The sequence below is a fragment of the Lynx rufus genome, unplaced genomic scaffold, assembly GCF_022079265.1.
Source record: "Lynx rufus isolate CCGP_SWC_20201006 ecotype Redwood Valley unplaced genomic scaffold, mLynRuf1.p SCAF_39, whole genome shotgun sequence".
Lineage (NCBI taxonomy): Eukaryota > Metazoa > Chordata > Mammalia > Carnivora > Felidae > Lynx > Lynx rufus.
Window position 1 is genome coordinate 484,418 of NW_025814855.1, and position 141,801 is coordinate 626,218.

The 141,801-nt window shown below is 47.7% G+C and overlaps 4 protein-coding genes across 13 annotated transcripts; 2 read left to right on the forward strand and 2 right to left on the reverse strand.

Annotated features, from left to right (window-relative positions):
- Positions 1-12,539: 12,539 nt before the first annotated feature.
- On the forward strand, positions 12,540-26,214 carry ZSCAN18 (zinc finger and SCAN domain containing 18). 4 transcript variants are annotated; one of them, XM_047094406.1, is made up of 8 exons: positions 12,546-12,585; positions 13,921-13,951; positions 18,140-18,621; positions 19,210-19,272; positions 20,317-20,408; positions 21,444-21,543; positions 22,892-22,984; positions 24,228-26,214. In XM_047094406.1, exons 3-8 carry the CDS (start codon positions 18,219-18,221, stop codon positions 24,968-24,970), a joined length of 1,494 nt encoding a protein of 497 aa, XP_046950362.1. In that variant the 5' UTR covers positions 12,546-12,585; positions 13,921-13,951; positions 18,140-18,218; the 3' UTR covers positions 24,971-26,214. The 4 variants fall into 4 exon arrangements, with proteins under 4 accessions (XP_046950361.1, XP_046950362.1, XP_046950363.1 ...); XM_047094405.1 differs by lacking the exon at positions 13,921-13,951 and having other exon boundaries at positions 12,540-12,585; XM_047094407.1 differs by lacking the exons at positions 12,546-12,585; positions 13,921-13,951 and adding an exon at positions 16,273-17,333.
- Positions 26,215-32,372: 6,158 nt separating this feature from the next.
- ZNF135 (zinc finger protein 135) lies at positions 32,373-41,642 on the reverse strand. Its single transcript, XM_047094395.1, has 3 exons — positions 40,373-41,642; positions 37,599-37,725; positions 32,373-34,248 (listed from the first exon to the last, which is right to left on the reverse strand). The coding sequence occupies exons 1-3, from the start codon at positions 40,523-40,525 to the stop codon at positions 32,543-32,545; spliced, it is 1,986 nt and encodes a 661-aa protein (XP_046950351.1). The 5' UTR covers positions 40,526-41,642; the 3' UTR covers positions 32,373-32,542.
- A 6,380-nt stretch (positions 41,643-48,022) lies between these two features.
- Positions 48,023-66,673, reverse strand: ZSCAN1 (zinc finger and SCAN domain containing 1). The gene is made up of 7 exons (XM_047094274.1): positions 63,913-66,673; positions 56,903-56,982; positions 50,211-50,322; positions 49,937-50,011; positions 49,062-49,717; positions 48,742-48,857; positions 48,023-48,245 (listed from the first exon to the last, which is right to left on the reverse strand). Exons 1-7 carry the CDS (start codon positions 64,280-64,282, stop codon positions 48,023-48,025), a joined length of 1,632 nt encoding a protein of 543 aa, XP_046950230.1. The 5' UTR covers positions 64,283-66,673.
- A 37,298-nt stretch (positions 66,674-103,971) lies between these two features.
- ZNF606 (zinc finger protein 606) lies at positions 103,972-127,190 on the forward strand. Of its 7 annotated transcripts, none has more exons than XM_047094385.1 (8): positions 103,972-104,434; positions 104,603-104,945; positions 105,517-105,623; positions 106,908-106,964; positions 107,500-107,588; positions 116,408-116,534; positions 117,005-117,100; positions 123,197-127,190. In XM_047094385.1, the coding sequence occupies exons 3-8, from the start codon at positions 105,593-105,595 to the stop codon at positions 125,170-125,172; spliced, it is 2,376 nt and encodes a 791-aa protein (XP_046950341.1). In that variant the 5' UTR covers positions 103,972-104,434; positions 104,603-104,945; positions 105,517-105,592; the 3' UTR covers positions 125,173-127,190. The 7 variants fall into 7 exon arrangements, with proteins under 7 accessions (XP_046950341.1, XP_046950343.1, XP_046950347.1 ...); XM_047094387.1 differs by having other exon boundaries at positions 104,766-104,945; XM_047094391.1 differs by having other exon boundaries at positions 117,005-117,062; positions 123,197-123,263.
- Positions 127,191-141,801: the final 14,611 nt, after the last annotated feature.

The window sequence follows — 141,801 nt, forward strand, 5'->3', positions numbered from 1 at the left end:
TAAGCATTTGAAAGTAAGTACCCCTAAAAATTTTAGGACGTATATTCTAAGAATAAGGACATTCTTCCACACAACCATAATACTATTGTCACACCTAAGAAAGCTAACAGTAGTTTCCTGTTATCATCTGGTAACCCATCCCTATTCCAACTTTCCTAGTTACCCCTATTGCCTTTATTCCTGTTATTTCAGGCCAGGTCCTATCGAGGGTCTTGTACCGTTTTTGTTTCCTTTAAGCTTCTTTATTTGAAATAATTATAGATTCATGGGAAGGCACAAAGAAATGTACAGAGAGGGCCTGTGCATCTTTTACCCAGCCTCTTCCATGGTTAACATCTCGCACAACTGTAGGACAGGGTCAAAGCCAGAACCTGGCATCGGTACCATCTGCAGAGCTCATTCAAAGTTCACTCGTACTCATTTGGGTGTGTTGGAGCTCCATGCCATCTTAGGATGTGTATCTTGGTATGACAACCACAGTCTAGATGCTTGACTTGACGTCACTGCAGAACTCCCTCATGCTCCTCCCATTCAGCCACCCTGCTCCCTACCCTCTCTCCCTACTTTCTGGCAACCACTAATCTGTTCTTCTTTGTGGTTATTATTTTTTTTTTCAATGTTTATTTATTTTTGGGACAGAGAGAGACAGAGCATGAATGGGCGAGGGGCAGAGAGAGAGGGAGACACAGAATCGGAAACAGGCTCCAGGCTCCGAGCCATCAGCCCAGAGCCTGACGCGGGGCTCGAACCCACGGACCGCAAGATCGTGACCTGGCTGAAGTCGGACGCTCAACCGACTGCGCCACCCAGGCGCCCCTATTATTTTTTAATGTTTATTTATTTATTTATTTAGAGAGAAAGAACTTGAGTGGGGGAGGGGCAGAGAGAGTGAATCCCAAGCAGGCTCTGCACTACCAGTGTAAAGCCTGATGCAGGGCTCAAACCCATGACCTGTGAGATCATGACCTGAACCGAAACCAGAGTTGGATGCTTAACTGACTGAGCCACCCAGGTGCCCCTTCTCTGTGATTATTTAACAAATATTTCAGTCTTGTTGGTGCTATTGTATATACAGTTTAAAAAATTTCCTTTTAAGATTGTTTATTGTTAGTGTATAAAAATGCACCTGATTTTTGTATGTTGATCTTGTATTTTGCAACTTTGCTAAATTTGTCTATTAATTGTAATGGTGTGTGTATGTGCAATCTTTAGTGTTTTCTAATATATAAGATCATATCATTTGCAAATAGAGATAATTTTGCCTCTTCCTTTCCAATTTAGATGCCTTTTATTTCTGTTTCTTGCCTAATGGCTCTGGGTAGAACTGTTATACCAAGATACACATCTGCAGGTGGTACCAACTGCTGCATGAAGGTGGTGAAAGTGGCCGTCCTGTGTTGTCATTTTAGAGGAAAAGCTTCCAGTCTTTCACTGTTGAGGATGTTAGCTGTGGATTTTTCATATATGACCTTTATTATGTTGAAGTAGTTCCTTCTATTCCTAATTTGTTAATTTGGAGAGAGAGTGAGGGAGGAGAGAAGAGAGAGGATCTTAAGCAGGCTCCACACTCAGTGTGGACTTGATGGGATCATGACCTGAACCTAAATCCAGAGTCAGATGCTAAGCCACCTGAGCCACCCAGGTGCCCCAGCCTTAGAGTTCCCTGGTAGGGAGGGCTAGGATGCTGCTTACTCATGCTTTGGGAGAGGGAAGTGGGAGAGTTTTCCTTAAAAATCCACCCTCCTCCCGACTCCTCCTCTGGTAAGCCAGTCTTCTTTGGGAGATATTCTTCGTCCTCTACTAAAATTAAAAATCTCTAAAGCTGTTTTTATTCTATATAAATGGCTCCCTCTTTTACCATCATCATGAGCTCTTCCTGCCCTACAGGTCTATACCTGAACAAAACCTATGGGTGCCTGGCTTATTTTGGGATGTGTGTATGATTTTTGAAAAATGTCCATGGAAATATGCATGCTGAAAAATATAAGTGTACAGCTTAAAATTTTCATGAAGTAAACATACTTTGGGTCTTTTATTTAACATTATGCTTGAGGGATTTACCCATTTTGTTTTGTGTACTTGTAGTTCATTTGTTTTTGTTGACATGTAGTATTTCATCATGTGAATAAACCACAGTTGATTCATCTACTCCCTAGTTTTGGACATTTGGGTAGTGTCCAGTCTTAGGTTGTTATGAACCATTTTACTCTGATTGTACAGACATATTTCTCTTGGTTATACACCTACAAATGAAATTACTCTCATAGGGTGGACAGAAGATCACTTTTAGTAGATTTGCACCGGACCAATTTTAATATTTACATGCCGCACTTTAACTTCCTTTTTCCCTTCCTTTTAAGGATTCAAATATTTTCTCCCTTTTCTCTTCTAGCTTAGAAAACAAAGGTCAGGGGCGCCTGGGTGGCTCAGTTGGTTAAGCATCCAGCTCTTCATTTTGGTTTGGGTCATGATCTCATGGTTCATGGGTTCGAGCCCCACATCGGGCTCTGTGCTGATGGCATGGAGCCTGCTTGGGATTCTGTCTCCCTCTCTCTCTGCCCCTCCCCTGCTCGCTCGCTCTCTCTCTCTCTCTCTCTCTCTCAGAAGTAAATAAACATTAAAAAAAGTTAAAAAAAAAAAAAGAAAACAAAGGTCAAAATGAAAGCCTCAAGGCAGGATGTTGTTGGAGTGGAACCACTTAATTTCCTGATGATGGAAAGATTCATGAAGGATTATTCCTATTTATATGCATTAGGAGAAAAATGGGAATGTGAGGAACAGGTAGAAATGCTTCACAAAAACCCAGAGAAGCATTTGATGCAAACAGCATCCACCCAATAGAACACAGTGGGTTTGGTGAGAGGCTGTGGTGGTTGTGAATATGGAGAAAGCATGGGTGTCTGCTCAGTCTATTTTTTTAAGTTTATTTATCTTGACAGGGAAAGAGAAAGCATGAGCAGGGAAAGGGCAGAGAGAGAGAATCCCAAGCAGGCTCTGTGCTGTCAGCACAGAACCCAACATGGGGTTCGTTCCAGAGAACCATGAGATCATGACCTGAGCTGAAATCAAGAGTTGGACACTTAACCAACTGAGCCACGCAACCGCCCCTGCTCGGTCTTTGCTCTATCTCAGAAAGGTCCTGAAACAGAAGCTTTCTGTGAACATGATTCAGATGTTAAGCATTCCTGATATATATAATACAAATAAATGTAAATATACATGTAAATACACACACACACACACACACACACACACACACACACACACACATATAGTGAAGGTCACACACTTGATGAAAATTATGACTGTAGAATAGCCATCAGTCAAGTTGGTCAACTTGGCCACATTGGTGGAAATCTAACAGGAGATGGGCCCTCCAGTTGTAACAAAAGTGGTGATTTTACAACCATTCTGTACCTCTTACTGAACAGGATATAATTGGTGGAGAAAGGCAGCCACACAAAGGGATGGGATGTGAGGAAGTGTTTGATCAGGGCACTTGCTCTCATGAGCAGAGGAGAAATAATGAGATGAATGCCATGACTTCAACAAATGTGGACAATCCATCAGACAGAAATCTCACTTCTTTGGTACCCGAGGACTCATACTGGAGAGATTTTATACTTGTACTGACTGTGGAAAATCCTTCTCCAAGAATTACAACCTGATTGTGCATTGAAGAATCTATACAGGAGAGAAACCTTATAGATTCAATAGTTGTGGGAAAGCATTCAGTGCCATCTCTGCCTTTACCAATCACAAGAGGACCTGCACAAGGGAGAACCCCCATGAGTGCAACCACTGTGGGATGTCCTTCAGCCACTACTCTTCCCTTGCTTTGCATCACAGATTTCATACTGGAGAAAAAACCATATAGATACAATGAGTGTGGAAAATGTCTCCAATATCTACTACCTTATTGTCCATTTGAGAATTCACACAAGAGAGAAGCCCTGTGTATTATGGAGTGTGGAAAGGCCTTCACTGATATCTCATGCTTTATTAAATATAAGAGAAGTCACACCAGAGAGAGATCCTGAAAGTATGTGGATTGTAGAAAATCCTTCAACTGCAGTGGTCACCTCATTGTGCATTAAAAAAAATCATTCTGTGGTGCCTTGTTGACTCGGTAGGGCATGCGACTCGATCTCAGGTTGTAAGTTGGAGCCCCAATTTGGGTGTAAAGATTACTTAAAATCTTTAGGGGTGCCTTTGTGGCTCAGTCCATTGAGTTCTGACTCTTGATTTGGGTTCAGGTCACGATCACAGGGTTGTGGGATTGAGCCCCGCAGCAGGAGCCTGCTTGAGATTATCTCTCTTCCTTCTGCCCCTCTCATGCTCAATGTGCGCATGTGCTCTCTCTCAAAAATAAGTAAATAAAATCTTGAAAAAAATCATTCTGGAGAGAAACATTATGACTGTAAAGAATGTGGGAAAACTTTTATTGAGAGCTCTTAACTCTCATTGAGTGCTCTGTCACCAGAGATGCATACTATTGAGGAGCCGTATGGCTATAACCAGTGTCAGAAACTTCAGGAATATCACTGGTCTCATTCAGCACCAGAGGACTCATACTGGTGGGAAGCCCTGTGAGAACAGTCAGTATGGCAAAACTTTCTGGGACAGCTGCGTTCTGGACAAACACCAGAAGATACATGCTCAGGAGACCTTGTACCAGTGTTTCAAATGTGGGGAAAATTTCCAGAATAGGTATGCTTTTATTGGACATGGGAATTATCACACTAAAGAGACACCTGTGGGGGATTCAGTGAATATGACAGAGCTCTATCAGATTCCCTTTACTTACTCATTGTCAGAGACTTCATATTGATGAGCAGCTCTTTGAAAATAGTGGAGTTCATCCTTTCCTCCTTGGATCAGAAACTTTTGAGACATTGTGTCTGCATAAGAAATTGGGAGAATTCTTTTGCTATGGTTACTTTTAAATTTGAATTCTTGCATGTCCTTGTATCAGAAGATTTGGTTAATGTGAAGAGTTGGCGTTTTGGTAAGAACTCTTGCCAAAACTCTTGGGTAGAAAGAATGAGTTTTTGTACTAGCCAATATAGAGTGATAATATTGAAAAGTAAGTTGATGTTAACCTTTGTGTGGTAAGACATCTTAGACCTGAGACAGACAGCCAACATATAGTCTACATGGGAAAGCTTTCAGTTGGAGATCTGATCTTCCAGAGTAGCTCTGTCTGATAGAAATATAATGTGAGCCACATACATAAGTTCAATTTTTTTTTTAGTGGCCGCATTTTTAATTAAAAAAACTTTTTTTTAAATGTTTTGGGAGAGAGAGAGGAGGATAGAGGATCCAAAGCAGGCTCTGCGCTGACAGGCTGACAGCAACAAGCCTGATGCGGGGCTCAAACTCACAAACCATGAGATCATGACCTGAGCAGAAGTTGGTTGCTCAACTGAGTGAGACACCTAGGTGTCCCACGTGGCCACATTAAAAAAAAAAAAAAAAGGAACATGTGAAATTAATGTCAATAACATTTTATTCTACCCACCTATATCCCAGATACTATCATTTAAACATATGGCACACGTTACATTTCTAATTCTGTGTGTCTGCACATCTGGTGACTACTTCATTGGGCAGCACAACTAGTGCATCAGAGAATGAGTTCTGGAGGAAACACCCCGTGTAGGACATTCATCCCATTACAAATCCACAATCAGGTTTTTAACACAATTCTAGGGAAAAATGTGTGCCTGGAAGTTAGTCCTGACACGGAATCTGAGTCACAGTATTTAATTTATTTTAATATACATGTTCTTTTCATTTTGACATTTGGACAGATCAGGGTAATTAATGGCATGCTGTATGTTAATTGGCAGCCTTTTTCCCTTAGAAACACATAAGATGTGCATATTACCATTAATTGTTCTCTGATTTGATAACAGTAATATCAAAAGGAAGAAGAACTGAATGACTAGTGAGATTGATCCCTTTGAGGAAAGACTAGAGCTTTGAAGGAAAAGGCTGTTACTGAGGTAACAATTAATGGCATATTTGTGGGAGCAAAAGAGGGTGATATAGTCCTCCTCCATTGCTGGATATTAAATGTTACCTAATTTCTTTCTTGTAGCCTGTATTAGTTGTAACTGTTATCTTTTATCGTAAGGTTGAAAATTCTTACAATGTGGAGGGAGGCAATATGCAAAACTATACATAAGCTTTTAACAAGCTGGTAAATAGAGAATTTTTTGCCTTCATAGGGCTTCTGTTCTAACTTATATATTGAAATATCCTCTGTACAGTATCATGTGTATGCATGGTTGCACTTTGGACTTTTTGTTTATAAAAGAAAACACTGTGCCTGATTGTCAATGAGTGTTCATTTAAGTAGCAAACCCTTGGCTGCTCAGAAGGCCTATACAAGATATGCAATCCCAGTTGAAGAAAAATTGTATGAAATTGCATGAAAACATTGGACCAGGACCATGCCCTGTGAGTGTTAGTGTCATGGGTAAGAGTGCATCTTTTGACTTCAGTCATCCTTGGGTTTCTCATGGGTTTACATCTCAATAGCTCTGTGACCTTAGGTGAATTATTTTTTCTTTAAACATTATTTTTAAGTTTATTTTTGAAAGAGAGACCATGTGAGTGGGAGAGGGGCAGAAAGAGAGGGAGAGAGAGAATCCCAAGCAGGCTCCACACTGTCAGCACAGAGCCCAGTGTGGGGCTCCAACTCATGAAACCATGAGATCATGACCTGAGCTGAAACCAAGAGTTGGGCGCTTACCTAACTGAAACTCCCAGGTGCCCCTCGGTGAATTATTGTGCCTTACTTCCTCATTTATAAAATGTAGACAAGCCCTAGCTCATTTGGATTAAGAGAAGTTAGGTGTGGAGAAGGTCTGGGATGTAACAGTTTTTAGTGTGTATTGGTTGCTTCTGTGCTCATGTTCACACCCTTGTTGTTGCTATTATTGTTCTCTTATTATTACTGTTGCTCGTGTTGTTGATGTTTTGTTATTGTTGTTGATTTTGTTGCTATTGCTGTTAATGGTGATGACATTGATGTTACTCTTCTCTGACTCGGGAGGCTAAAATACAAGGTACACCAGTGGCCTTCCCAACAATTATATCACCCATAGTTCATAGATGGCATTGCTTCCCAAACTCTAGTATACATGATTGCCTGGAGGCCTCCCAAGGTGGGTAGAGTTGAAGAAGCTACCTGGGCAGGAGGACAAGAGGGCTAGAATCTCAAGAATGTGGATGATGGCAGCTGGAGTGTGTATGAATGCCTGACACAAGTGGAGGCAAAGCTCTAGGCACTGAGAAGATGAGGTCTTGATGGGTTGACCATTGAGTAGGTGTGCCCCCAGAGTAATGGCATATATTGGGATGAGATGGAAGATGTTACCCAGTGCTCATTCCATTGTGGTATATTTCCATCCCACAGAGGTTGCAAAAAACCTAGTCCTGTTTGGACAATTCTGTGTTCATAAATTCAATAAGTTAGGTAAAGGGGCAGAATTTCTTAAAAGACAAACTATCAAAATTTACTGTACAAGTAAACTAGTAAACTGAATAGGCTTATATCTGTTGAAGAAGTTGATGTTTTTTGTTTTTTTTGTTTTTTTCAAAAGAACTGCCAGACCCAGATAGTTTTGTTGATGAATTCCACCCAACAGTTAAGGAAGAAATGATGCCAGTTCCACACTTTCAGAAAATAAAAGGAAGACACACTTGATTCATTTTATAAGGTCAGCATTACCTGGATTCTAAAACCAGACAATGACAAGAAAACTACAGAGTGATATCCCTCATGAATATAAACACAGATATTCTCATTAAAATATCAGCAAATTGAATTCTGTAATATATAAGAGCAACAATGCAACATGACCAGGGGGTTTATCCTGGAAATGTAGGCTGTTTCAATATTTGAAAACCAGTCAATGTAACCCATCGTATTAACAGACTAAAGAACAAAAACTACATGATCTCACAAATACATGCAGACAGAGCCTTTACAAAATTCATTATCCTTTCATAATAATGATAGCAAACTAAGAATAAAGAGGAATTTCCTTAATCTGAAAAGGGCATATGTAAATAATGTATAGCCAACATCATTATGGTGAACCACACATAAGGATGACAGATACCCCCACTGCTACTGAAATCATATTGGAAGTACTAGCCAATGCAATTAGGCAAGAAAACATAAAAAGTGTACAAAATACAATTTTCATCAAAGTCCCAGCAAGATCTTTTGTAGACATAGACAAGATTTTTTTTTCTTTTTTAAAGAAAGATAGCATGAACATGGGAGGGACAGAGAGAAGGGGAGACACAGAATCTGAAGCAGGCTCCAGCCGCTGAGCTGTCAGCACAGAGCCCTATGCAGGGCATGAACTCACAGACTGCAAGATCATGACCTGAGCCAAAGTCAGACACTTAACCTACTGGGCCACCCGGGCGCCCCTAGACAAGCTTATTTCAAAATTGATATGGGAAAGCACTAGACTTAGAATAGAAAAAAAATGTTTTTGGAACAATTGTTTTTGGAACAATTTTTTTTAAGTTTATTTGAGAGGAAGAGAGAACATGAGCAGAGGAAGGGCAGAGAGAGAATCCCAAGCAGGATCCTCATTGTCAGCAAGGAGCCTAATGCAGGGCTTAAACTCACAAACCATGAGATCATGACATGAGGTGAAACCAAGAGTTGGATGCTTAACTGACTGAGCCATCAGGTGTCCCCAAAAGCAATTTTTGAAAAAGAAGAAAAGTGAGAGGAATAACTGATGTTAAGGCTTACTATTTAGCCACAGTAACCAAGAGTGGTTTTGGTTCACACATAGGTCAATGGGATGGATAGAGAACCCAAAAACAGACCCACAAAACCAACCATGCTTAGCTGATTTTTGACAATTGTGCAAAACTATTCAATGGGGAAAGGATAGCCTTTTCAATGAGTGGTATTGGAGCAGTTGGATATCTGTGATATAACAAAACATATATTTGGTCATTGTCCCTCATTCCTGGAACAAACCCCTAGAATTTCCTGAGTGATAGGAGTGTCTTGTCATTCATAAAGAGCCCATTTTGACCACACCTGAGTTTATGCTAATAAGGTGACTTGGGTTGGCACTCCTCGAAAGCTTCAGCATGGGGAAGCATCACCAGAAGGAAGGTGGGAACTTTCAGCCCCCACATCTAAATCTCTAGGGAGGGGAGGGAGGCTGGAGATTTGTTTATAAGAACTGGTGGACAAGGAGATTCAGAGAGCTTTTGGACTGGTGAACACACTGATGTGCTGAGAGGAAGACATTCCTGGAGGATGCAAAGGAGATTTGTAGACACCGCCCCACCTTCCCAAACCTTGCTCTATGCATCTCTTCCATTTGGTTGTTCCTAAGTTACATCCTTTATTACTAAATTGGTAAACATAAGCAAAGTGTTTTCTTAAGTTCTGTGAGTCATTCTAGTGAATACTTGAACCCGAGGTGGGGACCAGGGAACCAGTGAATTTGTAGTCAACTTAACAGAAGTGTATGTAGCCTATGGCCATCATCTGAAGTGAAAACAGTCTTGTGTGACTAAGCCCTTGACCTGTGAAGTTTGCACTAATTCTAGGTACTCTCAGGATTGAATTGTTGGACATCCAGTTGGGTTGGAGAATTGGTTGGTATTGGAAAAAACCTGCACATTTGGTGTTAGAATTAGTGTCAGAAAAAAGATGCCCAATATCCATAGGGGAAAAAATGAACTTCAACATAAATTTCACCTCTTGTACAAAACTTAAGTCAAAATGATGATTGAGTTAAATGTAAAAAGTAAAACATAAAGCTTTTGGATGAAATATAGGAGGAAATCCTTGGGGCTAAGCAAAGAGTTCTTAAACTTGACACAAAAAGCATGATCCATTAAAGGAAAAAGTGACAAATTAAGACATCATCTCAATTAAAATCCTTTGGTCTGCTAATGGCCCTGTTAAGGGAATAAAAAGACAAGCTACAGACTAGGAGAAAAGACATTTGCAAACCATATATCTGATGAAGAATATATCTAGAATATGTTCTAAATAGATAAAAATATATAAATATATATGTTCTAAATAAATATTTCTCAAAACTCAACAGTTTTTTAAAAACTAAAATATGGGCCAAAGACATGAACAGACATTTCACTGAAGAGGATATACAGATGGTGAACATGAAAATATGTCCAACATTCATAATTATTAGGGAAATGCAAATTAAAAGCAACATGAGATGTCACTACACATCTATAAGGATGGTTAAAATAAAAAGATGGCAACACTGGGGTGCCTGGCTGGCTTGGTTAGTAGAGTGTATGACTCTTCATCTTGGGGTTATAAATTTGAGGTCCACATTGGCTGTAGGGATTACTTAAACATTTTAAAAAATAAAACAAAAAAAATGGTAATGCCAAATGCTGGTAAGAATGTGGAAAAACTTGTTCACACACACAGTTTTGCTGGAAATGTAAAATGGTTCTACTATTCTGGAAAAGAGTATGGCAGTATGTTACAACGCTAAACATGCGCTTGCCATATAACCCAGCAGTTGCACTCTTGAGCATTTATCCCAGAGAAACGAACACTTATGAAGATTCACACACAAACATTTACACTAATGTTCATTGCAGCTTTATTTGTAATAACAAAGTACTGGAAACAACCAAAATGTCTGAAGGACATCTATGGGTGAATGTTTGAAAAAACTGTGGTATATCCAAACCACTGAATACTACTTTGCAATAAAAAAGAACTATTGATATACACAACTTGAATGGATCTCAAAGGAATTATTTTCACTAAAAAAAGCAAATCTCAAAAGGTTACCTACTCTGAGATTCTATTTATGTGAAATTCTGGAAGGTGCAAAACTATAACCACAGAAAACAGATCAGTGGTTGCCAGGGTTGGGGCCGGGGGAGCATCAGGAAGGAGTTTGTTTTCGGGCATTCACTTTCCATGCCCCCTCCCTATAAAGTGAGCGTTCCTAGTCTTAATTTCTGATCTTATACTCTAATAAACTTTTGCCTGCTGCTCATTAAAAAAAAGGGGGGGGGAGGAGTTTGCCTGCAGTGGATCTATTCTTTGTTTTGTGTTGGTCGATATACAAGTTAAAATTGATAGAAGTGAATGCCCCCAAAATGTGAGTGTTGTTGTATTTAAATAAAATATTTAAAATAAACTGTTTAGATACACATTGTAAAAAATAAAGTTTACACAAAATGTCAGTCTTATTAATTCTTGTTATTTAGAAGATTCTGGAATGAGACGCAGCGTCCTAACCTTTGTCCGGTCTATGCTGTATAGTGGAGTGGCAGCATCCACTTTGGCCTTCTGAGCACATCACTCACCACAGTTGCCTCTATTACATTTCCCACCATTTTAATGACTCCTGAAGCCCCCAGCATGGCTAGTCTTCAAATTCTATCAGTTCCTTGGATCTGCAGAACCAATCAGTGCCTTCGTATCTCTGTCTCTGTGTGTCCCCACCGCTGTTTCTCGGGCTCCGAGTCTCTCCATCTCTGTTGTCTCCACGTTTCCGCTTTTTACCTTCTCTGGGTCTTCTTAGCTTAGTCTCCTGTCTTTGGGTTTGTTTTCCCAACGCTGGGTCTACCTATTTCAGTCTGTCCCTGACTTTGTCACTGTCTCTGGGTCTCTATCCATAGCCGAGTCTCCCAGTCTCTGGACTTCCCCTTCTTTTTTTAAAAGTAGGCTCTACATCCAAGGTGGAGTTTAAACTCACGACCCGACCCCAAGATGGAGTCGCATGGTCTAGTGACTGAGGTGCCCCTGGACCTCCACCCCCCCCCTTTTTTTCTTTTAATTTAAAGATCTTTTTTTTTTTCTTAAGAAAAAATCTTTTTTTTTTTTAATTTTATTTTTTTGAGAGAGGTACTGAGAGAATCTGAAGCAGGCTCCATGCCCTCAGTGCAGAGCCCAACACGGGGCCCGATCCCACCAACCGTGAGATCATGATCTGAGCTGGCACCAAGAGTCCGAAGCGTAACAGACTGAGCCACTCAGGCGCCCCTGGACCTCCCCTTCATGATCTTTCTCCCTTTCACCGTGCCTCTGCCTTTCACCTCCCCCTGTCTCTTTACCCTCCTCTCTCTATCCCACCATCTCTGATACTCTGGGACTCCTTGTCCCTATTTCTCCATCTTTGGATATGCGGAGCCCTGGGTCCTCTGGTTTCTGTCACTCCCTGTCGCTGTGTCTCCTAGTCTGTGTCTCTCACTGCCTCAGTCTCTCCCGGCGGTATTTCTCCGCCCCCCACCCCCCCCACCTGTTTTTGTGTTTTTTTTTTTCCCCTCCACCTGTTTTACCGCGTTGCTATGGATCGAAAAAGACGCAGGCGCACGGGGGGCGAGATGCTGAGCGAGGCTAGCTCTGCCTCTGATTGGCTGTCCTTTCAGCCGTTGCATCTTCGCTCCGCCCCAGCCCTGGGGGATGGCCAATTGCCTTCTGGGGGTCGTAGTCCGCTGCGCAGGCCCAGCGCGCACGCGCAGTCTGAGCTGACGCCATCGCTCCGAGCTCCCGGCGGCTGGAACCGGCCTGGGACCGCTACGCAAGAGGTAGGTCTGGCTCTGCAGTGCGCTACGCCGTGCTTTTCCTGAGCGGATCGTAGCGGTCCCGCCAGTGTGCGCAGCGCAGCAGCGTTCGGAGGTGACCTGGAGTGGTGGGGAGGATGGGGAGGGAGCGACCCCGGCGGGGGAACGGAGGAGGTTGGGCTGGGGTGGGAGGCTGGGAGGGGGAGGGGAAGAGCCCGGGAGCCCCTGGAGTGGAAGTGAGGTGGGGGAGGTGTGTGGGTCGGAGGGGGCGGGGCTGAGAGACCGCAGGTAGACGAGGGCCTGGCTACCCATCTTGGGTGTGGGAATAGGGAAGGGTTAAGGGCACCATCCTGCGGCCTGGTAGAGGGAGGGGGTTACGAGAGGGGACATAAGGGCTGAGGTGCCCCTAGTAGGCGGGAGGGGCAGCCTGTGGCGTCCCGGTAGGAGAGCAGGGACGAGGCGGAGGTTCCTCTAGTGTGCGCGTTCACCTGAGTGAGGGGTCGGGCCGAGCAATCCTGGGGTGGAGCCGGGGGTGGGGCCAGGGGGTGGGACCTGGGGTGAGGCTGGGGGTGAGGCGTTGTCTGTGCCCCGGGGATCCTCGAGGCCCTTAGACGCCCTGACTCTTCCCAGTCACCTGGGGATGGCTTCAGTTTGAATTAAGTGTCTGCTCCTGCTGTAGGGTCCCTTTGGTGGGCGAAGAAACCCAAGAGAGAGGGCAAGAATGGGTTTCCGTGATGCTGCTGTGAAAGTAGCCCGCAAGGGGGAGTGGGGACGACTGAGGATGTTTTTTAGACCTTTTATTAAAGAATTTATAGAAAAGTTCTAAGGAAAGGCCTTATAACTGCATGCCTTTTGGTCTGATTCACCTGTTAGTATTTTGTACGTGTTGTGCCCTTTTCTCTCCTCGCTCCCCACTTCCTCCCCTTCTCCCTCTGTCAGGCTCCCCCCACCTCCTCCCTTTTCCACCTCCTCCCCCCCTCCTTTCTCACAGACACAACGTGTACTGAGCTGACCCCTTGGAGGCTAAGGTGGACAACCTCACAGCCCTCTTCTCCATACCAGGGTCTAGCCTCCCATTGCCCCAGTCCTCCCAACCATCCTGTAGAAGTTTCCTTTCCTGGTACAGGGCCACATGTGTATTGCTGCTGTTCCTCCGCCCGTTCCTTGAGTCTGTGAGTTCCTGTCCTTTGAGTTCTGTCCTTGAGGCTTTGGGGAAGCTCAGGCAGTTGTGCAGGAGGTTGCTTGATCTTCGTGCCGTCTGTGCTCCGGGGTGGATCCAGGGTTTGTGCTCTTGCCAGGGACCACAGAGGACAGCCGAGATGCCAAGGATGATCCTTTCATATGCATTTTTTTTTTCAGTCTAAAGGCACCTTTCGCCCCTTTGTAATGGGTGAGTAACTATTGGGTGATGCCAGGAGACCCTGTGAATGTCCTGAGTAACATGAGGTGGGACTGTGGGGAGAGGAGAAGGGGGGCACGGCAGGGCCTGGAGGTAGAGCTGAAGAGTTGGGAGCTAAGCGTGAGCCCTGCTTAGCCCAGTGGGAAAGGGATTTGCCTGCAGGAGGCCCACAGTGCTTGGAGACCTCTCAGCTCAGCTGCCCACACCACCCCCCCCCACCTTGGCTTCCTCTGCATCCCAGGACCAGGAGGGCCAGGCTCATAGGATCAACCTCAGACATGTCCATGGGGTGCAGGGGGAGTCTGGGCTCCAAGAAATTTCCATCCCCATCTGAGGCAAATCCTGAGTGGCCCTGAGATGTGTGTGTGATGGGAGGAAGTCTGCTTGGTGAGTGAGCCAAGAGGAACTTGGGCCGTGGGGGATGGCCTCGCTCAAGGAATCTGGAGACAGGAAGGAGTTCTGGTGGTCCCTCTGCCTACCAAGGTCATCCTTGCAGCGGCATGACCAGGTTGTGAGGCTCTGATGAGAGAAGATAAGATCCATGCATGCACACATTAGTGAGTTATCTTTGGTTAACTTTGTGGAGACAGGCCCCGGACAGGATGATCGTGCCTGTGGTATCTTAAGAAAACCAAAATTACTTGCTTATGTGACCACACATCTGCCCATATTACCACACAAAGCCCCACGTATCCTGTGCCTGTTGGGATAAATGTGGTCCTGCCAGCTGGCTGGAGCTGGCACACTTCTCTTGCCAGGTGAGGCTCTAGATTAAAGGCGGAAACATGGTTAAAAGAGCTAGAGTCTGGAACTGGGATTGGGAAACTCTGGCCTACAGGCCAACCAGCAGCCCGTTTTTGTAAGGAAGTTGTTTGGGGACACAGGCAGGCCCATGGCATGCGGGTGCTCTGGTTGTTTCAGCCACAAGGCGAAGTTGAGTTGTCTCAACCGAAACCACCTGTCCTGCATTTGCCAACCCTGGCCCCTAGCAGAATTAATGCAAGAGTGCATTAAAAAAAAAAAAAAAAATTAAGTTTATTTATTTTGAGAGAGAGAGAGTGTGCTCAAGCAGGGGAGGAGCAGAGAGTCCTAAGCAGGCTCCACGCTGTCAGCACAGATCCCGATACAGGGTTCACCCTGGGGCTGGAACTCATGAACCATGAGATCATGACTTGGGTCAAAACCAAGAGTCAGATGCTTAACCGACTGAGCCCCACTGGTGCCCTGAGTGCATTTCTAATCTTGAGTGCATTTCTAATTAAAAATTCGAAGGAAGCTCTTTATAAACAAGTTTCTGAACTCCACATCTTTCTTAGGAAGAAAAAAAGCACATTTGACAATAAGAAACATTTGAACTTTATGGTATAGCAAAAAGAGAGCATGAAGTGAAAAGATAAGTCACAGACTGGGCTGCTGGCAAGACCAGGCCAGACAGACACCACTTTAATTATTTAATAGAAGGGAGCTGGAAGAAAATGGCTACCGAAGGAGTGCCTTGGTGGCTCAGTCAGTTGGTTGTCTGACTTCGGCTCAGGTCATGATCTCATGGTTTGTGAGTTTGAGCCCTGCGTCAGACTCTGTGCTGACAGCTCAGAGCCTGGAGCCTGTTTCAGATTCTATGTCTCCCTTTCTCTCTGCCCCTTCCCTGCTCGCGCTCTCTCTCTTCCCCTCTCCCTCTCTCAAAAATAAATAAACATTAAAAAATTTTTTTAAAATGGCCACTGAAAAGCAGGCAGTTGACTCACAGAGCTAAAGCAGTCCTGAGAAAACTCTGGCAGCAAAATGAGCAGATTATGTAGTCTGAGGGCCCTGGTGTGGGGGTGTGAGGAAGGGCCACCCTGTTGAGCATTGCCATAGCGGGTGGCAGGAGTTAGGCTGCCTCCTGTGGGCCGTAGTGGGTCATAGCACAGGCCCAGTGGTCCAGGTATCCCACTTGTAGGTTTACCTTCCCAATACATCACCACCCTGATCCCAGGGATAATGGCCAATGAAAATTCGGCACAGCCAGCAAGGCTCTTGATGAAAACAATTTACGGTCAACAGTGAGTAACCCCTGCTGTCATGGGGTTTACATTCCAGTGGGAGAGGCAGGTGGAAGGCAGGGAAGAGGGAGTGAGGAGGTATGGATGGGAGGAATTGAGCAGGCCGTGGAGGGAAGGTCTCCCTGGGGGACCCATCAGAGCCCAGACCCGGCTGGCACAGAAGAGCCTCTGTGGGGAGCAGGGCGGCGGGGGGCGGGTAGGGGGGTTGTGCTCAGGGAACAGAGGGGAGGACATGAATGGAGGGCGGTGGGAAGGGTGGCCTGGCGAGCTCTTTCTTCCTTGAGGGAAATGGAACTCTGACTCAGTCTAGGCTGTGGGAGAGGACAGCGGCGGGTGCTTCGGTTTCTGCCACCTCTTCTCTTTCCAGCAGCTTTATTAGATGTAACTGACCCCAAAAGAGATCACCTGTGTAAAGTGTGCAGTTCAGTGGTTTTGCCCATATTCACAGTCGTACAGCCAACACCACAGCTGATTTTAGGACGTTTTCATCGCTCTGACCCTGACCCCCTCGTCTGCCCCCGGCAGCCACGGAGCTACTTTCCGTCTCTGTGGATTTGCCAGTCCACGTACATGGAGTCAGACACCCCCACCGCCCCGAGGTCCTGGGCCGCAGGCGCTGGTGAAATGTCAGAGCGCATCTTCACTTTCCATGGAGGAGGTCATCAATGCCCGGTCCTGCATTGCAGAGTTTTCTCTGGAAAAGCAGGATTGCTGAGGAAACGTCCTCACCACAGCTGTGCTCACACACATTTTCCTAAATTCCTCAGACGTGTTCGGAAGAAAACATGGTTGGTTTCTGTGGTTCAGCCAGGGGGAGCATTCCCACCGGGTTTGGGTGCCGCTTCTCTTTGGGGGTGTCTCCCTCCCAGCGGGGTCTGAGGGTTTTCTGGTTGTGTGGGGAGAAGTGTAGACCCCACACATTCTGAGAGGAGCTGGAGCTCTGTCCTTGGATGCTCGTAGCCAGTGAGAACATCGTGGGCCCGAAGCTGGCAGCCAGAGGCCTGGTCCCCCGTGGCCCTGCCGGCTGCTGGCCTTCAGCTTGCTCGGTGTTTGTCAGGGGTCACAACCAAGAGATTTCACCTAAAGACCCCAAATCTAGCTTCTCCCAAGTGATGCGTCTGCCCATCAGGATCAGCCAGGGGAGGAGAGGATGCGGACAGGACCTGAACACCACGGTCCCTTCCCTCCCCCGCACCATCGATTCCCAACTCCTGGTCAACTTCTGCCTCCCACCGGGTTCTGTGGGTGGGTCAGGCCAGGTCTGCAGTCCTGTGTCATTCCCAGAAATAGACGCTGGTTGTCCACTGATCTACATTTGACCCTTGAACAAGGTGAGGGTAAGGGCATACCCGAAAATCCATATATAACTTTTGACTTCCCAAACCCTTAACTGCCAGTAGTCTGCTGTTGACCAGAAGCCCTACTGATCACATAAACAGTTGACTAACCTGTGTTGTGTATGTTATATATATCATGTACTGTGTTCTTACAGTAAAGCGAGTTAGGGAAAAAGCGTTAAGAAAATTTTACGGAAGAGAAAATGCATTTACAGTATTTTACTGTATTTATAAAGAAAATGCTCCTTAAAGTGGACCCATGCAGGTCAAACCCGTATTGTTCAAGGTTCAGCTGTATTTTGGATTTTTAGTTGTCTTAAGAAGAGGAGCAGTCCTGGCACCTAGGCCTCCCAAATGTGGAAGGAAGTCTGGGATACACCCAAATCTGGCATGGTATCCCATGCATCGAGTATACGTTGTTGGAGTGAAGTTAGTAACGTTTTAAAATTTTTATCTTTGAAAGTGAGATTGTCCTGTAACTTTTCTTTATCCTAATTGTGACTGATTTATTTTTTTTAATCCTGGTAATAGCCGTCTTACAAAACGAGTTGTCACTTCCAACATTTTACGTTAATTTTTATCTGTACACATACAAGACTCTGCTGATACTTAACAAGCAGATTGCTTGGAAACCTGTGTGGACTCTGGGTGTGGAGGGTGGGACTGAGGAGCTCATCCATGTTGGGGTCTGGATGCCCCATGGCTTGCTTCTCATTGTCTGTCTGTAGTCATGTCTGTCTGTCCTGTGCAGGGCTGAGATCCCAGAGCATCCCGCCATCCCTGGTGTCTCTCCCTTGCAGCCGCAGTTACGTGAACTCGCCCTCCACGACAGGTGCCCTGTCCCTGGATAGTCACATTTCCCAGTGTAGGTTTGGAACGATGTTGCCGCTGGAGAAGGCGTTTGCCAACCCCAGGAGCTCCCCAGCTCCCCCAGAACTGCCCATGCTAGGATCAGCAGCTGAGGACCAGCAAGAGGACTCCAGGAGTGGCCTTGGGGAGGTCCCTGCCAACCTTGAGTCCTCCCGCCTGCACTTCCGGAACTTCATCTACCAGGAAGCTGCAGGGCCCCACCAGGCCCTGGACCAGCTGTATGAGCTGTGCCGCCAGTGGCTGCGCCCTGAGGCGCACTCCAAGGAGCAGATGCTGGAGCTGCTGGTGCTGGAGCAGTTCCTGAGCGCCCTGCCGGACAAAGTACGGTCCTCAGTGGTGGCACAGCAGCCTGAGAACTGCCAGAAGGCAGCCTCCCTGGTGAAGGACCTTGCCGACGCCCTAGAGGAGCCAGGTGAGCCCACCACCCCAGAGGAGAGCACAGCACAGGAGAGATAGGAAGGGAGGTGGTCAGCCCTGGGAGGAGTAAAGTTGACAGCATAGGGCCCAAACTCCAATCAGTGGCTTACCTGAGAGTTGAATTCCCCTGTGTATAAGAGGCACAGAGGTGAGCAGCCCTGAACTGCTGGGGTAGCTCCTCAGGAGGGATACAGCCCCACCACCCTGCCCAGAGTTGCCTCACGGGCTGGGAAGGCTGCTTGGGCTCCTGCCCTCACATCTGCCTTCCAGATACAAGGAAGCTGGGGGAACCAACCCCTTAAAAACAGTAAATGTCCTGGGCATCTGTTTCTGCGCTGGGGCTGGGTGGGCAGAGTCTCTACCACATCAGAGGGCGGGGCCTGAGGGACTGCTGGTGATGGGGTCCTGGAGCCTTGTCTGCTCCCACCCGCTGCAGGTTCACTGTGTGATTGTTAGCACATCCCTCACTTCCCCTCGAGTATAAACAGGGATGCTGTTGAGTCTGCCATGGGGCTGTCCACAGCTCTGAGCGAGGGGCAGCGTGGGAAGCTCGCTGAGCCTTTGCCATCTGCTCTATTACCAGATGGGTCCGTGAAGACTGGCGAAGACGTGGAGCCCAGTGAGACCCAGGCCGCCCCCAACATCTGTGAGTGAGCAGTTAGCCCTGGGACGGGTGTGGGCCAGTGCTTGGTTGGGGGAGGGCATGAGGCAGATGCCACGGAGGTTCTCATGGGAGCCAAGGTCTGGCAGTCTGTGCTGACTGACTTCTTCCTGTGGGCTCTGGTGAACACGACAGCTATTTATAATTAATCTTCAAAGATTACGCGGGTTGTACATGCTTTACCATAAACACCGAAAAGCATTGAGGTACAAAGAAAACCTCCCCCCGCCCATGTGCCCTCCAAGCTAAAACCAAATGGTGTGCCCTGGCATGTGTTCCTTCATCTCTTGCACACGCACGCACACATCTCCGCCCTGAGCCCTGAGCGGGCTTGTGGCCAGTGTCCCTGGAGTCGATATGCTCGTGCTGGAGCTCGTGCTGTTTGCGTGGAGCAACGTCTCACCCAGCCAGGCCCAGCCAGGCAGTGGCCAGCGCCATCTCCGTACTTTCTCGGCATTTCACAGGATCCGCCCTTCCTTGGCCTAGAGTTGGGATTTACGGCCATTAAGGTTTCTGCCTCTTCCTACAAATGCGCCGTGAAACGTCCGCAGGCATGTGCCTTGTGTGGATGTTTTGTGTGTTTAGGTGGGTTCCTCACGATCACTGGACAAAGGACATTTCTGCATGGTCGTGCGAAGTTTTGTAGCACGTACGGTGCCAGTGCACGAGGTGCCCGTTTGCCCACATCTATGCCGTATTGTGTCATTGCTTTTTAAGATTTCCACCAATCTAACTGGTAGAAAAGCGTTACCTGCTTTGTGGGCTTTCGTTAGAAAGCCACGGTTGACCGTGAGCTTCTTTTTGCTTTCTTCTTGGCTACTCTGCTCTGTCACCTGAGGACAATTGTAGGGTCCCTTGAGCTTGAGACCTACCGTGACGTGAGTGCTGAGACCTTCTGCCTCTGAGTCTGACAGCTCTTCCCTCTCTTCCTGGGGCCTGTGCGCGGGGGGCCCTGGGGTCTCCCTGATTGGCTTGGGCTGCCCAGCTGTGTGACACTAGTCTGCTCAGCTCTGTGTCCCCTTCTACCAGCCTGTCCTGCTCCAGACCCTGTGCTTCTGGAACAAGGGTGTGCCGGGGACAAGAAACCCGAACAGCCCAAGCCTGCTAAGGCTGAGCCAAAGGTGCGTGGGGTCTGTCTTGTCCAGGGTTCTCAGGGCCTGTCCCCAAGGAGGAGGAGCTGTCCCCCTAGCTTATTAGGCTCTCTTCTTGCCCCTGTCATTAATATGCTGCCAGCTGGCCCTGGGAGGGATGGGGGCCCAGCCACAGGAGAAGGGGGTCTGGGCTGAGGTTCCTGGGCTGCACACCTAGGCTGCTCCCTCCCCAGGAAGCCAAGAGGAGGTGGGGGTGAGGCAAGGAGAGGTCTCTGAGATCAGAACAAAGGGGCCCGAGTGCCCCCTTGGGGGTGTTGGGCAGGTGGTCCCTTTCTGTCAGCCCCCTACCAACCTGGTTTGTGGTGACTCCCAGGCCCCAGTCCCTTTAGCTGCTTCCATCGCCCTGTTCTGTTGTCTCCTCTGGGCGAGTGCGCTGTTCCTGCCACCACAGCCTCCTCACCTCCTGCCAGGCCAGCTGCCCCTGTCCTGCAGGGTTCCCTCCCCACTGCCGTACCCCTTTCTGCATTCTGGGCCTGGCCGTGCCCTATCCCCTGCCCGGTGGACACATCTTCCAGCCCTCGTGGGGCCCATGGCGCGCTTGTCTCCTCTGTGGCCTTTGTCATGGGTGACTGCTTCTCCTAAGGGCAGTAAGCGTGGCCGTCCTGGTCCCCCTGTCCCCTGGGTGCCGGCCTGGGGCCCATGCAGGGATGGAGGAGATAAGAGATGTTGGGGTTTTGCCCTCTGGGGGACATTTGGTGACATCTGGAGACAGCTTTGGTTGTCAGTATTTGGCTGGGGGAGGAGGTGCTGCTAATACCCAGAGGAAGAGGCTGGGAAACAGCCTGCAGTGCCCGGGGTTGGTCCTGCTAGAAGAAAGTCCATAGTGCTGAGGCGAAGAAACCCAGCCCCCGTGTTAACCTGGGATCTGGGTCCAGGCCCTGCTAGGTGGTGGGTGAGAACCCCCAGGATGGCGCCACCCCCGCTGTGCTCACTGTGATCGTGGGACTGAGGGTCCACCCTCCCTCTGGAAGGGAAGCCTCAGCCGTGGTGGTGCTGCCGTTTCAGAAGTTGACGTTTCCGGAGATGCCTCTGTACCTGGGGGAATGGGGCCACCTGGACCCGGCAGAGGAGAACCTGAAGACCTTCCGGAAACTGCTCCTGTGGGGTGAGACTTGTCCCCCACAGCCTCATGCAGTACCCTGTCCTCTTCCAAGAGGATTGGCCTAGGGGATTCCGACTCCCACGTGGAGCGTTGGTTACGGCCCCACAGTGTTTTTTTGTTTTGTTTTTTTTAATGTTTATTTTTGAGAGAGAGGGGGAGAGAGGGAGAGAGAGAGGGAGACAGAGCATGAACAGGGGAGGAGCGGAGAGACAGGGAGACACAGAATCAGAAGCAGGCTCCAGGTTCCAAGTACTGACGCGGGGCTTAAACTCACAAACCACAATATTGTGACCTGGGCCAAAGTCGGATGCTGAACTGACTGAGCCACCCAGGCGCCCCCCCCCCCCCCAGTGTTTGTTTTTGTAACATTTGCTTATTTATTAAAAAACATTTTAATGTTTATTTTTGAGAGATAGTGAGGTCAGGGGAGGGGCAGAGAGAGAGGGAGACACAGAATCCAAAGCAGGCTCCAGGCTCTGAGCTGCCAGCACACAGCCTGACACACAGGGCTCAAACCCACGACCCGTGAGGTCGTGACCAGGCACGCCCAATGTTTATGTTGAGAGAAAGAGTGCACACATGCTGGTGGGGAAAGGGCAGAGAGAGGGAGACAGAGGATCCGAAGCAGGCTCCATGCTTACAGCAGAGCGCCCGGTGTGGGGTTCGAACCCACGAACCATGAGATCATGACCCGAGCCAAAGTCAGACCCTTAAACCGACTGAGCACCCAGGCGCCTTGAGGCCCCACAGCGTTTTGAACAAATTTGACGGTGAATGAGTTTGCCTGTGTCCCCACCTTGGCCCCACCCTTCTCACTGTACAGGGTTGAGTTCTGCCACAGCCCTGGGGTTTTGAGTTTGCAGCCCCTGCTCATAGGACCCAAAGCTCCCGAATGTGGAAAGGCCTCCTGGCACCAGTCGTCAACTTTACTATCGTCCTTGGTACACAGATGGAGCCTCTTGGCCTTCATGGCTCTTCTCTCTTGAGTGGACATCGTCGCCCACAACACAGGCCCCAACACAGACGTCTGAGCTCTTTGCGGTTGTAGTTTTATGTTCTTCTCTGACTTTGCTCTCCATTGAATTCCCCCACTTCCCTGTTGGCTGTCCGGCTCTGTCTCGGTAGGCCCTCTTCTTCACCCCTTCCCCAGTGTTCTTGGAACCCCCAGCACTCCAGGGCTCTGAGTGAGGCAGCTTCGGTGAGTGTCCAGGGCAGAGGAAAGGACAGTGTCCAGAGCAGAGGCCCTGCTGCCCTTCCTGGCCAGCCCATGGGGCTTGAGGCGCATCATTGGCTGGTTTCCACTCTGGCTTCAGTGTCTCTCTCTGTTTTTGTGTGTTTTGATCGCCCTCAGGGTACCAGCTCGCCCAGCCTGATGACACCTGCAGGCTGGAGACAGAGGAGCTTCGGTTGGTTGAAGCTGAACCACCGGAAGGCAGCTTCTCAGGTGAGGCCCGAGAACCTTGGTGAGGCTGGGGTAGAGGGGCACCTTTCCAAGGCTGGTGGAAGGTCCCCACAGCTCCTCAACTTTGACCTCGCTCTTCTCCCACCACCTGTCGTGTACCTTGGCCGCCCCCCACCCCAGTGTCAGAGCAGGAGGCAGGAATCCAGGTGTTCTAACAATCTTTCACTGTGTCACAAACGGCCCCCGAACTCAGTCTCCTAAACAGCAGCAGTGTTGGTGGTTATGATCCTGTGGATTGACTGGGATGGGATGGGCGTCTGTTATGCTCCCTTTGCTGGTTGCTGGGCCGCATACACAGCCACAGTCATCCGGAAGCTTGGCTCGGCTGGAATGTCCCTGGCGGTCTCACTCACCCCAGCGGCGGTTAGTGCTGGCTCTTGCCGGGCAGCTCAGCTGAGGCTGTCAACCTGCGTTCTCCGTGTTGCCCCTCCAAGTAGTTAGTTTGAGCTTCCTCATGGCATGGCATTTGAGTTCTGGAGCATTCCAGGAGGGGAGGCACCATTGTGCAGGTGCTTTTTAAATCTTTGCTTCTGTCACGCATGCTTAATGTCCTGTAGACCATAGTAGGTCATGTGGCCAAGCCAATGTGCATGGTTTGTATGTCTGTGCGTGTGGGGGAGGGGGTACTCCCCAAGGGCCCAAATCCCAGGAGACCGGCTTCACTGGGGGCTGCCATCGTAACACGTTAGTTACCTCATAGGGGATTATTCGGCCCTTCCTGGTGAGGGATGCAGGCTCCCTCCGGCTCATGGCTGCGTTGCCAGTGTCTGCTCTCGTGCGGTGTGGGATGCCTGCTGTGGCTCCCACACCCACAGCTGCAGGAAGGAGGAAGCCCCTCCACAAACCTTACACTTGTGCATCCATCCCATGGACCGTAGCTTGCTCACGTGGCCACTTCGGCTGCAAGACAGGCCGGGAGTGCCAGCAGGTGGGCAGTCGTGAGCTCAGGGAGTGCCAGAAGAGGGAAAGCACGTGGGGACACACGGCAGTCTTCTGAGTGATTTTGTTTCAACCCATTGCCCCTGGGTTTGTGGAGGGCATTGACTGATGGTGTGCATGCAAAGCCCTCTCACATCCTCACCCGCTTCCCCCTTGCTCCGGCTTTCCATCCTGTCCATCTTCACAGCCCCCAGCCCACGCCTTTTGTTAGGTTTCCTGCTCACATGGCGGCTTGCTTCTCTGAGCCCTGGGAGGTGGGACTGCTCACACCGTGACCTTGTTTTAGGGGATAGGAGGTGGCAGGAAAGTAAAGAGAGCATGTGCGAGACGCTGATGGAGAGGATCACAAGGGAAATTCTCGTTTGCCCCTTGACGGGTGCTGCTCCGGAGGAGGAAGAGCAGCCGCAGAAGGTTCTGGAACCTCAGGAGAGGGAACCAAGCCCTGTCCCCAGAGCCCAGAGGCAGTCAGTCATCCGGGAGCCAGCCCAGGACAGGGGCACAGCAGGGGAGAGCCCTACTGTGCCTGTAGCTCCAGCTGCCCCACGCCAAGGCCTTGGAAGAAAAAGGCCCCACTCGAAGGATGTGGGCGGGCAGGGCCCTGAGCCTGTCTCCAGCATGAGCCACCCCCAGCAGCGCCATGTGAAGGAGCCCGCTGCATCTGGCCTCGGCGCAGGGTCCCTGGGCGCGGGTTGCTCTGCTGCCGATGAGCCTGGGCTGTCCCGAGGGAAGCCCTACGCGTGCAGCGAGTGTGGGGAGACCTTTGCGTGGATCTCACATTTCATTGACCATCTCCGAAGCCACAGCGGCAGGAAGCTGTACGCGTGCCAGGGCTGCTGGAAGACCTTCCACTTCAGCCTGGCCCTGGCCGAGCATCAGAAGACCCATGAGAAGGAGAAAGGCTACGCGCTGGGGTGGGCCCTGGGACCCCACCCTGCTGCGTGTGGTGCCCACGCCGGCGGGAGGCTCCGTGGGCTCCCGGGGTGTGTGGCAGGTGACATTTTCCCTGTGCAGCCTGAGGCTCAGCGATGAGCTGCTTTGCTGTAGGGTCCCTAGAGGCCAGCCTTGCCTCCCAGGTTTGTGTCCCTAGAGACAGCCTTGCCTGCCCAGGTTTATGTCCCTAGAGGGCAGTCTTGCCTGCCAGATTTCCCTAGCAACGTATCCGCTGCTTTGAAACCCTTGCGTGGCTTCCTGCAGTATCTGTGTGGATGTAAGTCTGTCTGTTCTCTAAATGGGCTAACGTGGCTAAAGCACTTAGAACCCAGAAGGGCCCACGGGAAGCCCTTGTCTCCTTGTAAACACACCCATGCAGATGCCCATGTGCAAGCACGAGCTATCCGGTGTGAAAGAATATTCCCCTTTCTTCCGTAGCCATTTTAGCACCACCCACACGTTGGAACATTTGTCATTGTGCAAAGTGTAGAGTTGCCTTAAAGTGTGTGATCCGCTGGCTCTTGCTGAAGTCAGCTTTGTCTCTGTTCCCCTTGTTCAAGCTCCCCAGGGCTTCTGCTCAAGCTGTTTGGTCTTTTCATAGACGCCTGATACCAAGTTCACTTCTGAATCCTCAATAGCCAATTGTTTCCTAGTTAAGCACGTGTCTACATGTGTGGAGTGGCTTTACAAAGATCACAAAAATGCGTGGAGCCTGGTAACGCTGTGCTTTCAAACCATGCGTCTCAGCCTTCTAGTGAATTGTGAAACCAAATTAGTGGACGGTCGCCAGCATTGCAAATCAGTAGAATTAAGTAAAAATTCGTTGTGTAGTAAAGGCAAATATTGTTTTGTGAAACTTTTCAGCTATATATCTAAATATGAGACCCGGTTGAATTGTGAAATCAAATTAGTGGACGGTCACCAGCATTGCAAATCAGTAGAATTAAGTAAAAATTCATCATCCGGCTGTAAAGGCAAATACTGTTCTGTGAAAAATTTCAGCTATGTATCTAAATATGAGACCCAGTTGCAATGTAAGATGTATTTCTTACTCAGGGTGGAGGGTCATGATCAAAGCAGGTTGAAAACACTAATAAGGGTTGATGAGGTGTGTCTGCCTGGGCAAGTGGAAACTTAATTCTTTGGGCTACATAAGGTGATCTTTTGATTTTTGCATTTGATCTCGGATTAGAGCATTGCCTCTGTTGCCCGAGCATAAACTTAACTGCTTCTTGTAGGTAAACTGGTGCCTCTTTCTGTCATGGTGTTTGAGCAGGCAGTCTGTTGTAACGATGCCCGAATCATAGATGCTTAACCTAATAAAGGATTTATTTCTTCACTCACATGACAGTCTTGTGTTTGTTGCTGTTGCTTGTGTGTGGAAGCGAGGGGGACTGTGCTCTGTGTGGTGATTTGGGGATCCAGGCTCTGTCCCTGTAGTGGCTCTGTTCTCCACTGGCCCCTTGGAGCATGTGGGGAAGGCCATACTTGCTCAGTTGGGAGATGACACACATCACTTCCACTCGTGTACTTGGAGAGACATGATCTCGTGGCCTCAGTCACGTGAAAGGGTCTGGGACTGTGTATGAGGTGCCTGTCTGTGTTACAGTCACCGAGCTCAGTTACCCTCTTCGCCTGTCTCCCTCTCACCCCCATCCTGAACGGATGAAGGCTCCTACATCCCTGGTAATAATTAAATACATACATATATATATATATATATATATATACACACACACACACACACACACACACACACACATATATGTATATATTTATATTTGCTCTCTGAACTCTTGTTCCCAGCCTAACCCATGAGCATGCCTCTCCTGCCACAGAGCGGTAACCCCTGGGGGTGTGTCTTGCATCAGCTTCAGGGCCACTGATGGGTCCTTCATTATCAGAAAGCCCAGCTCTCTATCCTGTTTGTTTCCTATCTGAGGTTTCCTTTAGTGCACAGCTAGATGTCGATGCCTTGTTTATATTTTCATATTTCTATTTGGAAATAATTTCAAACTTGTAGAAGAGACACGAAAATAATAAAAGTCGTCCAACCCTTACCTATGTGAACATCTTCCCTTGCTTGCCTGTGATCTTGGGCCCCTGCCCCCCATACACACACCTGGGACACACCTGGGAGTGCCTGAGGTCCACATTCCTACTGTTGGTGATGATTCCTTTGCTCCAAGTGCTGTCCAGTTTCTCCACCTTAGAGTTACTTTTCCCCCTTAATTTGTGGGGAGACGCTTAAAGATAACGCAAATACCCTGCTTCTCACCAAAATGCCACCCTCCCCCCCAGCCCCAGGGGCATCCTCCATTGATGATTTTTGCCAGATGGTTGCAAAATACTGGTTATCTGACACCAGCCCTCCTTCCGTGGCATTACCAGCCAGCCCTGGGCATTCTGCTGCATAGCCAACACCCTCCTTTCTCTCCCATTTATTTGTCTTTACTATCAGGATGGACTTAGGGATTCCTCTTTTTTCAGTGTTTTTTCAAGTTTTATTACGTATTGCTGTCCTTGGTAATTTTCGTGCTCAGGTTGTCCCAGATGTGGCCAGGGAGAGTCCCTTCAAGAAGGCTCCTACATCCCTGTAACATGCCTTCATCATGATTAAAAAATTTTTTTATTTAAATGTTTATTTATTTTTGAGAGAGCGAGAGACAGAGTGTGAGCGGGCGAGGGGCAGAGAGATAGGGAGTCCCAGAATGTGAAGTAGGCTCCAGGCTGCGAGCTGTCAGCACAGAGCCCAATGCGGGGCTCAAACTCCTGTACCGAGAGATCATGACCTGAGCTGAAGTCGGACTCTTAACCAGCAGAGCCACCCAGGTGCCCCTCCATCATTGTTTGAACAATTCCTTTTTCTTTAGCATAGTAAGATGTTCCAAGCCCAAATTGTTCCTACCCTGAGATCAGCCATTCCTCTAGTTCCAAAGAACTGGCTCTTTTTAGTGTGGCTTCTTTGAGACCAAATCTGAGTGGCTGGTGTATTCATTGCTAGTAGGGTATTTTCTGGTGAGCTAGGAACCATAGGCACATAAAATAGACACACAGCTACACACAAAAAGGTATGTGTGCCCGTATGCATGCATATACACATACATATACAGCAATACCTCCATTTTCAATCTACTACTCCCCTATATTTTTATGTCAATAGTGCGAATCCTAAAATCAACACATTTGTTAATATGCTAAGACCTGGGACACCTGAGTGGTTCAGTGGGTTGGCTGTCCAAGTTTGGCTCAGGTCATGATCTTGTGGTTCGTGGGTTCAAACCCCATGTCGGGCTCTATGCTGACAGCTTGGAGCCTGCAGCCTGCTTCAGATTCTGTGTCTCCCTCTTTCTGCCCTTCCCCCACTCGCACTCTGTCTCTCTCTGTCTCAAAAATAAATAAGCATTAAAAAAATTTTTTAAATTTTTTGGTGTTTATTTTTGAGACAGAGAGAGACAGCATGAGCAGAGGAGGGGTAGAGAGAGAGACACACACAGAATCCGAAGCAGGCTCCAGGCTCTGAGCTGTCAGCATAGAGCCCGACGTAGGGCTCGAACTCACGAGCTGTGAGATCATGACCTGAGCCGAAGTCGGACGCCTAACCGACTGAGCCACCCAGGCACCCCAACATTAAATTTAAAAAAAAATTTTTTTTTTAACGTTTATTTATTTTTGGGACAGAGAGAGACAGAGCATGAACGGGGGAGGGGCAGAGAGAGAGGGAGACACAGAATCTGAAGCAGGCTCCAGGCTCTGAGCCATCAGCCCAGAGCCCGACGCGGGGCTCGAACTCACGGACCGCGAGATCGTGACCTGAGCTGAAGTCGGACGCTTAACCGACTGAGCCACCCAGGCGCCCCTAAAATTTTTTTTTAAAAATGCTAAGTCCTGGGGCACCTGGGTGGCTCGGTTGAGTGTGTGACTCTTGATTTCAGTTCAGGTCATGATCCCAGGGTTGTGAGATTGAGCCCTACAGTGGGCTCTGCACTGAACGTGGAGCCTGCTTAAGATTATCCCTCCCCCCCACCCTCTTCCTTCCTCACAGGTGCTCTCTAAAATATTTTTTAAAACGCTAAGTCCTAAAATACCTCTAAAAATCACTTCAGAATTGCTTTTCTCAAACCACTACAAAAAACAAACCTACTGAAATGATGTCAGGATTTGTTTGCTGTTCCCTTGCCATCACCATCCTGACCAAGACATAGTGGAACACACAAATGGGTGATTTATTCTACAGAAAGACAAAAATATGGCCAGATGTTCCCACTGTTTATCTCAGAGGAAGCTGGGTTGGTTCAGGTTTTAGGGGCTTTGGATCTGTGCTGAGGGTTTCCCACCCAAAGGGGTGGCCCATTGAGAAAGGTGCAGCAATCGGGAAACACAAGAAGGTGGCCTTGGTCTCTCCAATGGAGTTGGGAGGGCTGGAAAGTGTATAGATCATGGAGCCCTGAGCCAGGACTCAGAATGGACATAAGACACCTGGAGAGCTAGGGAGAGCCCGAGGTGCACGGGCACTAAGAATGGAATGGAGTTCATGGCTAACTTCCATAGGGTGGCCGAGGATGAATGGTCAAAGGGTTAGAAAAAGATAAATCCCATAAATGGAAAACTGGCCAGATGGGAGTAAATTTCAATGGCAAGAAGATGCTTAAATGCCTTCTGTTACAGATTGAATTGTATCCCCCACCCCAAATTTATACACTTAAGTCCTAACCCTCAGTGTGACTGTATTTGGGGATAGGGCCTACAGGGAGGTAATTAGGGTTAAATGAGGTCATAAACATCGGGCCCTCATCCCACAGGACTGATCTCGTAAGAAGGAGGCAGCAGCAATTTCTCTTTCATCACGTGTGCGGAAGAAAGGCCATGAAACACTACCATCTTGTTTTGCTCACAGATTCAGCGGATCAGTAATTCGGAAAGGGCACAGCAGGGATGGCTTGTCTTTGCTTCACCATGTGTGAGACCTCGGCTGGGAACTTGAAGTCTGAGGTACCTTGAAAACTGTGGGGTTTGAGTCACCCTTGCACGCCTGATGCAGCTGGGAAGCTTGCGGGCTAGGACTGCTCACTGGAGCCCATACATGGAGCTTACCTGGCGTGGACATCCTGACCACACGGTGGCCTCCTGGTGGTGGGAACGTGTTTTTTTTTCCTTAATGTTTATGTATTTTTGAGAGATAGAGACAAAGCACCAGTTGGGGAGGGGCAGAGAAAGAGGCAGGCGCAGAATCCAGAGCGGGCTCCAGCCTCTGAGCTGTCAGCGCAGAGCCCGACATGGGGCTGGAACTCGTGAACCACGAGATCATGACCTGAGCCAAAGTCAGATGCTTAACTGACTGAGCCACCCAGGCACCCCAGTTGGGACTTCTTAACTTGGGGCATCTCAGGATTCCAAGCACACGTGTCCCTGTGAGCAAGGTGTAAACTGCATGGCCTCTTCCGAACCTGTGTTCACCCCGTTCGTTTTCCCTTGTTGGTCTTCAACTTTTGTGTCAATAATTGAGACAGATCAGCAACTATCCAAGTAAGTTGGGCCCTCTAGTCAGGAGTGCACTCACCCCCGAAGTTTTTCGGACACTCTGGGTGTAACTTCTGCAACTTCTGTCACTGCTGTGGCACTGCTAGGGAGGGAGCCTTTTCCTTCCCGGAGGTAGGGCATAAGTGACACTGTGTGAGCACCTCCTACGGTTCCTACTGCCGTGCTGTATTTCCTTTTGTATCCTTGTGGGGGCAGGTGAGCAGGAGCTGAGTGCGATGGCAGGAGCTCGCATGACTCAGTTTGTCAGTGACCTGGCATTTTCAGAGGGCTGCTGAAGAGCGTGTGGTTGGGGTCCATTTTTACTGAACTGCATTGGAATAGAGGAGCCTTAACATGTTTCCAAATGTAATGAATGTTCTCTTAAGAATTATATTCCTAGAGAGTCTGAACTATGCGCAATTGGCATGACGTATTTTCTACACTGGATTCAGGGGTAGGAACCTGGTTTCCTTGAGAACAAGAAGCTACCTACACAAGGATAGAAGCACAGGGAAAGGAGGATATGTGTAATGGAGGGGGACAAAATAGCTGCCCAGGGACTGAAGCTGAGCTGTCCTGTCCAGGATAGCCACTGGCCAGCTACGTGTGGCAAATGAGCATGTGAAAGGAGGCCACAGACAAATGAGATGTCCTGCAGATGTAAAAGAAACTGGATTTGGAAGTTATAGTTAGTATACAGAAAGCAAACAAAACATCTCATTAGTGGTTTTTCATACTGATGTGTTGAAATGGTAACATTTGGGATATATAAGGACAGATATTAATTTCACCTGTTGCTTGCTTTTTATTTATTTTTTAAACGTATTTATTTATTTTGAGAGAAAGAGGGCATGCGTGGGGGAGGGACAGAGAGAGAGAATCCTAAGCAGGCTCTGTGCTGTCAGCCCAGAGCCCGATGTGGGGCTCGATCCCACCAACCGTGAGACCATGAACTGAGCCAAAACCAGAGTCAGACACTCAACCGACTGAGCCACCCAGGCACCCTTCTTCTTGCTTTTTAAATAGGACTATTACAATATTTAAGTTTACCAATGTGGCTTGCATTTTTACTGGAGACTGCTGTTTTCTTAAGTGGCTTTTAAGTGACTATGACATTCCAAAAACAAAAACAAAAAACTTTAAAAGAAAAGAGGCATTCCACAAGCATAGTGAGGACTATTGGAAGACTATTTAAAATACGCTCCCCCAAGGGAGAAATTTCAAGTTAACTGGAAGCTTATATCCCAGCATTGTGATTGGAAAATCAAGCCAACTGATATAACCCTGATGGCTGGTGACCAAATCCAGCCAACGTAACTTAAATATGGGCTCTAATGAGGATGGCAAGTCACCATTCCAAGTGTCATGGTTGTCAGAGAGACTGCTGTTAGTGAATTCAGGACGCAGTTTAATACTATGGACCTTCAAGATATATTATACAAAAAACAAAAGCTTTTTAAAAAACACTGGGAAAGGGACTCAATGAAAAACAGTCAAGAGAAGATTAACTTGTACATTTCTCAAGAGAGAGAAACCTTGGAAAACATAAGGTTCCAATGTGGAGGTGCTGTTGTTCAGAAGATGGTGGCTTAACAAAGGAAAAAAAAAAATCTTCCTTTTTGTGAATCCTCAACATGTGTTTCTAATGCCTGTGAGTCACCTGTAGAGAAATTCATAGTCGCCTTGCACCATTCATGAGCACCCCAAAGAACGTAATGTGCAATAATGATAAATTCTGCGTGTGGTCCCTGCATATGAAAAGCATTTGTTGGGTTTCTCACCACTTTGCGAACCTCTGGTTTGGCATAGTGTGAATCCTTGGACAGAAGCCATCCCCAGATCCACTACATTCCCCCACGCCCCCCGTTTTTCTCTTTTGTAGGTTCTCTGATGTAGCATTAGCGGTCACTCATGACTGAAGGTCCTCAACTCCACACCTCCTACCACTGTTTGGACGGGCCGATATCCGGGGACGGATGACCTAGAGCTCGGTATTCCCACAATCATTTCTGTCATTCCTCTCTAAGGGTGCGGGAAGGCTTGCGTATGCATAGATTTGTATCGTTTCCGTTAGGAATGACGGGGTCAAGTCTGGTAAGGGATGAGCTGTGACTTAAGGCTTTTCCAGGTCCGAGCAAATGTGAGGCGGGCCTACCCGGTATGAGTTCTCTGGTGCTTGGTGAGGGACGAGCTGTGTGTGAAGGCCTTCCCGCAGTCCCTGCACTCATATGGCTTCTCTCCCGTGTGGATCCGCCGGTGCTGCGTGAGGTGGGTGCTCTGCCTGAACGATTTCCCACAGTCCTGACACTCGTAGGGCTTCTCCCCAGTGTGCGTGCGCTCGTGCTGGCTGAGCGATGAGCTGTGACTGAAGCATTTTCCGCACTCGTTGCAGCCGTAGGGCTTCTCCTTGGTGTGGATCCTCTGGTGTTCCACGAGAAGGGAGCTCTGGCTGAAGGCCCTGCCGCACGCGTTACACTCGTACGGCCGCTCGCCCGTGTGCGTCCTCTGGTGCTGCACGAGCGGGGCCAGCTGGCTGAAGGCCCGGCCGCACTCGCGGCACTCGTAGGGCTTCTCGCCCGTGTGGATGCGCTGGTGCTTGGTCAGGGACGAGCTGTGGCCGAAGGCCTTGCCGCAGTCGCCGCACTCGTACGGCCTCTCCCCGGTGTGGACCCTCTGGTGCTGGGTGAGGTGCGTGCTCTGGCGGAAGGCCTTGCCGCACTGGCCGCACTCGTACGGCTTCTCCCCGGTGTGCGTGCGCTCGTGCTGGCTGAGGGACGAGCTGTGGCTGAAGGTCTTCCCGCACTCGTTGCAGCCGTAGGGCCGCTCGCCCGTGTGGATCCTGCGGTGCTCGGTGAGCAGCGTGCTCTGGCTGAAGGCCTTGCCGCAGTCGCCGCACTCGTACGGCCGCTCGCCCGTGTGCGTCCTCTGGTGCTGCACGAGCGGCGTGATCTGCGTGAAGGCCTTGCCGCACTCCAGGCACTCGTAGGGCTTCTCGCCCGTGTGGATGCGCTGGTGCTTGGTCAGGGACGAGCTGTGGCCGAAGGCCTTGCCGCAGTCCCCGCAGCGGTACGGCCTCTCGCCGGTGTGGACCCGCACGTGCTGGCTGAGGTGGATGCTCTGGCGGAAGGCCTTGCCGCACTCGCCGCACTCGTACGGCTTCTCCCCGGTGTGCGTGCGCTCGTGCTGGCTGAAGGACGAGCGGAAGCTGAAGGCCTTGCCGCACTCGCCGCACTCGTACGGCTTCTCGCCCGTGTGGGTCCTCTGGTGCTGGACCAGCGGGGCGATCTGGTTGAAGGTCTTCCCACACTGGGGGCACCGGTAAGGTTTCTCGCCGGTGTGGATCCTCTGGTGTTTGGTGAGCGCCGAGCTGTTTCGGAAGCCTTTCCCGCATTCGGGACACCCGTAAGGCCGCTCTCCCGTGTGCGTTCGGTGGTGCTCGAGGAGTGCCGAGCTGTGACCGAAGGCCTTGCCGCACGCCTGACATTCGTAGGGCTTCGCTTTTGCGTGTGTTTTCTGCTCGCCGAGGAGCCCTGGGTCTGGCCTCCCCCTCCCCCCGCGCGTCCCTGGCACGTGGAGGCCTTGCCTCTCTGGAGTCATTGGCTGAGTTGGGAAGCGGGGGCTCAGACTGAAGTTTCCCCCAAACCCACCCCCCTGCTGCTGCTGCTGCTGCTGCTGCTGCATGGGTGTCTTCACCACATGGCTCTCTCGACTCTGTCTGCGGCAGCCCTCTGCATCGTCACCCTCTGAGTACCGCAGACTATCCCACAGGAACCTTTCTGCCAGGGCACTGGTACGTATTCCTTCAGTGATGTCTTGGGTTGGGGTGGACACTTTGGTTTGGGGTCTGGTTTCCAGATCTGGAAGAAAAAAAAACCCGGAAATGTTCCTTAATTTCTGTTTGGGGGGAAGGGTTTGGGTTGGGTGGGTGGACGGATGGAGGGATAAAACTGATGGTTTTGGGGGCGCCTCAGTCAGTTGTGTCCGACTTCGGCTCGGGTCATGATCTCACGGCTGGTGAGTTTGAGCCCGCGTGGGGCTCTGTGCTGACAGCTCAGAGCCTGGAGCCTGCTTCAGATTCTGTGTCTCCCTCTCTCTCTGCCCCTACCCCGCTCATGCTCTGTCTCTCTCTCTCAAAAAACAAAAAAAAAAAAAAAAAAAAAAACAACACATTAAAAAAAAACCTGATGGTTTTGAAAGGCTCAAGGCACAAGTGACTTTAACCATTTAAAAATACAGTTTTGCAAATCAGGGAAGGAACGCAAGCAGGAGAGGAAGCTCTGAGAGTGGTCAGGGGTGGGGTAGCTGGCGCAGGGGCCTGAGTGGGGCTTGCAAGGGGAACACAGAGAACGAGGCAGGGAGGCAATGCGAGGCGGACAGAGGGCATCCAGGGAAGCTGTGGACAGACGCCCCAGGTTGGAAGGAGCAGAGCGATGGCCAGGCCCCAGTGAAAGCAGCCTCCATGGCACCAGGTGGCAGCGGAGGAAGAGCCGTCTCACAGGTGAAGGACCCCCTGGCCCAGCTCTCCCTCTGCCCCAGCTCTCCCACTGACAAGGTCCGCTTTCTGCTTGGCGGTCTCGGGCTGCTGTTCCACCTGCCCCTGATGTGAAGAAACGCATCAGCTCCCCCAGACTGGAGGCCGCTGAGAGGCGCATCGCCGGAGGACGGATAAATGGCCTGAGCTGTCTGGGAGGACTTGGATCTGTTCTGCTGGGTCCATCTCACCATATGAGAGTTCCCGGAGGGCAGGGCTTCTGTCCACCTGGGTCACCCCTGCACCCACGCCTTCAGCTGAGGCCAGCAGACATGGGGGACGAACAAACAAACGTACCCTGCCCCGCTCCTTCCTGGCAGGACTTCCTGCCCCGGTACCCAGCCCCTTCTGCACAGCCGAGCCCTCGCTCATGCCGACCCACCCCAACACCGGACTGGCCCTAAGGTGTGATATGGGCACTGTGCCCATTTAGGTTATGCTCCAGTGAGGTGTTAAGGGGGAAAAAAAAAAAAAAGAGGGGTCAAGCCAGGTGTGGCTGGCAAAATGGCGGCTCCCAAAGATGTCTGTGTTCTAATTCCTGGAACCGGTGAGGAACGGAGGCTGCTAACCCTTGCACATTAGCTAGTCCTCTGAGATTACCCCGGGTGGTCCCAAGGCAACCACAAGGGTTCTGGAATGTGCGAGAGAGGCAGGAGGGCCAGGGCCAGAGGGACGTGAGACCTGAGGGCCGTGCTCAGTTGGGAGACGGACGGACAAGGAATGTGAGCACCTCTGGAAGCTGGAGAGTGAAAGGAGCTGGGTTCTCTGCAGGCCCCACGGGAGGAGCGCTGCCCTGCTCACACATGGAGTGCAGCACAGAGATGCCCGCTTCGGACTTCTGACCTCTGGACTGTAAGATAACGTGCGTTGCTTTAAGCCATGAGGTTTGTGGCAATTTGTTAGAGGAGCCATACGAAGCCAATATTCTAGGTAAGGGCTGGTTACCCCTTTTGCTGGGGAGACTCTGTCCTGACCCCCTCCCACACGCCGGCCATTCCTTCCGGGCCCTGGCGACGGGCCGTTGCTTAAACAGGGTCAGGGCCTGACACCAGGGGAGACTGCCTGCCAGTGGGCACGATGGCCTCACTGCCCGGAGTCGGTATTGGTCTCAGGCGCTGGATAAGGTGTATGAAGAGCAGAGCCCCACAGGCACAGGGAAAAGCCCAGACTGGATCCATGGGCCCACAGATACAGGAGTCGGAAATGCTTCTGTGGTTTAAACTGCTGAGGCCGCCGAGTTTGTTACGCATTAGGAGTAGGCTGCTGCCCACCCTGGTGCCTTTGCACTTGCTGTTCCTGCTGCCCAGAACCCTGCCCTCCCAGCTTGTTTCATGGCTGCACTGTTCTCACGACTCAGGCTTCAGCCACATGTTGCCTCATCTCTGCTCAGGTCCTCCCCACAACCCTGGTCTCTGCCTCATGACCTGCTTCGCTTCCTCAGCACTCATCATGTGCCGTGAGCATCCTGCGCAGTTATTGCTTTACCTGTCGTGTGCCTCTTCCCTCACCAAGGACGTAAATTCAGTGAAGATGAGGGCTTGGTCTCAGCCACAGCAGAACAGGTGCTTGGTGCACATTTACCAAAAGACTGAGTAGCGGGGCGCCTGGGTGGTTCAGTCAGTTAAGCGTCCGACTTTGGCTCAGGTCACGATCTAGTAGTCCGTGAGTTCGGGCCCTGCGTCGGGCTCTGTGAGGACTGCTCAGAGCCTGGAGCCTGCTTTGGAGTCTGCGTCTCCCTCTCTCTCTGCCCCCTTCCCCACTCACACTCTGTTTCTCTCTCAAAAATAAACATAAAAAAAATTTAAAACAACAACAACTGAACAGTCAATTTGCTCTGAAGAATGTGAGAGCAGACATGGAGAGTGCCCCGGGGTGTGACTGGGGCCCTCCCAGCCCTGCAAGGCTCTCCCCTCACCGCGCACACGCCTCTGGGAACCCCGCCGTCTACCGCCCATGGTTCCTCCTGCTCCGGCAGGGAGACAACATCCGGCTTCGGGAGCCAGCGTCTTGCCCAAGGGGAGACCCGCAGAGTACACATTTGTGTTCCCCACCCCTTCCCGCCCCTCCATCTGCTCCACCTTCAGTCTTCCTAGACTCAATCGGGTGCAGGTCCCAGAGGCCACAGTTGTAGCCCCCTTAGGACCCCCACCCCTGGCTGTGGGAGGACGTGTGACTCAGCCCAGGCCAATCAGGCTCTGCTGCTTCTCCTGCCCGCCCTGGCAACAGTGACCAGCGTGGAGGGGACCTGGCCACCACACCAAGACAACCCAGGGGCCTTCCATGGGTGCCCAGGACACAGGCCCGGTCTTTTCCGCTGGTCTCAGACATGGAAGAGGCACCTGGGCAGCTCTCTTCTTACCATCAGAGAGGCCCACCTGCAAATGGAGGCAGAGGGAGGTAGAGGGAGGAGGTGGGGAGGGAGGGGGCTCCTGACAGCACCACAGGAAGACTCAGGTAGGTCTACCTTGGCACCCACTCTTCCCCTCTTACCTCATGATTTTCTGCTTCTAGCATTTTCAGTGGGATCTGCAACATGCAACCAAACATCGGGTCTCTAAAGCCCAAAACTCATTCTAGGTGTTTGCTTTTATGGCCTAGACCTATCCCAACTTTTGACCCAGAAGAACTAGAATCTGTGCTGGGGGCAGACCAGCGGGGGCTCGAGTGTAGCCTTACCCACGGAGACCAGGAGCCTGAAGGTCTCCAGCATCACATCGCGGTACAGGGTCCTCTGGGCGGGCTCCAGCTGCCCCCACTCCTCCTGGGTGAAGTCCACAACCACGTCCTCAAAGGTCACTTGCTCCTGAAACATCACACGCAAATGTCCTCACCCAGGCCAAGCCTGGTGATAGCTGCTACCGTGAGCAGCTGGTGAACAGGGACATGAGCCAGGCTGATTTTTCTCAGGTCTGAGGATTTGGGCCAGGTTTTCCCGTGGGACTGGGGGGTTCTGCTGGAGGAAAGGGGGTCTGAGGAGAGAAGAGGACATAACCCAGTCATGCAGACACAGGATCCCCGAGATGCCATAATGGTGGTGACTGAGGGAGGGGTATGAAGGAGCCCCGGGGGGGGGGGGGCTGAAAGCCTCCCACGCATCAACCAGAATGTCCACTAGTGTCCATACCTGTAGTCACCAAGCTGCACACTCCTGTAAATCTACACTGTGCATTAACCATAGCTGAATACAAAGTGGGGCTGGGGAGACAGAAAACGGCCAATGCGGTGATGGGAACAAGCAAATGAACCGGATATGGGGTCTCCAGTGACAGGACCCCTGGAGACTGTTTCCTACTCTTTAATTTTGGACCTTTGAACACTGGGGTAAAAACACGATCGTCAAGGAGAAAGGCTGATGGTGGGTTCTGGGGGTGTGGGGCGGTTCTGGGGGCATTTCCCATCATGATCACACCTGCACGGGTTTTCTGAAATTCCCACACAAGGCCAGTTTCTTCCACGACTGGATGGAGAATTGATGATTTTCTTGAAGGGACGTGAGGGTCAGGGGCAGACATCCTCCACAAAGGTAGCTTTCATCTCACCAAATCACGTGCTATGGATGGCCGGGGAGCAGAGGAAAAGCCCAGGGTCTTCGCGTGTCACTGCCCCATGTGAGGGGGGTGAGGGACACAGGGTGCCCAAATACTGGATCCTGGCCCACCTGGCAGCATCTGTCTCTGCTAAAGCTTCTCTTCCCAAAGGAAGGGAGCTGTGAGGCATGAACTAGGCATCTGGGGTGGGGGGTGGCACTGTCAAGACCCGGCCCTGCACTCAGACGATAGGGCTTCAAACTCCAACCCAGGTACATCCTTTAATGTTTACTTATTTTTGAGACAGAGCGCGAGAGACAGAGTGTGAGCGGGGGAGGGGCAGAGAGAGAGGGAAACACAGAATCCGAAGCAGGCTCCAGGCTCCGAGCTGTTAGCACAGAGCCCGACACAGGGCTTGAAACCACGAACCGCGAGATCATGACCTGAGGCAAAGCTGGACACTCAATCGACTGAGCTACCCAGGCGCCCCTCAGGTATATCTTTTAAAGTGCTCAGTGCCTTCCTCCCCTCATCCGTAAGTGGGTGAGGACTTCCTGAGAGGGCTGTTGGAAGGAGTGAAGGAATTGACATGATTCATTTACCCCAGGCCTGGCACACAGTGTGTGAGCCACCATTCAGACAGGCGTGCCGGAAGACTTGGAAGTTTTAACTTTCTTTTGCCAATTTCCCTATTTCCCCCACATTTTCCAGACTCAGTAGGTCTCAGTGGTTATCTGCAGAGACTTACCGAATACAGGGTCACTGTTCTGGGCACCACATATGCCATGGAAACGAGACACGCGCCTGGCCTCGTGGTGCCTGTGTGCTAGCTGCAGGGTCAGGGAGCTGGCCAAAACTCAAATCCCAGGAGGGCTCAGTGCTCCAGTGAAAATGGGAGGGGCGCTTCTGGGGCAGCCGTGCAGACGTCTGCAAGGGCCACGAAGGCAGCGAGACATGTGCCGAGCACTGGAGGCCCCACTGGGGGCAGGGGGTCCGAGGCCGGGCTCAGCCACTCCCAGCAGCGGGGCCTCAGGGTTGTGACTTGTGTCCGTGCCTGTTTCCTCACTGCCACCTCATGGGGCTGATGTGGGGGCAGAATAGGGTGAAATGTGTCCAGCGCTGACCACAGGGTTTGGCACCTTTACTGTTCCACCCGTTCACTGAGTGCCTACTGTGCGCCGGGCCTTTGCGTGTGACAAAAATGGTCAGAACTGCTTCCCAAGGCCCTAGGCCCCATACAGGTGGCCTAGGAGACTCTGTTCGCCGTCTTCCCATTACCTGTGTGTGCCTGCCCTTCATGGAAATGCTTGGCGTGGTTCCACCTCTAGGTCTTTGCTCACGCCGTTCCCCTGCCTGGAACATGATTCCTGTGGGCCTTGACCTCACTGCCCCTTCCCCTGCAGGTCTCCGTTTGGGGGCCACTTCACAGGGAGGCCTTCTGGGCTATGCTGGTTAATGCCTGGCGCCCAGCCCATCTTCTTCTGGACCTCATTTCTCTGCACGTCACTTGGCACATTTACGTTCCTCACAGGGGCTGTGACCCCATGGGGATGGTGAAGATTTGCTCCTCTTGTCTGTTCTTGCACCTGCAATTTCTAGAACAGGGCCTGGGAGGCACCTAGTCCACGGCAGGTGCTAAATAACTGTCGCCTAAGGGACCGGATGGAGATAGTGAGTTGAGAAAGTGCCAGACACATCAGTGGGATGGATGCTGTCTGCCAGAGTAGAACGGGGCAGTTGAGGGACTCAGGGAGATCCCCTCTGAGGCGGTGAGGTGTGAGAACCTCAAGGGGATGACTCTGGACAAAGCACATTCCTGGCAGGGGGCAGAGTAAGGGCGAAGGCCCTGAGAGCACAATGAGTCTGGCGGGACCTGAGGCTAGGGCCTGGGAAGCCTGAGTGTGAGGGTGGCGGTGTACTCACCGGGGCCCCGGCAGTGAGGAGCCCAGCAGTCATTCCCTCCTCCTCTGGCCTCTTCCAGAACAGCCAGCTCCTCTGCAGGTGGTTCTGGGGGGAGAAGGGAGGCAAGAGACCGGGCAAGTGCCTGTGGTGGCCAGAAACCCCACACCCCGGCATCTGTGTGTGGGAAGGAGGGGCTGTGGCTGTGGGAGCCTGGAGCCCTGCACCCGGGCCAAACCCAACAGTAGTGAAACCTCAGCTTGGCATTTTCCCGGCACCTACTGTGTGCCCAGGGCTATTCCAGGTGTTGTTGACAGATGACCTCAAATTTTCCTACTCCACTTCACAAATAGGAAAAGTGAGGGCCACGGTGGGCAAGGAGCACACCCCCAGTTGCCCAATAGGGTGATGACTATTCCTGTTACCATGACAGAAAGCTAGACAGTCATGGGGTCTTTGGGCATTGTGTGCCTCAGTTTTCCTCTCCCATAAAATGGGAGTGGTGACCTAACAGAGGTTATAGGAATTAATGTGTGGAAAGGGCTGACCATGGAGCCTGGCAGGCAGCAGGATGCACAAGTGAACACAAGAAGTACACACCACTGGTGCTGGAAAGAAAGCCTCTGGCTTCAGTGAGCATCTACTTTGCTCGACGTGCAGGCCCTGTTGATGGTGGTTCATAAACTCCTCTCTGGCTCAGTGCCCCAAATGAAACTCAGGCCAAAGGCAGTATGCATTTCCCTGGTCTCTCTGAACCTTTCCTTCATGACTCTGATTCTGTCTCATCCCACTTGTGCCCTGTGGTCTTCACAGCAGTTTCCAAGATGGCAGTTATCTTGTTCAGTGATGTGTTGATGGGGTTCTTATCATCTCCCTGACTCCCTGACTCCCCTGGAGACTCTGGGGGCCGAGACAATGTTGCGGGCTCTTGGATATAGGCTAGGACCTCGCCCTTAGAGCATCTAAACATGTGCTCGCTGAATTAATGAAGGAGACTGGATGGTTCCTACCTTGAAGTCAGTGCTCAATAAGACTTTAATATAAGGAGTCTGTTTTCTGGGTCCCAGGCGGCTGGGATTAAAGTCTTATGCTTTTGGTCTCCCTCATCATCATCATCCTGAGAAGCCCCTCAGCAAGGTGAAGCTCCAGAGGTGACAGTGGCGCCTCGGCCTTCCCCACCCTCCGAACCCCGAACATCCCACCCAAGCAAGGGAGGGATGCAGGCCAGGTTGGCTCCAGTCTCTGAAGGGTCGGGCCCGCTAGGATCTCTGATTGTTACCCCGAAGCCGGAGGGTCCCACCTCTTTTGCCAAAGCCAGGTCCCCACCCTGGCCCCAACTCCTCCTCTCGGACCCGGAGACACCCCCACCCCCACCCCCAAACCGGGCCCCGCCCACTCGGTCCCGCCCCCACCGCCCCCGAAGCGACCCGGCCCGGGCCCAAAGCAGGAAAAGGGACTCTACGCAGACGCACGCGGTAAGACCCCTGGATGCCCTCCCGTCTCGGCCTCCTCCGTTCCAGCGACCCCAGTCCCACTTACCAGCCGGACCGCGAGACAAAGGCCGCAGCCGCCACCAGCAGGGTCTGCGCCTGCGCAGGCGGACGCCCAACTACATCTCCCAGAGGGCGGCGCGCGCACTTCCGGTCGTTTCCTTGCTCGGCCGGCCTCCTCCCTGGGCCCTGGCTGCTGAGCTCGGAGTCCGAGTTCGGCCGCGCGGACCCCGCCGGCCTTAGTCTCGCCTCCCTGCCCCAAAGCTCTCCTACGCCGTATTCCCTTGTCTGATGGCCGGACAAATGCCACGGCCGCCGTTGGCCGGGACTGCGCCTGCGCAGGCGGGCGCTGAACTACAACTCCCAGAGGGCCACGGGCAGGTTCCGTGCGCTTCTGCCCCACCCGTCGTCGCGCGGGACCGGACCCGAGTTCTAGTTTCGACGCCCGTACTTATGGCGCCCTCACGAGTGTCCACTCCGTGCGGGCTGTGTCGTGAGCCCCGCGAACGTCGCCCCCGCACTCTTAACAGCGGGGACTGGCCCGGGACTAGTTTAGACAGAGTGGTCAGGGGGGTCGGGGATGCTGAGCAAAGGCTGCGGGAAGGGCCTGGGGAGCAGTCTCCGGACCGGGGGCACAGCCGCGCTAAGGCCGCGGCGGAGAGGCCAGTGAGGAGGCATTGTGAGCGTCCAGGTGAGTCCCCTCGGAGTAGCGACACACTGCTTTCATATTGGAAATTGTGCCGTAAACTTTATTGTTGTAAAACCAACCGGTGTTTCCAAAAATCAAACAAAATGCAAGACAACAATGACACACACACACAAAACGGAAACATTCACTAAGATGCCAAACACAGGAGCCGTTTACATTTTGCCACACCGACTCAGCTTTGCAGTACTTAGTACAGGGTTCTAGGAAACGTCACGTGGTGGACATGTTTTTAAATTGCCTCACGTCATTGTCAAATGTGTGCATTTGAACAGCAGCATCATATTCAAAGCCCATGTGCCCTCGCTGACCGAATTTGTCATTTGCTGAACATGGACCAAGGCCTGCCAGGCGCTGAGCCCCGGGTACAGCAGCGCACAGCGGACTAGGCGCCAGTGGACAAGATGTGCACACTCGCCATTCCCCACTCAAGCCAGACTTACTTTCACTGATGAACACTGACCGTCCCTGGAGCAGTGAGTGGAAAGAATCTAACCAAGGCTGAGCCATGTGCACTTGCCCTTTTAAGAAAGACCGATTTATTCAAGTCAGGGTTTGCATGCTGAATTTGAAGCGAAGAACAAGTTTTAAGGGCATTTTTTTCTTTGAAAGAACTCTGACTCTGAAAACAGCAGAGAAGACAGTAAGAATTCTCATGTTAGGGAAGAACCTAGCTGGGTACGTTTTTTACACACAAAGACACTTGAAAAGATTAGGCTGATTCTCAACATGAATGAAAGACCTTAAATTTCATAAGCCCTAAAACTGGTTGTTACAAAAAAAAAAAAAATATAATGGATGGCTCAAAATCAGAATGCACTGATGTAAACAAGGCAAAGACAAGCTTATTGGCTTTTCTTTAAAGTGTCTTGTACATTCAAAGACTATAAAAGGCCCACATTTGTGATTGTCATACTGAAAGCCCACCTGCTCTTCTCTCTACTACAGTTTGAAGGCTTTAAAATATACATAAGATGTCAATTATCAGTTCCCTCACCTGCAAACCCAAATTCAAAGAGATACTTTTTTTTTCTTTTTTCTTCCACAAAATATGTACTCTACTCCCCACCCCCCCCCCCCCCCGCCTTCCTTTTACTGGCTCAAAAGGTATGTATGTGTACACACTCCCATTATGAAATCTTTTTCTCAAAAAGGTCTGGGCAGAGTCCTGGTGATGAGCTGTTGATGCTGCCACACAGACTTGCCTGCTCACGGGGACATACCCCAGCCCTAATACCGAGCCGCGTTGTTCTACATACCTCCCTTGGCACTTGACCCTGTTACCTTCCTCTAGCCTTCTAATCCTTGTTTTTTTCCAACCAACTTTCACAAACTCAAATGCCTGCAGGGGCTGGGCTCTGTTTGAAGGGATGGATGCTGATGGTCTCAGCCAAGTGGTGCCACGTGGACAGGTAAGCCGAGTGTCGCAGGTCTGAACTTCTCAAAAGAAGCCAAAAATTTGGATCTCTGTGTGAAATCTCTTGATTCACAGGGTATTCAAAGAGTTTTAAAACACTGTCCATTAAACAGGATGATCTGAAGGCTAGCTCTGTGATGCTCTCACCACTCCAGACCGTGTTGGTAACCAGTGGCTGGGTACCACTCAGGCCAGTCTTGACTTCCTCTAACCTCAGGGTCGCCTTCACCTGGCTGTGACAGGACCCTACCAGAAGCAGGTACATTAGAAATCAGTGTGGCTTTCAAGGAATTCTATAATCATTATGGATAGCACAACTTCATTACACTCTAATTTTGTTAAATTGTTTGACATATACATTTAAATATATTACAGCGTTTATCCTTGTGGATATATTTCATCCTTTAAACAAAAAATCATTTTGGGAGCCTCAGAACCTAGCAGTGCCCAGGCCTCTTCTCCTCCCAGAGGTCCTGGCTTCAGTGGGAAGGAGGGTGGTCTGTTTTCCTCTGGTTCCCTGGAGCGTGAGATGATGAGGATTTGCGCTGCATCACAGCACCCAGTGCCTGGCCCAGCAGATGCTCTGTGACAAGAGCTGGAGGACAGACGAGCCTGGGAAGTGTCCTAGTGGGCAGGTGTTGGGGTCTTGCAGGGGACGCTGGCAGAGGAAGGCACAGGGTGAGCCAAGCATGCAAGGAGTGAGGAGAAAGAGAAGAGAGGGGCCGGTGCTCTATCTCACTACAGCTTGAGGAGCATCTTGGGACTAGGCAGGCCGGGCAATTAACTCAGTTTGGCGGCTTTGGTGAATCGGGATTCGGAGGAGCGACTCTCCAGGCCCAGGGCCCTGGGCCACATCCTTGCCCCTGTCAGCCAAGGCAGAGGGTGTTGAGGGGAGCCTTCCATGGTGCTGCCAGCTCCCCTCCTCAGAGGTCCAGGTAAGGCTTCCTTGGCTGATTACTGCAGCCCTGCGGTGGGGTCTTGGCAGCGGCTGCAGCTCACATACTCATTTGGTTACCATTCACCCATTTTCACTCACGAAGGGCTGCTCTGGGCCAGGTGCTGGTAAAATGCTGCAGTGAAGACTTTTCTAAGCAGAGGAGGCATCCCTCGAGGAGGTGAGGAGGCCCAGCATAGGAGTCATTGTGGAGACAAGCAGGAACTGAGTGGGCACAGGAAGCCAGCCTCCACCACCCCAGTGCCAAGAGCTACTGACGTGGGAAGAGATTCGAGGGAACTGGTCTGCTGGGCTTTATGTCATCTCAGCGTGTCTGTTTCAGAAGGATCTTGCTGGCTGTGGGTATTGGATGGGATGGAGGGGAGTGGACTGGAGGCAGAGTTCGCCTAGACACAGCTGCAGTCATCCAAAGATGGAGAAAAGACGATAGAAGAGAGAGAGGGAGGCGGGCACAGTTCAGTGCAGAGGAGAAACTGGAACAGGGCAAGCCTGGGGCCTTGGAGGGTGGAGAGACGGCATAGGGGAGGCTGTTGGTTTTCTTTCGCACTAGGGTTCTTTGGACAAGCTCAGGTGGAGGACAGGGACACCAGGCAGATGTCACTGGAGGGCAGTTGGTCCGTGGGATGCCGAGGCAGACATCTTCAGAGAATTCACGCAAGGATGGCTGGGGGGGGGCATGGCAGTTAGGGGTCTGACTGATGCCTTGCTGGCAGCAGCCCCCACTCTCTCCTGCAATCCTGCTCCATCCCAGAGAGCTATGAACATGCCTCTGACTTAGGGGGATCGGAATGGAAACTGCATTGGAATAAACTCCTGGTCACCAACCAGTGGGGACACTGGATAATCCTGTCCATCGTGTGTGCTGTACCTGAAGACTCAGGCTGACTGTGGGGTCAAGACCCTCTCCCCCACCTTGCCACCTGAGCTTCGAAGAAGAAACTCCGCCTCAGCAGGATGAGAAAGAAGGTGCTTGGGAAGGGAGCTGAAGCTCACAAGAAATTAAGGCATGGAGTAGAGCCGGAAGCCCTCAGTGAGGATAAGCCAGGATGCTGTAGCGAGGCAAGAACAAGGTCCGGAGGCCCAGCTAGAGAGAGCTCCAAGAAGGCAAGTGCAGCAAATAGCGCGAAGGCAGCAGAGGGACCTGCATGGCCCGGGAAGGTGCCAGGGGACACAGGCTACGGATGGGTGCAGGAAGGAGGCAGCTTGGTTGAGAAGCAGCAGTGGGCTGGGCGGGGCAGGTCCAGAAGAGTTTTCCAGTTGAAAGGCGACTTATGGATGATTAAAAGAAGGTCTCTGCTTATGTGGGGTCAGAGTCAATCCAACACTATCCAAGTTCAAAAAAAAAAAAAAAGACACTTGTAAGGCTTTTGTTGGCATGGGGGCAAGTGGTGCCCAGCGATGAAGGGGTAGGGATGGATGTCAAGCTGAATCCAGATGCACGTGGGCCATCCCCAGCAGTGGTGGGGTGAACTGAGGCACCTGGGTGATCCAACACCTGCTCTGGGGAGATCCAGGGTGACCATAATGCCAGATTTTTATGTGACATCTATGGTTTGAAAAATGTTTGCATTTATCTTTAAAAAAAACAAAAACACAAAGGTCATTCTGTGAGTCAAACGGAAACGTGTGCAGGTCAGTTTTGGTCAGTCCTAAAAATCCTGCCTAAAATCTTCCAGAAAGCAAGCAGATTAGTAGGTGTCAAGGGCTGAGAGAGGGGAGGTGGGAAGTGACTGCTAGTGGGTACGGGGAACCCATTTTGGGAGTGATGAAAATGTACCAGAATACATGGGTTGCACGACCCTATGCATGTACTTAATGCCATCGAATTGTGCATTATGAGTAGTTAAAATGGCACGTTTTAAGTTGTGTGTACTTTATCATAAAAAAAGTGAAAAAGGAAAAGGTGGGCTGGGACAAAGAAGAAGAAGAAGAAGAAGAAGAAGAAGAAGAAGAAAGGGAAAGACCACATAGAAGAGCCCTGCGTTTGTGCCAGGCTCCCAGGGTCTGTGAGGGCAGGAGGTGGCCTTCCCGGGAGTGCAGGAGGGCCGGCAGGTGAAGGGCGCCCCCCGGAAAAGCTCCTGGAACTGGCGCTGGCGAAGCTCCTCTTCTGTCGCCTGCGGAACACAGACGGCGGACTGCCCAGCTGAGCGCGGCGCTGGGGGTCGCTGTCGCCCAAGGAACGCGGCAGGCGTGGCGACACCCAGACAAGCGGCGGGTCCCGGGTCGCCTGCAGGATGAGTCCGCCAGGGGTCGCTGTCGCCCGGGGAACGCGGTGGCGAGGGTGGCTGGTCCCAGGTTGTTCAGCTAGACGAGCCCTTCGGTGGTCGCTGTCATTCGGTTAGGTAAGCGGTAGGCGCGGCGACACCCGGTAGATAAGGTGGGTGTCCTGTCGTCCCACAGGACGAGCCCCCCGGGGGGGCGTCACTGTCACCTGGGGTAAGCGGCAGGCGCGGCAACACCCAGAGACGCGGCGGGTCCCGGGTGACCTGTAGGACGAGTCCACCGGAGGTCGCTGTTACCCGAGGGATGCGGCGGCGGGGGTGGCAGGTCCTGGGTCGCTCCGCTGGACTAGTTCGCAGAGGGTCGTTGTCACCCGGGGTAAGCGGCAGGCGCGGCGACACCTGGGAGACGCGGTGGGTCGCGGGTCGCCCCACAGGACGAGCCCTTCGTGGGTCGCTGTCACTCGGGTTAAGCGGCAGGTGCGGGGACGCCCGGGGGGTGCGGTGGGTCCCGGGTCGTCCCGCAGGACGAACACCCGGGGGCCACTGTCACCTGGGGAACGGGGCAGGCGCGGCGACACCCAGAGACGCGGCGGGTCCTGGGTTGCCTGCTGGACGCGTCCGCCAGGGGTCGCTGTCACCCGGGGGACGCGGCGGCGGGGATGGCGGGTCCCAGGTCCCTCCGCTGGACGAGTTCGCAGAGGGTCGCTGTCACCCGGGGTAAGCGGTAGGCGCGGCGACACCCGGGAGACGCGGTGGGTCCCAGGTCACCCCGCAGGACGAACACCCGGGGTCGCTGTCACCCGGGGAACGGGGCAGGCGCGGCGACACCCAGACACGCGGTGGTTCCTGGGTTGCCTGCAGGACGAGTCCGCCAGGGGTCGCTGTCACCCGGGGGACGCGGCGGCGGGGATGGCGGGTCCCAGGTCACTCCGCTGGACGAGTTCGCAGAGGTTCGTTGTCACCCGGGGTAAGCGGCAGGCGCGGCGACAGCCGGGAGACGCGGTAGGTTCCGGGTCGCCCCGCAGGACGAGCCCTTCGTGGGTCGCTGTCACTCGGGGTAAGCGGCAGGCGCGGCGACACCCAGAGACGTGGCGTGTCCCGAGTCGCCTGCAGGACGAGTCCGCCAGGGGTCGCTGTCACCCGGGGAACGCGGCGGCGGGGGTGGCGGGTCCCGGGTCGCTCCGCAGGGCTAGCCCTTCGGTGATTGCTGTCACTCGGGGTAAGCGGCAGGCGCGCCCGGTTCTGGGGTCGCCCCGCAGTATGTGTCCGCCGAAGGTCGCTGTTACCTGGAGAACGGGGCGGCGGCTCCCGGGTCGCCCCGCAGGACGAGTCCGCCGAAGGTCGCTGTCACTCGGGGTAAGAGGCAGGCGCGGCGACACCCAGAGACGCGGCGGGTCCCGGGTCGCCCCGCAGGACGAGTCCGCGAGGGTCGCTGTCATCCGGGGGACACGGCGGCAGGGAAGCGGGTCCCGGGTCGCCCCGCAGGATGAGCCCACCGAGGGTCGCTGTCACCGGGGAGGGGGGGGACGCGGTGGGTCCCGGGTCGCCCCGCGGGACGAGCCCGCCGGGGGGTCGCTGTCACCCGGGACGCACGTCCGCTCACTGCGTGGCGTGCAGCTTCTGGTGGTCGAGGAGGTGGACCATCCAGGGGAAGGCCTTCCCGCAGACGCCGCACTCGAAGGGCCGCTCGCGACCGGAGGGCTCGCGGCGGCCCGAGGGCTCGCGGCGGCCTGAGGTCTCGCGGCGGCCCGAAGGCTCCCGGCGGCCGGAAGGCTCCCCGCGGGCGGAGGGCTCCCCGAGACCGGAGGGCTCCTCGAGACCGGAGGGCTCCCCGCGGCCGGAGGGCTCCCCGAGACCCGAGGGCTCCCCGCGGCCGGAGGGCTCACCGCGCCGGCCTCCATCCGAGTCCTGGGCCTGCCCTGCCGCTTCCTGGGGGTCGGCCTCTCCTGGCTCCTCGCCCCCGCTCCGGCGGGGCCTCTTGGGCAGCGGCTCCAGCAGGTGGATCTTCCGATGCTCCCCCAGGACAGAGGCGTGCAGGAAGGTTTTGCCGCACTCGGGACACGAGAAGGGCCCCTCTTCCAGGTGGCGCTTTTGGTGCTCCATGAAGTGGGTGACCCAGGTGAAGACCTCCCCGCATTCGGCGCACGCGAAGGGCCGCGTCCCTGGGGGGACTGGCGGCGCCGCTGAGCTCCCGGAGGAGGGGGCAACAGCCGGTCGCCCTGACTCTTCGGGGGAGGCTTTGGTGTCCTTGAGTAAGGGCAGGTGGGTGCTGCTGGCATCACGGTCCCCAAGTCCCTTTTGGGGACTACTGCTCTGAGCACTTGGGAGGGTGAGGTCTGCAACCAGGCTGGGCTGAGGGCGCGGGTGCAGGGGCTTCTCTGGAGCAGGCCCTTGGCCCGCAGTGCCCTGAAGCACAGTGTCCCTGGGGGCAGCCCCTGCCTGCCAGGCACTCCCTTCGGCCTGGGGAGTGTCCTGGGCCAGCCTGGGGAGACAGTGCCTGTTTTCGAGGGCTCTGTCCCGGACCTGCCCACAGGGAGGCTCATCCCAGACACTAGGCTTCACAGGCAAGCAGCCCAGGCCTGGGGAGGGTAAGGGAAAAGGGTTGTTAGTGAAGGGACAGAGGCTGGAGGCCACACTGCCTCCCCGCCCCTGCCCCCCAAGGGCTGCAGAGAAGGGCAGGCAGCCAGCTGCTGGTACTCGGTAGAGCCTTCTTGTTCTCCATCTTTCCCTCTCTTAAGATAAAGGGGCACGTGGGGTTGGGGGCAGATCCCACAGCCCCGGGGCCCCCTTGTCCTCACCTGGGCAGGCTGCTGAAGGGACCCCATGCTGCAGCATCCTCAGTCTGTCTGCCTTCATGCTGGGAGGCTGAAGCCCTGGTCAAGGGGTGGAAACGTTTGAGTAGCTGTTGGGGCAGCGGGTGCCAATATCAGTCCCCACTGTTGGTGTGCACAATCTGGAGGAGGTATAGAGTTAATCACCAAAGCTCCCCCCCACCCCCAACACTGCCATCAGCAAAGTCTAACCCTTGCCAGGCCCCAGTCCTCAGGATTGCTGTAGGACCCAAACACTCACCGAGTGAGCCCAGGGTGCAGGATGCCTCGGCCCCCGCCCTGGTGTGGGGACTCCGCTGGGGCTGGGCAGGCTGCAGCCACTCGCCCTCCTGGGGGAGCCCCAGCTCCGATGCCTGGAATGGCAAACACAGTCCCATTCAGCAACTGCCCCATGCCACCCACAGCTTGGAGCAGCCACCAGAGAGCCATCCACCCAGTGCCACCACAGCAGAGGGACAGACACCATTGCCTCCTTTCAAAAATCCAGGAATAGCGAAACTAAAGCCACTGCCTCCCCCCAAAAAAGGTGCCAAAAAAAAAAAAAGCCACCAAACCAATAAATAGTAGTTAGTAACAGTTTATTGTACATATAGGAATAGTCTGTGAACTGAGAGCTTTCAAATCCAAGATTGATAGGAAGTTTGGAGGCTTATACAGTGAAAGTGAGGAAGGCATTTTAACTTTTTTGGTGACAGTTATTACCTTTGTAATAGGTAATACTGGGGTTTTCCAGTGGCGGAGGTTGACTCAAAGTGATTATTCTTACACTGCGTTTAGGAAAATGACCTAAGTTTCTTTAATAACCGCCAGAGGCATTTGCACAAGGTGGCCCAGATTATAATTCACTTGTTTTGCAGAACACACTAAATTAAGTTTCACTTACTGTGGCTTTAAGTGGCTTTGTCTGCTCAGGGAATGTTCAGATCTTGTTTCCTTTTTTATTTAATTTTAACATCCCAAATGCACATTCCCAGAGGGCTGTTACTAGGACATAATTTGAGACACCCCCCCCCCCTTGCAAAATGGAAATACAAGGCTCCTTTGTGATGTGTTCTATGTGTCCAGTTCTGTGTCAATGTGACTAGGCTAAGGGATGACCTGATCGCTGGTAAAACATCATTCCTGGTATCTGTGGGGATGTCTCCAGGGAAGACCAGCATTTATACTAGTAGTCTGAGTAAAGGTCATCCTCACCAATGTGGGTGAACATCACCCAATCCTTTGAGGGCCCAAGTTGAACATGAAGGCAGAAGGGTGCCTTTATGCTCTCTGCTTGAGCTGGGACAGCCACCTTCTGCCCTCAGATATTGGACCCCACCTTGATTATTGGCCTTTGGACTCAGACTGGGACTCCTCTGGTCCTCAGACCTTTGGACTTGAGATGGAATCCCCACCAGAAGATCAGGGACTTCTTGGCCTTCATAATCGTGTGAGCCGGTTCCTTATAGTAAATCTCTCTGCACTTGATCTTCGCCAAAAGGCCAAGAAACAACAGTAGATCTTTCTGTATGTCTATATAAATCCTTCTGGATTTGTTTCTGTGGAAAACCCTAACTAATACACCCTCACTTGAAAACCATTGACAATTTCATGGCAACAAGGTGGCATTAAGAAGAGTCCTATGTATGGAGTCAGGTCAATATCACTTATGGGGTTCTGAACTGTTCCTCACAGCTGCACTGTCCCTGAGAACAAGCGCACCCCCCCCCCCGAGGGTGGTGAGCAGCAGTGGGGCTCTAGGTCTCATCTGTCACCAAAGCACTCCTGTCACCCATCCCGCCAATGGGTACACAGATCCCACACAAAGTGATATCAGTGCTTGCCACTGAATAGTGAGAATCTGAAACTTTCATCCAGGCTCTGGCTCCACTTGCTGTATGGCCCTGGGAGCTTTTCCTCTCTGGGTCTCAAAGGGGATATCTGCGCGACTTGCTCAGAGCTAGGCACCTGGCAAGGGCTTCGCAAACTTCCACTGTAGTGGCTGGGTCATTCAGGCTTTGTGGCTAGAGAAAGAGCACAGTGATATCCCTCAATACAAATGAACAATATTCGAGAAAGTGCATTGGGACCAACAAGAAGTGAGAAGCAGGCAGGAGGTCAAGCCCATGTTGGAAAGGCCTGTCTTTGGTTGGTCTCTGCTTTCTGCTTCTCTCAACCTACCCTCCCAGGGTGCTGGAGTGCAGGTGCAGGGTTCTAAGGCTTCCCAGAGGCCCAGACGGGACTGATAGGTGCTGGAGACTCACGGAGGGAGGGAGCTGAGGACAGGGTGCAGTGGGAGGGAATTAAGGTATAAGATTCTTCACTTTCAGGCTGAGAATATATGGATAATGTGTTTGGCTGAATTATTGATTTTCTGTCTCTTGCTAAATACTAGTTTTGATTATAAAACAACATTTATTGAATTCTATAACAGTCACCAGAGAGGCTGCCATCTGCAAGGGAGTAGGCAGGAATTCCTCTCCCTCTTCTTCCTGGTACCCCAACCACCTGAGACCTTCAGCTGCTGCCAGTCCTGCCTCCTCAGTGGCAAAGGCCATGACCATGGATGGTGGAGGGGTTAAGTAAGAGAGAAAGCCCAGGATGCGTGTGTGCGCGCGCACGCTGGTGGGGGCGTGCTAGGGCATATTAGTCCGCCTGGCTTGGAAGCTTAGGTTGCAATGCAGAGATGTCTGCAGATATACAGACCTGGGCCAGGCACAAAAAACGGGATATTTCTGGGCCTTCTCTATATCTCCAAACACAAAAATGTCCCCAAAGTCCTGTTGGCCCTGGGGTCTGGTCATTTCAGGGACGGTGTTGGGCAATGAGTGAGATGTGAGGGCCCACATCTGTCATCTAACCAGCCAAGAAAAAGAAAATAAGAACAATGGGATACGTGAATGCCAACCAGCTATTTACTGCTGTTGACGGATTATTATTAATGGCGTTAGTTGAGGAAGCAGAGCTGGGTTTATGTCTAAAAAAGACTTGCCAGGGGTGGGGGTGGGACAAAATAGATGAAGGGGTCAAAAGGTACAAACTTCCAGTTATAAAAAAGGTAATTCCTGGGGCTGTAACATACGGATTGGAGATTATAGTTGATAATATATTGTAGATTTAAAAGTTGCTAAGAGTAAATCTTAAAAGTCCTCATCACAAGAAAAAAAATGGTAACTGTGTGGTGATGGATGTTAACTGGACTTATTGTAGTTGATCATTTTGCAATATATACATATATTGAATCATTATGTTGTACACCTGATACATATTAATTGATGTTACACATCAGTTATATCAATTAAAAATTAAAAAGAAAAAGATGTTATAGATACAGTTGGGGGAAAAAAAAAAGTCCTTGAAGCCCAGACCCTAATTGTAGTGCATGGAGATGGGGTGTGAGCATGTGTGTGATTTCCAAGGGGAGAATTCAGGATAGAAAAGGGATTTCCATCAACACATCTGGCTATGTGTCAGGCACTTGTGGCCCATCTGGGGCTGACTTATCCATCATGTGCCAGAAATATAATGCCCAGAGCCCATGAAACTTTTTGGAGAAAGGGGTTTCTCATGATAATGTTTTAATTTCTTTTAAAAGCTGACACATACACAAAATGAACATAGCAACTATTCCAGCCTGGAATATATTCATCTTTATACCAAATGGTCATAAAAATATAACTTTTACTATTTTGTGGAAGCTCATGAATATAACTTTGATATGATTTTTATGGGGCAAAAATTCTTAGGACCCACGAAATTCCTAACGCAACCCTGGGTTCATTGTCCTCTCTACTTTGGTGTATGCAGTGTGTATTGATTTCCTATGGCTGCTGTAACAAATCATGACAAACTTAGCGGCTGAAAACAACACAGATTTCTCTCACAGCTCTGGAGGCCAGAAATCAGTTTCTCTGGGCTAAAGTTAGAGTTGGCCAAGGCTCATTCCTTCTGAAGGCTCTCTAGGGACGGTCTGTTCCCTGGACTTTTCTCAGCTTCTAGACACATCCACATTCTTTGTTTTATGGCCGTTCCTCCATTTTCACTACCTCTGTGCACAGGCCACTGCTCTGTCTCCTGTTGTTAAACCTCCTTCTGCCTCCCTCTTTTAAGTACACTTGTGATTACATTTAGAATCCACTCAGATAGTCCAGGATAATCTCCTCTGCTCACATTCCATACTTAATCACCTGCAAAGTCCCTTTTGCCACCTATGGTAACATTCCCAGGTCCCAAGGATGAGGACATGGACATTTGGTGGGGCCAAGGGGGTTGGTGGAGTCATTATTCATCCTGCCACACGGTGTGTGTTTGAAGTTTTCCACGATAAAAAGTTTTACAAAAAGATACTTGAAAATATATTTCTAGGGTGCCTGGGTGGCTCAGTCGGTTAAGTGTCTGACTCTTGGTTTCGGCTCAGGTCGTGATCTCCTGGTCGTGAGATTGAGCCCTAAGTAGGGCTCCACGTGCTGAGCATGGAGCCTGCTTGGGATTTACTCTCTCCCTTTCTCTCAGTCTCTCCTCTCCCCTCTCAAATAAAGAAAGAAATAAACAAAAAAGATATTTCCTCCTGCAAGCCTAAAACAAGACAACTAATAACTCTTTTTTCCCCCTCAGCCATAGCAGGTCAGAGATAGAAACTCACACAGGTGAGTTCAAGGGCGGGGATGATCTGCCAGTGATGTCTACAAAGGTACACATGTTTCTTTGGTGGGATGGGCTCTTCTGCTGAGGGTGGGTGGATTATTCATCTTTTGTCTCATGTTTTCGTTTAGATGTCTTTCTTTTGTTGTTGTTAATTAACTAAAGAATGAAAACGGTCTCCAGGCAGAAGAACATAGTGGCCAGAGAAGAAACAAAATACAGACTGGTGGGTCCTTCAAAAAACCAGCCATGCAAATCAAACCTCAAAATGATGTTAGACCCCAGTAGCATGAGTGGGGTGGTCTCTGGGGATACACAAGGGACTGGACTTTGGCTTGATGGGAAATATTCTCATTTTTAACGGTTCTTTCATTTAACTTATCTTAATTTTACTTAATTGTATAAAATTGTTGTGTGTATGTGTGTGTGTGTGTGTGTGTGTGCGTGTATGTATGTATGCGTGTGTATGCACACATGTTCATATGCAGGTGCGAATTTTAACACATATATAGATTCATGAAACTACTACCACAGTCAGGACCAGAATGGTCCCACCACCTGGGGAAAACTCCCTCGTGCTGCCCCCATATAGTCACACGTTTCATCAACCCAGAACTCCTGCCTGGTGTCCACTGATCTGTTCTCTGTGGCTATCATTTTGTCTTTTCAAGATTGTCATATAAATGGGATTTCATAGTATGTACCTATTGAGATGAACTGTTTTGATAGCATAGTGGCCTTCAGATCCATCCAAGTTGTGTGTGAATCAAGAGTTTCTTCCATTATGTTGCTGAGTAGTATTCCATGGTGTGCAGGATAAGTGAGTGTTTATCCAATCACAGGGACATGTAGGTTGTTTCCAGTTTGGGGCTATTACAAACAAATGCTATGAATATTTGTGTACAGGTTTTTGTAGGAACATGAGTTTTTGTTTCATTTGGGTAAACACCCAGTCCCAGGAGGGGGATTGCTGGGTCATATGTCATGTATATACTTAACTTTATAAGAAACAATCAAACCATTTTTCCATTTTCCATTCCTACCAGCAATGAAACAGTTCCAGTTTTTCCACATCCTTGCCAGCACTGGGTGCTGTCCCTCTTTCTACTTTTAACCATTCCAGCAGGTGTGTAATGATGTCTCACCGTGGTTTTAATTTGCATTTCCCTGACGGCTAGTGATCTTCCATCTTCCAAATGTGCTCATTGTGATATTCCCATTTTTAAAAGGTAAGCACATGACTCCTGTCCTTTTTCTCTCTGAGCACGGACATAGAAAACACAAGGAAGCCAAAGATGCTTCCAGGTTGCTTGTGAATGGTGTAGAGGGGCTTGGGAGGGGAAGATGGCGGTATGGATCATGAATGAGGGGGGGCCACACGACCCTGTATGAAAGGCAGGATGCCTCATGGACACCCAGGCTGACAGCCACCTGCAGGGGATGAAGATCCTGACAGGGGTTTCGCACGGAGGGTTAACATTTCAGAGAGGGGCAGATTAGTGAGAGACAGAGGGGCCTGTGGTCTCGGAAAGGGTGAGGTCACAGAGGTGACAGGAGGTGAGAGCAAGGTGCTGTGAATCTGGTGCCGGGGGAAGGAAATGTGGTTTGGCTTTTGTTTCTTTTGTGATTTACCTGTTAACAAATCTACATGGCCTTCCCTGCTCCCCCATGCCCCCCCCACCCGGTTTTAATCACTCCGGTCCCTGCTGGAGGCCTGTCCCCATCACTCGGTGAGTGCCAGCCACACCAAGTCTCCCTGGGTCCCTGACACACACTTGATCCCAGGTCCCCTCTCACTTGGGGCCTTTGCAGGAACAGATCTTGCTGCGAGGGACACCCTCTCAGAGTCTTTCCCGGCTCCTCCAAGAATCCACAGGGCTTTCTGGTATAAGACTACTACAGAGAGTAACACAGATGGGACCCAGGCCAGGGCCCCCAGGCACCTATGTGCCGGCACTTGGGAGTGGTAGCGCCAGAAATCTTTCGACCGCCCAGCATGTAGTCGTGGGCTACAGCATCTGGCTCGTGTCTGCGAAAGGACTGGATGAGGGCCCAAGTGGAGGGGGATGAAGATGGTGTCTGTGATGTCTGCAGCAAAGCACAGCCCTATTTTACTGTATTTGGCCCGGCATTGAGCCCCAGCAGGTTTTGGGATTTGTGGGACCACTTAGAGGTGTGGAGTTCAGGCTTCTTGGGAGTGTTGGGGACAGCCTTGCACAGAGCTTGGGTGGGATGTCCTTGAGCCTGTCACAGCACTGATGCCCGTGGTGCCCTGGGAATGTAGGAGCATGGAGCCAGGGGCCCTGGGCTCACCTGGCATGGGTCTTTCTGGTTCTTCCCGTCTTCCTCCTCGCTGATGCTCCCGTCCTGGTGGTCGGTGAGAGATACCAGAACTGGGTGGGAGAAAGGGATGGTGAGAGGCTTGTGGGCCCAGAGCCCCCAAATCCCCCAGGTTTCCTGCACCAGGAGGGCAACACATCCCAGGAACATCTCTGAAGACCCCCAGTGAGGCCAAGGTAAGAGCAATAGTGTGTCACTGCCTCCATCCTTCCAACAAGCTTCTAAATGCAGCCCCACCCCACCCCCTGCTCCAGACCTTTCCACGGCTGCCAGGCATCCCATGGTGATCCCAGAGGCAGCCGAGGACAGGTCTTCTCACCCAACACTCCATGCCCATGTGTGCTCCTGAGAGGCCCATGAAGAGGACATATCCTGTAGCACTAACATGAAAAGCCTGGACAGAAGTCTTTATGAGGTGGAATGTGGTCAGGTAGCAAAGACGGTTGAAGCAGAGCCCCCTTGGATCTACCACAAAACACATTGTAGAGGGACAAAAGCCAGGGCAGAATAACAGTTAACAGAAGGTACACCATTTATAGAAGGTTTAGGACTTGGGAAACAGAGCCATACGCTGTTATGGATACAAAATAAGAGGAAAAAGTACAAACATGCACATGCAATGAGAGATTCAAGGCTTTGCCTCTGGAACAACAGGGAGAGTAGGGTTGAGAGGAGTGTGAGGGGACAGTGAACTCCACAGTGTGTCATTTCTTCAAATCAAGCTGCCTTTCAGGAGGTTAGGCTCTGAGATGGCTTCATGGCAGTTACACAGGTGTTCATTATAATACTTTCCATAGTTTTATAGGCTCAAAATGTGTCATATAAAAAGCAAACTGTAGTTTTGGAAAGCAATTTGGCAGTTCCTCAAAAAGTTATACATAGAGTTACCATAGGACCTAGCACTTCTCCTCCTTAGGTGTGTTCCCAAGGGAGATGAAAATATGTCCACACAAGTATCTGTATGTGAATGCTCATAGCAGGCTTGTTCATCATAGCCCCAAAGTGGAAACAACCCAAATGTCCATCAGCTGATAAATGGAGAAACAAACTGTGGTATATCCATACAATGGGGTATTATTCAGCCATTAAAAAAAAAAAAAAAAAGAAGTACTGATACATTTTACAACACGGATGAATCTTGAAAACCTTATGCTAAGTGAAAGAAGCCAGACACAAAAGGCCACATATTGTGTGATTTCATTTATATGAAATGTACAGAACAGACAAATCCATAAAGACAAAAAGTAGATTAGATTAGGGGGGAGAAGAGAATAGGGAGTGACTGCTAATGGTCTGAGGTTTACTTTTGGAGGGAGTAAAATGTTTTGGAATTAGATGGTGGTAATGGTTGCACAACTCTGTGAACATATGAAAAATCACTGAATTGTGTATTTTTAAGTGGGTGAATTATATGGTATGGAAATTATGCTTCAATAACATTATTATTTTTAAAAAGCAAACAGGAAGGTAACATTACCAAAAAACGGCAGAGTAGGGAGCTCCCAAAGTCAATCCCTCCACAATTAAGCATCCACGATTAAGCAACAATTAAGCTGGCAAAAACTTCCAGACTTAACTTTTTGGGAACTTGAATTTGATTTAAAAAAAAAAAACTTACAAGGATGAGGGAATGCTTAATGAAGAAAGAAGCTATTGAATTTCAACTAGAAGGTTTTGTGGCATTTTTACTTACCTGCCTACCAACCCCAGCTAAAAGGGGCTGTGGGGATGGCAATCCATATTATTGGTGTGGCTTGCTGAAGCCACAGGGGGCAGGACATATCTTGTTCCCAAAGAATTGCATTTGTGTGTTTTGACCTGTCTGGTGACTCTCTGAAGGATTGGTTCAGGAGGTTGCCTTCCTTATGCCCTCTCAGAACCCTCAGGACTGGAGTGGCCTCCTGAACAGCATTTGCCAAAAGCATTTAAAGGCACATACTAGTCACAACCTGACATACTAGTCACCTGAAACAAGGGATAAGTGGAGCAAGCAGCAGTGAGACCAAAAAGCCTAGGAAAGAAGAGTCTGGAGAAAGAAGTACATGTAGGAATAAGGACTTTACTAGAGAGTCTAGCAGGCCATGCATATGCTCAGGGCTAAACACATGGTAGGAAACATGAGAAGATCCCAAGCTTTCATCTCTGGTTGATCTTTAGGCCCCATTAACTGGGAAGTGAAGACTTAAAGATAGTTGTAAATGGAGTGGCTAAGCATTGAAGGAGGACCTCAACTCAGAGCCAACCAACAAAAACCAGGAGAGTTTTGTTTTGTTGGCTCCAGGCATTTAAGGAAATCTCTGTCACATCACTAGCTAACCACTAAATTCGTGAAACAGAAACTTTAGTGAGCACACACAACAAAGAATGTAGTTTTTACAAAAATAGTTCAAAAATAGTTTAAAGAAGTTATCAAAATAAACAATTAAATCCACAGTAAGCATAAACAGGCCCTGGAGAGGGAAGAGAATCTGATATCCAGAGTTACCACATTATATTATCAAATACTAAAAATGCCCAGTTTCCAACAACAAATTAAGAAGCATACAAAGAACCAAGAAAGTATATCTCATTCACAAGAATAAAAGAAACTAATGGAAACTATCCTCGAGGAAGCCCAGTCATTGGACTTAACTAGACAAAGATTTGAAATCAACTGTCTTAAATACCTTCAAAGAGCTAAAGGAATACATAAACAAAGAGCTATCAAAAATCAGGGGAATTGTGTTCTCAACAAATAAAGGATATCAATAAGGAGAAACTATAAAAAGGAACCAAATAGAAATTCTGGAGCAGAGTATAAGAACTAAAATGAAAAATTTGCTAGAGAGGTTCAACAGCAGATTTAAGCTGGCAGAGAAAAGGATCAGTAAACTTGAAGATAGGTCAATTAAAATTGTACAGTCTGAGGAGAAGAAAAATGAACAGGGCCTAAGGGACTTGTGGGAACACCATAAAACATACCAACAGCCATATAGTGGGAATCCCAGGAGGAGAAGATCAAAAGAGAGTGAAAATATTTTTTAAAATAATGGCTGGAAACTTCCTAAAATAGATACAATACATGAATCTACACATTCAAGAAGCTGAACAAACTCCAGTAGGATGAACTCAAAGAGACCCACACTGAGACATGCTATAATCAAACTCTCATGTGGTTCCACATATCAAAATCAAGCTTCGTACTGCACCATATTAATAGATCACATGATCATCTCAATTGACGAGGAGAAAGCATTTGATGTAAGCCAGCACCCTTTCATGATACAGCATCATAATTTTGAGGGACTGAAAGCTTACCCCCAATCAAGAATGAGGCAAGTATGTTTGCTTTTACCACTTCTATTGAACATTGTACTGGAAGTTCTAGCCAGAGCAATTAGGCAACAAAAAGAAAAAAAAAGGCATCTAAATTGGAGAGGAAGGGGTGCCTGGCTGGCTCAGTGGGTGGAGTGGGTGACTCTTGATCTGGGGGTTGTGAGTTTGAGCCCTGCGTTCGATGCAGAGACTTCTTAAAAATAAAATCTTAAAAAAAAATAAAAATAAATTGGAAAGGAAGAAGAAAAACTATCTGTATTCACAGATGGCATGAGCTAATTAGTGAATTCAGCAAAGTTACAGGACACAATATCAACACATAAAAATTAGTGTGTTTCTATAAACACCAGTGAACAACCCCAAAAGGAAACTAAGGAAATTTCATTTATAATAAGAATCAGTTCCACTTATAGACTCAAAAAGAATAAAATACTTAGGAATAAATTTAGCCTGGGAGATACAAGACTTGTACATTGAAATCCGGAAAACTGCTGAAAGGAATTAAAGAAAAATAACATGATTATTTATTATTATTACTAAACACATTCTGTATTCATGGATTAGAAAATTTAATATTATTAAGATAGCAAAATTATTTAGTGATCTACAGGTCCAATGTAATCCCTATAAATACCCCAACAGCCTTTTTTCCTTCTTTGCAGAAATAAAAAGCTGGTCCTAAAATTTATATAAAATTGCCAGGGACCCAGAATAGCCAAAACAGCCCTAAAATAGGACAAAGTTGGAAGACACATACCTCTTGATTTCAAAATTTACTACAATTTTCAAAATTTGCTACAAGACGAATTTGGCATAAAGACAGACTTGTAGAATGGAAAGGAATTGAGAGTCCAGAACTAAGAGAGTCCAGAACTAAGAATCTACGGCCAATTGATTTGTCACAAATGTACCAGGACCATTCAGTGGGGAAAAGGAGTCTTTTTAACAGTGGTGCTGGGACTACTGGTAATCCACGTGCAAAAGAATAAAGTTGGACCCTTACTTCATACAATATACCCAACAGTGCCTGGTGGTTGCCAAAGGCCCATCCTTGGATCTTCCTGCTGTTTCTGTTCACCTGCCTTTTCCCCTCCTGGGTTGGCTGTGCACCCACTAGGTGTCTGGTATTGCCCACTGTCCAGGAGCCACCTGATGGTGGACGCAGAGCTCTTGCTCTCATAAAGCTCACATAAACTAGGACAGAGAACTAGGACACATGCAGGGAAAGGATAAACCCTAAAAACATCGCCGAGGGGTAAGGACCCCGAAGAACATGAGTGGCATCTCGCAGGGCAGCCTCTCAGAGGGATGGATGTCTGAGCCAGGCCTTGAAGATGAGCTGGCTACCCCTGGATCCAGTGAGGGTCAAGGCTGCGGACCGTAGGGAGGGAAGGCCGTGGAGGCAGGTGATCAGAGCACCCAGCCAGGACAGGATCTGGGGTCAGAACTGCTGCAGGGTTGGCATAGGAGCTGACAGCTCCCTCTGCTTCTGTGTGAACAGAAGGTAGGATGATGGTTGTGGGGAGTCATTAAACTTTTGATTGCTGAGGCAACCATTTCAAATACATCCATCTGGAATAAACATATTTGCAGCTGTATGACACAGCTTCCAGCAAAAAAGCAGATAAGGAATTGGGCAGCCCCCAGTCATGGAGGTCCCTCTTTCGGAAAGCCCTGGGTAGTCCAGATAACTGACAGTTTGGGTGACCTAGTTCTCCTTTCTCACACTCTAATTGCCACTCTTCTGCTTTAAATTAGCCAACAAAGAGTATATTTCTAAGACCCTAGACAGCCTCCCTCCAATAAAAGCAGAGCCCCAGGCGTGTGCTCTCTCTCCCAGTGCTCTCCCTCTTGTGCCTGAGAGCATCACTGTCAATAAACAGGCTGCAGTGGGCGCAACACTCCTGGGTACCCAGGTTCACGGCTGGGCCAGAGGGAGGGACACACTATGGACTAAAATGAGAAGAGACCTGTTCTGTTCAGATATTTTTCCAGACACCAGCCATCAGGAACTTTGAATGGAAATATTGGCTCTGTCTTCACCCTGCATTTGGGCCACAGCGACTGGAGAGGACCACTCACAGGAAAGAGAGTCAGGCTCCCACTGGATTTCATCTGGGCTTTAGGCACCCTGTCCACAGCCCTGCCCCAGCCAGCCCCTGGGCACATCTCATCCTCAGTGTGCATCTCTTCCTGTTCCTTCCCACTCACTACCCTCCGGGAGGTTCCCCACCCAAGGAATGAAGCCTAATCTTGAGACAGCAGCATGCAGATGCCACCTGCCCATGTCCCTGACTTCCAGGCATTCACGCAGCAGGTAGAAACGCCTTCTTATGCCCAGCCACCTGCTGCTCCAACTACCTCACTGTCCACAGGACCACAACTTGTGCAAAACATGTACACAATCCCCCTGCTGAAAAATGATACAGAATCTCAAGATGGCAACAGCAGAGTATTAACGCTAGCCTGGGCCTCCTAAGTGTGGCAGGCTGTGTGGGTCCACCAGGGGCCAGATGCAAAAGCTTTTTGGCCTCTTTGTCCCTGGAACAGTGAGCTCCAAGGGCCACTTTATCTGCCTTGCACGTCTTCATGATGCCACAGGAACCCAGGAACAAGAGTCCATGATGGCATTCAGTGCCTTCTAACTTGGACTAGGCTCTTGCCTCTGCAAAACAGGACATGCAGCTTTCCCGAGCACGTCAGCCAGCTTCCTGCAGGCAGTGTGGAGACCTGAGACCCCTGTTTTCTGTAGATTTCGAGGCTTTTCTGAACCGAGGGCCTGAAGACACCCTGATCACAGCACCTGTGCCAGGCCCTGAGTTGACCTCCTCCAGATGTTGTGATGGGGTCTGCACTTTTGTTGACATTACTAGGAAAGAGGGAACCCATTTCATGGGCCTGGGAGGCTGGGAGTTCTACAGAGTCACAGGGGCAAGAAAGCATGAGGACAAAGCACCTGTGGGGGAGAGGGGAGCCCAGGTAGCATCAGATCCGCCTGTGGACCTTGCAGCTATCGGAGTCCCCTCCATCTGTTGAGCTCCCTCTAACGCCCATTCTGTGACAACCGTGGCCCCAGGTGTCTGTCTCCACAACCAGCCTGTGGACCTCTGAGATGGGTCTGTGTCCCATGGACTGGATGCAGGGGAGGGACGAGCCACCTCCAGGATCCCTGGACAGGTCCTGAGGTGGGAGGCACGTGGTCCACAGCATCTCGTGTGGGCTGAGGGACCCGGGGTCCTTCTGACGGAGAGCAGACAAATGCAAAGCCACAGGCCAGATGGATACATGGTAAAATGGAGGAATCCTCAATTACCGACTGAGAGAAGTGAGGCAGACAGAGGTGTGCGGCACAATGACATTTATGTAAAAAAAAAACAAAATCAAAAACACAGGTGTGTGATACGACAATGTGCACTGGGTAGGACATGTACAGGCAGGGGTTCTGCTCAGATGGTCTGGGGCGCTGCTGGTCGGGAGGGGGAACGGGACAGGAGCGGGTGGGGGGTGGGTGGGAGCAGTGCTGGGTGGATGCGACACTGTGAGTCCGAAAGGAAAAAGCAGCGCGATCCTTGGGCACCGGGCCACAGAGACACTGGCCAGAACCCAAACCCGGCACCTGCTCCTCCCCTGCAGCCACTCGCTCTCAGGGGTGAGGCCCGTCCCCTCACCTTCCTGCTGCGACATCTGTGTGAGGTCCTCCACCAGGCTAGCGGCCTCCCTGCAGGTGCGAGGGCCCTGCGACTGCACCCAGGTCCTCATCTTGCTGGGCAGCGCACCCAGGAACTGCTCCAGCACCAGCAGCTCCAGCATCTGCTCCTTGGAGTGCGCCTCGGGCCGCAGCCACTGGCGGCACAGCGTCCAGAGCTGGCCCAGCGCGCGGTGTGGCCCTCCTGCCACGCGGTACTGGAACTGTCGGAAACGCAGGCGCCAGGCCTCGGTATCCCCAGGGCTGGCCAGCTGAGGGGCCCTGTCCTGCTCCCTCAGGGCTGGGGTCTGGGGACTCCTGGGGGAGGCGAGGGCTCTGGCCAGCGGGAGCATCTCTCCGGCCTCAGGGGGCAAGCGAACTGGATCCCAGGACAGTCCCAGCAGCTCCAGACAAACCCAGGTGGCGGCAGGCAGATGCGGTCAGCAGTCAGGGCCTGCAGAGAGGGGCAGGCGCAAAGTGGCCACATCAGATGGTAGCCATCACCTTGCTCAGGACTCCCCTTGGCTCCCCACCTCCTTGCCCTGACCTCCAGTTCCCAAGGAATTGACCTTAGCCCTCCCCATCTCATTCTGACCTGATCTTACACATGGCCCTCACAGGCTACATTGTGAAGACAACACACTGGTCACCCCAGGGCCTTTGCAGCTACTGTTCCACCCACACTCCTCTCTGATGCTCATCCCAGCTCAGCTGTCACCACACCAGGGTGTCACCATGCTCTGGTTCAGAATGTCACCCTTGTCTCCTCAAGCTCACTGTGCTGTCTTCACAACCCTTATCTCATCAAGAACATATCTCATTTCCCTACTTAGCTTAGTGTCCATTTCCATCCTTCATTCATTTAGTCATTCAATACACGGTTTACGGAGCATCTAGGGGAACAGGATTCCTGCCCTGGTGGAGTACCAGCACTGCCCAGCAGAACTTCCTATGGGGTTAGAAATGCTCTCCACCTGTACTGTCCAACGTGGTAGCATCAGCTACATAGGGCTCCTGAGCACTTAAAATAGGAACCGGAGTTTAAATCCCCTTTAAATGGAAACAGCTGGATATGCTATGCAATAGCGCAGTAGAGGCCTCCTGCCTTGCCTGTAGCTTTCTGGCCTTTTCTACTTGCCTATGCTGTCTACTTCTGGCCAAGTTAGAGCTGAAGGAGGAGGTGGTAAGGAGGACAAGGGAGGGATAGAGACTTTAAAAGCAGAGGGAAAGTGGAAAGGGCAGGGAGAAAATAGCATTTTGTGCATCTTCCAAGCTTCCTATAGTGAACATATAACTGAAATGTTAGTCATAAAAATAAAAACGAGCAGGTTTTTTTTTTCTTTTTTTTTTTTTTTTAACACTTGTACTCTGTGCTGATCCGATGATGAAAGTAAAAGCTGGCACGACCTTTCTGGAAAGCACTGTGGCAGCTTGTATATCAAGACGATTCTGGAAGTTCGCATGCTGTGGAATTTATCTGAAATTGGGACAAAGATTTAGGCGCCAAGATTCACAACAAAAGTGCCCAGAAGTCAAGCCTGGCAGGATCAACTGCCCTCCCATCACCTGGCAAAGAATTTAGGACTGCAAAATACATGGTAACATTACATGCTCAAGGGAAGCACAGACATGACATATAGATGGCATGAGGTACAGGGGAGAGTGGGATGCAAAATGATGTATGAGGGTCCCAAAAAGGGCCACTGGGAAAGAGGCCCAAGGGTGGCCAGCCATATACTCCGTGTTCTTCCTAGTCTCTGAATCTCCCCCAAATGGTATTGTGATCATGTGGGGGGAGGGGAGGAAAGAACAAAACCATTGAGGAAGGATTTTTAATGACATGGGAAATGCTTATGACAAGTGAAAAGCGGAGGAACATTCCATGTGATTTTTTCCTTCTGGATCCTCTGGAGAACTTTTCATGTGCACGTGTGTGGGTTTTACAATCAGGAAGAAAGGAGAGGTGTACCAGGGCAGGGAGGGCAACTCACGAGGGCTGTGCCCTGCCAGTAAGCTTCAAGCCTGCTTTCTGACGCCAGCACCCTGACTGGGAGTTTACAAGCTCTGTCACCCCTGCTGAGACCACAGGCAAAAACACTCTTATGCTGTAGTAACACTTTCCTATGTGTAGTTTTTAAAAAGTAAAAGGGCCCGTTCGCAGCTCCACAAGGTTCAAGCAGCCATTCTGCTCTGGGATCTCAGACCTTACCCTTCTCGCCGGTGAGCAGGGAAGTGCGCCCCGGGCAGATTCCAGGGTGGAGAACTGCAGCCCCTCAGCACCCTCCGGGGTCCTGGGATGAAGTCTACGTGGGGAGAAGCTGAGTTTATGGAGGATCTAGAGGGGATCAAGTGGGGCCCCTAGCTGAAAGCACCCGAGGCCTATGGGCACGTGTCTGGGGTCCACAGTTGTCATGTGGGGGTGTGGACCACACGGGAAGCCCAGGCTGATGAGGGGTCCTGAAAGATGTAGGGGTCTTAGGCTGATGGGGCGGGGACTTAACGTCTATGTAGCAAGGAGGCTCTGGGGCCTACGTAGGGAGAGCTGTGGGTTTTGAGGTCCTGGAGATCCACTCTGGGGGTACCCTGGATTGATGTGGGGAGGGGGGTCTCTGAGTGTCACTTGTGGGGCTCCAAGCCACGTGGACAGGCCAGGCTTACCTGGGGTGGGCACTGACATCTGTTGCTGACACTGTGTCAGGTTCGGGGCTGCTGGCTGGTGGGGGGAGGGAGGGCTTGGGCTGGGCGGAGGGGGGTCCGGAGCGGACGAACGAGGGTGGAGGGGCTTTCTGCCCCGGCTTCTGGGGAGGGGAGATGCCAACCGGGGCCAGGGCTGGGCGGAAGGGCGCGCCGCGGCCCCCTGCCCCCTCCACCTCAGCCCCCCGCGTGGCCTGCGAGGCTCGCCCGTCTCCCTCATCCCGGGGCACCTCGGGGCCCCCCGACGGCTTCCCCGACCCGGCTCGGCCCCGCCGCCTGCCCCGGGCTGTGCCTCCCGCCCGAGCCCGGACTCGTCTCCACCCGCGCTTCCTCTAACGCGATCCCGGCCAGCGCCCGCCGACTCCGGAGCCCTCGGCCCGCGCCGCGGCCCCTTCCCGCGGCCGGCCAGCCCGGCGGGCGCACTGACGGACGAGGGACGGGCGGCGGGAGGGCCGGACGGGCCGCGGCGGACTCACCGCGCGCGGGCTCCGCTCCGGCCAGGGCCGCTCCGTCATGGCGGCGCCTCGGCTTGCGAGCGAGCCCGGCCGCCGCCGCGCGGACTACAACTCCCAGAACCCCGCGCGCCGCGGGCGACCGCCATTGGCTCGGAGGGGCGCACAGAATCGTCCCCGAGCGTCACGCGCCACGGGCCCCCTGGCGGGGAAGGAGGGGTCGTAACGCACGGGACTTCGCCGACCAATCGGAAGCCGCCCGGAATAGGTCCTTCGCCCCCACGGTGCCCCAGAGTTACCCTGGAGGGATTCGGTCGCCACGGCAACGGGGCACGCCGCGGCGCAGCGACGTGAGGATGGTGCGGGGTGACTGGTAAGAGGATGGGGAGGGCTGCCCGAGCGCTCTCCTTTTGCTATGCGCTTGCCAAACGAAAGGCAGAAATTCTATTTAAACAACGTGGTTTCTTGTTTGTTTACTATAAGAGTGTCTCACATTTCGTATGTTAAAAAATATTTTTAAATATAAGTCTGTGTTAATATGTCCCAGAATAGGATTGCCAGATTTAGCATATCAATAACACAGGAGGCACAGAATTGCAGATAACAGCGATTTTTTAAAAAGTATTAATGTGTTTCACATTTAGCGTATCTTTTAAAAATTATAAAATATATGTAGATTAGTAGAAGTAATTTTCAGTGTAGCTATGTCCCACAGTAGACTTGCCGCATTTAGTAAATAAAAATACAGGATGCCCACCTAAATTTGAATTCCAGGTAAACAATAAGTACTTTTTTAGCGTAACTATTACCTATATTTATTATATTTTTAAAACTTTTTAATATAAATATATTTAGTATAACTTGTTTAATATATGTATATGTCCTAGTAGGGTTGCCAAATTTCTCATATAAAAATATAGGACAACTCCTAGTAAAATCTGAATTTCAGGTGAATTTTTTTTAGTATAAATATGTTCCAATAGTATAGTTGGGATATAAATAATAATAAATACTATGTTAATTACGAATAGTATATCTTATTATTATTTATCCGAATGGTATATTCGGGACATATTTCAACAAATTCTAATACCAAATAGTCTTTTAAATACTAATGATATATTTTAGTATAAGCACATCCCAATAGTATGTTTAGAATATACTAAAAAGTTATTATTTGAAATTCAGGTTGGGAGGAAGATAATGATTCAAGAGGGTTTCACAGCTCTGGGACTGGGCTCAGGGTGGCTGTAGCGAGTGCTGAGATGGAGTAGCAGGAGGACGTGAGTGGGATTGGGGACCTAACAAAGGAGATGGGGACCCCACTTCCCGAAGCCTAGGACCGAATGCCATTTATCTGTTGGACAGCAGCGCCTACCAGGTGCTATTCTGGACCCGGACAGGGTGTGAGGGGGACACACCAGTGAGCAAGACTGATGTGGCTTTGGTCTCCAAGAGCCCACAGTTTACATACCAGTAAACAGAGAAAGCAGATGCTTGCTGGAAGTGTAAGTGCCTTAGAGAAAATAAACGGAGGCACAGAAATATAAAGTCTCAGGAGGGGCCAGAGGGGCTACTTACCTGGGTGGTCAGAGCTGCACCTCTCTCTCATCTCCTGCTGGCTGCTGGTTCCTGGAGTGTTGAATTCAAGCAGGTGCTTGCTGCATGCAGAAGCCACAGATGGAAAAATAAAATCCAAGTGCTGAGGGTTTATTATTTCCTTCTTGTAAATTGTACACTCATAGTGACCTGAGTTCCCTGACTCATTTTCTTGGTAGGTGAAATTGGCCTGATCTTTTGGCCTTATTTATGTGTTTATAACTCTGCAAGACACCTCAGGAAATTGCCCTGGAGAGAGCATTCACTTTGTTTCTAGAGTCAGGGTGAAAGACCCTGTCATCATTAGGCAACTTGAATGCTAGATCCACGGGGAGGCAGTCTGGTGCCAGACCAAGGCTTCCAAACAATTTGTAAGCGACAGAAACTTTTGTTCCAAATGACACTGAGGTGAATCCCAATTTAAAAGTAAGTCTGCTGGAAGCCGAACCATTGTGATCTCCGTGGGCTAGAAGAGGAGAGATGGGAAGCTGCTTCGTAGTTCGGCGACGTGACCCTGAGCAGACTTGCTGCTCCAGTGTTTTTGAATGTGGTCTTGGAAAGTTTGGTCCTTCCCTCCTGGAGAGCAGTGGTCTGCAGATCTCAAGGAAGGTAGACTCATTCTGCTACAGACCGAGGGACTTAGGTCGACAGGTAAGGGGTGCATAAGCTTGAAGCAAGTTAACCCTTAAGACCAGGTGGAGTGCCATTACGAGATGACCGTGTCCCAGGCTCTGTTAAATACAGTGACTGCCCCCTACCGCTGGCCCAGGACTGAGGGTGTCCATGGGATGTGGTGGAACTCGGGTGGGTGGGTCCCCCAGCTCTGTCCTGGCTCATGTACACCCGAGAAGCAGCCTGTGCCCGAGTCCCCGCTCCATGCTTCCTTGTCCTCACCCCTTGCCTCCCTGCCCAGGTCAGTTACTTACCCACCCCTGCCAGCCTTGGCAACAAGACCTGAGTTCCCGTCCTTCCTTCGGACCCTGGCCAGACGTCTCACGTGCTTCCTGGACCCAGCCGGCTGTCCACTTCGGGTGGCACTGGGTGAACATCTTGGCCCAAGATGAGGACCGTTGGAAGCAGGGCGGCTCTCTGGCCAGCTGGGGCTAAGCCAGACCAGCACCTGTGCTGAGCCCCCTCCAGCATCACTCTCAGTGGGCACTAGAGAAGACAGAAGCCATCCTCTGGTAGACAGAGTGCCAAACACCCACGGACATAATAGCCCTCCTGAGCAACCTAGGTCTCTGGTACCATGAAAGTCTCGCCAGGCCTAGCGATTGGGGCAGGTTGTGGTCAGCCACATGCACCCGCACCCCGAGGCCCTGGCCACCCCCAGAGAATGCCAGCCCCCGCCCCTCCGCTCAGAGTTTACTGCAGCCTGCCGCCCAGGGTCGTTCTGGATAAGGTACCATACAACCTGCCTTCCCAGGTCCTGGCCTGCTAGTCATCTCACACTCACACTACAGGCTCAGGAGCAGGTCAGGTGGGTCAGGTGGTCCTGGTCACCTTGGTGTCTCCCTGTCCCTGCAGGGCTTGCTGGAGCTGGTGGCCCGGGGAAGGTCCAGGGGTGGTCTGAGTCGGGCCCCACATACCCCACACCATGCCAGACCAGGCAACCCCAGGAGTATTGCGAACCTTACAGGGTTTTCTGGGCTGAGGGGCCCAGAGTTGGTCCGGGAGAGGTCTGAGTCAAGACCCAGACACCCCAACGCTGCGGGCCCATGTCAGGCCTGACATCTCCCAGACCCTGCAGGGATGCTGGGCCAAGTGGCTGGGGCAGATCCAGGTCGGGCCCCACAACCCAGCACGTGCCTGCTCTGGATTCCCGTGGCATCTCCCAAACCCAGCTGGGCGTGCTGGATCCGAGGGCCCAAGGCAGGTCTGGGTCAGGTCACAAACGCCCTGCATCTGCAGGCCCTAGCCAGGGCCAGCGTCTTCTTATCCTGGCAGGGCTTGCTGGAGCTCGTGGCCTGGAGCAGGTCAGGGTCAGGCACCACAACCCAGCACCAGGCTGGCCATGGCCACCACCGGATCATGCAGGGCTGGGTGGACCCAGAGGCTGGGGACTGGTCCAGGTGAGGTCCCCCACACCAGCACTAGGCCGGGCCTTAGCACCCTGGTGTCTTCTGGGACCCGCAAGACTGGTTGGGCCCAGAAAATGGGGGTGGGTCCAGGTCGGCCCCACAACACAGCACCACACTGGCCCTGGCCCTCCAGTTTCTCCTGGACACGGCAGGGCTTGCTGGAGCTTAAAGCCCAGGGCAGCTCTGGGTCAGGCCCCACATACCCAGAACCCTACCGGTTTTGGCCACTGTGGGCATCTTTCAGAACCTGCACGCTGGCTGGGCCTGGAGGATGGATACAGGTTTGGTTCAGGCCCCACAAGCCAGCACCACGCTGGCCCTGGCCCTCCCGGGTTTTCTGGACCCTGCAGGGCTTGTTGGAGCTTACGGACTGAGGTAAGTCCGGGTCAGGCCCCACACACCCAGCACCACGCTGGCCCGGGCCCTCAGACATCTCCTGGAGCCTTCAGGGCTGGCTGGGTGTGAAAGCGCAGGGCTGGTCTGGGCGAGGACCTAAATGTCCTGCACCTGCAGGCCCCAATCAGGCCTGGAGTCTCCCGGAACCTGCAGGTCTACCAGGCGCCTGAGGCCAGGGGTAGGTCTAGGTCAGGTCCCACAAGCCAGCACCATGCCGGTCCTGGCCCTCCAGTGTCTCCCAAACCTGCATGGCTTGCCCAAGTCCATGGCCCGGGGCAGGTCTGGGGCAGGCCCCACAACCAAGCACCATGCCAGCCCTGACCACCCCCAGTGTCCTCTGGACCCTGCAGGGCTCGCGGGAGCTTGTGAACTGAGATAAGTCCAGGTCAGGCCCCACACACCCAGCACCACATCCGCCCTGGGCTGTCCGGGTCTCGAGGCTCGGGGCCGGTCTGTCTAAGGTCCCACACCCATATATATAAGGCCCCACCAGCCAGGCCTGGTGTGTCCCAGAATGTGCAGGGCTTTGGTGCCCCATGGCCCAGGACAGGTCCGGCTGAGGCTTCGCGCACCGGTACCCCACACTGGCCCTGGCCGTGCCCAGAGTCTCTGGGCACCTCCCAGACCCTGCAGGGCTTGCTGGGCCCAGTGGCCCAGGGCAGGTCGGGGCAGCTGCAGTCGCTTGGCCCATCCTGAGCACCCCTGCATCTTCTGCTTGCCCTGCAGGCCTCCTGCTTCCGCAGCGCAGCAGCCAAGCCCTGGTGTCCCTGAGTTCTCCGCTCGCCCGCACCCCACCTGCACCCTGGAAGGCAAGATCGTGGAGAGTCTGGGATGCCACCTTAGGGCATGTGTGGGCTTGCAGGAGCCAGGGCCAGTGGAGAACAGCAGGGCGGTGGGGTAGTGGGGTTCTGCTCAGCGAACAGGAGTCTGAGGGGCCGGGAGCACCCTTTCTGGGAAGCGAGTCGCAGGGGCATTGCCCCTGCCTTGAAGGGCACAGGGGTGGGAGGCGGTACTTACAGCTTCGGAAGGTGACGGAGAATGTGTAGAAGACGCGGGGAGGGGCTGGTGGCAGGAGGCCGCTCGCTCTGCTCGAGCCTGGAAGGCAGGAGAAGTCCCCCCCGGCCGGGGTGGAGGAGGCATGGGAGGCCCGCTCAGAGGGATCAGGATCGCAAGCTGGCAGACACCAGGCTGTGTAGGCCCAGTGGGGTTTGGGCTCTACTGGGGGTAGTGGGGAGGCCGAGGGAGGGAGTGCAGGGCCAGACGGAGCTCCTGGGGCCACAGCTGCCCTATGCCTTTTGTCGGTCCCGTCCTCATTTTTTTTTTTTAGGTTTGTTTATTTATTTTGAGAGAGAGAGAGAGAGAGAGCGTGCGGGAGGGGCAGAGAGAGAAGGAGAGAGAGAATCCCAAGCTGGCTCTGCACTGTCAGCACAGAGACTGGTGAGGGATGCGAACTCGCAACCGTGAGATCATGACCAAGCCAAAATCAAGAGTCAGACGCTAACCAACTGAGCCACGCAGGCACCCCAGTCCTTTCCTCCCTTAAAAAAAATATCAAAAATCATATTTGACTACTGCCTTGCTATCTAGGCAAACATAAATCCAGGTTCCATTCATTATTACCTATTCATTATAACTTTATCGATGTTTTAATTAATTTATGTTTATTCATTTTGAGAGAGAGAGAGAGAGAGAGAGAGAGAGAGAGGGAGGGGCAGAGAGAGAGAGAGAGAGAGAGAGAGAGAGAGGGAGACACAGAATCTGAAACAGGCTCCAGGCTCTGAATTGTCAGCACAGACCCCAATGCGAGGCTGCAGCCCACGAAACTGAGATCATGACCTGAGCTGAAGTCAGGTGCTTAACCGACTGAGCCATCCACACACCCCTCGATTTTTTCCTTCTGATTTTACAAGTGGGTAAAATTCAAATATTTTCATGGGTCTTGTGAATAAGTTGGCCCTGCCTGGAGTGTCACCTGCTCATCACAGGGTCATTGGCTTGTGACATTTAGGACAGACCCCCAGGGACGGGCCCTGCCCTATCTATGACATCATTCTTCCTTCCTCTAGCTTCTGCGTCCTCTCAGGAAGGTGCATTTAAAGATCCCCAATGGGGCAGAGATTGTCTTTGATGCTAATGGAGACAGAGTTACAGAATTTGACATTTTCCAAGGGCAGAAAACTGTAAAAGGCCTGTTCCACTCTGTCCACGTAGATGTATGTGACCCACAAGCCTCCTCAGGGGGTGGAATGATGGTCCAGTTGATGGAGGAGGGGCTCTGGGTGTGTTGTACACAGATCACCTCAGTCCTGGCGAACTAAAGCCAGCGAGGAACTCAGAGGCCAGTGGTCCAAGTGGCTGTCTGATGTAGAATGTGGCGGGGGGGAGGTCTAAATTGGGCCAGTTGTAACTCGTCTATGTTTTTTGGCCATAACCAGACCGTTCCGTGAGGGGAGAAGAGGCATTTACTTATCACCCAAAATGAAAATATCGGAGCCACCAATGTCAAATTAGAGTTTGCATCAGGGATTTACCCTAGAGTAATTTTTAAAGATTTTAAAATGTTTATTTATTTTTGAGAGAGAGAAAAACATGCAAGCCAGGGAGGGTCAGAAAGAGGGGAACAGAGGATCCTAAGCAAGGAGCCTGATGCTGGGCTTGAACTCCCAAACCATGAGACCATGACCTGAGCCGAAGTCAGACACTCAACCAACTGAGCCACCCAGGCGCCCTTACCCTAGAGTATTTTTCTTGTCTGTACTCAGGGACCTGCTTGGCGAAGAAGTGGGGAGTTTACTGGGAAGATGGAAAAACACTCCACCTCACATATTTCCATAGAGCATCTGGGAGGCGCGGCAGGACAGGTGTCCTTGTTTTGTTTATTAACAGTCAGTTGCCAGCTTTGGGTAGGTATGTCCAGGTGTCCTCTGTGGCTCACAGAGACACCCTGGCCCCCTGGTGCCAGCACTGGGCGTGCGACTCCTTCCATTGCAACCCCCTTCTTCCATTGATGGCCTTCAGGTTTTCCAATTGAGAGTCAGGCGCCCATCCTTGGACCACATTCAGAGGGTTCCGTTGAAGTCCTTTTCAACTGGCCTGACAGGAAAGAACACGGTGCTCCCCTTTGGGGGTTGGGGACCCAGCACCCCAACACTTCCCTCAAAGGTATTCTCACCCCCAGCCTCCTTCCCCATGACTCTTGCCCTCAGGTGGGAGGTGGGCTCAGGGAGTCAGACCATCCCTTTGCAAGTCCTGAGCAGATCCACTGGCTGTCCAAGGGAAGGCCGTGGAGGGGGGAGATCAGTACCTGTGTCCTTCGTGCCCCAGAGGCTGGAATGGCACCACTGCACACAGTGTTCCCAGGCTCGCCACCATCAGACCCACCTGAAGGTTTATTTCATTTGCTGCGCCTGTGGGTGCCTCTCCAGGCTGACTTCGGTATAACTATGGTGTTTTTCTGCTGAAAGGAGCCTTGCCTTCTTGTGTGGGAAGGACACTGGAATGCTCCCCTGGGATGTTCCCACAGGAACGCAGCCCCCTGCCCCTGGACTGGTCACTGACAACACCTTCTGCTCATCCTTCCTCTGCTTGCAGCCTGAGTTCCAGGATCCGGCCAGATCCACCAGCGGGGAGATCATCACGATGTACCCTTTAAATACCTCACAAATTTATTTGTCAGTTATACATCAGCAAAGTTAGAAGAAAGAAGAAGAAATGAATGAATCAGTACACGGAATGTGTGGAATGCTCATGGGATCCTCCCTCCCTGTAGCTGGCCTCCTTACCGTCACATGGCAGGCAGGACTCTATGTCTCCCACAGACATGAAGAAATGTCTTCTGTGTCCCAAGGAGCAGTACCCGAGCCAGGCCAGAGTCCGCTGCCTGCCCAGGACGGACACCTTCCTGGTCTTTGACGAGCCCCGGGGTTGATGCTGACCTCAGTGATGCTCACGTTGGCCAGCCTGACCATGTTATTCCTAGTGATGTCCCTGAGGCATCGGGCCATGCCCATGATCAGGGCCAACGACAGGGCTCTCAGGGGCATGCTTCTCACCCCCCTAACTCTGCCCCTCTGCCCCTTGCTCTTCCTCAGCCGTCCCACCCCTGCCACCTTCCTTCTCCACCAGACAACCTTTGCTGTCATGTTCACCATGGCCATTTCTCCATCTTGGCCAGACTGTGCTCCTGGCCTTCAGAGTCACCAGGCCTGGCAACAGGGCTTCAGGTATACTGTGCCTCCACCCGGGTTGTCCTCATCACCTGATGATGCGAGTATTTCTCTGTGGGGTCCGGCTGGGCAGCTTCCTACCGTTCCCTGACAGGGACAGCCTCAGAGTCCAGCCACGTTGCCAGGGGGCACTGTGCTGACAGCTCAGAGCCTGGAGCCTGCTTCGGATCTGTGTCTCCCATTCCCTCTGCCCCTCCCCCCCCTCCAAAATAAATAAACATTAAAAAAAAAAGATGCTGGACATATGGATAGTCATTGACTATTCTCTTTGTAGGTATTGTTGAAAATCTTCACAAATGAAAAGGTTTGAGGGGCGCCTGGCTGGCTCAGTCAGAAAAGCATGTAATTCTTGATCTTGGGGTCATGTGTTCAAGTCCCACATTAGCTGTAGAGTTTACTTTAAACAAACAAACAAACTTAAAAAAATAAAAATAAAGTTTGAAAAAGGCCCATGATACAATAACAACAACAATATTAAAGGTGGTAACATGTTGGTGAGGAAGTTAAAATCCACATCCACTATTGGTGGATATGTGAAATGGTGCAGCTACTTTGGAAAACGGTCTTGCATTTCTCCAGGAAGCTAAATGTAGAATGACCATATGACCTGCTAAATTCCACTCTTAGATAGACAAGGGAAGTGAAAATATATGTCCACGTGAAAACTTGTGCACAAATGTTAAGAGCAACGAAAAAGTGGAGACAACTCGAATTTCCTTCAACTGATGAATGGGTAAACAAAATGTGCCATATCTATGCAGTGGAATGTTATTTGGCCATAAAGGGAATGAACTACTGAAAGTACAACGTGGATGAGCTTTGAAATGTCCAAAATAGGGAAACTCGTAGAGACAGATAGTGGTTGCTAGGGCTGGGCTAAAAAGGCTGAAAAGGGCAGTGTTTCTTTTTGGGGTGAAGATATAGTCTAACATCAATTTTGATGGTTGCACAAATATGTGGATATACTGAAAACCACTGAATTCTACACTGCAAATGGTGAATTTTATCATTTGTGAATGAAAGCTCAATAAAGTTGTTACCCAAACACAAAAAAAGAGAATACATTACAAAATGTGGCCCTTCATTATATCCTGATCTTTAAAAAAAATATCAAATTATTTTAAAAAGTGGAGGGGTGTCTGTGTGGCTCAGTTGCTTAAACGTCTGACTTCAGCTCCGGTCATGAAGCCTACTCTGGATTCTGTGTCTCCCTCTCTCTCTCTGCCCCTCTCCCACTCGTGCTCTCTCGCTCTCTCAAAAATAAACACTTTTTTTAAGTGGAGATAATTTTAAGTTGTAATGCTTAATATTCAGTAGACCTTTTTAGAAAGGTAAACCTTTTTTGAAAGTTTTTTTTAATGTTTATTTTTGAGAGAGTGAGTGAGACAGCGCCGGTGGGTGGGGGGGAGAGGCAGAGAGAGACAAGGAGACGGAGCATCAGAAGCAGGCACTGCGCTGACAGCAGAGAGGCTGATGTGAGGCCGGACTCACCAACCATGACATCATGACTTGAGCCGAAGTCAGAGGCTTAACTGAGCCACCCGGCTGCCCCCCAAATTATTTTTTTTCTAAAAAATTGATAATGGAATTACGGTTATGTTAGAAAATTGTCCTTGTTTTTGCAATTACATATTGTAGTTAAAATAGGATACCAAAACACTGGGATTCCTTTTCAAATGACACAGAATGGCAGAGTGGCTGGGGTGAGTGGGTGGGGACTACCCCTGGGTTGATGGTCACTGAGGCCACATAATGGTTGTCTGCTTTTCTGTATGTCCAAAATTCTCCATAAAGTAGAGGTTTTGAAAATTCCTTAAAGAACCAGCAAGAATTGAATAGAGAACGTGGGTTTGTGAATCGGTCCTGTGCGGAAAATTGGCTGCTATGTGAAAAGTATGTGGAAAACATCTTCCACCAAGCACTAGGCCGGGACTCAGAGCTCCTCGAGATGCCCACCTTTGGAGTGCAAGAAATGCTCACCTCAACCTCACACGCACCCGAGGGAGGTGAGGGCAGCTGTACAAAGGAAGGTGACTCAGGGCTATGTCTGCACCTGCCTTCCTAAACCCAGGTTTCGCTCTCAGAATTTTGACAATTCCGGTTGTCGGTATAGGAGAGTTTCTCCACATCTTAGTTCTCCAAACGGAGAACAAAACGACCCACTCAAAGTTTTCTAATGTTGCGCTATTGTCAAGAAAATATAAACGTTGTGAAAATCTCGATTATGACACCAGAGGGATTTAGCGGAGACCACACATCACACTGGATGGAGGAATGAGAGATGCCTGCCTTCACCCGATGAACAGAAACATCGAGACATGGACATAACATTGGAATGCGTGTCTCTGTCTCACACAGAAAGCACATCGAAACACTGATTTTGACTTCGTGCCTACGTAGGTGTGTTCGTGAAGCCTGCACCCTCGACAGCTGCTGCTGAGATCGAGCTGCTGCGGTGCCTCCCGAACTCGCGCCGCCGCAGGGCCTTCTGGGAGGTGTAGTACGAGACCCTGGGTGTCCACCACTGCCACCTGGTGGGCGAAGCTGGAGTACCTACAATTCCCTATAACTTAGAACTCTTCCCGAGGCTTCCCAGACTCTCAGGAGCCGCCGACTGCGCGCTTCTGGAGATCAGGAGCCTGGACAACGGTAGCTTCTGGAAATCATAGTGAGAGAAACCCGCTTCACTGCAGCCGAGGCCTGGCCCGTGAGCCTGGACTACAAGTCCAGGGAGGGCCCGAGCCGCAGCCCAGGCCCGGTCGTGCACGTCCATTGGGCGGATACTGCACCGCCGCGCCTTCTGGGAAACGTAGTCTGACTCTCTGGGCTCTCGGTTGTACTGACTGCTGGACAGAGCTGGGCTCCGGCCGTAAGACTACAACTCCCAGAATACACATGCGGCGGCGTTCCGACGCTCCGGAGTCCTCGGCCTTAGCGCGGGGCTTTCTTGTCCTGCCAGTTCCGCTTTGCGCCCTACGCCGCCGTCGGGCGGTGAGGCTGCGGTGGGGGCTGGTATCAGGTGTGCTCCGCTGTGTGTGGCCGTCCCGGGCGGTCTGGTCAGAGCCCCAGTCCCGGTCTGGCTCCAGGTCTACGGACGGGCCGTCTCGGCGTGTCCGCCTGGACTCCTTCCCGCCACAGGGGGGGGGGGGGGGGCGGTGCCGGCTCGTCCGCTTCGGGGCTGGGCTGGGGTGTCCGTCCCGAGAGCGGAGGGCGGTGCGAGGAGCGGGGGGGGGGGGGGGGGGCGGGGGCTGCAGGTGACTCCGTGAGGACCTCGGAGTCGGCCGAGGCGTTGGCCGCAGGGATCCTGACAGCCCGACCCCCGGTGAGTGGCCGCTCGCCCTCCCTCCCCGGGCTCGGCCTGGACTCTGCGCCCAAGGGTTGCGTGGGAGTCTGTGCCCTCGCTTGTCAGCCTTGGGTCGTCGTCCCCGCTCTTCCTTCTCAGCCGTCTTGCGGGCGGAGGAACGTGGAAAACCTCAGTAATCCTGCAGTCCTCACGTGTATCCCTGAAATCCTGTAACCTTTGAAGACCCAAACAAAACCTCCCAGCAAGAAAATTCCAGACCCACGTTCCAGACAGCTTCAGCTACCACCCATTTAAGGAACAAACAGTTCCCGTCTTTCCATCATCTGGAATGATTTGTCTAAAAGAGGGAACATCTCTCAATTTGTTTTTTTTTTTTTTTTCAACGTTTATTTATTTATTTGGGACAGAGAGAGACAGAGCATGAACGGGGGAGGGGCAGAGAGAGAGGGAGACACAGAATCGGAAACAGGCTCCAGGCTCTGAGCCATCAGCCCAGAGCCCGACGCGGGGCTCGAACTCCCGGACCGCGAGATCGTGACCTGGCTGAAGTCGGACGCTTAACCGACTGCGCCACCCAGGCGCCCCACTCTCAATTTGTTTTTAATGAAGCCAATGTAACTATGATTCTAAGACTTGTAAACGCTGAGCTCAGGCTCCTCATTTGAAAAAACAAAACAAAAAAAAAAAACAGACCCTAGGAACTGGGAAGTGCTTCCTGAGACTTGTGGGGTTTAAGAAAATTTCTATTAGTGCTACAGCGCCCAGAGCGGAGAGAGAACCCTTGGCAAATGGTTAACATAATCAGCAGTATTAACGTTATCATTTTTATATACCTGGTGGTATAAAAAAGGGAGGGGACAAGAAGGGGAATCCTAAAGGGGACTGTACATTTGGTCTTACAGAAGATCACTAGTCGATCAATAAATGGGTGGGATAAGTAGGGGGTAAACATCTCAGTGTTATGCCGGCTCGCCTCTGAAATGGCTGATGCAGACCCCTGATGCCCACAGGAAGGCTCAGGTGTATCATCCCTCGGAAGCCAGAACCGTTTCAGGACATCTCCCTGTACACCTGGCCGCATCCTCATATTCCCATGTAGCCCCTCCCCGCTCTTCTGGGAACTTTGCAAGAATAAGGATCTTGACTCAGCAGACACGTGGGTGACATTTCAGGAGCAGATAACCTTGGATGATGTGGTGGTGGACTTCACCCAGGAGGAGTGGGGGCTGCTGGGCCCTGCCCTGAGGACCCTGTCCCACAGTGTGATGCTGGGGACTTTAAGGCACCTGGTTGCCGTGGGTGAGGCTGTTCCCACGTCGACTTGTATTTGCTTGGGGTCTTGGCAGAGTGGGTTTGACATAGCTGGGAGTGTGGGGTCACTGGAGTGTGTCTCTACATCAGACCTCCCAGCTTGAATCACCTGGCTGGCTCAGTTCATAAAACACGTGACTCCTGATCTCTGGGTCGTGAGTGCAAGCCTCACCTTAGGCATAGAACTTGCTTAAAATAATAAAATAAAATGTTCTTACAAGTAAAATTTATATTAAAAAAAAAACAAACAAAACCTCACAGCTTGATCACTCATTTGGACAGGACCTTGGACCCCAAAGCCAGATACCGTTGCCCATCTAGAATTCAGAATAGAGCCACGGATGATGGACAGAGGGCTCTCCCAAGATTCCTGCCTAGGTGAGATGGTGAAAGGATCTTTGCAGTCAGTTTTTATTTATACGTTTCTTCATATCTTCCTTTTCTAGTGGTTTTCATTACCTGTGGCATTTCCATAACTCCATCTGGATTATTTTCCTGTTGTTTGAAGAGCCCCCTTCATCATTTCCTTCAGAGTGACAAAATTCTCTCACTTTGTGTTTGCTTGAAAATGCCTTTGTTTCATTTATTTCATTTTGGAAAGATACTTTAGTCAGAGAATTTTTAGCTTGTCAGGATTTTTTTTTCCCCCTCAGAACTTTAAAGACACCATGCGGTTGTCTGGTTGCCTTCTGGACCCTATGATTTCTGTTGAGAAGTCAACCTCCATCTTATTGTTACTTTGAAGACAATGGGTATTTTTTATTTTTATTTTTTTGCTAATGATACCTTTAGAATGCACAAATCTTAAATATACAATTGGAGAATTTTGATAAATGTGTGCTTATATGTAATTCTCACCCAAATGGAGCTTGAGGACATTTTCATTACCTCACAGAGTTCCTTTGTTACCTCTTTCCACTTAAGAAAGGCAAACGCTGTTGAGATTTTTTTTCTAACATAGGTTCTTTTTGCCTTTTCTAGAACTTCATATAAAGAGAATCATACATTATTACTTTTGTGTAAGGCTTATCCTCAGATTTTTGAGATTCATACATGATATATGCATTATTATTTCATTCCTTTTTTACTTTTTGCTATTTAGGATATTTTATTTTTTAAGTTTATTTATTTATTTTGAGAGAGAGGTAAGTAAGCAAGCAGGGGAGGGGCAGAGAGAGAGAGAGAATCCCAAGCAGGCTGTGTGCTCTGAGTATGGAGCCTGATGTGGGGCTCGGACCCACAAACTGTGAGATCATGGCCTGAGCCAAAATCAAGAGTTGGACATTTAACTGACTGAGCCACTCAGGCGCCCCACAGGTATTTTGCTTTTTGAACGAATTGTAATTTTCTTGATATCCATTGATATCCATTCTCTTGATAATGAACATTTGGATTGTCTCTAGGGCTATTATGAATAATGCTGCTGTGAACATTCTTGTGTAGTGCTTATAGCAGACCTATGTTTTCATTTCTCTTGGGTTAATCTAGGAGTGGAATTGTTGGGTGATAGATTAGCAAGGTTTGATTTTATTATTTTTTTCTCTTATTGTTAGGTTTGTATTTGTTAACATCCTAAGAAAGCTTTATGCCAAGATTACAAAGATACTTTCCTGTTTTCTTCTGGTACTTTTATACTTTTTGCTTTTACATTAAGACCTATGATCCATCTTGGGATGCCTGGCTGGCTCAGTCGGTTAAGTGTCTGACTTCGGCTCAGGTCATGATCTCACGGTTTGTGGGTTCCAGCCCCGCATCGGGCTCTGTGCTGACAGCTCGGAGCCTGGAGTCTGCTTCCAATTCTGTGTCTCCTTTTCTCTCTGCCCCTCCCCCACTTGTGCTCTGTTTCTCTCTATCTTTTTTTTTTTTAACGTTTTATTTATTTTTGAGACAGGGAGAGACAAAGCATGAACAGGGGAGGGTCAGAGAGAGGGAGACACAGAATCTGAAACAGGCTCCAGGCTCTGAGCTGTCAGCACAGAGCCCGACGCGGGGCTCGAACTCACAGACCGAGAGATCATGACCTGAGCTGAAGTCGGCCGCTTAACTGACTGAGCCACCCAGGCGCCCCTCTCTCTGTCTATCAAAAATAAATAAATGTAAAAAAATACATATATAGAAGACCTATGATCCATCTTGAGTTTTTATGTAAGTGTGAGGTAGTAGACAAGGCACTCATTATGGTTATGTAGTTCCAGCACCATTTAAAGAAAAAAATTTCCTTCATGTTATTGTACTGTAGCCTTTGTTGAAAATCAACTGAATGTGTATGTATGGGTCTCTTTCTCTGCTCTCTTCTCTTCCATTGATCCATTGTTCCTGCTCTGTGCCAGCATCGTACATCTTAATTATCGTACTTCACAGTGAATCTTGAAATGAGGTGGTGACCACCATCCTCTAACTTTATTGTTTGTAATTGTCTTGGCTATTCAGGTCTTTGGCACTTTCATATAAATTTTATTTTATTATTTTTTCTTTTTTCATATAAATTTTAGAATCTGTCAGTTGGAAATTGTCAAGCTTTTTCATTTCACAACATTTCTACTTGCCTTACATCTATAGATCATTTTGGAAGAATTTATGTCTAACATGCTGAGCCTTCTAATTCTATGATCATGGTGTATTTATTTGGGTACTTCTCTCAGTAATATTTTGCACTTGTTAAGTATATGGGTCATGCACATCTTTTATTAAATTTATTCCTAGAAACTTAATATTTTTCATGCTGTTGTAAATATATCTAATTTTATTTTCTAACTGTTGCTAGTATATACAAGTATAATTTATACTTTTTTAATGTTTATTTATTTATTTTGAGAGAGAACGGGGGAGGGGCAGACAGGGAGAGAGAAAATCTCAGGCAGGCTCTGTGCTAACAGCACAGATGCAGGGCATGATCTCACGGTGAGATCATGACCTGAGTGATATTAAGAGTCAGACTCCTAACCAACTGAGCTACCCAGGTGCCCTAGTGTAATTTATTCTTTAATTGACATTCTATCCTGTGTGAAATTGCTAAAATCACTAAGTTAATTTATCTGTCAGTTTCCTTGGATGTCTTACATAATCATGTCATCTTCAAGTAAAGATTTATTTCTTCCTTTTCAGACTTTATGCTTTTTCTTTTCTATTAAGTTTATTTATTTTGAGAGAGAGTGATTGAGGGGGGGGGGGAGAGAGAGAATCCCACGCAGGCTCCGTGCTGTCAGTGCAGAGCCCAGTGTAATTAACATACAGTGAGAAGTGCTGTTCCTAAGAGTACAGTTCAATAAAGTTTTGCAAATGTATATTTGTGTGACCTGTACTCCAGTCCACACATAGAATATTTCCATCTCCCCATACATTTCCTTATGTCTTTTATCACTTAGGACTCCCCCAGTGTGGCAACCATTCTTCTGGTACCTGTCACCAGATAATCTGGTAGATTATCTGGTACAATATTAAATAAAAGTAATGAGAATGGCCATCCTGCCTTGCTCCTGATATTAGGGGATAGCATTCAGTATTTCACCATTAATTATGATCTGATGCCCTTTATCAAATTGAGAAAGTTCTATTCCTGGTTTACTGAGTTTTTATCATGAATGGGTGTAATCAAATGCTCCACGTACATCTGTTGACATTGAATTTTTTCTCTCATCCATTGATTTCTGGTTTCTGTTATTGCCTTCCTTTGTCTTGGTTTAATTTGCATTCCCTTTTTCTGACTTTTTGGGTCAGAAGCTTAGGTTGTTAATTTTAATGCTTCTTTTTTTTAAAAAAAAAATTATTTGTTTTGAGAGAGAGAGGGAGAACACAAGTGGGGGAGGGACTGAGAGGGAGAGAGAGAATTCCAAGCAGGCTCTGTGTTGTCAGTGCAGAGCCTGATGTGAGACTCAAACTCACGAACCGTGAGGTCATGACCTGAGCCAAAATCAAGAGGTGGATGCCTAACCAGCTGAGCCACCCTGGCGCCCCAATGCTTTCTTCCTTTCTAATGTTTGCATTTATAGTTACACATTTCCCTTTAAGCCTTATCTTAACTGCATTCTGCACATTTTCACATGTTTCATTTCCATTATTGTTCAGTTCATTGTTATTTTTGTTTTCCAAATGTTTTGATCTGAATGGTAATGAAAATACAACATATGAAACTGATTTCTTCTTTGATTTGTGAAGTACATTGTTTAATTTCCAAGTATGAGGGGATTTCTGTTATTGATGTCTAGATTATTTCCATTGTGGTTCAAGAACATATTCTGCATGAGTTCAGTCCTTTTAAATTTATTGAGAATGTTTTTATGATACAGTGTGTAGTCTGTTTTGGTGAATGCATATTCTGCTGTTGGGCGTGGAGTCTGATAAAGTTGCACACACTTTGTTCCTATGGACTGTCGTGTCTGCTTGTTCTTTCAACTGCTCAGAGAAGAGTGTTAAATCTCCAACTGTGACTGTATTTGTTAATATATATGTTAATGTTTCTTAATCAAATTTTTTTCATGTGTTTTAAAGCTGTGTTACTGAGTTTAATGACATGTTAGATTATTGTGTGTTCCTGGTTTCTATTCTACATACCGTCTCATCACTGTGAAATGCCCTTATTTTCCTCTGGTAATACTTCTTGTTTTGAAATCCACTAGTTGATTTTAATGTAGCCAAATAGCTTTCTTATACTGCAGTCAATATACAGCTTTATATGGCTTTTTCTGTACCTTTACTTTCAGGTTATCTGTTGAAATGTTAAAGTGGGTTTCTTGGAAACAGCATTTAATTTGGTCTTGTTTGTAACCCACTTCAGCAAGCTTATTCTTTTTTTTTTTTTTAACGTTTATTTATTATTGAAAGACAGAGTCAGAGCGTGAGCAGGGGAGGGGCAGAAGGAAAGGGAGACACAGAATCTGAAACAGGCTCCAGGCTCTGAGCTGTCAGCACAGAGCCCGACGCGGGACTGGAACTCACAAACTGTGAGATCATGACCTGAGCTGAAGTTGGACGCTCAATCGACTGAGCCACCCAGGCGCCCCAGCAAGCTTATTCTTTAAGACTGTTCAGTAAATTTGTATTTAGTGTATAATTACTGATACGCTTGGGTTTTATATTCTGCTTCATCTGCTCTTTGTTCCTTTGTTTTCCCATTCAGGCTTCTTTTGCCTTAATTTGGTATTATTTGCTATTCCATTTTGTCTCCTTGTTTTTTCCTTTTTAGCATTATGTCTTTTTAATCTTAATCTTAAGTCTTATTTGCCTTATGCTTAAAATATACATCTTTAACGTATCATATACTATCTGGAATTAATATTATGCCACTCAGTGTACAGTGTAACAACTCACATTAATATAATCACAATTTTCTCTGTTGTCATATATTTTGCTTCCACATATTATATAAACCCCACTGGGCATCGTTGTTATTCTTGTTTTATACAGTCAACAGCCTTTTAAAGGAATTTAAAGTAATTTTGTACAATATTTTTTCCCAATTAATTCGTTTTTGGGTTGCTTTTAATTCCTTTCTACAGATTCAGGCTTCTACCTCTGATTATTTCCGTTCAGTTTAAAGACCACGCTGTACCCGGAGGGAGCTCTCACATAAAGTCTGTCATCACGTTAAAGTCTTGGCTCCTCCTGGACTGTCCTCTTCTGCCACTCTGGCCTGGATGAGCCTCCCACTTGTGTTTCAGTTCTCTCTGAAAGGCAGGTGCATTTCACCAACTGGTCTTTGGAGAGCAGACCTCTTTACAGGGAAAAATGAATGACATCGGAGAGCATTGATGGTTTGGTTCTTACATCTCCAGGTATGGCACTTAAAACCAGACTGTCTCCGCCTTTCACTCTTTTTGGTAAGCCAGTAATAGGTGTACAATAAAAAGTTAGATTTTAAAGGTGGGAATTTAGTTTTCATGTATATCTTTCCCCCAGGGACTACCATTTAGCATGGTTTTACTAGCTATATTTATAACATTGAAGTATGTAATGACGTGCCGGGAAGTTTGATGTCAGATGTTAAACTCAAGATGTTCTCTACAGATTGTTGCTCTTGAACAGTGAACATCCAGGATGGTACCTTTGATCAGTCTAGATAAACTCTCTGCCGTTACCTCTTCAAATGTTTCCTCTGCTGTGATCTCTCCTGCAACTCCGGCTACACATTAGTCTGTCAGGCGTGTTCTGTTTTTATTTTATTTTATTTTATTTTATTTTATTTTATTTTATTTTATTTTATTTTATTTTTTTAATTTTTTTTTCAACATTTATTTACTTTTGGGACAGAGAGAGACAGAGGATGAACGGGGGAGGGGCAGAGAGAGAGGGAGACACAGAATCGGAAACAGGCTCCAGGCTCTGAGCCATCAGCCTAGAGCCCGATGCGGGGCTCGAACTCACGGACCGCGAGATCGTGACCTGGCTGAAGTTGGACGCTCAACCGACTGCGCCACCCAGGCGCCCCTATTTTATTTTATTTTATTTTATTTTATTTTATTTTATTTTATTTTATTTTATTTATTAGGTTTGAGAGCAAGTGAGAGAGAGCAGGGGAGATGGGCAGAAGGAGAGAGAATCTTTTTTTAAAATGTTTATTTTTGAGAGAGCACCCAAGTGGAGGAGGGGTAGAGAGAGAGAAGACACAGAAATCTGAAGCAGGCTCCAGGCTCTGGGCAGTCAGCACAGAGCCCAACATGGGGCTCAAACTCACAAACCATGAGATCATTACCTGGGCCAAAGTCAGACACTTAACTGACTGAGCCACCCACATGCTGAGAGAGAGAGAGAGTCAGTCAGTCTTAGGTGGGCTCCGTGGTCAGTGTGGAGCCCAAGGTAGGGCTTGATCCCGTGGCCCTGGCGGCATGACCTGAGTCGAAATCAAGAGTCAGGTGCTCATCCAGCCGAGCCACCCAGGCGCCCCAGGTGTTCGATTTTTAAATTCTTTTTTCTCCCTTTGTATCATCATAAAATTTCCAATAACCTGCCTTTCGATTGACAGATTCTTTCTTTTCCTGTGTCCAGTTTGTTAAGTCCATTAATGGTTTATTTCAGATGCTATATTTTTATTTAGTTCCAGAATAGAATTTTCATTTGGTTCTTTTTTCAGGTTTTCCATGAAATTCTGTGTTATGTTTATAATAGATTGTTGTTGTTTTCCCCAGTCAGTGTGAGGGAAACTTTATTGAGGCCCCAGGGCCGTGGGGCTCGGGCAGGAAGCCACATTGCAGGCAAAGGAAGAGCAGGTGGAGGGGCTTTATTGACCTTCTGGGGGTGCGGGTGACGGTTGTGGTTGCACGTCTGGCGGGAGCACAATGCTCGCTGTGCTTGTATTTCCGGGAGAGCTGGTAGAGGGAGGGCTGGGTAATGCCATCTCCAGGCCAAGGGCCAAGTGCAGGACTCTTCCTGGATATTGTATCTGAGAGAGTGCAGCCATCCTTCAGCTGTTTGCCTCTGAGTACAGACGCTGCTGCTCGGGTGGGATGCCTTCATTGTCTTGGCTTCAACATTCTCAACGGTGTCACTGGGCTTGACCTCAAGGGTGATGGTCTTGGTTTTCAGGGTCTCCACAGAGATTTGCATCTGTGCATCTGCTGCTCAGCCGCCGAGTTGAAGAGAAAGAACTAAAACCATTATTTTTATTTTTTATTTTTTTAATTTTTTTTTAACGTTTATTTATTTTTGAGACAGGGAGAGACAGCATGAACGGAGGAGGGTCAGAGAGAGGGAGACACACAGAATCTGAAACAGGCTCCAGGCTCTGAGCTGTCGGCACAGAGCCCGATGCGGGGCTCGAACTCACGGACCGCGAGATCATGACCTGAGCCGAAGTCGGATGCTTAACCGACCGAGCCACCCAGGCGCCCCAAAACCATTATTTTTAAATCTTTTCCTACTACTTCTAATGTTTGGTATGTCTGCTTCTATTGACTTTTCTATGGACTTTTTTCTTTTAAAACTTTTTTTTAATGTTTATTTATTTTTGAGACAGAGACAGAGCATGAGTAGGGGACGGGCAGAGAGAGAGAGGGAGACGCAGAATCCAAAGCAGGTTCCAGGCTCTGAGCTGTCAACGCAGGGCTTGAACTCACAAACCAGGAGATCATGACCTGAGCTGAAGTGGAATGCTTAACCAACTGAGCCACCCAGGTGCCCCTCTATTGACTTTTTTCTTGATTATGAGTCACATTTTCCTGATTCTTTACATGTATAGTCAATTTTTGTGTCCTAGGTGCTGCAGACAGTGCATTGGAGAGACTATGGATTGTTGCCTTCTAGCAAGAGTATCGGTTTTGTTCTGGTGGGCAGTTAAATTACTTCAAATCACGCTAATCCTGATGAGGCTTGGTTTAAGGATTTATCGACGGAGTGTAACTTTGGCTTTGCTTTAGTACTTGGATGTAGTCCTTATCCTTAGGGCCTGGTGTTCCCTTCTAAGATGTAGCTTTCTCAGGTCTCCCCTGAACGCCTAGGGTGCTTACTGGGTCACGGCTGCAATGCCCACCAACACCGGGTAACTTCTGGAGCCTCTGCTCAGCCCCCAGCAGCTGTTCTGTGGCAGGCGTTAGCCTTCTGTGCATTTGCAGTTGAGGTCCAGTCAAGGGCTCCAGGAGAAACCCTTTGCACATTTCTGGACCCCTCTTTGGTCTGTGTGACGTTGCAAAACCCTCCTCACATTCAATTCTAGAGCCTTTTCCCCTTCGTCAGAAACATAAGGCCCACCCACCTGATGGGAGTCAGGCTGCTAGGGAGCATGATTGAGTACCCTGTCTGACCACCTCACAGACATGTCACAGGCATCCCCAGTGCTCCAGGTGTGTCCCCTCTGCCTGGTGTGCTGACCACTCTTTTTGTTTATCTGCCTGCCTGTGGAGTCCTCTTGTCCTCTGTGTACATTTTGGGCACTAGTCACAGTGTGAACAGGACAGACAAGGTCCCCATCACTGTGGAGACCAAAGCCTCTAGCGTATGGTGTCTGGGGAGGGACAGACAAGAAAGAACAAAAAGAACAAGGTGATGTTGACTAGTGTGAAACAGTGGTGTGAGGCAAATAAAACAGGACAGTGAGCTGGAAGGTGAGGAGCCCGTGTGGGCTGGGAGGTTGGGAAGGGTCTCTCAGAGGAAGTGACCTGGGAGTTGAGAGCCGAATGATGAGGAGGGAAGGGTTGCTGACACCTAAGACTTTGGAGACCAAAGGAAGGCCTTCAAGGAGAGAGGAACTGCGTGTTAATGATGGACATGGTCATGCCCAGGGAGAATGGAAGGAACCCAGAATGAGTAGGAACGAGGATAACTGAGGCAGTCTGACCCGCTTCTGGGTGCGTTGGACAGCTTGTGCAAAAGAGGTATTCTCTTGGTGTCGTGAAACTGCTTTGTTTGGAAGATTCATTTGGTATCAATTACAAGCAGAAGGGATGTTAAGTGGGGAGATGGATCAGAATTCCAAGAGGTCCAAGCATTAACGGAGGGTGGCTGTCCCAAACATCTTATCTTTATGAATGGCTGCCTGTTCCATGGCCTGTCCCCTAATGGCATCCCCTCTGCCTGTTGTGCTACTCACTCTTTTCATTGGTCAGTCTTCCTGGGGGTTCTTTTTGTTCTGTTTATACCTTTTATGGTTTCTCTTCTCAAAGTTTAGTTCGTGTTTTATTTTTATTTAAAAAAGTTTTTTTTAATGTTTATTTTTGGGAGAGAGAGAGAGAGAGAGGGAGAGAGACAGAATGAGAGTGAGGGAGAGGCAGAGAGAGGAGACAGAATCTGAAGCAGGCTCCAGGCTCTGAGCTGTCAGCACAAAGCCCGATTTGGGGCTTGAACCCACAAACCGCGAGCTCATTACCTGAGCCGAAGTCAGATGCTTAACTGACTGGGCCACCCAGGTGCCCCATAGTTGGTATTTTAAAGCATCTACCCTTGCTGTGCACATCCTGTTGCTTTTATCTTGACATTCTCACTCTAGCAGTTTTCTTCCAAGCACTCAAATTGTTTTTGATTTCCTTCCAGAGTGGAAAAAGAGACCTAAAAGCCAAGAGTCACCACCAACAGAGGCCTTTTCTGGTAAAGAGTTACCAAGCAGCAGAGTGAACCTGACAGGATCCACAGCGGGTGATTGCTGGCCTTCTACCCGAGCAGACAGTCGGGAGTCTGGGGATGAGCCAGAGAAGCAGAAGGTGCGTGACGGCAGCTTGGGGTCAATGGAACGTGAACAAGGGCAAGTAGTGACCCAGGATGGGGACTGGGGAAATGCTGAAGTTGTGGAAAAATGCAGCTGCAATTCAGACTTTCTTTCTGCACAGAAATTTCTTGTCAAAGAATATTTCCGTCAAATTGACTCAGTTCAAAGCTTCCAGCATAATTTTGTTTTAAAAAATTGTCAGGAAAATCTTGGTAGTGAAGAAAGCTTCTAAAGGCAATCCACGTGGAAAAGCCTTAGGAAATCTGTATAAATTGAGCATGGTAAATATACCAACCAGAGCATATACCTTTCTACACATGGGATTATTAATGTAGAAAATAAACCCTATGGCTTTAAAGAAAGTGGAGATTTTTTTACCCATAGCTCATGCTTCTCTCACTTCGTGAGAACTCATACTAAGGAGAAACCCTATGAATGTAATGCATGTGGGAAAGCCTTTAAGAAACTTTCATCTCTTTCTTACCATCTGAGAGAAAGCCTATGAATGTAATGAATGTGGGAAGTCTTTCTGGAAGAGCCTTTACCTCATTTTGCACCAGAGAACTCACACTGGTGAGAAACCTCATGAATGTAATAAATGTGGAAAGTCTTTTAGCCATAATTCTTACCATAATGTACACCAGAGAATTTATACTGGAGAGAAACCCTATAAATGTGATGAATGTGGAAAATCCTTCAGTGGAAGGTCTAATCTTAATGTGCATAAGAGAACACATACTGGAGAAAAACCCTATAAATGTGATGAATGTGGAAAAGCCTTCAGTCACAGCTCTCACCTTAAAGTTCACAAGAGAATCTATACTGGTGAGAAACCATATAAATGTAATGAATGTGGGAAAAACTTTCAGTGTTCATTTATCCTTCACTCAGCGTAAGAGAACACACACTGGAAAGAAACCATATAAATGTCATCAGTGTGTGAGAGCTTTCAGTCAAGGTTCTAACTTTATTGGGCACCAAAGAACTCATGCCAGAGGAAAAACACTACATATTTCATTTTAATATATAAAAATTGTACACATACATTTATTATTAAAAAATTTTTTTAATGTTTATTTATTTTTGAGAGAGAGACAGAGCATGAGAGGGGGATGGGCAGAGAGAGAGGGAGACACAGAATCTGACCAGGCTTCAGGCTCTGAGCTGTCAGCACAGAGCCCGACATGGGGCTTGAACTCACAGACCACGAGATCATTACCTGAGTTGAAGTTGCACGCTTAACCAACTGAGCCACCCAGGTGCCCCCCCAAAATTGTACACATAGGTTTAAATTTTGTGTCATTCCCAGAGAAGGGCTGAACCTGGGTGGCATTGGATACCTTGGAAAATTTTTCATTAGTGAGATCAAAGCTCTCTTCAATAATACTAATTAATATGATCACCTAGTGTGGGAAGGACTGTAGCTCAGAAGTCAAAATAGGTTGATGATATTTGACTGAATGACTGAATAGACTGTTCCAAAGAGTCAGAATGCTATTATTTGCTTCCTTGCTCCCCCAGAGCTACAAGATTGGGCTGCCTCTAATGTGTTTCAGGAAGTCATTATAAACTAATTATGGACAGTGTGTAGAAACATAGAAAATTCCTATAATACAGTTCACCCTTGAATGACACAGTTGTGAACTGTGCAGGTCCACTTCTAGATGGGTTTTTTTCAACAAATACAGTACAGTATTGTAAATGTATTTCTTCCTTATGATTTTTTTCTCTAGCTTACTTTATTGTAAGAATACAATATATAATACATATGACATATAAAATAAGTGCTAACTGACAGACCGTTTATATTATTGATAGGGTTTCCAGTCAATAGTAGGCTATTAGTATAGTTTTGGGAGTCAAAGTTATATGTGGAATTTCAGCTGTGCAGGGAGTTAGCACGACAATCTCCCACATTGTTCAAGGGTCAGCTGCAGTGAATGTGCTGAATTCTTGTGACTGTGTTGCCCTATATGTGCATTTGGATAAGGGCTTAGAAGGAAACAGAAATGAACATAGCTGATTAATGCGTCTTGGGATATTGTGTGGCTTCCTTTTATGTTCAAAACTGCCACAATTTTACAATAAGTAAAAAGACAAAGAGGAGGGGCGCCTGGGTGGCTCAGTCGGTTAAGCGTCCGACTTTGGCTCAGGTCATGATCTCGCGGTCCGTGAGTTCGAGCCCCACGTTGGGCTCTGTGCTGACAGCTCAGAGCCTGGAGCCTGTTTCAGATTCTGTGTCTCCCTCTTTCTCTGGCCCTCCCCCGTTCATGCTCTGTCTCTCTCTCTCTCAAAAATAAATAAACGTTAAAAAAAAAAAAAGACAAAGAGGAGAAAGAAGATCAAATGTCAGTCTGAATCACACAGAAATGGGTGTATGAAGGTAGCAAAACCAAGAGGAAATGTAAATAAATTTAGCAGTCAACACAAGAAGTTAGAAAAAGAAATTCTTTTTTTTTTTTTTTAAGTTTATTTATTTCTCTTGAGAGAGAGAGTGCACAGGAGCAGTGGAGGGGCAGAGAGAGAGGAAGAGAGAGGAAGAGAGAGTCATCCAAAGCAGGGTCCGCTCAGCATGGAGCCCAACATGGGGCTTGATCCCATAACAGCCACATCATGACCTGAGCCAATACCAAGAGTTGGATGCCTAACTGACTGAGCTACCCAGGTGCCCCAAGAAATTATTTCTAATCAAAGTAGAAGGAAGAATCTAGTAAAGATAAAAGCAGAAATACATGGTAAAAGGCAACTCTAAGAAAAACAAACTGGATAAATTCCAAACTGATATGATCAAGAAAAATGACACACAGGGACGCTTGGGGGCTCAGTCGGTTGAGCGTCCGACTTCGACTCAGGTCATGATCTCATGGTTCGTGGGTTCTAGTTCTGTGTTGGGCTCTGTGCTGACAGCTCGGAGCCTGGAGTCTGCTTTGGATTCTGTGTCTCCCTCTCTCTCTGCCCCTCCCCCACTTGAGCTCTGATTTTCAAAAATAAACAAACATTAAAAAAAAATTTAAACAAAAAAATGACACAGATTTACAACACTGGGAATGAAAAGAGAAATACATAAAGAAAATAATATCAAAAAATTGTACATTTTTCTGTTAATATACTTAAAAGATTAGATGAAAAAGACAGTTTTCTAGGAAAATATAATCCTGTCAAGTACAATATTGACTGAAGAACACACTAAACCTAAATAGACTAAACATTTTAGATTAAACTGCAAAAAAATTCTCATTTACCCATACACATAAAATTCTCAGCCTAAACTGTTTATCAGTGAATTATTTCTACCCTTCAAGAAGTAGAAAACTCTTTGATACACAACTGTTCCAGAATATGTAGAAAGCTGAACATTTATCTTTCTTGTGACACCAGTTGTCAAAGCCCAAAGAAAGAACCGTGAAAGGCCAATATCTCTCAGGACTATTAATGCAACAGTTCCAGATCAGATCCTGCCAGTAAAGATAGTAAGCGAGTGCACTTGAATTTAGAAACATTCACTCCAGGAATTAGGGTGTTGACTATTAGGAAATACATAACTAGAACACCCCGTTGTAGTCAAGCAATGGAGAAAACTAGTCATCTCAATGATTAATGAGAAGTTGATAAAATTTAATATTTAAAGATTATTTAAGGAAAAAAAAACCTGGTAACAGGAAAAAAATATTTTTATCAAATGATACCAGTTTTATTTAAAAAAAAATTTTTTTTTAACGTTTATTTATTTTTGAGACAGAGAGAGACACAGCATGAACGGGGGAGGGGCAGAGAGAGAGGGAAACACAGAATCAGAAGCAGGCTCCAGGCTCTGAGCCATCAGCCCAGAGCCCGATGCGGGGCTCGAACTCGCGGACCGCGAGATCGTGACCTGAGCCGAAGTCGGACGCTTAACCGACTGAGCCACCCAGGCGCCCCTCAAATGATACCAGTTTTAAATAGTGACACTAGCATGGAGGTTGGCAAACTATGGCCCACAGGCCAAATCTGGCCCATGTGTTTTTGTAAATCATTTTATTGGAACATAGCCACACCTGCCAATGTCCATATTGTCTACGGCTGCTTTAACAACTAAGGTGGAACTGAGTAGTTGTGAAAGAGATTGCATAGTCTGAAAAGGCAAAATATTTACTAGAAAAGCCTTGCCAATCCCAGATCTAGAGCCATCTCCATTCTATTCAGGGAGGACCAAGGCACGTTTGCTCACAAGTCCTCATGTATGAACAGGAAATTGACAAAAGGAGTACAAATGGACAAGAAATACATGAAGAAGTATATGAGTTCATCACTCATCAAAGAGATGCAAATAAAAATGATGGAAATCAATATTTGGGCAGCTGTTAGGAGGTAGGCAGTATCCGAGGCATGCAGTCTACATTACCTCATTTAATACAAAGATCCTGGAGAGGCAAGTTCTATTATTTCCATTTTATAGATGCAGAAAACACAGTCCAGAGAAGCCAATTGGCAGGTAACGATTGGCAACAATCTTAAAAGACCATGTTGGGAATGGCAAAAATAGCAAACAGCGTTGCCTGCCTGGCTCAGTCAGTAGAGCATGGGACTTTTGACCTGGGGGTTGTGAGTTGAAGCCCTACGTTGTGGGTAAAGTTTACTTAAGAAAAAAAAAAAAAAAGAAAGAAGGGGCGGCTGCATGGCTCAGTCAGTTGAGCGTCCGGCTCTTGATTTCAGCTCAGGTCACGATCTCATGGTCTCGAGATCAAGCCCTACATCAGGCTCAGTGCTGACAGTGTGGAGCCTGTTTGGGATTCTCACTCTCCCTCTCTCTCTACCCCTCCCCACTCTCTCAGTCACTCTTGCTGTCTCAAAATAAGTAAACATTAAAAAAAAAAAAAGAGGGGCGCCTGGGTGGCTCAGTCAATTAAGCAGCTTACTTTGGCTCAGGTAATGATCTCATGGTTCATGGGTTGGAGCCCCGTGTGGGGCTCTGTGCTGACAGCTCAGGAGTGTGGAGTCTGCTTCAGATTCTCCTCTGAGAGTGTCTCCTCTCTCTCTGCCCCTCTCCTGCTCACACTCTGTCTCTCCCCACAATAAATAAGTGTTAAAACATTTAAAAAAAGAAAACTTAAAAAATAGTAGGGAAGGATTCTATTCAGCACTCATGGATGGTTATATAGGTGCATTGTCTTTGTAGGGTAGTTAGGTTGGAAATGTCCAAATGTAAAGTACGTTCATGGGTTGATTCCTCAATCTCCCCTTTGCAATTTACCCATGGAAATAACTGCCCAGCTATGAAAATGTGGGTGTAGGTTCTTTGTTACAGCATGGTGTGTACTAGCAAAATATCAAATGTTCCCCAAGAGGAGGAAGTTTAATTACGGTGCAAAAATTAAACGGCATATTGTTGTGTGACAAAATTAGGTTCATAACAACATGATGATCCCAACTGTATGACATTGTAAACCTTTCCCATGGGAGCTCTGTGGAAAAATGTCACCCACATGTTAACAGTTTGTTATCTGTGGGTGGTGGGATTTTAAGCAATATTTTCTCTTTGTCTTTTCCTAAAGGAGTTTAATTTGTTTACAATAAATGTGTATAATTGGAATTTAAAAGAAAGTTATTTTCATCCAGGAATAGTGTTAAAATAATGAAATCCAAAATTTTCATTGTTCCATGTTACTGGGTGGGAAATAGAATACAGATTATTCATGTGTGTGTAGCCAGAGATACGGTCATTGCTATTAGAGTGGGAGATTGACCTGATAATATACAGGAATGAGTATGTGTGTATGGGAGAGATACAGAGAGATTACAATTTTTTAAAATGGGGGCGCCTGGGTAGCTCAGTTGGTTAAGCATGTGACTTTGGCTCAGGTCATGATCTTGCGGTTCGTGAGTTTGAGCCCTGTGTTAGGCTCTGTGCTGACAGCTCAGAGCCTGGAGCCTGCTTCACATTCTGTGTCTCCCTCTCTATGCTCCTCCCCTGCTCATCCTCTGTCTGTCTGTCTCTCTCTTTCAAAAATAAACATTAAAAAAATTTTTTTAATGTATCCACAAAGTAACACACCTGCTTCTTAAAAGCTAGCTGTATGGGCCTCAGCAGCCTGGCCAGAATGCAAATGCCCATCTGGCGACCCTGGTGGACCAAGGCTGGCTCTCCACACCATAGACGTAAGCATGGTGAGTTGGTGTGTCCCTCATTTGTGAGAAGTAAAAACGTCTCCATCATTGGATGTTCAGGACATAAAAATAACTGACAAAACCAGAATGCAGCTAATATGAATTCAAAACAACCAAACAATCAAGGGAAAAGTACAGCCTTTATAGAAGCCCCCCAAATCCACAACTTAACCAAGTCTCTGAATAAAATTTCCATGCCAGTAAGATATTGACCCTTGATGCCTATACATGATGTTCATAAATATCTACCTGGATAATCTGGTTCACCACTCAGTCCATCCACGCGTCCTGGGATATCCAACTGCAAACACATCTGACAGCCCAATTATTCTTACCTCCACTGCCATCTGCCTAGGCCACACTGCCATCTTCTCTTTGGAACCAGTGCAGTGGCTTCTCACTGGTCTCCCCATGTCCACTCTTCACTCCTGTGGTCCTTTGTACCCACAAGCAGCCACAGTGAACTTTTCAGAGTACAAACAGGATCACTGTGTTCCTCCTGAGACTTAGGGCCATTTGAAGACTGCAGAGTTCCCAGAACAAGTCGTTTCCCAACCTGTATGTCCGTGTCTGCCTGCCTTCCTGTTCCCCTGCCACAACACTGCTTGGGTTCCACTGGTCCTGCTCAGTTTCCTTGCACATGCTGATGTACTCCGTGAACCCCATTGGATTCACATTCCATTTGGAACCACGGTCCATTTGAATTCCATTTGGAACCACGGTCAACCTGCCATAACCCTTGGGAGGCTGAGGACCCATCCATCCAGTCTTGGGTTAAGTATCACTTCAGAAAGTCCACTCATGACCAACCAGACCCAGCTGGTCCTTCATCCCACTGTGGAACTTCACACCATATGTCAGAGTTTACAAAGATTTGTTTATCTGTTTTTCTGTCTACAGTAGAATACCTACTGAATCCTAACTCCCATCATGCCAGGCCTCTGTGGAGAATGTTCCAGTGATTTTGCATTTCATCCAGATCATGAACAGCCTGCAGGACCCCTCACCTGTGATTCTCACTCTGTATATTAGAACCACAGAGGTAGCTTAAAAAAAAAAAAGTCAATACCAAACTTCTTTTTCCAGTTAAGACTAGGAGTATGTGAACAACCTTAGCTCCCAAAGAAACAGAAAAAAAAAATGATACTTTTCTATTGTACCCTAGTGAAGAGAGGTGGGAGCGAGGAAGACTTGAGGAATTCCAAAGGGAGGTGAACTCTCTACAGGTGAGCACACAGCCGTGCCGGGGACGAATACCTGGTCCAGGTGCAGGTGGCATCAAAGTGGTGGCAATTGATGGAGCAAGTGCAGAAAGGAAGACAGCAGCAGAGCCTTTGACAGCAGTGGGCAGGGGGGACAGAGCCCCAAACGTGGCTTGGAAAAACCCCAAGTGTAAGAGTGATTTTCTGAGAATTCCTTTTCTTGAGAGTCCCCTTAGAATTTTGCTGAGTCCTCAGAACAGTGGAATGCTCTGCTCTTAGGTACAAAATCGGCACATTTTTGGCAAACGCGGATCAAGACACAGAACATTTCCATTACCTCGGAAAGTTCTTTCTTGTCCCTTACCAGACAGTTCTTCCATATAGACCCAAAGCAAGCAGTGATTTCTATCAGCATGGATTGTTTTTGCCAATTCCGGAATTTCCTAAGGCGAGATTATAATCATATATTTTGTGCATTTTTGTGTCTGCTGCTTTCCCTTGGCAAAAAATCTTCGAGACTTCTCTATGTTGTTACATGGATCAGTAATTCTTTTTTGTTGCCGGGTAGTATTTATTCCATTGTATGAACGTAGCACAATTTATCTCTTCTTAGATTGATGGAAATAGGAGACGCTTCCAATTTTGGGTTACTTTGAATGAAGCTGCTATGAATGTATTTATCACATAGGACATAGGCTTTCATTTCTCTGGGATAAATTCCTAGAGGTGACACGACTGGGTTACAGAGTAGATGTATGCTCAGCTTTTTAAGAAACGGTCAGTTCCACAAAGTGGCTGTCGTACTTGATGCGAGTCCCGGCCCTGTGTTATCAGCATTCCAGCTGCTCCACGGCCTCACCACGATCCGGCATTGTCCGTCGTTTTCATTTTGGCTGCTCCGGTGAGTGTGTAGTGACAGCTCATTCTGGTTTGTGGACCAATGGCAGCTAACCCTTTTTCATGTGCTTATTGACTACTTGGCATTGTTTATTCAAGCCTCTTGCCTATTTTTTGTTAGGTTGTTTGTCTTTATTATTGAGTTATAGTAGCTGTGTATATGTTCTGGATACAAGTCCTTTGTTAAATGTGTATGTTACAAATATAACCAAATTTTAGCAAACTGAATCCAGTAATATAATAATAAAATAATGGAAATGAGTCTTGGGGCAGGGCACCAGGGTGGCTTAGTCTGTTAAGCATCTGACTTTGGTCAGGTCATAATCTCACGGTTCCTGAGTTTGAGCCCTGCATTGGGCTCTATGCTGTCGGTGTAGAGCCCTCTTTGGATCCTCTGTCTCCCTTTCTTTCTGCCCCTCCCCTGCACTCTCTCTCTCTCAAAAATAAACATTAAAAAAAAAAGTCTTGGGACCCCTGGGTGGCTCAGTCAGTTGAGTGTCTGACTTCGGCTCAGGTCATAATCTCATGTTTCATCAGCTTGAGCCCCACATCAGGCTTTAGTTAGCAGAAGTCCTGCTTCGGATTCTCTGTCTCCCTCTCTGCCCCTCCCCTGCGTGCACACATGCTGTCTCTCAAAGATAAGTAAATGAACACTAAAGAAAAAAAAAAAAAGAGGGGAGCCTGCGTGCCTAAGTCAGTTAAGCGTCCGACTTCAGGTAATGATCTCATGGTTTGTGAGTTCAGGCTCTGCGTTGGGCTCTGTGCTGACAGCTGAGAGCCTGGAGCCTGCTTCAGATTCTGTGTCTCCCTCTCTCTCTGTCCCTCCCCCACTCATGTTCTGTCTCTGTCTCTCAAAAATGAACAAATGTTAAAAAAAGTAAAATTAAAAAAATTTAAAAAAGAAAAAAGTCATGACCATGTGGGGTTATCTCAAGAATTCAGGGTTGATTTAATCAAAATCAATAAATATACTTCACTATATTAACAAGCTAAAAAAAAAAAGTGTATGATTATCTCAATACATGTAGAAAAACTGACAAAATCCAACAATCATTCCTGATTTAAAAAACAGGGCTGCCTGAGTGGCTCAGTCGGTTAAGTGTCTGACTTCAACTCAGGTCATGATCTCGCAGTTTGTGGGTTCGAGCCCTGTGTCGGGCTTTGTGCTGACAGCTCAGAGCTTGGAGCCTGCTTTGCATTCTGTGTCTCCTTCTCTCTCTGCCCCTTCCCCTGTACTCATGCTCTATCTCTCTATGTCTCTGAAAAATGAATAGACCTTAAAAAAATTAAACTAAAAATTTTTTTTAATGTTTATTTATTTCTGAGACAGAGACAGAGCATGAGTGGGGGAGGGGCAGAGAGAGAGGGAGACACAGAATCCTAAGCAGGCTCCAGGCTCTGAGCTGTCAGCACAGTCTGACGCTGGGCTCGAACCCACAAACCGTGAGATCATGACCTGAGCCCAAGTCGGTCGCTCAACCGACTGAGCCACCCAGGCACCTCTAAAATTAAAAAAAATTTAAAACAAAACACAGCTCTCACCAAACTTGGAATAGAAGGCAATATCCTCAACCTGACAAAGGACATCTACATCCACAGGTAATATCATACCTCTTGGTAAAAAACTGAAAGCTTTGTCCCTAAGATTAGAACAGGGCAAGGATGTCTGTTCTCACCAGTTCTATTCAACATTATAATGGAGGTTCTGGCCAAGGCAATTGGCAAGAAAGAGGAATAAAAGGAATCTAGATTGGAAAATACATTTAAAAAAATCCTTCTTTGTGTCAAAAGACATCATAAACAAAGTAAAAGGTAAGTCACAACTTGGAAAGCATATATTCCTAATAAAAGATTAGTGTTAAATTTATGTAAAGAACTTCTACAAACCAGTAAGAAAAAGACAACCCTAGAGAAAAATGCATGGAAGAAGTGGGAACTTAATGCAGGGAGAGAAAACACAAATGCTTGAAACTATGAAAAGATGCTGAACCTCACCAACAAGAGAACAGCAAACATATCACAATGAAATACCATTTCCTACCCATGAATCTGGCAAAAGTTTTAAAAAGTGACACTACGAAGCATTGGTGAGTACGTGGAACAAGTGGAACTCTAACCGTTGCCAGTGGGCATATGAAAAGGTGAAATCCTGGGGCACCTGGGTGGCTCAGTGAGTTAAGCATCAGACTTCAGCTCAGGTCATGATCTAATGTTTCATGGATTCAGGCCCCATGTCAGGCACTGTGCTGACAGCTCCGGATTCTGTGTCACTCTGCCCATCCCCTGCTTGCACCCTCTCTTTCTCTCAAAAATAAACATTAAAAAATTTTTTTAAAAGACAAGGTGAAATCATTTTGGAAACAAGGTGACCTATCTATCAATGTTGGACATAAATATTCATGCCCTCAGTACCGCTCTGAGGGGTACCCCAGAGAAACCCTGCATGTGTCCATAGGAGACCTGTATATGAATGTTCATAGCAACATCATTTATAGTAGCTGGAAGCCTTTTGCTTGCAGTGCTCTTGCCCCCACCCCACCCCCCATATCTGTATGGCTGGTTTTCCCCCTGACTTTAGGGCTTTACTTGCAGATTACCTTCTCAGTGGGGCCTTCCCTAAGACTTCAACTTAAAACCCCAACCATTCTCTCCAGCATTCCTTGCCCCCCTTCCCTACTTGGCCCTTAACAGTTATCCCCATCTGATGTGTTATATATTTTACTTATTTTTCTGTTGCACATTCTCCTGTAGAATGTGAGCTCCATGAAGGCAGAGGTTTTGTGATTTTTATCCACGGCTTTATTCCCAGTTCCTTGCATAGTAGGTTCTTTAATGAATATTTAATGAACGAACCTAAGTGTCCATCAAAAGTAGATGGGATAGGGGTACGTGGGTGGCTCAGTTGGTTAAGTGTCCAACTTCAGTTCAGGTCATGATATCATGGTTCATGAGTTCGAGCCCCACATCAGGCTCTGTGCTGACAACTCAGAGTCTGGATGGAGCCTGCTTGGGATTCTGCGTCTCCCTCTCTCTCTCTGCCCCTCCCCCACTCACACTTGGTCTCTCCTCGAAAATAAATATTAAAAAAAAAATGGGATAAACAAGTTGTGGTACACTCATTCAAAAGGAAACTAGATAGCAGTGAAAATAAATGAAATAGGGGCGCCTGGGTGGCGCAGTCGGTTAAGCGTCCGACTTCAGCCAGGTCACGATCTCGCGGTCCGTGAGTTCGAGCCCCGCGTCGGGCTCTGGGCTGATGGCTCAGAGCCTGGAGCCTGTTTCCGATTCTGTGTCTCCCTCTCTCTCTGCCCTCCCCCGTTCATGCTCTGTCTCTCTCTGTCCCAAAAATAAATAAACGTTGAAAAAAAATTTTTAAAAAAAAATAAAATAAATGAAATAGAGCCTCACATATCAAAAAGGAAAAATCTTGCAATGGTAAACACACAGAGCAAAAAATTTAAGTTGCAGATAAAATCTTGTATTGATATATTTATATGAATGCAAAAAATGCACAGTAAATGTTTTGTATTGCTCTGGGATACACATATGTTGTAAAGTTTCAGAAACAATAATCCACATCTCATTCAGGATAATGGCTGTTTCTAGAAGGTGGTTTCTGTCAAAGAGGGGAACACAGGTTTCAGCTGCATGGATAATGTCCTATTTTTTTTTCTCCAGGTTAGGAGTGCTTTCACTGAAATCCATACAATTTTATTATGTTTTACATGTTTTTCTTTTTATTATTATTTTAATGTTTATTTATTTATTTTAATGTTTATTTTTGAGAGAGAGCATGAACATGGGAGGAGCAGAGAGAAAGGGAGACACAGAATCAGAAGCAGGCTCCAGGCTCCAAGCTGTCAGCACAGAGCCTAACCTGGGGGCTCGAACTCATAAACACTTGAGATCATGACCCCAGCTGAAGCCTGACGCCTAACCGACTGAGCCACCCAGGTGCCCCCCTAATGTTTATTTATTTTTGAGAGAAAGAGAGAGAATCGGGGAAGAGTGGAGAGAGAGGGAGACAGAGTTTGAAGTAGGCTCTAGGCTCTGAGCTGTCAGCACACAGCCTGACATGGGACTCGAACCCACAAACTGAGATCATGACCTGAGCTGAAGTCAGACGCTCGCTAACTGAGCCACCCAGGCGCCCACCTCTATCTGTCACGGGGGCGCCTGGGTGGCTCAGTCAGTTAAGTGTCCAACTTTTGTTCATTTGGGCTCAGGTCAAGATTTTGAGGTTCGTGAGTTCCAGCCCCGCACTGGGCTCTGTGTTGGCAGTATGGAGCCTGCTTGGGATTCTTTCTCTCTCCCTCTGCCTCTCCTAACGTGCGCATTCTTTCTCAAAATAAATAAATAAACTTAATTTAAAAATACTAAGGGGGGGCGCCTGGGTTGCTTAGTTGGTTGAGCATCTAACTTTGGCTTAGGTCATGATCTCATGGTTCATGAGTTTGAGCCCCGCATGGGACTCTGTGCTGACAGCTCAGAGCCTGGAGCCTGCTTTGGATTCTGAGTCTCTCCGCCCGCCCCTCCCCTGCTTGTGCTCTCTTTCTGTCTCAAAAATAAATAAACATTAAAAAAAAAAATACTAACGTCCACAACTGGATGCGGATCACCACCACTTAGATCCAAGCTGTCCTTTTTTCATTTTGATTACTGCATTAGTTTCAAGGGTCTGACCCCTCACGGTCTCTCTGACCACTGTGCTGTTCCCCCAACTGAGCAGTCAAAACTAGGGTGGACGAATGCACAGGCCAAGATGAATCAGGAACAAGGAGGAAAAGGTGGGGGAGCCAGGGAAGCTTGGGGGTGAGGGTCACCTCAAACACGGGTGGGAAAGAGGTTCCAACAGGGTCCCCAAGGGCTGTCAATGTGGGGGGGGGGGTCCAGGCTCAGCTAGGGCTGGAGGGGGTGGTGGCCCAGGGATCCTCCCCGTGCTGGATGAGGAGCCTTTTGGTCGTCCCCGTCCGTGCTCTTGAGTAGTGGTTTGAGTGACAGTCGCTGAGGCAGACATTTTGTTAGCCATGTTCCCTGCTGTTCTTCAGCGCGGCTCAGTAAACGCTGACTCCAGGAAACATCCCAACATAGGTCGATGGTAACGCAGGCTGCCATAAAGCTTCGCCGTCCAGGAAGAGATTTGGGAACAATTCCTTATGTTTTAAAGGGCTTTATGCGAGAAGCTCAAAACCAGGTTCTTCATTTGAAAAGGAGTATCAGAACAGCTATGTTGAATGAAAGGACCCCTTGAATGCGTTCAGGCCTGCGTCTGGGACGCGTTAAACGATCAGACTTCGTCAAGTTTGCACTGGTGAGCCGCCATTTCACAGACGGGCAAACTGAGGCTCGCGGGGCCGCGATCTACCCAAGCCTTTCCAAGATGGGCAGCAGCGGCGAGGAGGGCCGTCTAGGCCCCGGACAGTACCGTCGGCTCGCCGGCGGCTGTGATACCAGCCGCCGAGGTAAGCCCCAGGCGCCGCGGTGGCCGGACTCGCGACAGAGTTGCTCGGAGTACGTGCCATGGCGACGCTTCCGGACCAACCGGAAGCCCACTGCCCAGAACTACAACTCCCGGCAGTCCGCGCGACGCGTCCTGGTCGACGCCGGGGGAGCGGCCGCCATTGTCCGCCGCCGAGGTGAGGCGGTCGCCCAGGCGGTGGGGTCGCCGCCGTTGCCGCCGTGGGAGCCAGGAGGTTGGGAGGACAAGCGCGAAGACGCGGCGCCTGCAGTCGGGGCCGGCGCGGATCCCGCGCCTGCCCCTTCCGCGTCGGCTTCGCGCCCCTGTTTCCCTTGGTTCTGCGACCCTCCCGCCTCCCGCCTCTGGGCTCGCGGCCGCGCTGGGCCGGCTGGGCGGGCCCCGGTGAGCCCTGCACGTCGGGCCTGGCGCTGGGTAGCAGCCGTCGGCTTAGCGCGCCTTTGTCTGCCCCGCCGCGCGTGAAGATCCCAAGCGTACCGCCAGGCCGAACCTTGGAGCGGAACAAAAGCCCGAAGCGAAGCGGCGAAGCGACCCCAAGCTTGCTAAGTCGCTTGCCTCGAGCGGCGGGGACCGGCCCGCAGGGGTGGGAAGCAGGTAAGGCCGGCCGCGAACCAGGTAAGGCCGGCCGCTCGCGGGTGCGGGCTCCCGAGCATCGCCTCCGCCTCCGGTGGTGCATAAGAGATCGGGCGGGAGGCCAGGCAGCAGGTGATGCGGCGCCTCTGAGGCCGTTAAAGGGAATAATAAACACCTTTCTTTCCCCAGCGGGTGTTTCTCGTCCGCGCGGGTTCAGCTAAGGCGCCGAGGGACGACGGCGACCGTGGGAGGGGGACAATCCCCGATTCTCTTCACCGTGCAGTGACGGCGGACTTGGTTAGGTTGCAAACAGCGGTGCGGAATCGTTTGCCTACTTTGAGTTTTGGCGCAGATCCCGGTGTTCCTGGGGCCAGCAGGCGTCCTGGTGCGTTATACTCACTCCCAGGAATCCGCGGAGCTCTGACAGTTGGCCCTCGTACCCTCGAGAGGTCTCGGGACTTGCACAAAGACTTGGAACCGACGGACTTTGTGGTCTGGGCTCCACATCAGGAAACGGACAGACTTGGGCCCGGTAGGTCTTGCCGGTTGAGTTCTTGTTTCCCTCCTCCCTTCCTCCCTTTTAGATAAAGGTTGCATAACAGAAAATCATTTTAGAGTACAGTTCAGTGGTTTTTGTTGTATATTCAGAAAGTTGTGCAATAATAACTACTATCTAACAGAACATTTTCATCACCTCCTATAAGAAACCACCCGCACCATTAAGTGGTCACTCCGCATTTCTCCCTCCCCGCCCAGCTCTTGGCAACCATTGATTTCTTGGGGGGGGGGGGGGTGCAGGTGGATTTTACAGTAGTTTTTGTCAAATCAACCAAAAAGTAACCTCGAGGTTGTCACTGACTGTCTCTTAACAACCACTGACAAATTTATACCCTCTCATTCTGGAGTGTGGTCTTTTTTTCAGCTTATTCAAGTCACTCTTCATTTATGTCCTGGAATTCTGTTGTTTTTGACACGTAAATTCTGTTTTCTTACAATGCTCCCTACAAGTCTTTTGTTGCTTCCTTGGATGGGCTGTGTTCTTTGTTCCCACTGGCTCTTCTGTGACAAAGGACCAGTTTTGTCTTTTCCATTTTTGTCATTAGGTTGGTATTGCAATTGTCTGTGAATCACCTTAATCCAGTGCTTTTGGCCAGGCACCTGGTGGATTGATCCTGTGGGATGGCAGCTGTCAATCCGTGGGCCTCCTGGGGTAAGTCCCAATTCTGTGTCTTCCGGGCCTCCTCAGTGGTGAACGTGCTGCAGCCAGGGGTCAGAGCTAGGGAGGGACTGAGAGTTTTGGGGGATTGGAGGGAGTCTTTCTGTCTTGGTATAGAATTAGAACTGAGTGAGATTAAAAAAAAAAAAAAGACAACTTGGTTGTTGACGAAAAAGGAAAGTGGTTAGTGTAAAAGACAGTGTTATTTTGTATATCTATAGTCTTAAGATGTGTTAGTGGTTCTAAGAGATTTTCTACTGATTTGTGGGATTGCTTAGAAGACAGGTATACATACAGTCAGAATTTCTCTATCATTGCCATATTTTTTACCTTTAGTGTTGTTTCTCATTTATGTAGCCGCGGCATGTAATTTAAGAACAATGTTAAATAGCGTGGTGTCAGTGATGTGTTATCTTTAAGTGAGGTTTCATGTATTTATCACTAAAGACATCAAGGGAGTATTTTACTACTTAGATTATTATTTTTATTTTATATATTTTTTAATTAATTATTTTTTCATGTTTATTCATTTTTGAGAGAGAGAGACACACACACAGTGCCAGCGGGGAAGGGGCAGAGAGAGAGAGGGAGACACAGAATCCAAAGCAGGCTTCAGGCTCTGAGCTGTCAGCTCAGAGCCCGATGCAGGGCTCCAACCCACTAATGGTGAGATCATGACCTGAGTGGTCAGATGCTTAACTGAGCCACCCAGGCGCCCCTCTACTTAGATTATTTTTAAAATTGGGTAACCTTAAACATTTTATCAGATACCTCTTCAGCCATTCAAGTGATTCTATTCTTCTATTATTATTATTATTTTTATTACTAAAAAAACTTTTTTTAATGTTTATTTTTGAGAGAGAGCATGAGCAGGGGAGGGGCAGAGAGAGAGGGAGACACAGAATCCTAAGCAGGCCCAGGCTCTGAGCCGTCACTACAGAGCCAAACGCAGGACTTGAACTCAAGAGCAGTGAGATCATGCCCTGAGCCAAAGTTGGACACTCAACCGACTGAGCCACCCAGATGCCGCCAAGTGATTCTATTCTTGATTCTTCTTGGCTGTATCATGTCAGATTTTTGGGTAATGACTTGCCTGTGTATTTCTAGTATAAATCTAGCTTGTTATGTTGGATTTTGTTACATGCTTTGGGCTCTGTTTACGGAACTTCGTTACACCCATTAGTGAGACAGATCTGCTTTTCTATTTTGTTGCCTTTAGTCACTGGGATTGTTGTCACAGTGGCTTTTCTTTACTTGTCCCAACCTGATCTGGTGCAGGTGTCCTTACGGACCAGTCCTGGGGAATGGCGGCTGTTGACCCGTGGACCTCCTGGGGTGAGTCAAAAGCCTGTGTCCCCATTGGCCATGTTTGCTGCTGTGTCATGCTTCTTCCAGCAGTGACCTGCCATGGCCAGGGATTGGAGCTGGGGAGCAAGGTGGGGATTTAGGGCAGGGGGGGTTCTGGTCCGGGTCTCTCTGTGCAGAGCGGGAACAGGGACGGATCAGAACATTCCATTGGGTGATAGAGTGATGGTGACACCTCCAGGGGAAGGGTGCATGAGAATAAGTGTGTGGCCATTTACAGCTCGGGCCCAGAAAGGATGTGAACTGGTACTACTTCTCAGAGATGGTGCTTCTGAGCAAAGGGGGCCAGTGCAGGACTCATGTTTAGGAACATTACTTCTCTTCTCTGAGCCCCATTTCCTTCATCTATAAAATGAGGAGTCTCTTTCTTTGCCCAATGGACACGGCTAGGAACTAGCTCTCCCTCAGCGCACTCCCTGCCCCTGCCGTCACCCCGACCAGGAAGGACTCGTCGGCATACTTCCGGTGGGGAGAGCTGCCTCCGTGACTTTGTTTTCCTCCCCAGCTCTGTGTCCTCAGGACTCTGCCTGGCCTGTGGAAGAGAGCCCCAAGGAGGAGAGGAGGGTCACTGGGCTCCCGACAGCCCAGGTCCAGGTGAGTCAGGCATCTGCTTTTTCCTGAAGGGCTGTCCTGTACCCTGGGGTGTCCAGGTTGTCCCCCACCATCCTAGTCTTTGTGTTCTTAAGTTTATAGCAGCTAGACTTTGCCTAAAGAAAGAGTCGGCCAGAAGTTGATTGCTTTCAAAGCACCGACAGGGAGAATTCAAACAGTTTTCTGTGACTTGGAACCACATTATCGACCAACCTGTTCACAGAACTGAGCCCTGGCAATGCCGTGTGTTGTTTTGGTGGACGAGGGGCAGCCCCTTTGGGCGGCAGCAGCCCCCTTTTCTCCTCCCACCTTACCTCATGTATTCAGTGCCATACTGGGTTGATGCTGTCCTGTGAGCTCCGTGCTTGCTGGGCAGAGAACATGGATAAGTCCAAGCCCTGGTCCCGAGGAATTCTCAGTCCCCTTTCCCAAGGTGGTTCAGTCAGCTACTGAGGCCTCATGGCCTGCTGGTGCCACACCTGTGGTTCAGGACATGGGCCTGAGATGCTTAGGGAGGCCCCAAGCCTTGGAGAGGCTGAGCCCAACTAAGGCCTCGAGAAGTGGGAGACAGTCTGCATAAAGTCACTGGGGCACAGAGCAGCTGGAGTCCTTCCGCTGTGGGGAGGGACGCTGCCCGGGAGACATGATGCACTTGGACCAAGAGGTTAAGGGGGCTGCAGGGGCCTGGCCTTTTGTGACCCTGCCCGTGTGTGTTGGGTGAGGGTGGGGGCACCGCATGACCGGCATCTGGGTGAAGGATGACCCTAGTTAGAATTGAGGGTGCAGAGGCCAGGATGAACCTAACCAGGCCCTGAATGCCTACTGTGGAGCCCGGGCTCCATTCTGGTGGTAATAAAGAGCCTCCTAAGTGCAGTGAGCACTTAGGCCATTGTCTAAAATGTGGCTGGAAGGGTGTCCCTGGCAGGAATGTGGGGGGAACGGGGTCGTGGGAAGCAGGCTGGCATTTCAGGTGTCAGTGTGACCAGGGCCTGGGAGCAAGACCTTAAGAGGTGTAAGGGAGTTGATGCAGGGTAACTTTGAGACTATTAGCATGTGAGGATGGGTCCTGAGAGGAATATGACAGGAGACATGATATGGAAGAGGTGGCAGGAAGTAGGGTAGCAGAGTTGATGATACTGGAAAGATGTCCACTCCTTTTTCTCCTGCCCAGCCTCTTCATTAGAGACACCCACTTAAGAAAAACCAATTGTTTTAATGGCTTTATTAAAATATTCAAATACCATAAAAGCATATAGTTCTGTGGGTTTTTGTATATTCACAGAATTATGCAACTATTACCAACCAGTATCTATTTCTGGTTCTGCTTCTAGAACATTTTTCATGCCCAAAAGAAATTCTATACCCATTAGCAGTCACTCCCTGTTCCTACCACCTTCGACCCCTGGCAACGACTCATGTATTTTCTTTATGTGTTTGTCTCTCCTGGACATTTCACATAAAGGGAATCATATGATACATGACCTTTTGCGTTTGGTTTCTATCACTTAGCATATTTTTAAGGATCGTTTATGTTGCAGTACATACCAGTATTTTATTTATTTATATGATTCAGAGGCAGCCATTTTTAACTTACTGTTTTTGGTTCCTTAGGGTTGTCTCCATATTTCTAAATGAGATTTTCATCCTGATTCATGAAATTTACATTTACTATTGGCTCCCTACTATGAAAAATGAAGAAAAATAGTTTTGTTACCATATGTAGGTTTTATTTGCTAAGTTTAAATAATGGATCAAACAAATGTAAGGTACTGAGGTATAAAATTATTAATAACTTCTCTACGTAACTTAATGCCTCCCCCCCAAATTAAAAATATGTGATGAAATTTCCCATGGTTTCAAAGCTGACTGGTGAAGTGCATCGCAAGTATGCTGTCCTCACGTGGCAGCACGGCTGTCCCGGGGAGCAGAGGGCCTGAACCACGTGGTGCAGAGTGGTGGTTGTCTGGCATCAGAACTCGGGCAGCTTTGATGTTCACGGCTGATATGTTATATAGTCATTTTTAGATTCTGTAAAAGAATTGGCAAGGAGGCAAGGCTGAAAGATGGGCCCTGAATCAGTCGCTTGGGAACAAAAGTTAGTTGTAATAAAATGCTGTGAAGAAGTCTTAATAACCACTTGGCTGCACCCTGCTGTTAATTTATGTGAGGGTTCCTGAGAATTATTAGGGTTAATGCTGAGAAAATAAAATGGAGAATTAAAATAACAACACCCTCCAGTGTCTGAAGAGTTGTGATTTCTGAGAACATGCTCCTGGCCCCTCCCCACACTCACTTCAAATTTTTCCCTGTGGGAGATTCAAGACTTGAATCCTGTGAGTTTTGTACTAAGCAAGGTCTTCAGGAACACTAACGAGAGCCCCATGTCCCTCCACTGTTCCCTCCAAGTTAAGTACTGAAATAAAGCATTCATCTGGTGAAAACATCAAATGCTGTCATCCCTTGTTATCTGAATAGTCCATTTTGGAGAATATGTTGCATAGCAAAGTTTCAACTAGTGGGAGCCCAGATCCCGTTATTTTGAAGAATAGGGAAAATGATGATACCCCATTTAAAAAACTCCAGCCAGCCTCCTCAGATATGGAAACTCTCCAACCTGTCTGTAACAATCCGCCGATGATTTGTGCATGATAAGTGTACACATAAATAACAGTAATACTCTGTACCCATCCCTGGCTGGTCTGAGGATGTGCACGTAGTTGTTTTCCTTCTCTGCAAAAAACTTACCTGAAAATACTAATGAAATTCTGAAGTTGCCAAAGAACCCATCTGAATTTCCCCAGATTTCGTGAATGGGCCAGCTGTCCATGATATAATGCAGGAGCTGATTTTACATCTTCCCTCGGCACCCTTACATCTCTCAAACCTTCCCATGATGTAGATGTACGGCCGGGTTCCGTAAAGTGCCGTCGAGAGCCCTGGTAAGCGCTCATACGTATGAACAAAGTGAAATTGCAAGAATGACTACAGGAAATTTAGGTGGGACATTTGCGAGTCACCCTAGCAGATGTTTGTAAAGTGCAACCTCACGTAAGGGTAACCTGGGAATGGAACGGCTTGCTCCTTCCTGTGCTAGCTTCTAGGGTCCCTCTTCTCCACAGTGGTGAGACTGGGTGCCTGACCTCCATCTGCTCTTTCTGTTTCACTTCTAGTCTTGGTTTTGCATTTTCTTTTTTTTTTTTAATTTGTTTTTAATGTTTATTTATTTTTGAGACAATGGGAGAGACAGAGTGCAAGCAGTGGAGGGGCAGACAGGGAGACACAGAATCTGAAGCGGGCTCCAGGCTCTGAGCTGTCAGCCCAGAGCCTGACGTGGGGCTGGAGCTCACGAACCATGAGCTCATGAATGACCTGAGCCGAAGTCAGACGCTTAACCGACTGAGCCATTCAGGTGCCCCTGGTTTTGTCTTTTCTGCCTCTTCAAGGCCTCCATGAAGTGTGGACCCCAACATGGGGACATACTCAGCTGGGCATCTTTTTTTCTTCCCCTTTGGCAGCGCGTGAGTTCCTTCCCCTTTGATAACATCTACAAATCTGGAAATAATTTCTTTTTACTTATTCAAAGTTTTATTTGGACAAATCCCATAAGTACAGAAAAGTATGGAAAGTAATCAAATATGGTCTCCATTACTCAGAATGAAGTTGTTCATGTTTTGTAATATTTGCTTAGTTTTCCCCAGTCACATTCTCTTCCCATGTTTACCCAGAATAACTGCTTATGGTGTATACACAGCTAATCAATTGTCTTACTCATATGTAGATAATAAGCTATTTGTATAGACATCACATAGATAGTAGTCTAATTCTTTTTAAGTTTTTTTTTCCCTAAGTCATCTCTATACCCCAGTGTGGGGCTCAAACTCCCAACCCCGAGATCAAGAGTTGCATGCTTTTCCTACCCGTAGCTTTTCTATACCTTTCTTTGCTTATTCAAGGTCAACTTTGAGATCCATCCATGTGATAAGTTCATTCCTTTTGCCCTCTGTTCATCCCTTTTATGGATGGGCGTAGAAGCCCCCCCCCCCCTTTTTACTATTCCAGGAAAAGCTGTGTGGACCTTCTTGTAATATCATTTTGTGCATACATCTAAATGTTTATCTAGACATACCCCTCAAAGCAGAAGTATGCTGAGTTTTAGGGTGCACGTTTGCAGTATGACCAGCGCTGCCCCGTGGCTCTTGGAAAGGGCCTCCTCTCGTTCTCACCGCCATGGAAGAGAGCCTGTCTCCCTGCATCTCTGCTGCTGAGTGGCAGTGCCGGGTCTTTTAATTTTTGCATAGCTCAAGACCAAAATGGTAGATTGTACGGTAGATTCAATGGTAGATTCCTTGATTGCTAGCAAGGTTGTGTATCTTTACATATTGTTCCTGGTCATCTGGATTTCTTCTCTCTCTGTCTCTCTCCCACTCCTACCTCTGTGTAGACTCTGACCTGTCGATACGTAGGCATTTTATATGCATTCTGGATCCTGGTTCTTTGCCATGTATGAATTGTCTTCTCCCAGTCTGTAGCTTGTCTTAACTTTGTGGTGTTCTTTGTCAGTCCCATGTTTCCCATATCTGTATGTGTTTATAGCTAGTGTTTTTGTTTATTGTTTAAAGAATTCACATATTAAAAAAAAAAAATTCTGTTCCTTTAGGTTGTTTCTGAGGTCTTCTCTTACATGGTGGGCCTCCTGAAGCAATTGCTGTGTGTTCACATTTAATAAATTCTTGTTCTTTCAGAGCCCCTCTTGTGTCATCCTGTTTTATACTGAAATCCCTCCAATCAGAGAATTGGGATTGCAGTTCATTGAAAGTAGGATTGTAGATACTGCCAGTATTCTGTGTACTTTTGGCTTCTGCGTTTGGTCTCCCCGCCTGTGCTGCACATGTTCCTTGCGTATCCAGGGCTCTTGTGGTCTCCTGTGCTTACCAGGGAAGAGCTGTGAGGCTGTGTTTGAGTGTTCTGCTTTCCTGTGCCTGAGCAGGTTTGGTTCCTGATTGGCCTTCCTGTGTGTGTGTCTGTCTGTCTGTCTCCCTCCCAACGAATCTCACTCTAAGCTCCATGGACCTGCTTGGGCCAGGATCCTCGGGTTGGTTGTGTTTCCGGGCATGCAGCTGGCTGTCAGGCCACAGACCTCCTACCCCACGTTGTTGAGGTTTCAACTCTGGGGTTGTTGGTCACCCGAGCAGCTGGAGAACCTCATGCACTCCTGTGTCTGAGCAGGGTCAAGGCAGTGTTACCCGAGTGTAAGTGCAGGGCATTTGGTGGTGGTGCTGCCCACAGGTGGCTGGTTGGGAGCTGGGTTAGCTAGCAAAGCTGTCCTGAGTACGGACTTGCCTTGTCACCTGTTTTCAGCCTGCCTCTCACTCCTGATTTAACAATCGTTTAAGCTCAGAGCCCCAAGCCTCTCCTGGGAACCTCTTCCACCGTAGCCCTTCTAATGTGTGGGGGCTGGGATTCCCTCTGCTTTGTTTCCTTGGTCTGCTACTCTTTCATCTGTTCCCCATCTTGCAAGAACGTGTGGAACAACACGTGCCAATGGCCTCTTCTTTTCACTGGCTGGGATGTTTTTCTTTCTCAAACTTTATTTAGGAGATATTTAAACCCTAAAGTGGAATCTGGACCTTGTGTTAGTTCCTGTTAGCATTGTAACAAATTGCTACAAACTTAATGTCTTAGAATAATATGAATTTACTGTCTTGTTCTAGAGCTCAGAAATTTAAAATGGGTTTGTAGGCTCTTGGCAGTCAGCCAGTTCTGTGTTCTCAGTGATACCACTTCTTTGACATATTGTTATGTCTTCTCTCTCCCCTTCAGATGTCAATAAATAGCAACATTTTTCAAAGACAAGAAAAAAAAATGGGTCTGTAAGGCTGTGTTCCTTCTGGAGGCTACAGGGGAGAGTCTGCTTCCTTGCTTTTCCCAGCTTCTGGAGGTTACCCTAATTTCTTGGCCTGTGGTTCCCACCCTCCATCTTCAGGATGCCTTGATCCAACATCATGTCTCCTTTTACTCAGACCCTCCTCCTTCCTCCTTGTGATTACATTGAGCCCACCTAGATGATCCAAGATAATCTCCCCAAATCAATATCCTTAATGTAATCACATTTCTGCAGAGCCCCTTTAACATAATGGTTATAGGTTCTGGGATTTAGGATGTTGCCGTGTCTTGGTGAGGGGTGTTATTACAAACACCCATGTTCAATAACTTCAGCTGTCAGCTTTTAGCTTTGTGCCTTTTTCTCTATCCTGACACAAAAACTGGAATATTTTAAAGCAAATTTCAGATATTCTATCATTTTGCTTATGAACACTTCTGTGTAATTTCTAAGAGATAACATCCTTTTTAGAAAATAATAACTTTATCAATACCTTTTTCACACCCAACAAAATTAACGACAGTAAGTCCCTGTTATTAGTTAATACCCGGCAATGTTCAGTTTTTTCCAATTGTCCCCAAAATATGTTTTACATTTGGTTCAAATCAGGATCCAAACGAGGACCACACACTGTGTGCTTAATATGCTGAAGAACCAGGTCACTTTCTTGTTGGTTGCCTGATTTTGCCCTCTTGATGACATTGGGTGAGTTCCTCCATCCCTTTGCCTTCCAGAAGCTGATAATTGGACTAGAGGGATGAGTAGATTCAGGTCCCATATTTTTGGTGAGAGTACACCATAGGAGGTGCTGGGTCCTTCCTACTCTGTTGCATTAGTGGGTACAGGACGTCTGATTGTCCCATTTCCGGAAGATGTGATGGATTAGTCAGGCTAACTATAGCCGCCCCTCCATTATTCTTCATGTTATTCAGACATGTTCAGTGTCTGCCTTCCATGTGTGATGTAGCAGTTCCTGATGATCATTGCCAATGTCGACTACTTGATTAAAGGTTGCAGAATCGCTCCCTGCAGTGTCTGTTAGACGTAGTTCTTTTATTCCTTAGGTGCGTATAGGGATTCCATTGGGGTCTTGGGAGGGGTGGGAGGTTAACTTGTGACTCAGTTCACCAGCTTCACAGCTGCTAGGGTGTGGGTTTGAAGCTTGTTAAGTGTAGCTGAACTGAAGCCATCAAGTAGATGCCACCCTCTGGAGGAGTTAGGTGGCATGAGGGAGCACACCAAGGGCACCCTGGTGAGAAAGCATGGCCTCCCAGCTGCGTGTGATTGGGTGTGATGGCTCTGTGAAAGTACACTGAGCTTATTATTTCAGCTCACTTGGGCTTTGTGCACTTCACTGTCCGAATGTTACACTTATAATAAAAAGTTTATATTACTTAAAAACATAGAAGCATCACCCAGCAAGGAAACTGAGGCCCTAGGCAGATCTGTAGAAGAAAGCCAAAGTATTGGCTTGATGAGTCCAAGGTTAGGGATATTTGCACTAGGAAGTTTTGCTCTGCAGTTTTAAGTGCTTTTCAGAGTAAGGGAATTACTGCAGCAGAATCAGTTGTGTGTTTTAAGCTAAGCATTGTTTGGTGGAGGGGGAACAGTTGGGATCGACAGAGTAAAAGTTGTTACATTGAAGACCAGCCATGAGGGTGAACCTGATCAGAGATACCGAGCTCAATTTGTGAGCTTTGACCAGCAGGGACAGAAAAGAAGGGCGTGAGAAAGGCTGTATGGGGGAAGCAGTAACATAGCGGGCCATGAAGGCGTGGGGAGAAGTTCACAGGAGGCTCAGTGTGGAAATTCGCTGACACGGAGGTGGACCAGAAAGCTGGTTTCCAGATGGAGGGAAGGACCTAGAAGCTATCAGGGCCTGAGGTAATTGTAGTATACCACCCCTGATGGACAGCTCACTCCACCACCACCACAAGGGAAAGCACGCTCCCACTCCACCCTGGAAGTGCCCAGATAACTGAAGCTCACACTGAGTGCTTAAGAGCACTGTGAGCCGAGTGATGCATTCATTGCAAAAGGTTATAATCGTCTTCCCCTCTATGTTTCTAGTGAGCATTCCTGGTTCTATTTTTCCTAAAAACATCAGTTGGAACATTTTAAAACTCAAGGTTGTTTTTTTTTCCTTAAATTTTTAATGTTTATTTATTTTTGAGAGAGACAGTGTGAGCAGGGAAGGGGCAGAGAGAGAAGGAGATAATCTGAAGCAGGCTCCAGGCTCTGAGCTGTCAGCACAGAGCTGGATGCGGTGCTGGAACTCACGGACCGTGAGATCATGACCTGAGCCGAAGTCGGACGTTTAACCGACTGAGCCACCCAGGTGTCCCAAAACTCAAGGGTTTTTTGACAGCAACCGTACCTGATTCTCTGGCTTGGGCTGCTCTGCTCAAAGCTATCATACTCTTAGCTCCAGTTCTTGGGACAGAGATGATCTGGGAATGGAAACCTCCATATAGTCCCTAGGAAGACAGTCTGTGAATATTTAATATCACCCTTCCAGGTACTAGATCCACATGTTGAGCAAAGACTCCAACCTGTTTAGCCTGCAGGCAGTGCTTGTAGTCTGTTTCCTCCCTGGTCCTGGACTTGAGTATCTTTATCTCCAGAGAAGGGCGCCACTGGCCTGGTGGGAGTCCTGTCCATACCAGCCAGTATTACTAGAACTGGGTAAGAGCCTTAAGAGAGACCTGTTCATTTTTGTTGTGGTTATCATGGGCCTAGATACCTAATTTCCTAAGAGTATCCCAAATAGGGGGCCCTTAGGTGGCTCCCAGTGAGGCCTGACAAATCAGTTATAGTACTAAACATATCCAGGATAATTCTATATCCTGTCTCCTCCCCAGTGCGGTCAGCCTCACTCCATCCCCAGAAAACATTAGAGGATGTGGCTGCAGGCTGAGGAGGAACATCTGTGCTCTTTTAGGAACCAGTGACTTTCAAGGACGTGGCTGTGGACTTCACCCAAGAGGAGTGGGGGCAGTTGGACCCTATTCAGAGGACCCTGTACCGTGACGTGATGCTGGAGACCTATGGGCATCTGCTCTCTGTGGGTAAGGTGGTGCTGCCTGAGTAAATGAAGGTGTTTCCATGCAATACCTTCTGGTTCTCTGTGTTTAAGAGCTCACAGGCTATAACTATTGGTAATATATGTTAATTAGATTTAGTGTTATGATAACACTAAGTGATAATTTCACAATGTATACAAATATTGAAACATGTACACCTGAAACTGATATAATGTTCTGTGTCAATTACATCTCAGTTTTAGAAATTAGCAACGCATAACACCACCACTGACCAATAACACTCAATAAATAAAATAATAAATAAATAAAAAAGAGCTCATGGGGGGTCTCAAAAGGGCTGAGATGATCTTGAGCCCTCCTGAGGTTCAAGAACAAAATTCCTAATACTTATAAAGCATAAAGTATGCTTATTCTGCCCAAATGATAAGTCAGGGAAGAACAGGCAAGGACATTTTCAAGGCTACACAAGTCTGTGTTTTTTCTTCCATGTGTAGGGAATCAGATTGCCAAGCCGGAGGTCATCTCTCTGTTGGAGCAAGGAGAAGAACCATGGTCAGTGGAACAAGCATATCCTCAAAGCACTTGTCCAGGTGAGGGCAGGTGGGAGCAAGGAACTTTCCTCCAAGCCCTCCTTGTTTGAGAAAGGGGCTGAGGCCATGAGGAGTTACCTTCCTCAGAGACATTCACAATTTCTTCCAAGGAGCTGTATCCCATGTATTGACTTTTTTGTAGCTGTTGATTCAGAGCAAAGGTGGCCACCCTATTAACAAGGTAGCAGATTGTATGAGCTGCAGTTTCCATTCCTCTCCATCCATTCTCCTGATGCCTCTCATATTCTCTGCTGCCCCTTTCTTTTTTTTTTTTTTTTTTTTTTCTTTTCAACGTTTATTTATTTTTGGGACAGAGAGAGACAGAGCATGAACGGGGGAGGGGCAGAGAGAGAGGGAGACACAGAATCGGAAACAGGCTCCAGGCTCTGAGCCATCAGCCCAGAGCCCGACGCGGGGCTCGAACTCCCGGACCGCGAGATCGTGACCTGGCTGAAGTCGGACGCTTAACCGACTGCGCCACCCAGGCGCCCCTCTTCTGCCCCTTTCTCTGAGATAATTTCTCACTCACTTACCTGCTTTTTAGTGTGTTCATTTCCTTTTGTGACAGACTCATAGCCAGGAGCCACAGACTCTTTTTTTTTTTTTTTTAAGGGTTTTATATAGGTAATGCATTCACATGATTCAAAAAATTCAGAGCTACATAGAATGTGTGAGCTGAAAAATCTCACTTATTTTTGCTGCTGTTATCCACATTATTTTACCCCACCTCCCCACAGGGCACGTACACACAGGTAACCACTTTTCTTTTATTATAAATGTTTCAGCTATTTTCTTAGTGGTTTCCCTGGGGATTATAATTAATATTTTAATTTATAGTAATGTACTTTGGTTAATACCATTAATTTTGGTAGCATACAAAAACTTTCCTTCTGTGTATTTCTATCCTCACCCATTTATGCTGTTATTGTCAGAAATTACATCTATACATAGTATGTCCATCAACACAAACTTACAGTTATTGCTTTGTTTTTGTCTTTTTTTAAATTTCTTTTTTATTTTTTTATTTTTTTTAATTTTTTAAAAAAAAAATTTTTTTTTTTTTCCAACGTTTTTTATTTTATTTTTGGGACAGAGAGAGACAGAGCATGAACGGGGGAGGGGCAGAGAGAGAGGGAAACACAGAATCGGAAACAGGCTCCAGGCTCCGAGCCATCAGCCCAGAGCCTGACGCGGGGCTCGAACTCATGGACCGCGAGATCGTGACCTGGCTGAAGTCGGACGCTTAACTGACTGCGCCACCCAGGCGCCCCTCTTTTTTATTTTTGAGAGAGAGACAGAGCGTGACTGGGGGAGGCGTAGAGAGAGAGGGAGACACAGAATCCAAAGCAGGCTCTAGGCCTCTGGTGTGGGGCCTGAATTCAAGAGCTGTGAGATCATGATCTGAGCTGAAGTCAGACGTTTAACCAACTGAACCACCTAGGTGCCTGTTTTTGGCTTTTAAATCAGATAGGAAAAAAAAATTACAAGCAAAAAATGTGTTTAGACAGCCTTGTCATATTTACCTATGTAGTTACATTTATTGGTGTCCTGTATTTTGAGTTACTGCCTGTGTCCTGTCATTTCACCCAAAGGACTCCATTTGTTTTAGAGCAGGTTTGCTGGCAGCAGACTCTCTCAGATGGTTTATCTTGGAGTGCTTTCCTTTCCCCCTCATTTTGGAAGGAGAGTTTTGCCACATACAGGATTCTTGGTTGGCAGTATTTTTCTTTCTTACCTCCATGGTTTCCAGACAGGTATGCCCTGTTGGTCATATGAAGATCACTTGGATATGATGAATACCTTTTCTCTTGCTGCTTTCAGCATCCTCTATCAGGCTTTGGCTTTTGACAGTTTAATTATGATGGGTATTCTAGGTTCCCAGAAATGTTTTAGAACTTTTCAAAGCCCCTAAGAACGTCTTTTCCCTTGGCTTTTTAAAAATCGTTTTGGTTTTGCGTATTGTTTGCTTTAGCTGTTTGCCATTGTCTCAGGTGGTAATGACTTTTTAAAAAAAAATTTTTTTTTAATGTTTATTTATTTTTGAGACAGAGAGAGAGACAGAGCATGAATGGGGGAGGGGCAGAGAGAGAGGGAGACACAGAATCGGAAGCAGGCTCCAGGCTCTGAGCCATCAGCCCAGAGCCTGATGCGGGGCTCGAACTCACAAACCGTGAGATCGTGACCTGAGCTGAAGTCGGACGCTCAACCGACTGAGCCACCCAGGCGCCCCGGTAATGACTTTTTAATATACTGCCTATAAATGTTTGACAAATACCTGCTTCCTAGAGGCTTCCAGCCCCTGACAACCTTTCAAGGGCCTGACAACCACCAAATAGGTCAAATAATGACTATTCTTTGGGAATGAGGCTTTGGGGGAACCCCCAGCTTCATTCTGTTCCCTCTAGTACCAGAAATATTGGCTGTTATTTTACAAGCCTGCTGCTGAGCCGGGGAGCCAGAGATGGGACCAGGGTAAGTTACAGTGCCCCAAAGCCCACTGTTCCAAAAATTCAGCTGTCTTTCTTGAATAAACTCTTCCCTGGGCTGCCAGAGGACTTTGGTTAATTTATAGAATTCTGAGGAAATTGATTCTGACAGTTGTTGGTTGCTTTTATGGAATGGTGAAATTTCAGAGGCCCTATTTTGCCATTTTTACTGACCTCTTGCCCCAGATAATCAGTTTTAATAATTTCTGTTATATGTTTCCAGAGTTTCCTTACACAGCTAAAAGCATATAGAGATACGGTTATTTTCACCTTTCTAAAAGTAGATTATAATCTATTCTGTTGTGTATCTTGCTGTTTTTAATTTAATAATGTACAACAGCCTGTTCTTGAGTTGTGAAGGTGGCTATCTTCCCATCCATTCTAATGAAGTAGGCTTTTTGGAGTCTCATCAGTTGCCCGCATTCATATCTGAAACCTTCCATCAAGGGCTCTGAATTCCAGGAGCTTTAACTCTCCTACTCTTGGTGCTGACCATTCTGAGTTACTATCCTGAACCACCGTCCTGAGGTTTGGTTCCACCACCTCCATTCTTAAACTTCTACTGTCTTGCAAATCACCTCAACCAACTCTGTGATCCTGCTAGAACCGGGAAGCTCATCTCTTCCTTCTAAATTATGTTTCCTCCTCTTTTTGATGCATATCGCTGCTACCAGCCTCCTGTGAGTCCTCCAAGCTGGAAATTGAGAAGTCTTGCCTTCCTTTTCTTCTCCAAGATGTAATGGTTCTTCTAGCTCCTGAGATTTTCTGCCTCTGAAATGTTAGTTGTGTGTCACTCAGCTTCTGCCAACATCACCCTCAGGTCCCTTACCAAATTCCAGCTCAAGTTAATGAATAAATCTGTACTTATTATTAGCTACCTCAGGTGTTTTTTCTTGATCTACCTCCCCGAAATCTTCTATGATGAGCTCTCTGTCAGTAAATCTGCAGTGATTCGAGTAGCCTTTTAAATAACTCTGACTAGATTTCAAGACCATCCATCTTTTTTCTGTTATTTTTCTCATTTTGTCACTAGCTCGTGCTGTACAGGAGCAGTATGTCTATATTCAAGTAAAGCCTGAAGGCTGAGCTCATGTCATTTCTCTTGTGCGAAACCTTCCTAGATTGTTTCTGTTGAGTACTGATCTCTGATCTCCTTTCCTAGCCTCCCACCCGCCCAGCAACTGCATCCCCTCAGGCTCAGTGATACACTGTGTGTATTGTTGACAACTGTTTAGTATGTCCTCTCATCACATAGGTTCTAACTCCCAGGTTAGATGATACTTTGTTGTCCTGTCTCTGGTTCTGGATACTCAGACTACAAGTACCAACTATAAAGTAGGACAAGAATTGTTCATTTGCTCAGCTACCATTTCTTAAAGTTTCTACTGGAAGGATTCAAAATCTATATGAAGATTGATCATTCCCTAACTTCTAGGAGCTAAGCTTGAAATTAGTAATAAATGCCACATCTTGAGCAAAGTAGGGCCCCTGTTGTAATGGAGTTGGATAGTAAAAGGAAGGATATGGTGTATAGTGAAGACAGAAGAAAAACCTAGAGAAAGTGGACAAGAGTCTGTGTCGAATAAGGTATCTGTGGCTTAGACCCTGCAGTAGGGTAAATAATGACACCCCCTTTCTCCCAAAGGATGTCCACATCTTAAACTTGTGAATATGGTACTTCGTATGGCAAAGGGGCTTCTCAGATGTGAATAAATTTTGAGATGGAGGGATTATCTTGTATTATCTGAATGACCATGGTAATTGCAAGGTCCTTGTAAGAGCGAGGCAGGAGTGTCTGAGACACAGAGTGGAGATGTGGTGACAGAAACAGAGGATGAAGTGTTATGCTCTGCAGATGGAGGAAGGAGCTATAAGCCAAAGAATGCAGGCAGCTTCTAAAAGCAGGAGAAGGGCACACTGTAGATTCTGCCCTAGAGGGAGGCTCCCCTGATTGTAGCCCAGTAAAAGCCATTTTGGACTTCTGACTTCCAAAGCTGTAAAGTAATAAGATTGTGTGATTTTAAGCTGCTGCATGTGTGGTAATTTGTTACAGCAGCAGTAGGAAACTCAGACAGACCCCTTCAGTTGTTGGAGGACTGTTACCTCAGCAGTGATGGTGGATAGCTTTCATATGTTGAACTTGCCAGACATTTCACTGGATTCACAATCTCGCGAAGATATTGGAAACATCCTCTGTGGATAGTATAGAGCCAGTATGTATGAGTGTGTGTGTGTGTGTGTGTGTGTGTGTGTGTGTGTGTGTGTTTATATATACATAGATTTTTAAAAATTTTATTTGTAAGTAATCTCTACACCCAACGTGGGGCTTGAATTCACAACCCCAGGATCAAGAGTTGCACGCTCTACTGACTGAGCCAGCCAGGTGCCCGGAGCCACAATTTAAATACAGATTATATCAGGCTATAACTCCTGTGTCTTCATCATAATGTGTTGCCTTTTGAGTCTGTCTTGTGTGCCATTGCTTTGCAAATCATTCTGTAGTTAGAAGGGTTGTAACTGTAGGAGTGTTCTTAAACTATGGTGATTTGTGGGCTGACGACTTTTGTGTCATTGACTGAATGGAATATGAAACAATGCGACAGCATATTATCATAGATAAGATCCTTGCTTGAAGCTTCTGTTGGTGATACTTTCTCTTAACGCCAGTCCCTCCTTTTTGGGGGGCAGGTGTCAAAATAGGGAAGGAGTCAGGATATTAAAACACAGAAGTGAATTAGGACACTTTCATCATTTAAACATAAGTTAAAGGCCTGGTTGCTTGTTTATCTTGTAAGCAAGTTATTTCTTATTTTTTCACCTTAATAATATTCACTGGGTCCCTTTGTCAGGGATCCCCCAGGCCACCCTTGGGTTCAGTGATTTCACTAGGATGCACAGGACTCAAAAGTCATTGTACTTTTGTAATGGTGTATGACAGTGAAAGGATACAAAGCAATGCAGAGGGAGAAGGCACATGAATATAAGTCTGGAGGAAACCAAGTGCAAGCTTTCAGTAGTCCTTTTCCAGTGGAGTTGCAGAGGACACACACGTTTAATTCCTTCAGCAGTGAGTTGTGACAACACATATGACATGTCATCTACTAGGAAAGCTGGCCAGAGCCTAGGAGTCCAGGGTGTTTATTGGAGATTTGAATACACAGTGCCTGTGTAACTGACTGCAACCACTGAAGCTCCAGACCCCCAGAAGGAAAGCAGATGTTCACCATAAATGACCATAAATGTCATTTGTACACACTATCTAGAGAGATACTACACAGTGTGCTTCAAGGCCTCAGGCATGCAAAACACTCTTAGACCATTCCAGGACCTCGATTCCTTTACCATACACCTTTATCCTGGTCTTTTTTTCTATGGGAAAATGCCCCTAAATGGTTGTTATTGGTATCCAGTATACACTTATGCTGGTTCACATACTTTTTTTTTTCACTATTCTCCTCTTCCCTGTTATGATCTTTGTGTTACAAATCTATTTGAAAACAAGGTCACACCTGCCTTTTCAATAATATGGACAATAAATCTCACTTTTCCCACTCTATTCTTGGAAATTTTTTCTCTGTGCTCTCATGGCTTTTTTTTCTGATTATTTCAGAGTGGATGAGAAATCTTGAAAGCAAAGCATTGATCCCAACACAAAGCATTTTTGAGGAAGAACAATCCCATAGCATGAAGCTGGAAAGATACATATGGGATGATCCTTGGTTCTCCAGGTTAGAAGTCTTGGGATGTAAAGACCAGTTGGAAATGTATCACATGAACCAGAGTACAGCTATGAGGCAAATGGTCTTCATGCAAAAGCAAGTACTATCTCAAAGAGGTTCAGAATTCTGTGAACTTGGAGCAGAGTGTAGCCAGAGCTTAAACTTTGTTCCATCTCAGAGAGTTTCTCAAATAGAACATTTCTATAAGCCTGATACAAATGCTGAAAGCTGGCGGTGTAACTCAGCCATAATGTATGCAGATAAAATTACCTGTGGAAATCATGATTATGACAAGACTTTCTACCAGTCCATACAACCTAGTCAGCCTGAAAGGATGCAAACTGGAGATAATCTTCTTAAATGTACTGATGCTGTGAAATCTTTCAATCATATACTACATTTTGGTGATCATAAGGGAATGCATACAGGAGAAAAACTCTATGAATATAAGGAATGCCATCAAATCTTTAACCAGAGCCCATCATTTAATGAACACCCACGACTTCATATTGGAGAAAACCAGTATGATTACAAAGAATATGAGAATATCTTTTATTTTTCATCATTTATGGAGCGTCAAAAAATTGGTACTGTAGAGAAAGCATATAAATACAATGAATGGGAGAAAGTCTTTGGGTATGACTCATTCCTTACTCAACATACAAGCACATACACCTCAGAGAAACCCTATGAATATAATGAATGTGGAACATCTTTCATCTGGAGCTCTTACCTTATCCAGCATAAGAAAACTCATACTGGAGAGAAACCCTATGAATGTGATAAATGTGGAAAAGCATTTAGGAATCGTTCGGCCCTTACTAAACATGAACGGACTCACACTGGAATAAAGCCCTATGAATGTAATAAATGTGGAAAAGCCTTCAGCTGGAATTCTCATCTTATTGTACATAAGAGAATTCATACAGGAGAGAAACCTTATGTATGTAATGAATGTGGGAAATCTTTCAACTGGAACTCCCATCTTATTGGACATCAGAGAACTCATACCGGAGAGAAACCCTTTGAATGTACTGAATGTGGGAAATCTTTCAGCTGGAGCTCCCATCTTATTGCCCACATGAGAATGCATACTGGAGAGAAGCCCTTTAAATGTGATGAATGTGAAAAAGCTTTCAGGGATTACTCAGCCCTTAGTAAGCACGAAAGAACTCACTCTGGAGCAAAACCATATAAATGTACTGAATGTGGAAAATCCTTCAGCTGGAGCTCCCATCTTATTGCCCATCAGAGAACTCACACAGGAGAGAAACCCTATAACTGTCAGGAATGTGGCAAAGCATTCAGAGAACGCTCAGCCCTCACTAAACATGAAATAATTCATTCTGGAATCAAGCCTTATGAATGTAATAAATGTGGGAAGTCCTGCAGCCAGATGGCTCACCTTGTTAGACATCAAAGGACTCATACTGGAGAAAAGCCCTATGAGTGTAATAAATGTGGAAAATCCTTCAGTCAGAGCTGTCACCTTGTTGCTCATCGGAGAATTCACACTGGTGAAAAACCCTATAAATGTAATCAATGTGAAAGATCTTTTAACTGTAGCTCTCACCTTATTGCACACCGGAGAACTCATACTGGAGAGAAACCATATAGATGTAATGAATGTGGGAAAGCATTTAATGAGAGTTCTTCCCTTATTGTACATCTAAGAAACCATACTGGAGAAAAACCCTACAAATGTAATCATTGTGAGAAAGCTTTCTGTAAGAATTCTTCTCTCATTATTCATCAGAGAATGCATAGTGGAGAGAAACGCTTTATATGCAATGACTGTGGAAAAGCCTTTAGTGGTCACTCAGCCCTACTTCAGCATCAGAGAAATCATAGTGAAGAGAAACTGTGAATTGAATTGATAAGAGATTTTTCTTTTATTGTACATTTGGTAACACACTGAAAAAAAAAACCCTATAAATATAATCAAGAGGGCAAATTGTTTAGTAAGAATTCAGAAAGACTTCTTTTTATTATTTGGTAGAAAATATCTCCTTAGAAGAAACCTATGAATGAAAAGAATAGAACAAAGCTTTCAGCAGTTATGTAGCCTTTATTTAACATCAGAGAATTACAGTGAAGAAACCTCAAATCCCCTCATGGTCCTACTTGATTCCTACCAGGAATCCTACTTGAGGAACATGAATATAGGGAATAAGACTTCTTTCAGTAAGAGATCTCAACTGAGGTCTGAATTTGTGGATCGCAGTGCGTTGTTAAGGGGAACCTTATTCTAGGAAAAGTTTTTTAACTGAAAGTACACTGTTTTGCATCAAGCTGGAATAATGGATAGGAAGCTTTATAATAACATCTTGTGCATAATTATGGAAATACAGATTTTGCTGTTACAAAGGGAGAATGTGGGTGCCGTTTAAGGAACACAATATGAAATACTAAATCTGAATTTAAGAAAAAAAATTAGTATTGAATGGGATATTTACTGTCGATCAAGATCAAACTTAGAAAACATTAGTAAATGATTTTACTAATGGTGGAAAGATTATTACCTAGAAGTATGAGACTGATGTTGTTAGAACAAAAGTTGACAGTTTATGACCCATTGTGTCAGTGTCCATGGTTTACTCATGATTGCATTGTTGGACAATTCACTTGTAATCTGTTTTAGGCAATCACTGTAAGTTACAATTGTGGACACTGCATCGATATACATAATGTTAAGGAATGAAAAGGACACAAAATTGTATATACGTATCTATTATAACATCTAAAAAATGTATATGGATAAGGACTGGAAGGATCCATGGAGAAATTAACCTTGTTAATTTAAGATTTTTAAAAAAGTTTTATAAACACAGCACCTATGTGCTAGGCTTTGTTTTAAATGCTTTCAAATATTAACTTGTTCAATCTCCTTAACTCTATGAGATAGGTACTATTATTATCCCAGTTTTACAAATGGAGAAACTCGTGCAGAGTGTTGAGAAACCTACCTAAGGACACACAGCTATTAAGGAATGGAACCAAGATTGTTTGGCTCTAGAGTCATGTTTTTAAATACCATGTTATGCTGCCTCTCCAGTGATTTTTTTTTCCCCCTAAATTTTTCTTTTGTTCAGTTTTCTATAGTAGATAACTTGATAATAAAAACCGAGAAATTCCTAAACAGTGAGAAATAAAGTTACCTGGCTCTCTGACCTGAATGATTTCTGGTAACATGAGAGCTAAGCTGCCTTTGGAATATGAAGTCTGGATTGGACAGTCAGAATCACTGCCATTTTCTAGGACTTGGGTTCCCTAAGATTTCACCACCCACAATACTGAGCAGTACAGCACAACAGTGACTGGAACACAAATCGGAGGTTTGGGCAATGCTGAGGAATGCCTCTTGATGGGGTTAGAATGGCCCTGGTGGGGCAGAGAGAAAGAGACACTACAGCACATGGGAGCATTGTTTCTCAAGGTCTCTCTCAAATTCAGTGTTTATGCTTTCTTTATCTTCTCTTGATGAGAAGATTTCTTGATAGTAGGGGCACTTCAGAAGGGAAGGAAGCTCACCAATTCATCAGAGTGAGGAAGTCTCTCTGAGTGCTCCTAGGGGAAAGGAGGCAGGATGGATAAGCAGATTTAGGTGGCTTCTCTCCTGTTCACAGATATTTCCTCTATTTCCCTAAAGTAGGACTATAATTACAGGCCAGGAATCCTTGGATAGGCTTCAAAGACATTGGTTAGAAATCCAGGATACAAAAGGTTCATCTAGTTCTTACAGGGTCCATGACTCCCCATTGGTTGAGAAACAGTGACCTACTGGTGTGGGAGGGTGTGTGTTCTGTAGCTGGAACTCACATAGGTATGTAACATCTGATTCCTTACCTTTCAGGGCTTAGTGCATAGTGGTCACCCAATAAATGTTGCAGGAGTAAATTAACTGAATGCATTTCTCATGTGATTTCTGCAAATATCTTTAGAATAGAATTAGCAATGTTATCTCTGTAAGAGAAAGTAATATGTGTCAAGTAATACTGTGAATATATGGGTAGAGTATTCTAATACCCAGTGTAATACACTTTGAGCAAACCAAGATTCTTTGATTTAGCGACTCCAAAGAATCTCATAATTCATATACAATATTACACAAGCATCCTGACAAGTCACTCTATATTACACAGCTTAATATCTTTTAAAAAAGTTTTTCTAAAAGTGCCTTTTGTGGCCCAGCCCATATCACAAGTCAAGAGAAAGTCCCAGACTTCTGCTTCCTCCTGGAAGGATCCCTACATCTCTATCATCTATCACACAGCCTTATATGCACAGTGTGCCTTGGATGTTCAGGACTCCCACACCCCTTCACCTCCCTTACTCCAACCCTCTAGCCTATGTATGGCTTAGTTCATTGCCCCCCCCTTTTTTTTTAACCCCGTGTTCAACTCCCCAACTCTGGAACCTTCTGCTGGGCCCAACTGGAACTCATTTCATCATGAGCTCTTCCTTGAAACCTTCCTGCTGTGACTGAAGCTTGAGTCTCCCCTATGCACAGTATCTCTTATGATGGCTTCAAGGGGTGGCTCCTTTCTCCTCCCCTCCACCCCCCACTTTTCTCATTTGCAGCCTCTAGATTGTTCCTCCCTTCTCTCTAAAACTCACCTCTGACTCTTGGGACATGAGACCATCACACTTGCTTCCCTTCGTTCCAGTCATCTATTATGAGTCACTCATCCACATACCAAAGAATTCGGCACCTGCCTTACTGCATCTAGAACCATTCCATCATCCATCTGGATGATCTTTCCATGTCCTGACCTCACAGGACCCCTCTGCTTATGGTTTTGTCAACCACTTGCCACAGTCAGTCACTCCCATGGTCATCCCTAGGACCATTCCATTACTAGTGACTGGAACCCCTCCACCATCTGTTTCCTAAGCTGCTTGGCTATTTAGTATCAAAATTCCAACAATTCCTTGACTTAACCTTCCCTCAGGCTCACTGCCAGCAGATGACTTTGCTTCCCGCTTACCTGAGAACAGAAGGAATCAGTAGAAGCCTTCCATAACATCTACCCATTGTCCACAGTGTCTGCGCTGTCCCACAGGGACCTACATACAAACTGGCTGGGTTGATTCCAGAGCCTATCTCGAGGGCATTGCTCTAGCAAGTTTGCCTTATCTCCTGTATCATCACGTTTTGCCTATGTACTAGATTATTCCCACCAATATGTAAACATACTTAAAAAAAAAAAAAACAACTCTCGATAACACATTCCCTTCTAGCTCCTGCATAATTTCTCTGCTTCATTATAGAAAGCAAAATTTTTCAAGAGTTGTCTGTTTTGCTGTCTCCACTTCTTTTCCATTCTTGAAACCTCTCCAAACCTACATCACTGCCAGATGTCCTCCACATTGCTAAACCTAGTAGTCAATTCCATTTTTTACTTCCTTGAAATACCAGCAGCATTATAGATCATGGATCATTACCTCCTTGAAGCATGTTTTTCACATGGCTTTCAGGACTTTACACCTGATACTGGCCTTCATTTCAGGCCCCCTTAGCTGTTTCCTCCCCCACTTCCCTTACCTCTTACTGTCAGGGTGCCCCATTTCCTGTTTACATCCTTGAAGTTCTCATCCAGTCTTGAGGCTTCAAACACCACTGTTATGCTGAGGACTTTCCTTTTAGGGCTACAGTTTGATGAGTGTTGAAAAATGTCTACACCCTTGTTACTATCACTACAATCAAAACTATATTTTCCCTTTCCCAAAAAGTTTCTTTATGTCTCTTTAGTTAATCCCCATCACACCCCACTGCCCCAACCTCTGGACAACACCTATCTGCTCTGCCACTACATACTAAAATTGTCTTTTAGAGTTTCATATAAATAGAATCACACGGTATTTTATTCATATACTACTTTTACTATGTGGACACTTTTGGGATCAGGTCTTTTCTCCACATAATGTTTTTTTGTCTGTTTTTGAGGTTCATCCATGTTGTAGCTCATATCAGTAGTTTACTCTTTTTTTTTTGCCGAGTAGCATTCCATTCTGTGAATGTGCTACCATTACTTATCCTCTTCACCTGCTGATGAGCATAAAGTTGTTTCCATTTGTTGGCTATTGTAAATATAGCTGATACAGACATTCTACCACAGGGCTTTTGTGTGTGTAAGTTTGCATTTATCTTGGGTAAAAACCTAGGAGTGGAGTGGCTGGGTTTGAAGTATATGCATAACTTCCTAAGACACTCTCTGTGGGCTTTTAGTCTGATGTCTTTAATCTGTTTTACATTCTGGGAAATGTCTTTTTTTGTGATATTACCCATTTTTTTTTTAAAGAATAAGAAGCACTTCGTGCTCTCTCTCTGCTTTTCAAAAATGAATAAATGTTAAAAAAAAAAAGGGGGGGGTGCACCTGGGTGGCTCAGTTGGTTAAGCATCCAGCTTCAGCTCAGGTCACGATCTCGTGGTCTGTGAGTTCAAGCCCCGCGTTGGGCTCTGTGCTGACAGCTCAGAGCCTGGAGCCTGCTTCTGTTTCTGTGTCTCCCTCTCTCTATGCCCCTCCCCCATTCACGCTCTGTCTCCCTCTGCCTTTCAAAAATGAGTAAACGTTAAAAAACATTTTTTTAAAAGAATAAGAACCACAAGGGGTGCTTGGGTGGCTCAGTTGGTTGAGCATCCGACTTCAGCTCAGGTCATGATCTCATAGTTCGTGAGTTTGAACCCTGTATCGGGCTCTGTGCTGATGGCTCAGAGCCTGGAGCCTGCTTCAGATTCTGTGTCTCCCTCTCTCTCTACCCCTCCCCTGCTCATGCTCTGTCTCTCTCTGTCTCAAAAATAAATAAAAACATTAAAAAAAATAAGAACCACAAAACATTATTGCACAAGGAGGATACAAGCATAGGGAGCATTACAAGAGATAAAAAGGTCAGTTTTTAGACGTCTGTGATATGCTTAAATCTGAGACCAACAAATAAAGGCTTACTTTTGTTCCAGTGACAAATGGTAACAGAATGATGGTAGTGAGGCTTGTACAAGGATTGGTAAATATAGAAAACAAGGAACAAGTCAGGCCAGTCTATAGGTTTAAGGCTCTTTCTGCCTGGATTTCTGTTAAACCTCCTTGATTACGACTCTTTTAGCCACCTAGCATATAGTGGGCTTTGTTTTTCTGAACTTCCACTGTTAGTTTTATACATCCTTGACAGTTATGTACAGGCACAGTTGGTTATATGCATTCACCTTGCTAATCTACCAGGGTGCTCTGCTCACCAGCTCTAGCCCACTTCTTTGGAAAGCAATCAGGTATTCCCAAATTCCTCTTCTCATTCTTTGCCTCTAAATTTCCTTTCTGAGCTTTTTAACATTTATTTCCCTCTCGTGTATTTTCCTTGTTTACCAGGGAGTAACTGCCTCCCTTCTTTGCATTGATGACTAAAAGAAGAAGAAAAAAGAACTAAGAGGCAATAAATCATCCCAGGGGTAGTCAGAGTTGACAAATGTTACAGTTCCTTCTTAAGATCAAATTCCTGTGTTTCCGATTTTATCTTGACTAGCTTTGCATATAAGCGGTGTTATGTCTGTAGTAAAAACAAGGTAAATTATGACAGTAACTATACTGTTATTGTTATTAGCACAAACAAAAATATACAAATTTAGAATTTTATATGTCATAATATAGTAAAGGAATTTTGAATGAGATGTTCTAGGACCAGTGCCAAATACTTTATGGAAATTTATCTTATTTTTAATATTTCATCCTTTCCATTTAAAAAGTTTCTCTTTTATGACTCTGATTATTCAAATGTTAGCACACCTGTGTCTGTTGTCCATATTTCTTAGCCTTTCTTTTATGTTCTCTAATTCCTTTTCCTTTCTTTTTTTCTTTTGTCTGGACATTTTCTCAATTTGCTCTTCCAGTTTGCTAAGTTTATTTTTCAGCTGTCCATTTTGCTATTTATTGCCTCTACTGTGTCTTCATTTCAACTATTGTTTTACATACCTAATATTTATACTTGGTTCTTTTTTATGTGTCATTATTCTCATTTCTTATTGTTAATACCATGCCTTACTCCTTAAATGCATTTAATAGACTAATTTAAAATTTTGTTCCATCTGTTCTAATATATCTGTTTCTGATGGATTCTGTAATCCAATGTTTGTTTTCTCTTGAAATTGTTATGCTCTGAAAATTGCTTATTACTTGGGCCAGTGAGTATATATCTTTTGGGATCACTGGCTATTTTATCAATTGTTACGCATACATGTGATGGGATCAGATCCTGGTACCTATAAACCCCACTGAGTTCAGGGGTAGAGACAATGGATCCTGGGAGGGGAGGTTGAGGCCTCAGAAAGCTAGTCAATGATTCCTCGTCCCATGAGATAACTCCTTGGAATGTGATTCACCATCCCAGAGCTTTGAGGAGGCAGGATGGAGAAACACTTGCCTGAGGTGATGTGTTCTGTGCCTGTTTCTCTGCTGCTCACAGGCTACTGCCTTGCCTTGATTCCACTCCTCAGGATGTCTGGACCAGAAGTTGGGTTACAGCAGCTGTAGGCACACTGTTCTAAGGCAAAGAGAAGAAACAAGCGCAAACTCCAGAAGTTCCTTTTGTTTTTTTATTACAGCTGAGCTATACCGTCTCCTGCTCCAGCCAGCCAGCCCAGCATACTAGTTCAAATCAGGTACCAACCCAAGTCTTTCTAGCAGTTTCTGATGTTCCCAGATCTTTTGCCTCTTAGGTTATACCTGGGTTTATCTCAGGTAGGTGTCTGTGGTTGAATTGGCTTGTATGAACCAAAACTGGAATCTCTGTTGTGAATCTTCTTTGAGTACATTGTCTCAACATGAGGTCTTGAGACCACGTCCCGTTACAGCTCCCCTTATTCTCTCAACTTCTCCGTAGGAGCAGCGCACAGCACAGGCAAGTCCAAGGCCAAGAGGTTCTATTTAAAATGGCAGATCCCTTGGGGCGCCTGGGTGGCTCAGTTGGTTGAGTGTCCAACTTTGGCTCAGGTCATGATCTCAAGGTTTGTAGGTTCCAGCCTGTGTTGGGCTTTGTGCTAACAGCACAGGGCCTGCTGCTTCGGGTTCTCTGTCTCCTTCTTTCTGCCCATCCCCTCCCCTCTCTCAAAAAGAAGCGCTTAAAAAAAATAAATAAAAAATAATGCAGCAGGGGCGCCTGGGTGGCTCAGTCAGTTAAGCGTGTGACTTTGGCTCAGGTCATGATCTCACAGTTTGTGGGTTCGAGCCCCATGTCGGGCTCTGTGTTGACAGCTCAGAGCCTGGAGCCTGCTTTGGATTCTGTCTCATTCTCTCTCTGCTCCTCCCCCACTTACTCTCTGTCTCTCAAAAATAAATAAATGCAAAAAAAAAAAAAAAAAGAAAAGAAATTAAAAAAAAATAAAGCAGCAGATCCCTCATTCTTGATTCCCTTACCCTACTCTATTCTTTTATTCTAAATATTCATTAACAACTATCAACTTCAAGCATACTATGTAACCAAATTATATTTCTTTTCATTGCCTGTATCACTCTAACTAGATACAAGCTCCAATAGGGCATGGTTTTTCACTTGTTCAGTGTTGTATCTCCAGGACCTGGGAAGTGTCTGTCACATAGCAAGTTCTCAACAAATGTCTATTGAACAAAAGGCTAAACTGACGTTAGGGTTATTCCCAGCTCAGACTCTAAACACCCTCCCGTGTTATGACAATGGAAGGGCCCCATCAGAGTCCAGGGAAGGCAGCCCAGGCCAAAGGGAAGAAGTTGGGGGTATGGATTTGTTAGAGCAGACAGAGGGAATAACAGGTGAGGCTGATCTGGATTTTGCATATTTGGAAAAATAAACCTCTATGCTTAAGGACTTCTTGGGTGCTCTACTTGCCCTGGTTTACTTACTGGATGTTACAATTGTCCGGTGAAAAAACCACCTGGATTGGGAGGCTGTGAGTTTGTTCCTTTGGAACTTGGTGTAAACTGGGTTGGGACTGTCATATGGCTCAATGGATCTTCCAGTGCCTTAACACTGTCAGGGGGTGCAAAGACCCCAAAGAGAGGGCAGGGAGATCTTCCACAATTAATATTACAGGTCAATGCATGTAAACAAGTCTCTTAAGGTCAGGATATAAATAGCCCAGTTACTCACAGACATCCCAACCCTCACATCTTCATTTCCAATATGCTGATGCCTGAAAACATTCATGAGAGCCCTGTTTCTGTATTGGAATGATATCGGGGTTTCGGGAACCACCAAGCAGCTTTAACCAGGAAGGAAAGAATGCTCTTGTATGACAAAGCCTCTTCTGGCTGCTGTGTGGGTAATGGACTAATGGAGACAATGGTACGATAGGAAGAGAAGCCTGGGGGCTACTGGAGGCTTGGACCAACGTGGTGCGGAGGATGTGGAGAGAAGTGATGAGACACTTCAACCTGCAGTTTCGGACAAGGACCGCAAAGCAAGATAAATACACACCAACCACATCCTAGCGAAAGCACTGAAGGCCAAGAGAAGCTTAAAAGCCGCAAAAGGTCACGGCCATGGCAGAGAAGCTTGGATCCGACTTACATTACTGGCAGCAATAACTGGAACTCCCAACCTTAAGGAAAACGCCAAGGCAACCGGGGGACGATGGGAGCAGGGAGAAGCCCTAGCGGCCCTGTCCCCGCAAGAAGAGAACCCGCCCAGACGAACTCCGCATCTGGGCACAGGCACGGAGGAGCAGCAGTCTTCCTGGCCGAGCAGGCCGAAGACGGAGCCAGGGGTCGCCACAGCTGGAAACCGAGGGAGCCCCAGGGGAGACAACCCCAACTGCACGCACGTTGCCCTCACACCAGGCGCCGGCAGCGGAACCTCCTGGCCAGACCTGCAGCACCCCGTCCCGCCCCGGTCTCCGGCGGACCCTGCCTCAGCCTCCTGGCCGCTCCCGGAACCACTCCGGCCTTTGCCAACTCCAGACGTTGCCCTCGGTGGTCCCGCCGCCCCGCTCGGCCTCGAGAGGGATTCGGGCGCCCGACCACTGTCAGCCTGGAGGCACGGAGCGCAGCACAGGCGAAGGTTACCTAGCACACTCGGCCGGGTTGCGCGGCCTTCTGGGACTTGTAGTCCACCTGCCCCCGAGCCTCAGACTACAACGCCCGGAAGGCATCGCGCCGCGCTCCGCCCAATGGAAACGCTCGGTGAACCGCCTTCTCCCCTTTCGGGGCCCACCTCCTCGCCCAGCCCGCCTCTTTCTGCTGTTGGCCCCTTGAGCGGCGGCAGTGGTCCTGGAGCTGCGTGAACGTCCTCTGGCTCACGGCCCGGCTCAAAGCTCCCAAAGCAGGTCCTCCACGTCCCTGGGAGGATACGACGTGGGTCGCTGCACCCGGGCTAGCCTGTGGGCAGCTTGCAAATATTGGAACAATCGTTCTGCTAATACGCCCACCGCAGATGGGATGTATGAAGAGGAATCCCATTTTGCAAATATACAAAAATTTTAATGTTGAGGGGAAAATGAAAAGAACCGAATCCTATGGCAATACATTTACACACATTTTCAAGAGACATAAATGCAAATGTGAATAATTAAAAGATACAATCTAAGTGGTTCCTGCTTGAGTAGACTCGGTAATGTAGAAATGTGTTTCCTAAATTAATCAACAAACTTAAGAACATCCAAACTGATTATCCAAAATTACAGCTTTTAAAAATAAATAAGCTATCAAGCCATGAAAAAAACTTGGAAGAACCTCAAATACATATTACTAAGTGAAAGAAGCCATTTTGAAAAGGCTTCATATGTGATTCTAGCTATGTGACATTCTGGAAAAGGCAAAATTATGTAAACAGTAAAAAGATTGGTGATTGCCAGGGTAGAGGGAGAGATGAATAGGTGGAGTATAAAGGATTTTTAGAGTAGAGCAGTTATGTTGTATAATAATAAAAAGTTGGATACATGTCACGATGCATTTGTCAAAACCCATTGAATTATAATACCAGAAGTCAAGTGCACCGCCATGAGGGGCGGCAAAATAGGGACACCTACAGAGCGGGCTCAACCAAGCAGGTGGGGAGCAGAAGGTGAGTATCTATGGGCAAGTCCTTTTATCGGGGGTCAGGATGGAGTACACAGGAATAGGCGGGAGAGGATATCGTTGCTACATTTGAATGTTGAAGGGAAGGGCAGAAGGGAGCTTGTGGCCAGAACTAACCTTATCACCTAGGTAACCTGGTCACCTGGGTGGGGTGCTCACAGCCTGTTTGCATGGATATGGAGGCAGCAGGAAAATATAGTTTTAAAATTTACAATACAACAAAATGAGTAAAGGAGGTAAAAAGGTACAAACTTCCAGTTATAAAATAAATAAGTCATGGGGATGTAATGTACAGCATAGTGACTAAAGTTAATAATATTATATTGCATATTTAATGCTATAGTTGCTATGAAAGTAGACGTTAAAAGTTCCAATCTCGGGGCACCTGGGTGGCTCAATTGGTTAAGCGGCCAACTTTGGCTCAGGTCATGATCTCACAGCTCGAAGGCTCGTGAGTTCAAGCCCTGCGTCGGGCTCTGTGCTAACAGCTCAGAGCCGGGAGCCTGTTTCAGATTCTGTGTCTCCCTCTCTCTGACCCTCCCCCGTTCATGTTCTGTCTCTCTCTGTCTCAAAAATAAATAAGCATTAAAAAAAAAAAGTTCCAATCTCAAAAAAGTTTTGTAACTGTATGGTGATAGAGGTTAGCTAGACTTATTGTGATCATTTTGCAGTGTGTACAAATATCAAGTCATGGTTGTACACCAGAAACTAATATGATGTTTTGTCAATTAGAACTCAAAAAACTACGATACAATCTACTTTGTGGTGTCTCAACATCATTAACAATACTAATTGGGATGGATAATGCTTGCCACCCAGGTTGTGACGATGTGAAAGATGACTGGTATTGCTTGACTAGCCACCAAAGGCAAACTTTGATAAAGGTGACAACTAGGAAGAGTCCTATTAGGCATGTGAGGGGGGTGTGGGACCCAGTTCTCAACCAGGGATCCCACTTGGTGGGAGAAAGTCAAGAGAACAGGTTGGGCACTCTGGATTTAAGGGAATCTGTTGGAAAGTTTTGGTTATGTTATGAAAGACCTTTATCTCTTAGCCTAATTTTCATAGCTTGACCTGATCTACACATCTGTCAGTATCATTAACCCATAGTGGTATTCTGATGGATTGGTAATTCATCCAGCTGGTCTGGGTGCATGGGATATATGAGTCAATTCAAGAACCAAGTCTGGGAAAAGCCAGGTGTTCACAGCCCTATGGTGTTCCTTAGGTGTTCCCTAAGGTGTTCCCAGGTGTTCCCTTTTCCTAAGGGAAAAGACTGGGCAAAGCAGCAGTAACCATTGGGAAGTTGGTATCCTAAAACCAACTCCAAAGAAAACAGTGTCCGTGGGGAGCCTGACAGTTCAAAATCAAGTCTAACGGCAGCAGTGCCCATAGGGAGATTGGAAGTCCAAAAACAAGTTCAAGGAGATACAGCAGATGAACTTATTCAGATGGGTTTGACCAGAGGCAGTTCTGAGATTGCAGGACTTCTAGAGAGTGGAAACCAAGTTCTTATATGGATCATCCTGTAGGCATGGCTGGATGAAAGGAAGACAGGAGTGGGAATTCAGGTGTTGTAAGAATTAAGAAGGTGGCAGTGGTCTGCTTCATGGGTATGTCTAGAGGGTCTTAGCATTGTCATCTCACAAACATTCAGAAAGGATAGTTTGCCTTTGGGGTACAGTGCAAGTGGAACCAATTTCTAAACCTAGGAAGCTTTACAAGCATCAAAAGATCTGGTCTCTTATTGTAACTGGTAGAGGTGAATCGAAACATGCTGTCTATATTTTGAGAACTACTGGATGGACAAAGGACAAGTATACGGGACAACCTTCTTCTATGCTATCTACTTTTCAATCCCATTTCCATATTTTGAGATGATTCAGTTAATCTCCTTTATTTTATTTTATTTTTTTAAAGTTTATTTATTTTGAGAGAAAGAACACAAGTGGGGTAGGAGCAGAGAGAGAGAGAGAGAGAGAGAGAGAGAGAGAGAGAATCCCAAGCAGGCTCCACACAGTCAGCACAGAGCCTGATGTGGGGCTCCATCCCACAAACTCTGAGATCATGACCTGAGCTGAAGTCGGACGCTTAACTGAGCCACCCAGGTGCCCCTCAATTAATTTCCTCTAAAAAAACTTTTGGAGGCAGCCCCTGGAGTCTAGTTTTCTGAACGGTACCCATCAGGTGGAGGTGTACTGAATTGCTTTTTTGCAAATGCTCTCCAGAACTAACGCTCAGTACTAACGCTATTTTTGAGCTTTGCATGGATTTCGTTATTTGAATATTGCTATAACGCTGTGAGGTAGGTGCTATTTCTTCCTTCTGTTTTACAGATGAGGAAGCTGAAGTCCAAAGGGGTTAAGTAACCTGATCAAGCAAAAATGTGTAGGAAGGCAGAGATTAGGATTAGAAGTCAGGCATCTGACTACAGAGCCCTACTGCATTCTGTTTGCTTCTTATGTATGTCCCATTGAATTGTAACTGATCTTTTCTGCCTCCTCACTGGTCTGTATACTCCCTGAGGGGAGGGCCCTGGTATTATCCATATCTATACCCACAGATGTGCCTCCTTCTCCTACACCCCATCCTGTTAGTCTCCCCATTGGCTGACTTGGTTCCGTGAAGGAAGGCTGTGTTGGCAACGTTAGCTGACCTCACACTGGTGGCTCCAAGTCAGAACCCCAACATTCTGTAGAGAGCAGAGTTTCTTAGTTTCTCAGAGAAATATAGGGCAGAAACTGCACTATAGCTAAATATTTCCTTTTCTCCATGTGATAAAAGACTAACAGTTTTGGAGTGATGGACAAGGTTCAGAGTTCTTTCACCTTTCTAGTTTTGTTTTTAATGGAATGCCCACCTTTATGTTTGCCTTATGAAGGTGAGTTCAAACCAGTTGAACTAGCAACAGGCTTAATGGGTAGCTTCAACCATTGTTTTTACTTGTTTCAGGGGAAGTAAAAAGGGTTAATCATATTTCACTGCTACGAGTTTTCTTTTCAAGGTTACAATCAGTCACAAACATCCACAAATATCACTAATCAGGAAAGTGTTTCCTCAAGACTCAGAGGTAAGTAATTGTATTACTCATTTGGTGAAATGAGAACCATAGACTGGGGTCCTCTCATCTGCTGTATGAATGTGTCTTTTCTTGGGTATTTGTTAGGAGCATGGTCCATACAATAATATAATTAGATAAGCATTGCTTGGAAATTAATCCAATATTATTATGTCTCTGGAAACTTGGAAATTAATCTGATATTATTCTGTCTCTGGAAGCTGTACTTTCTCTTTAGGGACTGGTTTGCTTCTCTTTTATTTCACTTGGCACACACAGAAACCTTGACCAAATCAGAGTGGTTTGAATGTGTCTGTATGACTTTAATTGTAATTGGGTATACGTTTGTCGGTAGACCATACGAGTCCAGATACAGATGTTTTGTGAGTGTAAAATATTCTTTATAATCATCTGTCTTCTATGCTTTGCATTTTGAGTCCTCAAGGGAACTTTGTTTATCTCAAAACAGAGAAACTGACCCTGCCAATCTGTGAAATCAGGCAGCAACTCTTTGTGAAGATATGTGGTACTTATAAACAATCTCTGTTCTGTACAAGGGAAATGCCATCTGCACAGTATAAAAGCATCTAATTTCTGTAGGAGGAAAGGGTATTGCCGTGGCTTTCTGGCACTGGCTCTCTGACTTTCTGATGACCGCCCAGACCCCTTCAACTCTGTGCTAAATCTATCAGGTCCTCAACCAGCTCACGTGACTGCAAAAACAGACCAGAAGCCAAATGCATTATGTTCTTAACACCCCATATTCGTGGATGCAAACAGAACACCATGCTTTTCCAAATTAAGCCACATATTTCTATAAGGCATTGTAATAAATGTATTAACGACATTTACCATCTTAGCTTTTAGGTCCCCTTGTCTAATACAAGTTATTTCTTTATTTTCCTAAATCTATCTTGAACTTGTCTCTTCTCTCTGATCCTTTGAACGACTTTGAGCTCTGAAACCTCCTATGCCCACGCAATTACCAGGCAATAATGGTAAGTCAAGGGGTCTTGGAGGGTGGCTGGGATACAGGGACATTCCCAAGGCTGTTGTGGTCTGCGGCTCCAGAGGGCGCCCCACGGTGGTCAGCACTAATCTGTACAGCTCTTTGTGCAAATTAGAAAAAGAAGTGCCCTCTGGATGGTTGGGTTAGTCATGATGCCACTAGGAGCAGATTCTAAAATAGCACAGATGTTGAAGCATCAGGAAATACAGTTGATCTTAAAAATGTGATTAATACATCCAGCCATCCCAAACACATCATTAATTTTTCTAAAACTCAGCTATGAATATCTCACTTGCCTGTTCACCCCACTACCCAGAGATTGAATTCTGGCCAAGGTATCAGGAGGCCTGCAACTAATCTTTACTTTGAAACTAACTTGTGTTGTGAGCTTGCACTAGAGGTTTGCACAGCTAAGACCTCTGCTGTGCCTGAGCTTCGGGTCCCAGGTGCAGGTCTGATATGGAGATAGAGGACAGAATTGTTTTAGATCACTGGAAGACTCCAATTTTCTCTGTAACCCTGAGCTCTTGGTTATATGGAAAGAAGCCTAACTCATAATAAGGAAATACTCATTCCAGTTTTCAGCTATCATGTTGAAAGTGAGCAAAATGTTTCATTAAAAAAAAAAAAACGGCAAAGGATTTGGGAAATATCTTGTATTTTTTTCTAATTGAAGTATAATTAACATATAATATCCTACTAGTTTCAAGTGAATATAATCTCATATGTAGGCTAGGAATGAGTGCAACGTCTATAGAGGGCAATTGGCAATTCTTATAAATATAAAAAGAATGTATTCACTTTTTGCCCTAGAGTGATGAAATATACCTGGGACTTATTTTAATCAGGTATGGTAAGACATACAGACATGGAAATGATTGTCATGGAGGAAGAACATTATACTCACACACTCCTACAAGCAAGAGGTGGGGGAGACAAGAGGGGAGAGCTTGGCCCAGAGTCTTTATTGGTGTTTTCGTGGGAAGGAGTGGGTGAGGTAGGTACACAGAGTAGTGGATAGTTGGAATGATTTTGGTGGGCTCTAGGCTATAGGAGTGGTTCCTAGTTGTCCAGTACCTGGTCCTGGGATAATTTAGGTCAGGGGAAACATTGGCTTGGTGTGTGAGAGTTTGGTAAAGAAGGTGGCTGAGGGTGTGGGCTCTGGATTGGTTGGTTTATATCAAAGGCACACTTGCAGGGGAGTTGTTTGCAATCTGTAGCAAATAGCCCTGGGAGGGTTGGTCTGTCCAGGATCAAGCCGGTAAATGCGAGAGCATCAATATACAGAAAATATGGGCATCTGTCTGGTTCATTTGGTGGAGTGTGTGACTCTTAGTCTCGGGCTTGTGAGTTCAAGCCCCATGCTGGGTGCAGAAATTACTTAAAAGTAAAATATCTTTAAAGGAAATTAAAAAATATGGGGAACACACAGAGGGTTACTGGAGGGGTTGTGGGAGGGGGATGGGCTAAATAGGTAAGGGGCATTAAGGAATCTACTCCTGAAATCATTGTTGCAGTGTATGCTAACTAACTTGGATGTAAATTAAAAAAAAAGAAATAAAATAATTTGGAAGGACAAAATATATATATATATATATAGCCAATATACCTAGAAGTTTCATTTCTTGGACATTTTATTTAAAAATGTGTTTCTCATTTACCTAGCACACTTACTCTCCTTCTGCTTGGTGACTTTCTCATCTATTTTTTCTGCTCTGCAAAACCCCCATCATGTTTACCTCAGCCTCACCCTCAGGGGATGCCCTTGTTACCTCCATCACTGGCAAAATACAAGCGGTCAAAACAGAGTATCGCCACCCCACCCCCATCCCTGTTCCATCTACCTGCAATTGCACCCTCTTTCTCTGCCTTCCTTCCGGTCCAGCCCAAGGACTAGCCCTGCGGGTGTGCCAACTTCCAGCTCCGCCAACCCTCCGCACTACCGGAAGTTCTCTCCCCATTTCCTGTGGTATTGCAATTTAACATATCACTTCCCTTCTCCTGTGGACATGCTGCTGGTTCTCCCATCTGAGAAAGCAAAACCCATCTGTGGATCCCTCAGCCCTTCTGGGAGCTGCCCTCATTTCTCCCCCTACAACACCAGAGTTCCTCAAAAGAGTTCCTAAAACTCACAGTCTCCGATTCCTTTCCTCCTGTTCTCTCTTGAACTGTTTCCGTCACTCTGGCATTCCCCCCTCCCCACGTGGCTAGCACCGCTGTGGTCTAGGTCTCCAGTGACCTTCCTGTGGCCAAACCCAGCGGCCAGTTTTTATTTATTTTTTTTTAAATTTTTTTAATTATTTTTTTTTTCAACGTTTATTTATTTTTGGGACAGAGAGAGACAGAGCATGAACGGGGGAGGGGCAGAGAGAGAGGGAGACACAGAATAG

Excerpts from the sequence above, each read along its gene's own strand:
- ZSCAN18 (XM_047094404.1), top strand. The coding sequence starts at position 18,018 with ATGTTGGGGTCTGGATGCCCCATGGCTTGCTTCTCATTGTCTGTCTGT. Across the intron at positions 18,622-19,209 it reads CGACGCCCTAGAGGAGCCAG|ATGGGTCCGTGAAGACTGGC; the intron begins GTGAGCCCACCA and ends CTCTATTACCAG. Across the intron at positions 20,409-21,443 it reads CTGCTAAGGCTGAGCCAAAG|AAGTTGACGTTTCCGGAGAT; the intron begins GTGCGTGGGGTC and ends CTGCCGTTTCAG.
- ZNF135 (XM_047094395.1), bottom strand. The coding sequence starts at position 40,525 with ATGCCGGGGTGTGGGGTTTCTGGCCACCACAGGCACTTGCCCGGTCTC. Across the intron at positions 37,726-40,372 it reads TCCTCACTGCCGGGGCCCCG|GAGCAAGTGACCTTTGAGGA; the intron begins GTGAGTACACCG and ends GTGATGTTTCAG. Across the intron at positions 34,249-37,598 it reads CAGGCTCCTGGTCTCCGTGG|ATCTGGAAACCAGACCCCAA; the intron begins GTAAGGCTACAC and ends TTTTTCTTCCAG.
- ZSCAN1 (XM_047094274.1), bottom strand. The coding sequence starts at position 64,282 with ATGCTCCCGCTGGCCAGAGCCCTCGCCTCCCCCAGGAGTCCCCAGACC. Across the intron at positions 49,718-49,936 it reads CCCTTCAGCAGCCTGCCCAG|GCCTGGGCTGCTTGCCTGTG; the intron begins GTGAGGACAAGG and ends TACCCTCCCCAG. Across the intron at positions 48,246-48,741 it reads CAGAAGCTGCACGCCACGCA|GCGACTCGGGACACGCCACG; the intron begins GTGAGCGGACGT and ends CTCGTCCTGCAG.
- ZNF606 (XM_047094386.1), top strand. The coding sequence starts at position 105,593 with ATGGCAGCTGTCAATCCGTGGGCCTCCTGGG. Across the intron at positions 107,589-116,407 it reads TCCCGACAGCCCAGGTCCAG|GAACCAGTGACTTTCAAGGA; the intron begins GTGAGTCAGGCA and ends GTGCTCTTTTAG. Across the intron at positions 117,101-123,196 it reads TCCTCAAAGCACTTGTCCAG|AGTGGATGAGAAATCTTGAA; the intron begins GTGAGGGCAGGT and ends TGATTATTTCAG.